The sequence below is a fragment of the Bufo bufo genome, chromosome 5 (genome assembly GCF_905171765.1).
Source record: "Bufo bufo chromosome 5, aBufBuf1.1, whole genome shotgun sequence".
Classification (NCBI taxonomy): domain Eukaryota; kingdom Metazoa; phylum Chordata; class Amphibia; order Anura; family Bufonidae; genus Bufo; species Bufo bufo.
In genome coordinates, this window is record NC_053393.1 from 114,649,301 (window position 1) to 114,771,196 (window position 121,896).

The 121,896-nt window shown below is 40.8% G+C and overlaps 1 protein-coding gene across 2 annotated transcripts; it reads left to right on the forward strand.

Moving 5' to 3' along the window:
- Positions 1 to 5,467: 5,467 nt before the first annotated feature.
- SULF1 (sulfatase 1) lies at positions 5,468 to 119,342 on the forward strand. 2 transcript variants are annotated; one of them, XM_040431224.1, is made up of 21 exons: positions 5,469 to 5,826; positions 21,303 to 21,407; positions 58,741 to 58,971; positions 61,499 to 61,738; positions 64,714 to 64,865; positions 76,291 to 76,460; positions 84,001 to 84,151; positions 84,416 to 84,591; positions 86,010 to 86,138; positions 86,516 to 86,572; positions 87,937 to 88,066; positions 98,034 to 98,250; positions 102,421 to 102,697; positions 105,041 to 105,137; positions 105,766 to 105,860; positions 107,362 to 107,427; positions 108,044 to 108,216; positions 109,996 to 110,138; positions 111,138 to 111,261; positions 111,975 to 112,008; positions 116,176 to 116,348. In XM_040431224.1, the coding sequence occupies exons 3-21, from the start codon at positions 58,812 to 58,814 to the stop codon at positions 116,204 to 116,206; spliced, it is 2,622 nt and encodes an 873-aa protein (XP_040287158.1). In that variant the 5' UTR covers positions 5,469 to 5,826; positions 21,303 to 21,407; positions 58,741 to 58,811; the 3' UTR covers positions 116,207 to 116,348. The 2 variants fall into 2 exon arrangements, with proteins under 2 accessions (XP_040287157.1, XP_040287158.1); XM_040431223.1 differs by lacking the exon at positions 111,975 to 112,008 and having other exon boundaries at positions 5,468 to 5,826; positions 116,176 to 119,342.
- Positions 119,343 to 121,896: the final 2,554 nt, after the last annotated feature.

Below are 121,896 nucleotides of genomic sequence, written 5' to 3' on the forward strand. Positions count from 1 at the left end.
GGAACAACAATAGCAATGAAAGTTTTCTGGTAAAGATGAATATTAGAGTTTTTTTTTTTTTTTTTTAACTCCTGCTCTAAAGACATACTGGGACAGATTTACTAATTCTACATGGCGTTAGACTGTCTAGACCTGCCCCAGATTTATCACTGGGGCTCAGGCTGGATGATAAATGTGGTGCAGGACAGACACTTTTCTCTGACTCTGTACCAACGTTTGGCTCCGTTTGAGACAGGATTTTATGCCAAAATTGTGGTACAATTTTGGCACTAAAAGTTGAATATTAGACCATGCCCTTTCTTGGGGAACCACTCCCCTTTTCCACTAAACCAAACTCCTTTGTCAAACTAGGCACAGAACAATTTCTCTAACCCTAGATGCCCCAAATTGCGCCACAAATCTCTAACCCTAGATGCCCCAAATTTGGCACAATTTGCACCACAATCTAGGTGAGCTCAAGTTAGTAAATGTGGCCCGCTGTAGCAAAGTTAAGTTAACTCCTGCACTTGTTTCCATTTTTCTGTTCCGCTATAGGAAAAAAATAGGCAGATCCGTACCATGACATACACCAACAGCTTCCAACAGACACCACTCACTGTGATTAGGTCCATTTGGCTTTTATCATGATGTCCCTCATTTTACTGGGGGAAAAAAAACAGTTCACCACTCCTAGCCTAACTGGCAACATAGGCATTGAAAAAGGGTGAATAAAAGGAATTATTTGCAACATAAATTGACGAGTCGAAGATTTAAAATCTGTCCCACATGTCAAATTATGTTCAGCCTCCTCCATAAATATAGATATCTCTGTCTGTATGTTTATTAGTTAGACTGAGGGCACAGAGGCCAATCCTACCAGATGTATCACTGAGCTTTTTTAAAGATTGCTGTAGAATACACTGAAAATAGTATTAGTAGCAGACACTATGGCTATAATCATTGGGCTAGGGTGGCAATCAACAATCCCTAGAGTTGTTGAGATCCTCCTAACACTTTTGTTTCTTTCCAAATACACAAAGTGTCACCTTTCATAACAAAAGTGTGTGCCGCATGAGTGTTCCCCACCTCCAAACAAAGACACAATACATTATTCTAAAAAGGAAGCAAAAAGGCAGACAACAAAGTCACGTTGTTTGCCACCTCAAGAATTAAGCTACATGGTAGTCGTATGCTTGAAGGTGACAAAATATTTTCCATAAATTTGCCCACAAGGAAAGGCCTAGTGTCCATATTTACACCTAGGTGGGCAGAAATGGGCAGATCGATCAGACATCTCAGGCACAGGCTGGTGGACTTCCGGTGGGTTTCATAAATAGGAAATGTTCCAAGTGTTGGCTAAAAACTGACACGTGTGTGTGTGTGTGTGTGTGTGTGCATGAGCCCTAACTGGGAATACACAGACTTGGGTGTCCTCCTTTTCATTTCTTCAGCTGCAGATCCATCTATTCCCAGGCTCCACTTTTGTTATCCAAGATGGCCGCACCACTTCACACTGTGCATTTGGTAGTCCAAGACACTTCCTGCTGCCCTTGGATTGGTCAGCACTGCTCATGTGAACAGTGCTGGCCAATCCAACAGCGGGGCTGGACAAGCGTGAAGTGTCTTGGGCTACCAAGAGCACTGTATGCACCAAATAGTCTGATAAGCTGTGCAGCCATCTTGGATAACAGAAGAGGAGCACAGGAATCAGCAGATCTGCAGATGTAAAGGAGGTCACGGCTTTAAAGGGGTTGTCCCACAAAAATATTCTACATTTTTTAAACCAGCACCTGGATCTGAATACTTTTGTCATTTCATGTAGTTAAACATTTAGTATAACCACTAGTGTTGAGAGAAGTGAGCTTTGAATGCTTCAGATTAGTCTCCGTACAGTATTAGAATGTATGGGCTCCGATGAGCCGAAGTTAGTTATTCACAGAGTTGCGTGTGACTTTGTTGAATAACTTCGGTAGTTGATTTTTAAAGTGGAAAACCACTTTAAAACTTGAAACCGAACTCGGCGAGGTACTAGTCGCAACCGAAACTGAGTTCAGTTCTAAGTTTTAAAGTGGTTTTCCACTTTAAAAATCAATTACCGAAGTTATTCAACAAAGTCACGTGCAACTCCGTGAATAACTAACTTCGGCTCATCGGAGCCTATGCATTCTAATACTGTATGGAGACGAATCTCTGTACAGTATTATTCCGAAGTTTTGAACAAAGCGACTTCAGATGAAGCATCCAAAGCTTGCTTTGCTCAACACTAGTAGCCACTGAGTTATTCACTGAAATCTATCTGTATAGCGCCACCTGCTGTTTGCTCTTCTTCTAATTTCTCTGCCCTGCTCTCTGAGATGGAAGCACATGCTCAGTTCCATCCTTCAACTACCACCAGCTCCAGTAGAGAGGACACACTCCTGAGAAAGGACACACCCTTAGGCCTCTTGCACACGACCGTATGTATTTTGTGGTCCACAAAAAATACGGATAAAATCTGTGTGCATTCCGTATTTTGCGGAAAAGAACAGCTGGCCCTTCATAGAACAGTACTATCCTTATTCCCAGGATCCACTTAAAATCAATTGGTGCATGGGCATTTTCCTATGCAGCCTCTACTCTGTGGAACCCACTCCCACAATCAGTGCCAGAGGCCCCTTCTGTGGACAGCTTTAAGATACGGCTAAAAACCCACCTCTTTTCCCGAGTATTTGAGACTGCAGAATGCAGGGTCACAGCGCTTTGAGTCCCCAGGGAGAAAAGCGCTATAAAAATATCATTATTATCATTATTATCCTTGTCCGTAGTGCGGACAATAATAGGACATGTTCTATTTTTTTGCAGAACGGAAATACGGACATACGGAAACGGAATGCACACGGAGTAACTTTTGTTTTTTTTGCGGACTCGCTGAAGTGAATGGTTCCGTATACGGTCAGCAAAAAAAAACGGAACGGACACGGAAACAAAATACTTTTGTGTGATTGAGGCCTTAGACTGCCAGCTTGAGATAAATCTAGCAGAGCAATTGGAGCAAGGAATAAGAAGATCTCCGGATCCTTACAGATGGTTCTAGGTTTGATAGAAACAGGCTGTCATGTACTATATGATATCGGATATCGGATTTTCACATTTTTTTTACATTAATCATCGGATAACCCCTTTAATTGATTTCTGAGGAAATTCTAAACAATTCGTACCAGGTTGAAATTTTTGCAATAGTTGAAAGGCGGCTTACAACTTTCTCTCCCATGAGTAATACTGAAGTCACTTCATAATGGTTATTGTATCAGTGTCTTGCCCTAAATGTTAACGATTGTCTTTATCAGAAAATATATTCTATGGGAAAATCAGCCAGTGCCCGGCCAGGCTGTCACATCTGACGCACACTGATACACAAGGGCTGGAGTTTTCACCTTTACCCTCAGTGTAAACGGGATATGCATTGATTAAACCTTTACATACAATGCAGTGACTGCTAGTCGGCTACACTCTGATCTATAGGTAAGTCTTGTACTGGAGAGACGAGGAGGTGGTGGGGAGGGGTCCCTGAGACCGGGAGGTATGCCTGCCTACCACCCACTGCTAAATGTTTCTTTTGTGCATCATGATACCTCATTCTGTTGTGATAATGAAGTCGAAGTACCTGGGGTCCTTTTGAATACCAACCAGTATCACAGAGATATGTTGTTCCAAATGACAAACTCAGCTCCACTACATCTGTATTTCATTTTTTTTACTTGAAAAACTGAAGCGTTCGGATTTACTTGAGAATTGCTGTCAACGGGCAATATATTTTTATATCCAATTTGATGTCTAATTGATGTAAAACGCCATTTAACTAAAGCCTGCTCTATATGCCAGGAGCAATACTTCACGATTATCCTATGACCACCCCCTTTTCTTTTCCCTTTTCAATTAGCTGAACTGTGAACTTGCATGCACTGGCCATGTGTTGTTACATGAAATCCTGCTGGCTGCTATTGTCCTCCTTCTCTCTGCAGCATGTTCAAGCCGTAATAAAGAGGAGAATGCTTGTGGTGATGTGTGAGGGGCAGACAGGCAACTCCTGGGATCCCAAATGAGTCCAATTAAATCACTGCTTTTCTTTTTTTTTTTTTTTCCTTCTTCAAAGCACAGGCTGCTTCACAGACCATTAGGCTACTCGCGTTTTGGGGCGGATCCGTCACGGATCTGCAAAAACGGATCCGTTACAATAATACAACCGCATGCATCCGTCATGAACGAATCTGTCTGTATTTTCTGTAACATGGCCAAGACGGATCCGTCATGAACTCCATTGAAAGTCAATGGGAGATGGATCCGTTTTCTATTGTGCCAGATTGTGTCAGAGAAAACGGATCCGTCCCCATTGACTTACATCGTGTGTCAGGACGGATCCGTTTGGCTCAGTTTCATCGAGCGGATAGCAAAGCGCTGGAGGCAGCGTCATGGTGTCCGCCACCAGAGCGAAATGGAGACGGAACGGAGGCAAACTGATGCGTTCTGAGCGGATCCTTTTCCATTCAGAATGCATTAGGACCGTTTTGGACCGCTTCTAAGAGCCCATGACGGATTTCACAAACGGAAAGCCAAAACGCGAGTGTGAAAGTAGCCTTAACTGTGTATCTGACAGGTACATATGCCGCACATGCATGCATGGCGGACATCCTTATTTTACGCATTATTGCACACGGTGCAGATGGAGATCTGATTGAACTCAATGCCTCTCTTGTGCATCATGCTAAAGAGATTATTTCCACCTGAATTTAAACATTGCCAAGTTAAAAAAAACTTTTTAAAGATGTGCTATATCAGTATCTGGGAAAGTTGGGTCAGAACTAATCTAAGCACAGGGATGCTCATCCTGCTCGTCCTGACTCCTGAAGGATGAAACCCATTAGGACTGCTGGAAGGCTGAGAGGCACTGCAACCTATCCTGGATTTCTACCTGAAAATGAAAAGAACTCAGGTAGATTTAGACTTTAATAGGGGGTAAGTGCTCTTTAAGATCGTCTAGTGCAATGAGAGGCAGTGCAAACTATATGGCTTTATAACAAAAGGAGAATAATTCCAGATTTTTACCCTTTTTAGGGGGTACTTGCTCTTTAAGATCATCTAGTGCAATGAGAGGCAGTGCAAGCTAGAAGGCTTTTTAACAAAAATGAGAATAATTCGAGGAGATTTTTAGGGGTGAATGCTCTTAAAGATCATCTAGTTCTGCTTGTGCCAGATGAGTGAAGCTGAGAAGTATCAGTCATGGCCCAGACTGCATTAGCTGCAATCTGAACTTCCACAGTGCTTTCCCTGGAATGCAGGGGAGGTGCTGGCTGCAGAGCAGAACTCAGTGCACCCTACTAGGACAGTATTACCCCCCCAAAAAAATCCTCCAGCCCTGTGCCTCAGAAAAGCCTGTCCCTGGCAGGAAATGACCTTCCCCATAACCATAAAACGATGATTTCAGCTGGTGAAGGTCCTAGTGGTCCCAGGGGATTGCAGGGGGGTTGCTGTGTGAGAAGGAGCACAAGTGGCCATCAGCTGTGATCACACCCTCTGTACCTTCCCCAGCCAGCACCTCCCTCCCACTCTTCTTATAGAGCTCCCCTCTCCATATCTCAGGTTACTTGTGTGCAGACCTGCAGCTACAGAAGACGCATCCATCCAGCCCCACAGCTTGGATTGGGCAGCCTGTCCTGACATAGCAGAGTGCGCTGAGTGCTGCTGCGGGACGTGTTTCAACAGATGGTTGGGGTTAGAGTGTGTCATCACTGCTGGAGTGGGGATTAGAGCAGAGCTGGAGCTGTGTGGTCTTCTGCGAGTGGAGGGGAGACACCACCAGAGCTTCTTCAGGTAAAGTCCAACGTCTTCTAGTCACTTAGTGCTGCAGGAGGCTGGGGGGGTCACTGTCTGCTTAGGAGCCCCAGGGAAGGATATGCAGGGAGGCTCAGTTTACCTGCTTCTTATTTGTGAGCTCGGCCACTCAAGGGTTAAAGAAGAACTTTTACTTTATTGTATTTGTCACCAGTTCTTCTTCAGTCACTTGTTGGAGGAAGAAGCTGCTTCTTGATTGCAGGGCTTTGGGGAACTTTTCTACACAGTAAATGTAACCAAAAATGTGTAATAGTAATGTAAATACTTAATACACAGTAAATGTAACCAAGAATGTGTAATAGTAATGTAAATACTTAATACACAGTAAATGTAACCAAAAATGTATAATAGCAATGTAAATACTTAATACACAGTAAATATAACCAAGAATATGTAATAGTAATGTAAATACTTAATGGACAGTGAATGCAGCAAATAAGGTGATAATGTAATAACAATAATGTGCTTATAATTTAATAATGTAAATATTTAATAAGATGTAGTAATGTAAAAAAATATATATATAAACAGAAAATCCCAGATGTGGTTATGTGACTTTCCTTTGTCACTTATTCAGCTGCTTCTATGTGCATCCTAATACAGCTCTGAGTTAATGAAGTGTGTAAATCGGCAGTCCCATGTAAAACCACCCATTGAGCTGGGCCTAATGACAATTGCAGTGCTGCTATATCCAGATGCAGATAGATGTAGCAGAGCTGTTTGTGCACCATGATGACTGAATTATAATAATGTAGCAGGTTAACCTGCAGTCCTGTGTAAAAGTGTAGTATCACATTGACTGCCTCATTATGGTAACTCTACTACATCTAGAGAGTTACAGCTGTAGAAGGGCTTGACTTGTTTGAGCTTTGCAATAGCTGAGTTAAGATAATATAGCAGGTTTATCTGCAGTCCTATGTAAAAACCTCCCATTGTGATGTCAAATTGAGTTTAGCTGAATGACCGAGGTAGGTTTGGTGAAGACGGATAGATGTAGCAGAGGGGACATTATAATAACTGAGTTAAGAGACTGTAATTAGACCCTATGTAAAATATCTGTCTATCTATTCTAATGGGCTTTAATGGACTGGTTCTAGTAGTGTACACTATATGGCTTTACTGTAAGGGTTAAATAGAGGAAATAGTTGGTGTTTAGATGTTACACTTCATTAGTACAGTATTATGTCCCAGACCACAAATGATCAGATACAAGAGGCAGTCATTATGTGTTTATTTGCTTTCCTGTAAAGTGTAAATTCTGGCTTACAATGTCTCATATCTACTTCCTAATTTCATCCCAGTCCCCGGGCTTCTCATATCCTGGCTTGCTGTGTAGACAGATATGCTTTGATGGCAGTGAATTGTATGTAGGGTGACATTGCTACCTGGTGTCTTTCATATGAAGGCTGAGTATTGTGTATGCCGGCTGGCTGAAGTCTGCTAAACAAGAGCTACTTCTCTCAGGGGACTCTGCTACCAAATCCCCAAGGTTTCATTATTCAGAAATAACATTGTGCAAATAAATGGACTGTGACATCTCACCTAAGCCGTGCAGGTAATTCAGCTTTATTATTTATGCCTGTCACTGGATCTACCTGCATGGGTTCCTCTTGGTGTGTCGGGGCTTGTTTCTCTACGGCTTAGGGGCTGCTTTTGATTGAAGGGCAAGGGAAGATGAGAAATGTTATCAGAGGTGACAAATGAATACAAAGCTCTCACCCTGTTAGGCTGGCCTTATAATTCCTACATGCAAAACTAAATATTCTTGATTTGTCATGTTTAAAGGAATTTCCCATATGCCCAAATGTGGTCGAATTGAAAGAAATGTCACTAATGCCAGGGCTTAGTTGGGCGGTAGGTCATGTAGACAACGTTAGCACTGTACAATATAATAAATGGCACAGTCATACTGTTCTCACAAATGTTCTGAATTGATGCATGAGACACTAAGGCATCACCTTAAAGGGGTTGGCTCATCATGGACAATGGGGGCATATCGCTAGGATATGCCCCCATTGACTTTTACACCTATATCGAGAACGGAGCCCCACAAGTGAAGGAGGGCACACCGCGCATGCGCAGCCACCGTCCATTCGCTTTCTATGGGGCCGGCTAAAATAGCCGAGCGCTGGCTAGGCTATTTCCGTCAACCCCATAGAAACGAATGGGAGGGGTGCCGCGCATGCGCGATACGTTCCCATTCACTTCTATGGGGAGCCGGCTTGGTGGTGGCCGGACCGGATTCCTCCAGCCACCACCTTGCGGGGCTCTGTTCTCAATATAGGTGTGGGACCCGCACCTATAAGACAACGGGGGCATATCCTAGCGATATGCCCCCATTGTCTATGATGAGACAGCACCTTTAAGGCTGTGATGGCTAACCTCCAGCACTCCAGCTGTGGTAAAACTACAACTCCCAAGACGCACACTTGCTTGGCTGTTCTCAGAACTCCATCTAAATGAATAGAGCATGCTGGGAGTGGTAGTTTCACATCACAGCCTTAAGGGGTTTATGACATTTGGACTACACAAAACAGGAATGAGGTCTGTTGTGTGACATCCTTTGTACATCATGAGACATTTTTGGGAGAGTATGTTCTATGACTGAGATAGACCTTAAGTATTTGTTCATAGATTTCATATACCATTTCTAATCTGTGAGACATAGTATAAATTCCCCCCTCCCCCCCATAACAAGTTCTGATGCTGACCCTTGAATTCTGCAGTTAAAATCTTTCTATAGGAGCTTGGAAAATTTAGGGTATAAGCAGTTGCTGGCTTGTGCAGTTAGACTAGATGTATATAAAGAATATGATTAAACTTTTATAAGCTGTAGACCTTAAAGTTAGTATTTCTTTAAAGACTTGAAAGGGGTACTAAAACTAAAGACAGCAAATTGGAAAAGTTAGAAATGTGGGCAATATAACATATACATATGTATGAAATGTTCCTGGAGGTGACCACACGTGGAGATAAAATAGTGATCATGGGGAGCAGACATTTTTGGGAAGTAATTGTATGGACTGTCAGCATATATTGTTGGCTTACAGAGAGCAATAGATTGTAATATAGAAAATGACTGTACTATTACACTTTAAAGAGGACCTGTCACCACAAAATGCAGTGAAGTCTGCAGGCACCATGTTATAGAGCTTGAGGAGCTGAGCAGGTTGATATATAGGTTTGTGGGAAAAGATTCAGCAAAACTTGTAATCTATACATTTAAATTTCAGCTGTTTCTGAGCACTGTTGTACACGGGACTGCCTTATCTGTGACTGCAGGGGCAGGCTGGGAACTGGAAGTGGCCATGGAAAAAATACAAAAAGTGGCCCCGTTTTGTAGTTGGGTCAAAATTGATGGAAGGCAGGGCCAGCAATACCATATTGTGGCACATTATACCACAGTCCATCAAAAAATTCTGCTGCCAACAGCACTAAATACATCACCAAACACTTTTACTGGCCAGCCATTAGGAGGGCTCAGGTGGCCCCCTGGGCACTGGCCCACCGGGACACTTTTCTATAAGGTCTATGGCCAATCCGCCCTTGAGTGACTGATGGCTATCTATGTATACAGACTTACACAGCGAATGCTATCACTCACTGATAAGGTGGGCCCTGTGTAGAACTGAGCTCAGAAAGAGCAGAGATCAAATGTATAAATTACACGTTTTGCAGATATTTTCCCACAAATCTATATATCAATCTGCTCAGCTCCTCCTGCTCTATAGTATGCTGCTTGCAAGTTGTTCTATATATTGTGGTGACAGAAAAATGTACCCAATAACTATGTTATTGAATCGTTTTTGGGTTATTCATTTTAAGCCAATAGTCATAAAACTATATTATCTCCTTTTACTAGATAGCAGAGAAGCAGGGGCATACATAAAGGAGACGAGAACTCACATGCTCACCAACACTTGTTCATATGCCCCCTCTACCCATTCTTTGTAGAAGAGAGGATTGATGAACACCCCATTGGGTTTTCCTGCTTTATTCGGTCATGGTGGAAAGTCTGTGGAAAAACAGACCTGCTCGTGTTCTCTCTTCCCATTGCGGGATGAGGGAAACCTGGCCGGTGGTTTCATGCCAATGCCAACTTTATCTAATAAATACTGCAAAAGAAACGCCTTATAGACAGTACACCCCATATTTTACCCATACACTGGTCCATGTAGAAGTTTTTTCACCGATTGCACTCATAGTCTATGTCTACAACCCAGCCTGTACAGCTCTCTGCTCACAAAAGCCAGGTTAGGATGCTTGCCAACATGAATGATTTTGATTGATATGTGGTTTTGTCAATGAATTAAAATCCACCTGATACATTTGCAGACAAATATTTAAAGTCTTATTAAAACAGTAGTGAAGTAGATGTTCATACCATAGCATTGCAATGATAAGTCCCAGACCACAAGGGAATGCCATATCCTTATCCACTGATTGAAATGAGTTTGTGTTAAGGTAATTAGAAGCTTAGATTACTCCAGCCTATTCATCTCCAGTGTATAGATAACGAAGCTCTTTACTGTATATTAGCCATTTTCCAGTTTTTTTTTACATGGCTGCTGACTTGTAATGCTGTGGTTGTTTTCATGTACAGCTTGAAGAACACCTCCATCCATACCTGGAAGCTAGAGTTACAGTGTCAGCTATGCGCAGAGCATTGTCTCAAGGTTTCTGGTATTTCAATTCGTGATATCGCATTATTAGTGGTTAAGTCTCTGTCAATCTTACTTAGAAAAAAACATATTTGGTTTCAGATAGCATTCTGTAGTCTCGCTGGGATTGACATAGAAGCGAAGTAACACATGACAGCAAAATTTAGATTAGCACGTGAAGTATGAGATGACGCGGTTGGCATTTTAATACGCGATTACACTTTCCTGGAGGAAATATGTGTGTGCTATACTTGCAATGATTAAAATGGTTTACCATTTAACAATGTGTCCTATTAGTCATGCATGCCATAAGCCCCTGTGTGAAACCTCCCTTTATTAATTAGAGTGAAGAGCAGAGGTAAAGTCATAAAACCATGAAGCAGAGCCATTAGAGGGCATCTGTCGGCAGATTTCTACCGATGAAACTGGCTGACCTGTTCCATGTGCACTTGGCAGCGGAAGGCATCTGTGTTGGCCCCATGTTCCAAAATTTCCCCACTGAGGGACAATAAAGGGATTTTCTTCAACTTCTTATGTGCCCACATTGCTGAGAAAAATGAAGATTATATGATATAATATATGCCCTTACACCTAGAGCTTCTGCTCTCTTTGCAACTGCAGTGTGGGCACATATGAACATGGGACCAACACAGATGTCTTCAGCTGCCAAGTGCACATGCAACCAGTCAGCCGATAGAAAACTGCTGACAGATGCCCTTTCATTTGTGTTACCACATTCCTCCTGTAGAGGGCACTGCAGAAGAAATGTGAGGTTGCCCACATCTATGCAGGGTTCATCCAGAACCTCTGCAATCAGGGGAACGCCTTCATTTAGAGAAGAGGTTCTTTAAGATGATAATCAAGGATTTGGGAGAAATACTGCAGCACTCGATGTCTTCAATTCAATTCCTAATTTATTCACCAAGAATGTGACGTTTCGACTAAGATGAGTTTTTTTTTTAAAGCAGAGTGACCGGGCTGAAAAAGACTCATTCTTGGTGAATAAATTAGGAATTGCATTGAAGACATCGAGTGCTGCAGTATTTCTCCCAAATCCTTGATTATCAGGGGCCTACTAGGCTAAGGCCTAACACTGCTGGCACCGCCACTTTATGGACTGACCAATTTGGACCTAACGGTAGTGCTGCTTAGTTTTGGATATTACCAACCCCCCCCCCACATGGTTATTAGGATGGCCAGTTATGTGTTAATTGAGTTGATTGTTTGCAGCCCACTTATCCAATGACGGTCCAAAAGTGAGAAGTTAGGAAATTGTACTGTATGTCGCACGGTTTACACGGATATCATGGACAAGCCTCTACACAACTGTACTGGTTAGTGCTCTCAGAACATTTGGTAGGCCCCAGAAATGTGCTGGTTGCGACATACCAATGTGTAGAAAGCAAGACGTCCTCTTTTAGTTCACGTTGATTGACGCCTACTTGGCAATGGGACAACTGTTGGTATGGGATTTGTCTATTTTTCTTTTTTTAAGGCATATGGTAGATTTTATTAGATTACAAAGTGCCTCTAACCCTGGTCTTGCAGGATAGAATGCAGTTGAGAGCTATGGAATACATAATCTCCCCAGGGCTTATCTGCTTTGTGGTATGTTACTGAAATTCAAAGTGAGGACTTGAAACGCATGGATTATACAAGAATGAACTAATGTGTCTTCTGGTTTATGTGTAACGCGCTGACACTAACATTTGGCTACAGAACCTTCATCATAAAATGCTCACAGTTGGTGCAAACTGAGTTTCCTACACAGTCATGCCACAAGCAGTGTACGAGGATATGAGCATTATATTCTGTGATTATAAGGCGGTAAAACGTAATGTATGTGGATGTTTAGTACCCATTTCCGGCCCGTACATAAGAGCTTCTATATATATATATATATATATAATTTCCAGAAAGTAATATTTTGTACATGGTCACTATTAGGCAGTTTCCCGCAGGTCAACAGGTAAATTTTTTGGGGGAAATTGTTATTAAATCCCAACTTGATGCAATTTTTGTTTATGTTCACACATCGGATTTTGACGGTGCAAAATTCTACTGTGTATACAACATCAGCAGCCGCTTTGCTTTCCGCTGTGGATTTTCATTTTGAATGCTGCCATCCCGCTATCAGTTTAGCTTTATTGAATGGAGCCAAAACACGAGCAGTTTTCTGGGCTGTCCATTCTTGGCACGATCTGGAAAACCGCACTTGAAAAATCCTCAGCCGCATGAACTGCCGTGCGGCCTTCCATTGAAAGTAGTGGTAGACAGTCTCACGTGGTTTTTCAGCTTGGAATCCACACTGAAACCCGTGCTCAAAATCATACCCTCGGTGTACTACCTCTTTGATAGACTTTCAACTTTTACACACTAATCTATGAAAAGAAAAAACAGTTGAATGAATGAATTTATGACTGATTGAATGAATCAACCATGCAGGTGTTTGTTGTAATTGAGTTGCTCATACAATAAAAAAAAAAAGATAAAATGTAATTAATGTGCGCAATTAAATGCATTACATAGAAATGTACTACAATATCAAACAAAAAAGTTCGTGAATGAGAAAGAATTACCAAATCACTTTAGGCAGCATTAAATCCAAAAAGACTATGAGGCACATTTATTAAGACTGACGTTTTAGATGCCGGTCTTAATAAAGCCCCATCGCTGGCGGAGGATCTTCATATCTACCTAACTTTGGCGCATCCAGTGCCGCTTCTAAATGTAAAACAGCTTCCTAGCTGTCTTACATTTAGACCTTTTTCTATGTCTGAAACAGGCGTGGAAAATAGTAAATGAGACGGACCTACCGACCCGTCCCCTTCCCTGCCCACAACACTACAACTTTTTTAGATTTGGCGTGAGCGGGGAGAAGTCGCAGACTGCAGCACAACTAACCGCTGCACCGCAATCTGCGCCTGAAATACGACTAATTTAGGAGTATTTAAGCTTGATAAATGACCCCCCTATATTGCCAGAATAGAAAAAAAGAATCATTACTCACCTTCACAAATCCCATAGCTGCCTTTCCAGTGCTCTCTGTGCCCCTGCCACTCTCTACTTCTTGGTCACGGCTCAAAAAGCAGGAAATACCTGGCAATGCCTACTCAATCGCTGGCCACAGCAGTGACCCTCCTTTTGCTAGTGTTTGACTCAGAAGATATCTCCAAGTATTTCCTTATGTGTTGAACCAAGATCAGAAAGCACAGAGCAAACCAGCAGCAGTGGGGGATCCATGAGGTGAGTAATGCCTCTTAATCTAAAACCATTAGACAACCCCTTTAAGGCTGCACCCACATGCTGTAGATTTTGTTGAAAGTTGTCCTACTTTCTAAAGTACTAAAATTTCCTTTTTTTTTAAAGAAAGCAGTTTTTTTATTTAGTTTTTTTGTTTTTTTCTGTTGACTTCTTCTAGCTGGGTTCAGTCATGACCTAACTTTCAGCAGATATAGTAGCCGCTGTGAAGCTATCGTTTGGTCGTCACCCAAGCTTCATAGAAATGCAAAGCTCCTGATCTCCTTCCCTCTCGCTTGCCTTCCCCTCCCCTCTCTGTAGGTTTTACACCAAATGCAATGTCTGACCTATGGCAGCCTCTGCAATCATTTTTATAGTGATAACGAGTCTTTTATAGGTCTTTAAGGAAGTAATAACCACAGCTATTATGTAAATACCTGAAGATCACTTTCACATGTAGATTCAGGATTGTATGATAATAGACTGAGCTGGATGTAGTTTTCTTTCTTTCAGCCTTAAGCCATCTATATTGCTATGTTAATTACCAAACAAGAAAATAAAGTTTTGGATTTGTTTGGTTACATAAGACTCATTCCATAAGAGTTACCTTGTGTGGATGCTCCTGCTATTAAGCTTTTTGGATGGCTTCCAGTACCCTTGTAAGCATTCAGGCTAGACGAGCTTTCTGACTGTTGCCTAATATGACATCCACTACATAATTCTCTATCAGTGGGACCTCTACTAGCCTGAGAACTATGGATATGTCACGTTGTTTATTGAAACTTATTTCAGAAAATGTAAATTAAAGGGGTTGTCCCGGCAAAAATATTGTACAGTTTTCAAACCAGCACCTGGATCTGAACACTTTTGTAATTGCATGCAATTAAACATTTATTATAGCTAGTTAGTTATTCAACAAAATCTGTATAGCGCCACCTGCTGTTTGTTCTTTTTCTAATTTCAATGTCCTGCTCACTGAGACAGCATACATGCCTAGTTCCTTCCTTCAGCTGCCGCAGAAAGGACACACCCCTGAGGAAGTGCACCCCCTAAGCTGTGTGCTTGAAACAAATCTAGCAGAGCAATGAATGGGGAGAATGAATGGTTCTAGCTTTGTTAGAAAGAGGTTGCCATGTAGTAGATTATGTATCATTTAAATTTTTTACATTATTTATGGGATAACCCCTTTACCAATTATATAATTAAACCAAATATACATTGGTTAATATTGGTATATTTTATCTCATTGGTTGGCATAGTAGTGATTGATATTCTTTGAAATCCTCACTTTTAGACATATTTTAGTCCCCCTTTAATATTTCATAAAGGGCTGACTAAAAGCTACAGATATACGTGTTAAATCTTTGTATAATACTAGATTAAAGGGGTATTCCCCTCTCAGACAATGGGGGCATCTCGCTAGGATATGCCCCCATTGTATGATAGGTGCGGGTCTGACCTCTGGGACCCGCACCTGCACAGAGAACGGGGCCCGCAAAGCCATCCTCCATTCATTTCTATAGTGCGCTCCCATTCAATCCTTTGGGGAGAGAGCTTGACTGTGGCTGGAGCAAGGAAAACCCGGAGTCCTCCAGCCACCAGCTTCCCTGCTTCGTTCTCTGTGTAGGTGCGGGTCCCAGAGGTGGGACCCACACCGATCAGACATGGGGACGTATCCTAGCGATATGTCCCCATTGTCGCAGATGGGAATACCCCTGTAAAGAGAGCTACTCTACACCCTACACCTGGATTCAGATCCAACCACGGACAACATCTGCATGGAGTCTGTATGTTCTCCCTGTGTTTGTGTGAGATTCCTCTGGTTATTCTGGTTTCCTCCTGGATACCAAAAACTACTTATAAGGAACTTAGATTGAGAGCTCAACAAGTAATGATAATGTCTGTAAAGCGTTGTGGAATATGTCAGTGCTTTATAAGTGAGTAAAATTAAAAATTACTCTACACCCATCAGTATTTTATTATATACAGTACTTGTATATGTCTAAAAAAAAATCCACAGTTTTTCCATATAAAAAACAGTGCCTCTAGTGGGCAAATTATGTCTATATGTTTGTGTCTTGAGTTCAGTACCGGGCACTTCTTTCAGTCTGGTATTAATAGAACCAAGTAATGGTTCTGGATTATCATACAATTATAGGACTGAGACCCTCCATGATGACAGTTAAAAAAAAAAAGTTAGCAAAAAATTTGCTAGTGTCACTATCACTTTATCAACCTCTCATAACTGATTGCCTCTCAGTCTTGTGCTCCTAGTGTTGTGAGAGTCCAAATAATTTTAGTTTTGTGCCAAAAACAATATACCTTTCCTTATAATACATTATTTAGATTTCATATTTTGCTAAGTAGAATTCTAAAATATAGAATTAAAGATCCTGGCCGCCTTCTCCCCAGGATTACCATATTCTCTGTGACTATTCACAGCTTTGTAATAGGACAGTGAAGTCATTTTGTCTTCAAGTAGCCGTGTCCAGGAATAGTGCTATCCACATGTTCTCCCTAATGTAACCACCAAACACATAATCCAGTCTAGGGGGCTGAGAAGAAAACAAAGACACTTGTTTGAGATTTATTAAAGGAATTACAGTAAAGCTGTTGTGTGAACTTAAAAGAAATGAAGTAATTGTCCCCCTGTGCAATAAATAAAGCAGTTAAATGGTGCTGCCTCTAGGGAAGTCCAGTGTATTGTCAAAGTATAATTTACTGTTCCAGGTGGTGAACACTCAGGCGAAATATTTATGGTGGATTGGCATTCCTTACATGTGCTTTACTGTTACCAGCGAGTAACACGTGACTTCATTTTATGTCATTGGGGGGGGGGGGGGGGTTCCTTTTTTTTTTTTTAAGGTGTTATAATGTGAAGCTATTTAATCTCAAGTTAGTAGCTACACATGCTAGCAGTTTTGAGGTTGATGAATTGACAAGCCCAGGGGCAGTCTTGTCAGGGGGGATAGAAAATGAGATGACTGTTCTGTCTGCCAGCCCCTTCTGTCTAGTTTCTGCTTAGTGGGTGGCTCTTGTCCATGATCCTTTGGTGTGGTAATCTAAACCACTGAAACCTTTAAAGAATTGAAGGGCAACCCTGTAGTGTTACCCCTATCTTAACAAAAGATATACTTCCAAATAATAGGTAAGATAGAAAATCACTGCATATGTAGGCTAAGATTATATGTAGGAATGAGCGAATCGACTGCGGATGAAACATCCAAAGTCGATTCGCATAAAACTTTATTAGAATACTGTACGGAGCGAGCCCTCCGTACAGTATTAGAATGTATTGGCTCTGATGAGACTTCAAAAATTAATTTCTACTGTAAAAAAAACTTTTACCGAACTCTGGTTTGATTTCGGTAAAAGTTGAGACTTCGGTAAAAGTTTTTTTACAGTAGAAATTAATGTAAGTAGAAATACATTTTTGAAGTTATTACCCAAAGTCTCGCGAGACTTCGCAAAGTAATAACTTCGGCTCATCGGAGCCAATACATTCTAATACTGTACGGAGCTCCTGCTCGGTACAGTATTCTAATGAGGTTTTATGCAAATCGACTTTGGATGTTTCATCCGAAGTCGATTCGCTCATCATGAATTATATGAGTTAGGCTTAGGCTACACAACAATCTTCATCGCAACTCGGAAATGAATGTGATCACAGCTCGATTCACAAGCTTCCATGACCACTTCCCCAGAATTGCAAAAAAAATTCCAACCCTGCTTGATTTTCCTTTTCTTTTAGCGATTCTGGGGTCGTAGTCTCAACAACTTCCGAATCGCTCTAAAACACATCGATCCTTGGTTGCGCAGTGTGTGTTGCAGTCAAGATCAAAGTGTAGCCCCAGCCTAACAGATTGCAGTGACGTTCCCTAATCTATAGAATGGGGGTCCCAAGTGGTCCATTCTTCACATCAAGACCACAATGAGGAGGTGTTTGAACGAAATGATCACAAAATCCACCCTGTCACCACATTCAAAGTCAACGGAGACCATTGGGTACAGCACCTTCTACTGGCCAGTGAATGGGTGATCAGTGTGGACAGGTGAGAAGTTATTTAAATACTCAGTAGTGATACATGAAAAAATGCCTTTCTATAGCGTAACCTGAGTTTATTATGTCATTCTAACAACGTGCATAGAAAATTAGCCTTTTGGTGAAAGTTTCCCTTTGAGAGAAATTACTGAAAATATTCTCCAGAAAAGAATAATTATAAAATATAGGGGTCATTTATCAAACTGGTGTAAAGTACAACTGGCTTTCTGGATTCCTCCCTTCATTTTCCCAAATAGCTGTCCAAAATGAAAGGTGATTGGTTGCTATGGGCATCTAAGCCAGTTCTACTTTACACCAGTTTGATAAATGACCTCCATAATGTTCTGTATATATGACATATGTTTTTTTTGTTTTTTTGTTTTTTTTTACACTGGAACAAAGAACATCAAAGCCATGTTGATTGTAAAAAATATCTGATGCATTTATTAAACCTTTACAGCAAGGTATAGTGACACCTCCACGTGGGAGGTATATGCTTTCAAGGAAAAAGTGTAACCTATAAACATCACTTAAATGTTTAGTTTGGCAGCACTGACTCATGAGGGAGCTGGTCAGATTATAAACAGATTTATATCATTAAAATCCAGACACCTTTTTACACCATAAAACGGTTTATCACTAGGACAGACCCTTTTAATAGTACATATGGATCTTTAGAGAAAAACTTCCCAGACGCTATTGTATTAGAAGTTGTACTTTACTCTACGTTCCTAACACTTAAGTGAATCTAGTATAACTCTTAAAAATGTTTTATTTATTTATTTTTTGTAATTTTTATTTTTAATTTTTCAGGTTAGTTTTAGGTTTCAATAAATATTTTCTAATATGCAATCATTGCTAATTATGAAAAAAACAGCAATAGAAAAAAACTGCAAAGCTGAACAGTGAATGATAAAAAAAATATAACTTGAGCATTTAGTTTCTCCTACTCCTGGCTAAACCTGTTCTCCCAGGGAAAGAGAACCGTCTCGCTAGCGCCACCTTTTGGAACTGGCTTTCTATGAGTCAAAGTCCAACTTTTTAGCCTTAGCTTTTAAGCCTTGGGAGAGGACCAGGCGCTTTCCTCTTATCAGTACAGAGTAGGATTCTGGCTGGCCAAGTGAAATGCCTTGGAAGTAGCTTTGGGGGAGGGAGGACTGGCTCTCCTTAAAGAGACCAGCTGTGTATGCAAACTTAGTGGCTATGCTCCATGGGAAAATAATTTGCAGACAGATATCTCCCAAGGAGGCATCTCACTCAGCCAGCCAGAATCCTACTCGGTACGGACTGATGAGGGGCAAGCATGCCATAACGGCTCTCTGCGGATGGATATTTGGCTTGGCTATTTTTTCTTATGTCCCAAGGGTTGTTAAAAAGTCAGACTTTGATTCATAGGGAGCAACTTCCAAAAAGTGGCATAGCAAGATGGTTCTCTTTCCCTGGGAGATACCTCCTTGTATATTATTTCCCCATAGACCATTGCTACGAAGTCTCCATACACAGCTGGTCTCCTTAAAAAGTTTGTGTCATGAAACAAATTCAACATTTTTCAAACCAGGACCTGTATCTGAATACTTTTGTAATTACATGTAATTAAAAATTTAGTATAGCCACCGAACTATTCAATAAAATGTATCTGTCTAGCGCCACCTGCTGTTTGTTCTTCTCCCTATTTTTTGTCTGTTTCACTGATCGGGTTGAACGTACTCAGTTTAAATCTTCAGCTGCAACCAGCCATATGTTCTGTCAGAGGCTGTGGCAGTTACAGGGCGAGTGTTGCAGCAGAAAGGACTCGCCCCCTGAGCTGCCAGGCTGAAGATAATCTAGCAATGGGAGCAGTGGATGTGGAGATCTCTTGACCCATGTGCAGTATAGGGCTGGTTCCAGCTTTATTAGAATGGGGGGTTGTAGTTTTGCAAGAGCTAGGGGGCCACAGGTTAGGCATTTGTGTACTATATGATGTCAGATTTTTATTTTTACACCAATTAACACACAACCGCTTTAAGGAAAGTCAGTACCCCCCCCCCCCCTATAGTATATGACCAGAGAGGACAGGGGATGACTTTGGTGTTTTTGAATCCCTGTGTCATGCACCACCCCATCAGCACTGGGCAGAACAGTGAGTGTTCCTTTAAATATGTTTAAGACATAAACTCTGATGAAGTCTCATTCTTCTTAAACCTGAAGGATTACCATAAACATATTGTAAACAAAGACCTGGATCTACAGAGCTCGTATTTCTTGTGACTTCTTTGAAAGCTCCTGATTTTATCTTGAGATTACAGTTTGGAGGTGTTGAGAGAGGCCGAAAGGAAACAGCTAGCAAAATATTATTTACTTATTGCATATTTTAAAGTGCAGCTCTTTGTTATGTCATGAAGCGAAAATTGTTCCTCGTCTGAGATAATGTTCTCGAAGGATCCCTTTGAGAGGAGCAACTAATCTACCATCTTTCATAATAATGCATAGTCTTTGGTGTGCTGTTTTGTCGTCCGTGATATATAATTGCACACTTTCAAAGATAGAATAATATCACCCTTCAATATTTTGTGAATTGAAATCTGCTGAACACAATCAGTTGCACGGCCTAAAATTTGTATGTGTCCGATTCCGTTTTCTGTATCTCACATTGTTCTTCATAATTCAATCAACTATTTAAAGGGGTATTCCAATCAGTTGGATCCTTCTATTTATGTCTAAGTGATGATAATCTGTCCGGGTCATGTGATGGACACAGAGGTAGAGGATTGATTAGGCCGGGTTCACATCTGCGTTGGGAACTCTGGCACTGTAATCTGGTCACTGTATCTGGTGTACATGCCGGTTTTCAGTCGGACAAAAAAGTTACATGCAACATTTTTTGTCCAGGCGAAAGTCGGCATATACTGTATGGCGGAAAGCGGACGGATTACCGCAGGATCCCATTACAGTGAATGGTTATCCGGCAGTGCAAGTTCGTATCCAGCTATGCCGAATATGGTGATTCCCGGCAGTCTGTTCCTCTGCCGGAGTTCACAGCAAAGATGTGAACCCTATCTTATAATATCAGGATAAAAGACAGCACTACTGTTAGGTCCTATTTGGCCAATCCATGAAGTGGCGGCACCAGCAGTGTCAGTCCCTAGCCCAGCGGGCCCCTGGTAAGCAGGAAATACAAAGAGAATACCACGGCACTCAATGTCTTCAATGCAATTTCAGAATTTATTCACCAATAACAAAGACATTGAGTGCCACGGTAAAACCTACCTTATGGTTACTGTAGATTTATGAGAGCTCTTTCTTGTAACGAGCTGATTGTCCATCAAATGACCAGGAAAGGCTTGTATCTCCTGGAAGTAAACAATGATTGGACTACATCAAGCAGAGATCTTGTTTACTAGAAAATGGCATCATTTATCATTCTACAAAGGCTAAGCTTTATTTGCTGAAACCAGAATGTCCCTTAAATTATGATATTCTAAGCTTGCTTATATGTTATAACATAGATATCTGTATTTTTTTTCATGTTTTAGGAAAACCGAAAGCTTGGACCTATCTTTGCTGGAAGTCCATATGTTATAACAAAATGTTGGTCTTCACAAAGAAGCCATTCCTTCTTGATAGATATCTTTAACCAAGTAAGTGATTTATAAATTTTCTACGTTTCTAAAGTTACTTTTTACTAATCGTAACACATATAAATGTCTTGCAGTCATCGATCTCCCTCTGTAGGCGTCCGTTTTAAGGTATCCCTGCAGGGCAGGGTGCCGCAGGGGCGGCTATAGCTGGCTCGGCACATTTATTATATTCTATGCCAGGAAACTGGCATACATTATAGCGGAAATCTTCCCCAGCTTGCTTGCTGTTGTAGATTTCCGTTTTAGCACACGGATGCACTACAATTATTAAGAGATGTCTGTAATTGTGCTACATCTGATACCAGCGGGGGATAGATTAAGACCAGCGTGTAATACATTGGTCCTAATAAATGTCCCCATAGTTTTCAAACTTACATTGTTTCAGTTAGATACTGCCTTTGATTAAAGGGATTATTCTTTTTTTTATTAAATGGGTCTCTACAAGCCTGGGGCTACTGATGATCAGCTCTGATTGGTGGTGAAATCTGCCCTCAAGTAGTCAATTTCCCTGCAGTGCCACCACAGGAGAAATGAAGTACTACGCTTTGCCCATGGACATCGGTGGATATTTAGTATAGCCACAGAGCTATTTAATAATATGTATCTGCATAGCTCCACCTGCTGTTTGTTCTTTTCCTTCTTCTTTTGTCCGTCTCACTGAGGTGGTCGCACGCGCTCAGTTTGAATCTTCAATTGCCACCAGCTATATTTTCTGTTAGAAGCTGTGGCAGTTAGGCCTCCTGCACACGACCGTTGTGTGCACCCGTGGCCGTTGTGCCGTTTTCCGGTTTTTTTCGCGGACCCATTGACTTTCAATGGGTCCGTGGAAAAATCGGAAAATGCACCGTTTTGCAGCCGCATCCGTGATCCGTGTTTCCTGGCCGTGAAAAAAATATGACCTGTCCTATTTTTTTCACGGCCAACGGTTCACGGACCCATTCAAGTCAATGGGTCCGTGAAAAATCACGGATGCACACAAGATTGTCATCCATGTCCGTGATCCGTGTCCGTGATCCGTGTCCGTTTTTTCCTATCATTTCAATGGCAAACTTGACTTAGATTTTTTTTTTTCATTTTTCATGTCTGTGGATCCTCCAAAAATCAAGGAAGACCCACGGACGAAAAAACGGTCACGGATCACGGACCAACGGAACCCCATTTTGCGGACCGTGAAAAAATACTGTCGTGTGCAGGAGGCCTTATAGTGAGAGAGCTACAGCAGAAAGGACACTCCACCCCCCTGAGCTCCGAGTCTAAAATAAATCTAGCAGAGCAATAATTTGGGAGATTCATGTGTGGTACAGGGCTGGTTCTAGCTTTGTTAGAAAGAGATTGTCATTTACTATATGATGTCTGATGTAAAAAATTCTAATCAATCATGGGATAACCCCTTTAAAGATCATCCAATCTATAAATTCATAAGTTCCTAAAAGAGTATTTGAAATGATTTGTCTAAATGGCACGACCTCTTTAAGTGGATTTGTTGAATAGTAGTAAGTAATTATGAGTTTGACAATGACTTATGGGAAGATCATCATCATTTATTTTCCATTTTATAAATGAAAGTACATATCAGGAGCACTTGTTTTACACCGTAGAATAGGTCTACAGTGAGTTCCTCTTATCGATTATTTATGAAGACAAACATGCATGATTTATATAGTGGAAAAGGATAGCCAAAGAGGTAGGCTCAGGAAAACACAATGATGGATCTGCAGAGAATGACCTATATACCTACACTTTCAATCTGTTTGTAATGCTTGCCTAGAGCGAGAACTAAAGGTCAATTAGGCTACTGTCACACCAGCGTTTTTACTGGACCCGCCAGGGTTCCGCAAAACCGCTTCCATTACTAATAATACAACCGTCTGCATCCGTTATGAACGGATCCGGTTGTATTATCTTTAACGTTGCCAAGACGGATCCGTCATGAACTCCATTGAAAGTCAATGGGGGACGGATCCATTTTCTATTGTGTCAGAGAAAAAGTCCCCATTGACTTGCATTGTGGGTCATGACGGATCCGTCTTGCTCCGCATCCCATGCTGCGGTTTGCTCTCCAATGACAATGAATAGTTTTTTTTTCCGGTATTGAGACCCTATGACAGATCTCCATACCGGAAAATAGAAACGCTATTGCTCTTAATTTTGTGAAGTGTTGAAAAGGGCGAGGCTGAGATGATAACTGTGTAGAAATTAGTCATGCTAAAGGGTATATTTCATTGCCAGACTTTATGCCCGATGATCGGTAATGAGCGTTCCTATGAACGCTCGCTACTGATCATCTGGCAGTGTAATACTGCCTCTAAATGCCTGATGAATGAGCAATGTTGAAAGATCTGGATTTGCCGGTGGCAGATCGTGCTGTGTAATCACGGTCTGCCATCGGCACTCCGCTGCCCTGCATGGGTAATGGTATAGCGACCGCTCCTCCCCATGATGCAGAGGACATCGCTGCATGTAATAGCAGCGGTCTACTCCGCTAGCTATCTGCCGATGGACTGGAAGGAACGCTTCACGATAATCACTAGCAGCATCGGGGTGTCCAATACACCCTTTACTCATGTCAATGCTGAAATGAAAGGTGATTTATATATGTTGTTCTGTTGAATAGTAATTTTACATGTACCGTTTATCGAAAGAATACATTTGTTAGCCATAACAAGGTGTGAAAATAATCACCAGTTGTGTAGACTTCTGTACGTAAATCTTCACCTCTCCAGTGGTTGCTGTCACCAGGAGGACAAAGAACAGAACATATAGAGTAATAAGATATCAAACAAGCAAAGGGCCAGGAATTGAGGATGATATTGGTTATTACTGATCTAAACAAACAATTCCTCACCATTTTTAGCCTTAAACTAATTTAAGGAACACCTAACCTATAAATATATGCCAAAAGCGTATAGGAGAAATAGAGCTGCCCTCACTGTTAGTCAGTCTGCAGCACTTTCCGAAAGATCTGGGGAATACAATATCTCCTTATAGAGAACGCCTTAAACTGCGTCAGGAGTCCTGACACAAACGGTGTCTTGTAGAAATCCTGAAGAGAACATAGGGGTTAATGTCCTGCTGAACCGCTCCATCTTCAGCTGGATAAAGACTGAGGGGTGGGGATTAGTCGAGAGAGGGGTCTTAACCAAATTTTTCCCTTACTGCAGATTGGACACAGCAGGGAGCATTCTGCTGCAACCATGTGTCCTAGAGCTTGTCACAGGACAGCGAGGCAGAGGATGTGGGTGACCTCCTGGGACACTGAGAAACATGGCTTTATATATTTCTCAGTTTTAACAGTAATAAAAAAATATAGGAACAAGGGAAAGTTGGAGATGAAAGGAGGAAGTTTTGAGATTTTTGTTTTATTTTTGTGCATTTTCTGGGGTTAGTGTTCGTTACCTCTTCTCATAGACCTCCCCTCTATGATATGATTCTTGGTGAGACAACCCCTTTAAGATGGCTAGCTAACAATTTTTACACTTTATAGCTAAGGCTACTTTCACATCTGCGTCATAGTGCAGTGAGCCAGACCGACAGGGGAATTATGTGAGGTCACGGTGTGAGCAATAGGTGGGCCGAGGTAAATACAGTTCTGGTTACTCACGGTTATGTCGTCCCTGGGCAGGCCTGCACAAGTGATGAGGAGAACGGGACAGGAATTCTCTGCGGCACACTCTGGTGTAAGGGACACAGGTCAGATGGTGGCTTGAGGTGCCCTTGATGGTCTGTATTAATGTGCCTATGGCAAGGTCCCTTGTAGTCGTGACGCCAGTACCTTTTATGGTGGTACAACCATTTACTGTAGTGTTCACTGAGGAATTGGAGACTGAGACAAGGATGGTGCAATCCAGCTTATAACTTTTACTGAACGTTGCTCCTGATAACGATTACATCCAAGTATAAAACAGTCTCTAGTACATCCAGATATAAAATACAGTCTCTCATGCATATGAGGGTAGGATATTGTAAGTCCTCAGGTAAAACAGGCTCTTTGTCTTTTATATATATATATATATATATATATATATGTATGAAAGCTACTGATTTAGACCAAGCTTTTGAAGTATAAAAGTCTTAGGCTGGTATTAACTCTCGCCTTATTCTAACCTAGATTAAAGGTGGTTTTCAGAATCCTTGAACCTCTATTTCCAGTGCTTTTCTGACAGTTGGCCTAACTGTCCTCAGGATTTAAATTGGAGGTGTGGATGCCGGAAGCTGTGTCCTACACCTAACTGCAAAGGTGCCTGGGAAGCCTTTGAGTACGGCCGTTTGCTATCCTTTGACTTGAATAAAATATACTAGTCCCCCTGAATACTTGCTGTTTGCAGCTTATCACTGGTCACCCCGGAGGAGCGAGCTATAGAAGTAGATTTCTCACCTCTAGGCTGAATCTTATAAGCTTTAACCCTGGACTGTGGAGCCAACAGGGAGAGAGCAGAGAGGCAGGAGACCTCTCTCCAGCAGGCAGCTACATCTTGGCTGCACACTGACTAGACTTCAGGAAAAGAACCCCCTAACTAGGCCTGAGCTAAGCTATATATACTCTGTAACACTGCCCCATCTAGTGGAGAAACTAATGTAGTGCGCACTAACCTGGCCTGTATACACTGTGTGCAGAATTATTAGGCAAATGAGTATTTTGACCACATCATCCTCTTTATGCATGTTGTCTTACTCCAAGCTGTATAGGCTCAAAAGCCTACTACCAATTAAGCATATTAGGTGATGTGCATCTCTGTAATGAGAAGGGGTGTGGTCTAATGACATCAACACCCTATATCAGGTGTGCATAATTATTAGGCAACTTCCTTTCCTTTGGCAAAATGGGTCAAAAGAAGGACTTGACAGGCTCAGAAAAGTCAAAAATAGTGAGATATCTTGCAGAGGGATGCAGCACTCTTAAAATTGCAAAGCTTCTGAAGCGTGATCATCGAACAATCAAGCGTTTCAATCAAAAGTCAACAGGGTCGCAAGAAGCGTGTGGAAAAACCAAGGCGCAAAATAACTGCCCATGAACTGAGAAAAGTCAAGCGTGCAGCTGCCAAGATGCCACTTGCCACCAGTTTGGCCATATTTCAGAGCTGCAACATCACTGGAGTGCCCAAAAGCACAAGGTGTGCAATACTCAGAGACATGGCCAAGGTAAGAAAGGCTGAAAGACTACCACCACTGAACAAGACACACAAGCTGAAACGTCAAGACTGGGCCAAGAAATATCTCAAGACTGATTTTTCTAAGGTTTTATGGACTGATGAAATGAGAGTGAGTCTTGATGGGCCAGATGGATGGGCCCGTGGCTGGATTGGTAAAGGGCAGAGAGCTCCAGTCCGACTCAGACGCCAGCAAGGTGGAGGTGGAGTACTGGTTTGGGCTGGTATCATCAAAGATGAGCTTGTGGGGCCTTTTCGGGTTGAGGATGGAGTCAAGCTCAACTCCCAGTCCTACTGCCAGTTTCTGGAAGACACCTTCTTCAAGCAGTGGTACAGGAAGAAGTCTGCATCCTTCAAGAAAAACATGATTTTCATGCAGGACAATGCTCCATCACACGCGTCCAAGTACTCCACAGCGTGGCTGGCAAGAAAGGGTATAAAAGAAGAAAATCTAATGACATGGCCTCCTTGTTCACCTGATCTGAACCCCATTGAGAACCTGTGGTCCATCATCAAATGTGAGATTTACAAGGAGGGAAAACAGTACACCTCTCTGAACAGTGTCTGGGAGGCTGTGGTTGCTGCTGCACGCAATGTTGATGGTGAACAGATCAAAACACTGACAGAATCCATGGATGGCAGGCTTTTGAGTGTCCTTGCAAAGAAAGGCTGCTATATTGGTCATTGATTTGTTTTTGTTTTGTTTTTGAATGTCAGAAATGTATATTTGTGAATGTTGAGATGTTATATTGGTTTCACTGGTAAAAATAAATAATTGAAATGGGTATATATTTGTTTTTTGTTAAGTTGCCTAATAATTGTGCACAGTAATAGTCACCTGCACACACAGATATCCCCCTAAAATAGCTAAAACTAAAAACAAACTAAAAACTACTTCCAAAAATATTCAGCTTTGATATTAATGAGTTTTTTGGGTTCATCGAGAACATGGTTGTTGTTCAATAATAAAATTAATCCTCAAAAATACAACTTGCCTAATAATTCTGCACTCCCTGTAAAGGATCTTACATATAAAATCACATAGTGACATGGGAGAATATGACATGAGATGAAGTACAGCATACAGGCATAATATATGACAATAAAACACAATCAAACTAGTTTGCGGTGCCCACGATCACGAGTGGGACACTGCAATAGGATCTTAATACTGGAGGAAAACGCTTCCGTTTTGTCCCCATTCATTGTCAATGGGGACAAAACTGAACTGAATGGAATGGAATGCTCCAAAATGTATTTTGTTCCGTTTGGTTTGCGTTCCCATGACTTCCCAACCTCTGCCTTCAACGTTTTTCTGTCCGGCATGGGATGCGGAGCAAGACGGATCCGGCGTGAAACACAATGTAAGTCAATGGGGTCGGATCCGTTTTCTCGGACACTTAAGAGAACGGATTCGTCTCCCATTGACTTACAATAGTTTTAGAGTTGGATCCGTCATTACTATTTTAGAGATAATACAACCGTATCTGTTCATAACGCATGCAGACGGGTTGTATTCTCATGACGGAAGCGTTTTTGCTGATCCATGACGGTCTTGCACAAACTCTGGTGTGAAAGTAGCCTAATGCATTTGAAGAGGCCTTAACTTATGGGATTTTTGGCAACATAAAAGCATCGATTTTTCATTACCACGCGCATTGCTCGAAAACTCTGTATATTTAGCTGTTCACTTGCTTGAATCTTTATGCTGTAAGCTTGTAATGAACTGAACATATATATTTTGTAATTGAACTGAACATATATTTTTTTTCTTTTTAATATTACTACACTGGAGAAATACCCTGATAGTGTTTCTTTACGCTGTCCAGTTCTGTATCGGTATAATGACAATAAATTGAATTGAATATTGTATAAGACTCCATTACATCTATGGACAGCTTACATCACGGGCAGTCGCCTAGCCGATGGGCCACACAGGCTGTATTATATATGGCTAGTTTTTGCTGGAATGACAGAATCCATCATTTACCTGTCTGGCTGTGTATATACCCTCTACCAAGTGTAAAGGGGCTGTAAAAGGCAATAAAGATCTTTTTGGAGACAAAATGGCTTTCATAATGAATGGTGTTCTGGTTGTCTGTGATGTTATGAATAACTTTTCTTGTTAGGGCTTTCCAAGTATGTTAGTGGAGTCAGACTGCGTTGTTCTTCAAACAGATTTGTCAATGTTCAGGTCTAAATACTACTGTTAAATGGGGATAAATTACGGCTTTTTAAAAATATACTGTAAGAAACAAAAATGTCCTGTTAAGTTAACATGAGTCATGGGAACTTTTCTCCTTGGCCATATCCCAATATATTCCCAATACACTTAAGTCTGCCAAGATCAAGAAATGGATGAAAAGTTGGTTGTGGGATATATGATTTGAGATGCCCTTATTAATGCACAGTGTTTTCTGGATTACCGTAGTTTAGTTTTCTGGCTTGTTCTAGTCTGTGACATCTATCGCCATTAATATCCTCCATTGTAAGCTCTGTCAATGTCTTTCTGCGCTATTGGCTCATAGTTGTTATATATACATATTCTAACTTGACATCTTTTAACCCCTTAGTGACCAGCCTGTTTTGGGCCTTACTGGCCAAGCGTTTTTTTTCTTCCTTTTTTCATCGACGCCTTCCAAGAGCTATAACTTTTTATTTATTTTTCCGTCTATGTAGGTGTATGGGGGCTTGTTTTTTGCGGGACAAGTTGTATTTTTGGATTGGTGGCATTTTGGGGTACACATAGCTTTCTGATTAACTTTTATTATTTCTGGGAGGGAGATGGGGAAAAACAGCAATACTGCCACTGCATTTTTACATTATAAATTTTGCGGCGTAATTTTTTTTGCATAAATAACATGATAGCTTTATTCTGTCAGTACGATTGCAGAGATACCAAATACATTTTTTTTTTTTTTTTACATTTTACTACTTTTGTGCAATAAAACCCTTTTTTTTTTAAGAAAAAGAAGAAAATGTTTTTGCATCACCGAATCCCAAGGCCCATAACATTTTTTTTTCTTTCTATGGAGTTGTGTGAGGGTTTGATTTTTGCAGGATGGCTTGTAGTTTTTCATTGGTATCAGGTGGGGGTAAATAACACTTTTTGATCTCTTGTTCGTTTTTTTGGTGGTGACTAAGAATAAATTAGCAGTTCTGGGTTTATTTTTTGATTTCATATTATTATTATTATTATTTTATGGTGTATGGGATAATTTACATAACATTTGTGTAGTGCAGGTTGTTATGGACTTGGCAATTCCAAACGTGGGGGAGATTTAATTTTTGCTTATTTTTTTTTCATTAAAAAGCGTATTTTCAATGGAAAAAAGCCAAACTTTTTTTATTTAATGTTTTTTTTTGGGTTTGTTTTTTTAAACTTAAACTTAATAGTCTCACAAGGGGACTATAACAGGCAATCTTTTGATTGCTTCTAAAATGCAGTATACTATTCCTATAGTGCATTGCATTTTTAATGTCAGTGCTATGCTACCATTGATGAGCAGGCTGCTCCAGAGAGGAGCAGGTTGCTGGAAAACACTCAAGGTAGGCTTGGGGTGTACACCAGGTCCCAGCCAGCCTTTATACACATCGGCACCCCGCGATTGCATTTGTAGGATACCGATGGGAGACAGAGGGAGTCTGCTCCATCTGTCACCACTTACATGCGGTGGGTGCTATTGCCTACGGCGTGTAAGGGATTAAACAGCCTGGATCGCCACTGCTGCCAGTCCAGGCTGTTAGAGCAGGAGCGCAGCTCTCATGTGAGAGCTGAGCCTCTACTCTCTGCTACACAGGGGACCAATGCAGGGCCTAGACCGGGCCGCCGTGAAAAGGAGGCAGCCCAGCCTAAGGCCCCTTAGTGACCATCATTTTTGAGCCATGTTTTTGAGCCATGCATTCAATGCAGTAGTGCTGTTTCACCTTCTATGTATAAGAGCCTAATGTCTGTTCATGTAAATTCAGATTCAGTTCTGAACTAGTGGATATGTTCTCCCTGTGTTCCATCTAACTGTTTCCATAATGACCTAGTGGATATGTTCTCCCTGTGTTTCATCTAACTGTTTCCATAATGACCTAGTGGATATGTTCTCCTTGTGCTCCACCTACCTGTTTCCATAATGAAGCCCTTTCTTCTCATTAACCCTTCACACTGTATGGGGTAATTTATTAGGACCATTTTCATACTCCAGTCTTATGCCCCAAATTTAATAAGATACGCCTTTTAAATTTGTTGTATCATTGGTTGCCCATTCACAAAATGAAATCTATGGCATCTACGAGCTAGTGTAGATTTGCTTTATAATTTACTCCAATTTTTGGGGTAAATTGTAGTAAATATTTTAGTCTGAGGCCCCATCTCTCCTGGTATACCCCGCCCACTTTTTTCATAATTTTTAAAAAGTAGCAAGAGAAGCAGAAAAGGGCAAAAGTCAAAATTTTTGCACAAAATGGTTTGTGCCAAAACATGTGTCTTTTTTAAAGCCAGAAAAGTGATGCAAAGCCCTTGGCAAATTCTCCCTGCCTATTGTCTCTCTAGTTGGAGAGCCCAAAAGGGGTTAATTGCCCAGGAGCCTCCACCACCTAACGGCCTTTATCACCTTTTTTTCTTCAAGCACTTTCCAGCCCCATCTTGCTTCTCCCAACAGTAAATATTAGTGTTGCTATCTCCATGTACTTTATATTGTTAAAGGGTAATCCCATGTCAGACATTGGCATGTCCTAGCAATATACCATCAATGCCAGATAGGTGCAGGTCCAACCTCTGAGAACCACTCCTATCTCTAGAATGGCCCCCCTGTAATGAAGAGAGTAACCGAGCAGTGATGGCCAGTTCGCATTGTTCGCCCGCAAACATATGCGGGCTGCCATCTTTTTTCACAAGTCCGGTGATGCACAGGTAAGCCCTTACCTCTGCCTGTGCGCCAGCCGGTCTGAAAACAAGTGTGGTCAGCGGGAGCAGGCAGTTCCGAGAACAGCCTCCAGGGGCCTTCATCGGGCTGTTCTCGGAACTGCCTGCTCCCGGTGACCGCATTTGTTTTCAGACTGGCTGGCGCACAGGCACAGGTAAGGGCTTACCTGTGCAGCACCGGACTTGTGAAAAAAGATGGCAGCCTGCATATGTTCGCGGGCGAACAATGCAAACTGGCTATCATTGTAGCCGAGCATGCACGGCCGCTCTCAGTTCACTGCTACGGGAGTCCCAAAAGTAGCTGTGCGCTAGCTTGGCTATTTCCGGCGGTCCCATAGGGGTAAATGAAGGGGCGGCCCTGCATGTGTGGTGTGCTCTCCATTTATCGCTATGGGAGTTCCAAAAATAGCCAAGTGTGCTCTCGAGGCACTCCAATAGCAGTCAATGGTGAGCATGCCGCGCATGCACACATTCTGGAGATAGGTGTGAGTCCTACCTCTGGGACCTGTTCTTATCTGACATTGATGGCATATTTTAGCGATATGTCCTCCACGTCTGAGATGGTAACCCCCTTAATGGGTCCTTTTGACACTGACTACCAATTATCTAATGGCTTTGGCCAGTTTAACTTAAGAGCCTTTTACATGATGATTAGCCAAATGACTGCTCCTAAGAATGGTCATTTCCAGTCATTGCCCAGAGTAAACAGGCCAGTGATCGGCCAGCAAACGAGCAAACACTCCTTTGTCGGTTGATCGCATCCTTTATGCGGTTGCAAAAATAATTGTTTTTCCCACGAAGATTCTTTTAAAAATTAGATCATTAAGGCTCTATTTGTAATGCCTGCGTATGCCAGTTCCAAAAATATTAACTGGGAAAAAAAATCATTGAATACCTGACATGCCTTTTCTATGCCATATTCATGTCCCACTTACATGAAGTAGATTTACATTGTTCCTTTCACCAGGAGAACAAAGAAACCGGAAAGCCTAAAAAGCCGTTTAAATAAACTGGACTGTTTATAGTGTGTCATCTTAAGCAATGCATAAGGAATACATGATAATAAAGATAATAAAGCGGTTAACTTGACTGAGCTGCAACATAGTTACCGAACAAAAGGATTTTCTATAAAGGAAAATCAAAAGTTTAAACATGTTTCTCTTTGTTCTAAAACACAAAGAAGACGTGTATTTTAATCGTGCTTTAATGTTATCTCTCGGTTACTGTCTGGAGTTATAATTTGTTTCCACATGTTTTGGGATTTTGTTGGTGTCTTAGGTTAATCCACATATGGGCTTGGATAGCAGTTGTTAAATCTAAGCATTTTCTTTTCATTAAAATGACAAGTTGATTTTGTGTTGGTGACTCAGCTGAATAGTCTCTGTGCTCTCGGTTAGAATATCGCCCATTCATTGACTTGTTACATAGCGTACTGCAGTCCCCTAATTAGGAAGCAATTAGCGATTGTGCAACAACCTGAAGCCATCTAAGGGCATAAGGGTAGTGGCATTGAACTTTATTTGCATGGAGTGAAGCGCCACATATCTAATAAATTCTGGACGTGACGTTAGACAGCAATGATGGATTATTAAACCTCATATTGCAAATTTTGTGTTCTGCCTTTAAAGTGTTAGTACATTAGTGTTAAGGCTAAGGCTGTCAGTTTGTAAGACCACAGTGTTGGACTGATGTACAGTCAGCAAAGAACATCTTAGGCTACTTTCACACTAGCGTTAATATTTTCCGGTATTGAGATCAGTCATAGGGTCTTAATACCGGAAAAAACGCTTCCGTTTTGTCCCCATTCATTGTCAATGGGGACAAAGCGTAACTGAACAGAACGGAATGCTCCAAAATGCATTCCGTTCTCATACCGGAGAACAAACTGCAGCATGCTGCGGTTTGCGTTCCGTCCTAGGATGCGGAGCAAGACTGATCCACAATGCAAGTCAATGGGGACGGATCCGTTTTCTCTGACACAATCTGACACAATAGAAAACAGATCCGTCCCCGATTGACTTTCAATAAGGTTCATGACGGATCTGTCTTGGGTATGTTAAAGATAATACAACCGGATCCGTTCATAACGGATGCAGATGGTTCGATTATCAGTAACGGAAGCGTTTTTGCTGAACCCTGCCGGATCCAGCTGGTGTGAAAGTAGCCTTAAAGGGAATGTGTCATCAGAAAATGTCCCATTGTTTTAATAAATTTTTAAGTTCTTATGTTAAACATATTTTTTTAGAAATGTTTTTTCTTTAATTTCCATGTCACTGCATTTAAAAAAATAAATAAAAATTGTTCAGTGTTCACAATGGCCACAAAGCCTAATTTGTCAAGACTTCTTGTTTAGAGATATGCTTTACAGCAGCCACATGGATCATAGACACAATAGACTGAAGGAGATCTCATTGACTTTGTGTTCTTTTTATTGAAATCCTGTGCCTGTAATGATGATGAGATGACTGCTGAAAGGTGATCGCTACAGGACAGAGAGAGCTAGTCTATTATTAGGCTGAGCAGCCATTGTGCAAACTGCAGGATTTTAGGATTTATTTTAAATGTAGTGATATGAAAAATAGAAAAAATAAAAATAAATTCTATTTAAAAAAACTGTTTTAACATACAAACATGATTTAAACAATAGGTCATTTTTCTGGTAACACGTTTCCATTAGAGCATCATAGTCCAATTTTTAGGTCGGGATGTGACTTGTGGGATCTGCATATTAATTTTTGTTGGTCATGAGTGGTTATTTATTTTCTTACCTAAAAATCACTGATAATTTGACCAAACTTTGATCAGTTAAGTTTATTGTATTTTGTAGTCAACTGCATGCTTTAAAGTTAGTTTTTTCATAAATAAACCTAATAGTGTAGTTGGACGACTGGTTTAGGGCTTGTTCACATCTCTGTTCGAAGGCTGTGTTTGTCAAAAATAGCAGAGGAAAGTAATGCATGTGATCTATTTGGACCTTTTTAAAATCGGCTTTGTTTCCTTTGTCCAAATAGGAATCGTAATCCAGAAGAGGTCACCTGAGTAGATCTGTGATTCTATGGACTCAGAGTTCTTGATTAATGTTTCTGTCACACTGAGTCTGTGTGGGCTATATTAAGTATAACTGGGGGCTTGTAACATGCTATTCGCTGAAAGTAAATGTTGCATGGCTTGAGACCCTGAAAGTGCATGCAATGACAAGTTGGTCTATTGTAAAGACCTCTCTGCATTCATTCTACTGTATGAAGAAAGTGATCTGTAGTATCTGCTCAGTGCAGCCATATTCCTCAGAGTTTTCATTTTTTTTACACAGAAGTCAGAAATCTATAGCTCCATTTAGTTCAGACCCTGGAGGAATGCTGCCTGCCCTTTGCTAACTAGGGCAAAAATCTTTAGCTGACCACATATACCAAGGTTTTATATGGTTCCCATAAGCGAGTTAGAAAAATGCAGAGTATAGTGATCATTGCCGCCTACACAACTGATGGGTTTGCTCTAATACTCTAAAAACATACAGACAGATCATTTAGAATTCGCCCCAGAGCGAGGTATATGAGACTTTGTTGTGTGTTGTGTCAACCTGCCCAAGGTTACCTCTCCACCAGGAACTCAATATTAGCAAATAAGGAAATGGGGAAAGTATCAAAAGGACCACAAGTCCCTATTGTTCTACATGAAATGGCTATAAGGATCAAGAAGCACCAGACTGTGTTAAAGAAGATGGTATGGTTATATGCAGGGCTGGTTTTGGACAAAATGTGGCCCTGGGCAAAATCAAAAGAGGGGGCCCACATCTTGTAGTAATGTGCTAAAAACACAGTCCGACACCCCCGCCGATCAGCTGTTTGAGGAGTATGTGCGTGCTGTTCACTGCTGCTGTCACATAGTTTTATCTGTGGCTTGTGTTGCTGCATCCCGATGCATGCTGCAGTTTGCGCTTCGGTATGAAAACGGAATGCATTTTTGGAGCGTTCTGTTCAGTTACGTTTTGTCCCCATTGACAATGAATGGGGACAAAGCGGAAGCGTTTTTTTCCGGTATTGAGACCTTATGACTGATCTCAATACCGGAAAATGATAACGCTAGTGTGAAAGTAGCCCTAGCGGCCTGAAGCGCGTGAAATTGGACCGCCATGAATGCGCCCACCTTTATGGTTAGCGAAGTGGCACCCTAGTCGGATGACTTCCCTCCCCTATCCATCTTCCTGGCCATAATTCAGAGCACATTACTGCAGGAGGTATAACAGGAGAGGACTATAACTCCCAGTATGTCTAAGCCATTATTATATCAGAGCACATTACAGGGGGATGTATAAGAGGATGGGACTACAATTCCCAGCATGTCCAAGCCGTTATGTTGTAAGGCACCCTGATAGTATATAATAATAACCTGGACATGCTTAGAGTTGTAGTCCTCTCCTCTTATACCTCCTCTTGTAATGTACTCTAATATTACATAGCAACCTTGACATGCTTGGAGTTGTAGTCCTCTCCTCATACCTCCTCTTGTAATGTACTCTGATATTACATAACAGGAGGTATTAGATGAGAGGACTACAACTCCCAGCATTTCCCTGGCACTTACATTAAATCCATACTTCTTCACATGCATTGCTGGTCTTTTTCTTCTTCATTACTTTACTGCACTGCTGAGCTCCGCCTCCTGTTCTGGTCAGATGATGATGAGGTCATCGCAGGTCCTTCATCCCCTCTTCTCTGCTGAGCTCAGCCTCCTTCATCTGACATTATCGCAGGTCCTGTCAGCACTGAGGTAATGATTTCTCTAATATGTACAGGGAGGGGACTGCATTGTAAAGTGCAGCTGTTCAGCTGTCCACCCGTTTGCTTCCTCGGACTTGCAGCTGAACAGCAGCACTGAAGCAGGGGGCACCTTAGACAATGGGGGCCCTGGGCAATTGCCCAGTTTGACCCCCCCGAACGCCGGCCCTGGTTATATGGACCAAGAGGGGGATAAATTTTTCCCTTGCAACAGGGTCCTTTCTCCTCTATGTTCACGGTTTTTTGAGCATTGGTGCAATTCTAGTATTTTTTTTACCTATGTTTTACTGTAGGGTCTGTGTTTTTATGTGCTTTTAACACAAAATAGGGAGGACAATCATAGAGTATTGGGTTTTAATGCTAAAGGTCTCATTTTATGTAGTCAATCATCCATAAAAACACACCTCGCAATTATGCAGTTAATATTTCCTGAATGTTTTGTTGGCCATTACCTTGGTATCCACGATGCTTCTAGACACCATTTAATGAAGCTTTCCACTACTAATCTGAGACCCCTGTGCTTTACTGTCCTGATATTACTGCTTCATCAGTGGGCTTTGATAAATTTGTCATTGAGATTTCCTTGTCAACCAAAAATTGGCAGGAATTCTGTACCATTTGGTGCAGCTGAATTTTACTCCCCTTTATTTCTCCACTATTGGTTTGAAGTAACTGCAATATTAGAACATTTATTGTGATTGCAAACCTCAGCCCCCACTGCAAGACTGAAATCTGAAGAGTCAACCCAAATTCCTTCCCATTCTGTTATTGTTAACTTAAATACCAGAACCTGTGGGCTGCTAATTAATGTGCACTTTCCAGTTCCTGACACTGTGGTGTATACTGTAAACATGTTCCGAATGAAAAGTTATGTTTGAAGAACCCCAGGGTCTACTTGGGGTGACATAATGAACTGGTGACATGCTCAGTTAACAAGTAGCTTACCGGAATAGATAATGCTGCATGTCGCTGTATACATTCTTTGACTTCTGAATTCCTGGCTTTGATCATTCCAGGCCGCATGGAAGGAAAGAAATGTGGGCACATTTAGCTTTAAGAAACATGTTGCGGCCATACTAATTTCGACAAACTTAGGCGGCGTTTCTAAATTGTCTCATCTTTTTGCATCAGTGGTGTTCAAGTTTTGTGCAGGCATGACCCAAGTGCGGTACATTAACCCTAAGGACAGGAAGCTGAATGCATTCTTATGTCTGGTACATTTCTGGCAAATGACCTCTGATCCTTACATCGTTCTTTTTATAAAAAATAATGCTTTTTCTTGAGACCAGCATTTTGTGCCAAAATAAATCTGTTAAGTTTTAAGACTCTTCTTGGGCATAGCTATTTTTCTAGAAGCACAAAAAGTGTCTAAAATATATAATAAAGTTGGCACCAGTTTGGTGCATTTTGAGCCATAATTCTAGGGCATTTTCATTAGTCACCACCAGATATCAAAACCAGTAGTGCCACTCACAGTACAATGGAAGGGCTGGTAGTATAGATGTAAGATCAAGATGGGCAGTGATCTGCATGAAAGTCCGTAAAGCTAGCAGGAAACCAATTAATAAATAAAACCAATAAATTAATAAAACTGCCAATAATTAATTTCACATTGTCACATTGTAATGAAACAAAGAGGGACTAAAACAAAGTCCGGGCAGCACGTGGTTCTTTTTTACTGCCATGATCTACATAAGGTTAGGAAGATGATACCAATCCAACCAACCTCTTGCATTACTTTTACTAAATTGCAGTACAGATGTAGTAGAGTTAACACACATGCTTAAATAGATGTGTTACCTAGCTGTGTTAAGCCGACACCTTAAATTGTTTTTCAATGGCTTTTGTTGGGGATATCTTGATGAGTTAAGAAATTTGAGTTGAGTTTGTGTGTTAACTCTACATCTGTAGCTATACTACCGCTTTTTATTTTGTTACCTTTATACCTTATATAAAGAATTATCTAAATTATAATTATTTAATTCAAATAATATGAAGATTTCATGGCATATTCCACAATTTCTGACAATTATGTTATAATCTTTCATGGATAGTATAGAATTTTGACATTTGTCTTTCACACTAATGTCCAATAACTATAAATAAAATAAAACAAAAAATAAGAACTAAGGCGAATAATTTCCTTTTTAACTTTCACCAGCGTGCCAAGAATATTAAATAAGAAATTACAGTAAAACCTGGACTCCTTCTAATCCGCTGTATAACATGATGGTTTAAAAAGCCTCCGTTCGCTGGCCACATGTGCGGGAGACAGCCAGGAAACTGAATCAGTGCAGAGAAGGGATTACAGATTCCTCTGAAATATGCATTGTTTGAAATGGCCTCTGGTGACCAACATTCATGAATGGCTGATTTTACTGCAGCGACAAATCATCTGTTTTAATTATATCAGCCTACTTCGTGTGACAGCTATATTTTTAGCACAAAACGAGATGTGGATTTTAAACGGCAGCACAGGATAGAGCAAAGCAATAAATTTCTGGAATTAAAAGGTATAGCAAAATAATGAGGCTGCAATTTACAGTATATTAGGTTTGAGTTCTCAAGATAAAGTAATTTTATTTTTTAATTTTTTACCTTAGTAGTAAGCATCTGCCATGGGTAGCCAGCTTTTTGGAAGTTATGCTTTTATCTACAGAGAGATAGATAGATAGATAGATAGATAGATAGATAGATAGATAGATAGATAGATAGATAGATAGATACCATAGATACGATAGATAGATAGATAGATAGATAGATAGATAGATAGATAGATACCATAGATAGATAGATAGATAGATAGACTGTAGCTGTAAGGAGAATCTGACAAGTCTAAAGATCCACGTTCTATGATCAATGATTTTTTTCTTATATTTTTGGTATCTCCATAAAAGGCATTTGGCTGTATATAAAGCTGTAGTATACGTGGGTCATAAGTGAGATGTGGGGTCATGGAGATTTCCATTAAATTTACTTTTTTACATCGCTCTTTTTTGCCTGCTTTGATTGAGTGTAGGTTTAGAGATTTATGTGCCATTGAGAATTGTCAATTCATTCCTTCAAAAAAAATAAAAAATTTTAAAGCGATTCCTCCAAAGAGATTAATTGTACAATATATGTTTAGCTATTAAAGGGGGGTTCCTGTAAAAAAAAAATATTTTATTACCAAGTTCCTGCAGCATGGCCGCAGCATGGCCCCTGAAACAGAAGATTCATACTTACCTGCTCCATGCCACTCCGGTCCCAGCAATGTTTACATCTGGCTGGCTATGGTATGGCTAATGACTGGCTTCAGCAGTGATGGGGCCACAAGCAGCACATCACCACTGAATCCAGTCACTGGCCGGAGCGGTGCATGTGACTATGCCCATAGTCAACCAGATGTAAACAGGACCAGGAGATGGAGGACCGGAGCAGATGAATTTTAATCTTCTCTTTCAGGGGCCATGCTGCAGGAACTTGTTAAAAAAATAATTTTTACTGGGAAATTCCTTTTATTGTGGTTTTCTTGGACTTAAGGGGGTTGTCCCATCATAAAAAACGTATTACCTAGTCACAGAATAAGGCCTCATGCACACGACCGTTGTTTGGGTCCGCATCCGAGCCGCCGTTTTGGCGGCTCGGATGCGGACCCATTCACTTCAATGGGGCCACAAAAGATGCGGACAACTTGCGGAAGGCACACTGGCGGCTTCCGTTTTTTGCGGATCCGCGGTTTGAGGACCGCAAAAAATGGCACGGTCGTGTGCATGAGGCCTAAGTCATAAAACATGTATCTCATGGTGGAGTCCGACTGCAAGGCCCCTCACCAATCACATCCTCCGAGTGAATGGAGTGATTTTCATGCATGCCAGCGCTCCATCCGTTTCTATGGCACTGCCAGAGATGGCCAAGCACTGTGAATGGAGCTTCAGAGCTCATGTGCAAAATTGCCCCATTTACTCAGGATATACAGGAACTCCTTTCTAGTCGCTGGTGGGTTCCCCAGCAATCTGACTCCCACCAATGAAATACTTAGCACCTATCCTTTGAACAAGTGATAGGTTATGGCTGGAATACCAATATTGATAGCCTAAAATCTCTTTATGGAATATGCTTAAAGGCTGTATTAGACAGCCAGATCAGACAGGCGATTGTCGGGAGGGAAGCGTTCCTTCCTGGCAATCCCCTGCTCGTCAATGGAGGAGACCACTTCTATTAAATGCAGCAATCACCTCTTCAGTATGGGGAGAAGTGATCGTTTATGCCATCGCTCTTTACTATACTGAATCATTATTTGCCAGCAGCAGATCGCGATTACACATCACGATCTGCCGTCTGCAAGTGATGATTTTTAAACCCGTTGAAAGATTTGGATTGACCAATGAACAAGCGTTTGCTCGTTCATCAGGTATTACACTGCCAGATCATCGCTAACGAGCGTCACTACGAATGTTCGTTAGCAATCACCTGGCAGACAATCTACCAGTGTATTGTTGTCCTTGTAGTTTGCACAGCCATTATCTAATAGCACATTTTATACAGGGGCTTTCTGTTTTATAGCAGGGTCATGGAGATGAGTTTTATTTCTTGTGTACTCAACAAATTATTTGCTGGAATCTTAGGACCGTGAATAAAACCAAAGGTTCAGGGTTTAGTATACAGTTACTGTGCACTCTAGCCTTCAGTCTGTAGACTGGAAATCCTGCCGGAAATTGAACTAGGATTTGTTTCCATTATTTTGGATGTTCTCAAGGCCATACTTAATCTCCTGTGGTCTAGTCCACGAATAATAAACCAATGTCAGCAATTTTCCATTGGATATAAAATCCTTGCACCTGGTATTTACTATTATTGCATTTCTAAAATTGTTCTTTTAGTCAAAGCTTTATAAGAGTCAGGTACACTGAAGATTGTCCGTCATCTAGTGCTTGACCGTGCCCCGTGCTGTTCCTCAGATCCACCAGGGATCCACCCTGTCCCTGTCCTACATGATTTATGAAAGTCGCCTTCTCTTTCCTATGTGAATGCATTGTCACAGGTTGTGTGCCAGGTAATCGTTTGACTCTATCTAGTAAAGGTTAATAAGATGCAAAGAAGGCTCCCTCTGAAAGAACATATATGCATGTAGTGATGACAGAGAGGGGGTATAATTGTGCAAATTCATGGACATTACAATTGAAATAATTAAGTATTACTAATCTGTGGTGGATCAGTATCCACGGTGGCTTCTCTTTCAGGTAGACACAGGATCGGAATTGTTGAAATCTAACATTTCTTATCCTTCTCTCTGGGATTAGCCAACCTTGATGTATGTGTACGGCCAGTATTACCAAAGGAAAAGACATGAGGAAACCTACAATATCCCTAGATACTGGCTTCTATATCCAATATCAGTATTTAGGGACAGAAGTTTAGTATACAATATTCTAAGGAACTCCTGGAGAACCTATTTAAATGCAGTCCTGGGAAAAATAAAGACATACATGGATGTATTAACCATCTTGCATCATAGTAACCACAGAGCAGAACTTAGCCAGTGACTTTCTTCTACTTAACCACAAAAACATTTAAAAAAGTGGGATACCAATGTGAAAATCTATGCACAGGATTGCAGAATTACTTCAGCTGTTTAGAACATCATTGCTTTTTTGGCATTTTATACATTTATGGACTTACTTTCACTGTTCAAATCATGAAAGCCAAAAGGTCACAGAGAGTGAGAACTGCCATGGTTCAAGGAGTAATACCTTCTCTGGGGGAGACATTTTCAAGTGTCCCGGATGATTTTGTTTTATGATAATATAATTCTATTCAGCACTAAAATGAAAAGTCCAAACCCCCTCACATGCAAAGTGAGAAATGACGTGCAGCGGCATGGACAAATGGCGGTGGGCTACTAGAGTGAACCTGTTGTAGGAAACCAAGGTGTATTCATCAACATGAAAGAGTGACTTAATATGTGGCATGTTTCATATGAAATGAGTAGTACTTTGCACGTTGGTGCACTGGTGTGAGTAAATATACCCCTATGTTTTGAGGAGACTTAAAGGGGTTTTACCACTTCAGCAAATAGCATTTATTATGCAGAGAAAGTTTCTATGGTTACGACCACCTGGCAGTCCAGCAGTGGTGGTCGTGCTTGCATACTATAAAAAAAAAAGGACTATCTTACGTGAGCTCCCACGGTCCCGGCCACCAGAGAGGCTGGCATTTTTTCTTATAGTGTGTAAGCACGAGCACCACTGCTGTAACCATGGAAACGAGCAGTGTATAATGTGATAGAAAAATTAACTAAGCCAGAGAAGAAGACAATATGGACAATCACATTACATTAGTAGGTGCCTTATATTAACTGTCTCTTCATGATAAATGGATGTGGACATATAACATTCGTGTGCTATCCACATTTTTTTGCGGCTCCATGGAAATGCATGGGTCTGCATTTGATCCGTAGAAAATGCAAACCGAAAACACGTTCGTGTGCATGAGGCCTAAGTGTGTATTCATATGTACATAGCTCTCAGTCACTGACGGTTAACTGGGGGGGAGGGGGGGTCTTAAATGGCTGTCTCACTTCAGAAAGTGGCATTTATCATGTAGAGAAATTGAATACAAGGCAGTTACTAATGTAATGTGATTGTCCATATTGCCTCCTTCGCTGGGTTGGTTAATTTTTCTATCACATTATACACTGCTCGTTTCCATGGTTACAGCAGTGGTGCTCGTGCTTACACACTATAAGAAAAAATGTCAGCCTCTCTGGTGGCCTGGGCCGTGGGAGCTCACGTAAATCGGTACTTTTTTCTATAGTGTACAAGCACGGCCACCACTGCTGGACTGCCGGGTGGTCATAACCATGGAAACTTTCTATGCATAATAAATGCTATTTGCTGAAGTGGCAAAACCCCTTTAAGGTCCATTTTTCATGGGACGACAGAGCAACATGTTGTCAGGAAGGAAGTTTTGCTTCCCGACAATCTGCTGTTTGTTGGTGGAGGAGACCTTCTCTTCCAGAGCATGAGGAGGAGCGATCGCTAATGCCATTGCTCTTCCCCATACTGACTCGTCGTTTGCCGACAGCAGATCGTGTTTACACAGGACCATCTGCTGCCGGTGAACAATAATTTTTGTGTGCGCACAAACTGTTGAATTACCCGATCAACTAGTGTTTTCCACGTTCATTGGGTAATCGTTGGTATATTTACACCGCCAGATAATTGCTGATGAGCGTTACTGTGAACACTTGTTAGCGATTTATCTTTGGGATTCGCGGACCATGTTAAGAGCCCTTAACTTATCAGAGCTTAGACTGCCAGAATTCATCGTATCCACCGTACATGTCGGCCCTCAACCGTACAAAAAATGCTACATGCAGCAATTTTGTGTCCAACTAAAAGCCTGCACATTTGCTGGTAAGAGGCTGGGTCGACCCCGGACGCTATTACAGTGAATCCGGCGGTGCGCAGTGGTATCCGGCTGTGCTAGATGCGTTAAAACTCCTGCAGTCTGTTCCTCCGCCGGAACAGACTGCCGGAGACAAGACCGCAGGTGTTAACCCAGCCTTTTTGTGCAGTGGAGTTTGTTTGTTCAGGGAGCCAAGGAGGATGTACATCAAATAGTGCAGCGTGGGATTGGTGAGGGCAGATTAGAAGAGTATCATGCATTGAAGTCTGCAATGACGTTTCTGAATGTCCTTGCAGAGTTAGCAGCTGCACAGAGATCATACAGCTGCAGGAGCAGAAGCCAGTTGGTGATGGCTGAGCTCTCCATTGAGAAGGCAGAGATATTTTATTACCATCCCTGCATCAATGGTGCTCAATGAGCGCTGTGTATCCACATCAGGGTGTGGCATGGTGCTTCCCGCTCCAGTCCTAGTGATCACAGGGGCAGTACAACTGCAGGAGCTTCAGTGTATGTCAGGAGACTGCATTTCTCCTGTAACTGAGGCTATGTCAGACCCAGTTACAGGAGAAATCATCAAAAAAAAATAATGCAATGCTAAAATGCCCCGCAAATGCTCTTGTATGACCTTATGTGGGACAGAAAGTGTAAAAAAAAAAAAAAAAAAAAAAAAAACAATATTAAAAAGTAATAAAAAAAATGCCACCACTATCCCACGCTGCAGGTTCTAGCCTCGCCCCTGGTGACCTTCAACTATATATCCCCTATATTGAAATGAATATAACAGAAAGGAACATAATTTAAAAAAGTACTGTATGCTAAGTTATTATAATAAAAAAAGTGAAAAACAGGCACCCCCCCACACACATGTATTTTTTTAAAAATAAAAAGTAAAAACAAATATATGCTTTCAATAAAAAAAAGTGGTATAAAAATAAAGCCCCAAAAAAACATATAAAAACTTTAAAGAAATTATGGCATTCAAAGCCACATGTGGTAAAAGAAATTATGTATAAGAAAAAAAAATAAAAACAGAATGGCCCTAATTTCATACCAGAATTCTGGTTTCAAAATGCCGCAAAATGGGGCTTTCACGACTTTCTGCATTTTTTCACCTCTTATTCCAGTTCTGAAATGTAGGAGGGAAAGTGGGCACGGTTAGCTATGCTAATGAGTTCCACTCCAAATCCATCACAGAGACTTTTTTTTTTTTATCGCAGTCTCACTCCAGTAGGGTGGTGGAGTAGGAAAATTCTAGAAGCTTTTCTAGACAAAAGTGTTAGGTTTAAGGTTAAGACCAATTTATCAAACATACAGCATTTGATAAATGCTGCATAAAATCTGCCAATGCAGACTCAAGCAAAACTGACTTCAAATATTCCCCTCATGATAAATTCCCCCCAATGGCCCAATGTTAAAGTCAATACATACAGTTCTAACAGCGATGGCACCTGAGGAATGTCGGCCTGACTGAGAGAGAACATTCCAGGAGCAGAATGGGAGAAAACATGGGTAGACAAGTGAAAGTCATTTTCATCATTTTCATTGTAACCAATAAAGGCGAGTGCATATTCTTTTATAGAACACAATTGCAGAAAGTGCCCCATTTAATACGTAAAAGAAATTTTTTATTTATTATTATTGTAATTATTATTATATTATTGCATGTTCTATTGACTTCAGTTTTACAGTCTTATACTAGGTAAGCAGAGAGCATTACTATTTATATGAAAACTTTGCTTGCTCAACAAAAACAGAGTAAAAGAGAAGAGATAACAACTACATCCCGGAAAGATTAAATTGACAAGGTTTACACAACTTTTACAAAGCAATGGATAATATTTATATAAAATGGTACAGATGGAATTCATTCCGCGTCTCTGCTGTTACCTCATCTTGAACCTTGGGTCCTTTAGTTTCCTTTTTATCTGCAATGTATGTTTCTAACTCTGGACTTCTCATATTCTCCATTTATCATATGTAACCTCTGAGAGTATGGTAGAATCTGCCAATATTCTAGAGCGAGTATGGCATTACTGTCTTACTCTTCAAGAAGGCTATCATGCTAGCTTTCCTCTTCTTGGAAGACAGTCAGAAGCGGAAGTCAGGGTACAAGGGAATAAAAAGCTTTAACTGCACGAAATAGATGCAGTTCCTGGAATTGTAGAAGGAACAAGTTGTAAAAATGTCAGTAAATTTTGAACTATTCCCAGAAAATAAGAAATGCTTTCAAACTCTGTTCACCTTGTTTCTAAGATGTAGAACTCCTTAAAGGGGTTGTTTACCTTAAGTGATCTTTTCTACAGACCCCCCAGTGTGGTCAGACCTGTGGTGGTAATCAAACTTGCCTGATCCACTGACGTTGTGCTCCATCTCCATCACTGTCCCCCTCAGCTAGACAGGTCCCGGGTCTCCATCTGACCCATCTGGTTTGGCGCCAGTTCATGACCTGTCACCCATGCATTATGTCACTGGGTCAGTGATGCGTGGGTGACATGTCACCACTGCAGCCAGTCAGGTTAGGAGACACAGTGGTGTCCAAAAGCCTGGAAAGAGCCCATTGCGGTACTAGGTCGTCCCACTCCCTGACTACTGAGAGACTTTCCTCCTTTTATGGATTCAGATATACATGAAAGTGGGTTGTATCACTCTCTGTTCTGCTGAATGGGTGAAAGGCCTTAAGGGCAAAGGAGGTCGTGTCAAAAGGGCATTGCTCTGACTAATACCACAGGGTAAGAATAGCATGACTTGACAGCTACCAACTTGCTTTCTTCTGTGGCGTCAGTACCATGCCAACTCAGTAACAGGGTCATACCTGACAAACTGGTTGCTATGGACACGTATCCTAACAACCACAGAATTTGCAGAATGCAGGATATCCCTAGCAACTACAGTCTCAGATTACTTATGTCTTTAGTAGACGGTAAAATTGCCACTAAACTGGAGGAAGAGTTTGGACAGAGGCTCTATCTGTTAGGAGACTTTAGATGGGGAGCCTTCTTAAATTATTATACTTGGCAATGTAACACATACCTTTATGTGCTTTGTACTAAACAGAACAACTATTCTTTTAGCTGGGCTTGATCCCCTTGGGTATGTGTATGAGGCAGGTACCACTACTGCCAGCCATTTCCCATTGGCTCTAGTGTTCTCTTAACACTGAGTGGTATAGAAATAATTTACGTGCATTAGATTTGGTACATTGCGCTCTTTATTTTTCCCATACTTGGGCATGAGACTCTTATATATACTACTTACTGTGGAGTCATGCAAGAGAAAGCTTGGCTTCATGCTAAACATTTTTCATAGCTTATATGTACCGGGAATTTGTTGTTGATATATTAAGTGGGCTGCAGTCAACCTCCATATGGAAAAATGTTTTACATCCTTGTTAGTGTAACTGTAAATCTGTGCTTTGACGTCCATTGAAGTGATTATTCAAGCCTCCCACACGCTCGTCCCCGGGTCCCTGTTGTAGCAAAGCAACTATTGTCAGAATGTTATGCCTTGATTAGACGAAATGCGAAGGATGAATATTGGAAATTTGAACTGTTCATTTAGCTCTAGGTGTGGGCTGCAGCGTCTAAATGGGGGGTTGTTTGGAAATGCAAGCCCACTTACTGCTTATGGAAAGTCCCGAAGTTAAAAATATGAACATGTAAATGCTTCGGATCTCATCGTAATAAACTTTTTTCAGCAAAAAATACAGTGTATAACTATAAGGCATGGAGTACAAAGCTGGTCCTTATATCAAAGGGGTTCTCTGGGCTATAGATATTGATGGCCTATCCTCAAGATAGGTCATCAATATCAGATAGGTGGTGGTCCGACCCCAGCAATCAGCTGCGACGCTGGAGTTACAGAGCTCTGTATACTATATAGTGGCTGTGCGTGGATACAGCAGATCAGCTCCCATTTAGTACACCGGTGCCAGAAATTAGTGTACGGAGACCTCTGCTTCCATTCTAAACACTGCTAGGCTCTGGAGTCGCAGCAACCCACAACAGCCGATCAGTGGGACCCCCACAATTTAATATTGATGACCTAAAGTATCCTGAGAATACGTTATCAAACTCTGTAGCCTGGAAAACCCCTTTAGGCAACATAATAATGAAAAATTTATTCATTCCAAGATGCCCGATCCAACTGCCCGGTCTTTATTTCCTCTGCCATCTGCCATCGGGAGACAGTCAGGAGGCCCCCAGACATGTTAGATAATCCGCCTATCGAGCTGAAATCAGCAAGTCTGGCTGACACTCATCTAATGTCTATGGCTACCTTGAGTTTTATGGAAAACCGTACCACATTTGCCATGACAAAGGGGTTGTCTCACTACAGTAAAGTTATCATGTAGAGAAAGTTAAGGCACTTACTAATGTATTGTGATTGTCCATATTGCCTCCTTTGCTGGCTGGATTCACTTTTCCATTGCATTATACACTGCTCGCTTCCATGGTTATGACCACCCTACATTATCCATGTCTCCTGCTTGACCTCAATGTTTTCCTACGAGGGGAAAAAGGTCTTGCAACAATCGCGCTAAGGGTCCATTCACACGTCCGCAAAATGGGTCCGCATCTGTTCCGTAATTTTGCGGAATGGGTGCGGACCCATTCATTTTCAATGGAGCCGCAAAAGATGCGGACAGCGTGTGCTGTCCGCATCTGTTCTTCCGTTCCGTGGCCCCGCAAAAAAATAGAACATGTCCTATTCTTGTCCGCAGCCACAGACAAGAAAAGGCATTTCTATTATAGCGCCGGTCATGTGCGGTCCGCAAATGCAGAAATGCACACGGCCGGTGTCTGTGTTTTGCGGATCCACAATTTGCGGACCGCAAAACAGTCGCGGACGTGTAAATGGACCCTAATCCTGACATATTCAGCATTCCTGCAATAACTACCAGTAACCTGCAAGTTACATTCTCATTATTCCACTGTTTGACCGTGAAGTCCTACCCCAAACCTCTACAGTCACTGGCTTATATCTCTAACTTCTGGCACTACAAATGATCACTTAAAATTCTGCACTTTTAAAGGTTATCGATTCATGAAAAACTTCCATATGAAGGTAATATAAAGGCATAAAACGAGTGCAGTTCTGTGTGCATTTCTAGGATTAAAAAGATATGGTGCAAGGGTGTGAATTTTATTACCGTCGCGGTATAGTTGTCAGCTCTTTCATACCATAGGGGGTTATTTAAACACTTCCCTACCAATGTTTGTTCAGTGTAGTTGGATGACTGCGCTTTCTAGGTCAACATTGTCAGGAAGGTTTTGTGAACTGTGCAACAAAACATTTAGTGGGACATTTCACATGCGGTTTTACTTGGGTGAGTCAAACTTTTCCTGTGGGAATAATATGCACGCTGTTTACTTTGAAAATGTCGTCAGTGTTGTGGGAGATGTGTGTGCATGGCGTAATGGCTTCTTTGTGAAGGTCTTTAGATTCTTCTGGGTTTATAATTCTTCATAGAGCATCTTAGTAGCTTTGCTGTGCATTTTTATTTGACTGATGCGTCCCTGTATGCCTTTCCCAAGGAGAGCAGCTGGGAGATAGAAGAGGCCCAGAGCAGAGCTGGCAATCTATCAGTTGTATCTGGTTTTCTGGCTTAAATCTTTGAAAAATATTTCGAATGATGACCCATTTTGCTTTTGCTTTTCTGTCAAATGTAATAAAGTGACATTATTTTCCTGAAACATAAGCAAACCATAAAAGTAACAAATGTAACATAGAAGGAAAAATAATAAAAAATTGTAACAAAAAAATGAAGTGCTAGGCTTGAAATGGAAAAAAATTCTCCAATCTGGTAGCAATTTGTAGGACATCCTGCAATATTTTCCTTTAATTTGAAAACCGATCAAAGATGAGAAAAAACTAATAAGTTTTGCGCTGACCTGCGATGGAAACCAAAACTAACAATAAATTGACATCTTTTTTTTTCCTTTTTTTTTTCTTTTTTACATTACGACCACCATAAATGTGAAGATTGTCATCCAACTATGGCTAAATTATCACTTAAAAGTTTTGTTTGTCTAAGGGATGTAGTGGGTGTTTAGGTGAGTAAAATATTGTATTTTGCCCAAGACCATACCATGAGTAGTGATGAGCGGGAGGTACCATATTCGATTTCGCGATATTTCGCGAATATTCGAATGAATATTCGCATTATTTTCGTCGAAATCGAATATTCGTAATTATTTTATTTTTCGCGAATAATATGCGAATAAATTTTTCGTACGATTTTTTTTCCTGTATAAGGCAACGTTCATATGACTATGGCTAGGCTAATATGTGTATTTTACGAAATTTCTTAATACTGCTCTAACTTCGTCTTTTAGAATATTCGTAATATTCTAAAAGACGGAGTTAGAGCAATATTACGAATATTCTAAAAGACGAAGTTAGAGCAATATTAAGAAATTTCGTATAATACACATAGATTGTAATTTAGCTAATATAGTGCTATAATCCTTTTTTTTTTTTCTTATCTAATTTTTTTGGCCTCTTCTGAACTTCAGTTTTTGGAAAATATGTACACTATTAAAAAAATTACTTTAGCAGTATATTAGCTAAATTACAATCTATATGTGTATTTTATGAAATTTCTTAATATTGCTATAACTTCGTCTTTTAGAATATTCGTAATATTGCTCTAACTTCGTCTTTTAGAATATTCGTAATATTGCTCTAACTCCGTCTTTTAGAATATTACGAATATGCCGTATTTTTCGTATTTTTCGAATATACAGGGAGTGCAGAATTATTAGGCAAGTTGTATTTTTGAGGATTAATTTTATTATTGAACAACAACCATGTTCTCAATGAACCCAAAAAACTCATTAATATCAAAGCTGAATATTTTTGGAAGTAGTTTTTAGTTTGTTTTTAGTTTTAGCTATTTTAGGGGGATATCTGTGTGTGCAGGTGACTATTACTGTCCATAATTATTAGGCAACTTAACAAAAAACAAATATATACCCATTTCAATTATTTATTTTTACCAGTGAAACCAATATAACATCTCAACATTCCCAAATATACATTTCTGACATTCAAAAACAAAACAAAAACAAATCAGTGACCAATATAGCCACCTTTCTTTGCAAGGACACTCAAAAGCCTGCCATCCATGGATTCTGTCAGTGTTTTGATCTGTTCACCATCAACATTGCGTGCAGCAGCAACCACAGCCTCCCAGACACTGTTCAGAGAGGTGTACTGTTTTCCCTCCTTGTAAATCTCACATTTGATGATGGACCACAGGTTCTCAATGGGGTTCAGATCAGGTGAACAAGGAGGCCATGTCATTAGATTTTCTTCTTTTATACCCTTTCTTGCCAGCCACGCTGTGGAGTACTTGGACGCGTGTGATGGAGCATTGTCCTGCATGAAAATCATGTTTTTCTTGAAGGATGCAGACTTCTTCCTGTACCACTGCATGAAAAGGTGTCTTCCAGAAACTGGCAGTAGGACTGGGAGTTGAGCTTGACTCCATCCTCAACCCGAAAAGGCCCCACAAGCTCATCTTTGATGATACCAGCCCAAACCAGTACTCCACCTCCACCTTGCTGGCGTCTGAGTTGGACTGGAGCTCTCTGCCCTTTACCAATCCAGCCACGGGCCCATCCATCTGGCCCATCAAGACTCACTCTCATTTCATCAGTCCATAAAACCTTAGAAAAATCTGTCTTGAGATATTTCTTGGCCCAGTCTTGAAGTTTCAGCTTGTGTGTCTTGTTCAGTGGTGGTCGTCTTTCAGCCTTTCTTACCTTGGCCATGTCTCTGAGTATTGGACACCTTGTGCTTTTGGGCACTCCAGTGATGTACAGCTCTGAAATATGGCAAAACTGGTGGCAAGTGGCATCTTGGCAGCTGCACGCTTGACTTTTCTCAGTTCATGGGCAGTTATTTTGCGCCTTGGTTTTTCCACACGCTTCTTGCGATCCTGTTGACTATTTTGAATGAAACGCTTGATTGTTCGATGATCACGCTTCAGAAGCTTTGCAATTTTAAGAGTGCTGCATCCCTCTGCAAGATATCTCACTATTTTTGACTTTTCTGAGCCTGTCAAGTCCTTCTTTTGACCCATTTTGCCAAAGGAAAGGAAGTTGCCTAATAATTATGCACACCTAATATAGGGTGTTGATGTCATTAGACCACACCCCTTCTCATTACAGAGATGCACATCACCTAATATGCTTAATTGGTAGTAGGCTTTCGAGCCTATACAGCTTGGAGTAAGACAACATGCATAAAGAGGATGATGTGGTCAAAATACTCATTTGCCTAATAATTCTGCACGCAGTGTAGTGCTATATTCTTGATTTTCGTATATAGCACTATTTTCGAAAAATTTCGAGTCATTTCATCAGTCAAGTATTACTATGCTTATTGCTAATGCTTAAAGCTTGTGTGCGGATCGCATGTTGTAAAGACGTTTTTTTTTCGCAAAGGCAAAGGCTAGGTTATGTTCCATGACAAGCAACCGTGCCGAGAATTCACTTGACATGTAAAAAGTGTTCAGTTAGGCTACTTTCACACTAGCGTTCGGGTGTCCGCTCGTGCGCACCGTTTGAAGGGGCTCACGAGCGGCCCCGAACGCATCCGTCTGGCCCCAATGCATTCTCAGTGGAGGCGGATCCACTGAGAATGCATCCGCCTGCCAGCGTTCAGCCTCCGCTCCGCTCAGTGAGCGGACACCTGAACGCTGCTTGCAGCGTTCGGGTGTCCGCCTGGCCGTGCGGAGGCGAGCGGATCCGTCCACACTTACAATGTAAGTCAATGGGGACGGATCCACTTGAAGATGACACTATATGGCTCAATCTTCAAGTGGATCCGTTCCCCATTGACTTTCAATGTAAAGTCTGAACGGATCCGCTCAGACAACTTTCACACTTAGAAAATTTTCTAAGTTTTAATGCAGACGCATCCGTTCTGAACGGATGCGAACGTCTGCATTATCGGAGCGGATCCGTCTGATGAAACATCAGACGGATCCGCTCCAAACGCAAGTGTGAAAGTAGCCTTACTCATATAATTTTGACTCTTTCTTATATTGTATGCGAAAATTCGCTACCATTAAATTCCTAAAAAAATTCTGTTCGTGTAATGGTTAGCTGGCTCATCCAAACTACTGTTAGCTGCTTTTGCTTATAGCTTGTGTGTGATTTATAATATGTGAGTTGTTCTAAATGCATTGGGCCTAATAAATTATATTTCTATTATTTTATTAGCTTAAAAGGAAACGAAATTTCGTTTTAACGAATATAGAGGCAAATATTCTTATTCTTCGCGAATTCTGGAAGTTGCCATATTCGCAATAAAAATTCGAAATTCGAATATTCGCGCTCAACACTAACCATGAGCTACTGTTGTCTAATATCGCGGGGCCAGAGACCTAAGAGGTCACAATCTGCGACTTTTCCTCACTCACTCCAGGTCTAAAAATGTGGGCGGGGAAGGGGACGAGCCGGCAGGAACATCTTATTTATCATTTTCTACACCTGTTTAAAATGCCAGCAAGGAAGCTGGCTTACATTTAGACTGGCGCTGGATCCACCGCAAGCTAAACAGCTGATTGGCGTGCCTGCAGGGGGTTGTATCCCCACCAATTTTGTTGCAAGTGGCGTTTCTTCGTCACAGCTATGAGTTGCGGCATATTTAATTCTGCAGCACAGAATGCCGGAGAATGCCCCAAATTTATGATGACTCCTGTACCTCATCATAAATTTAGTTACTTTCTCTGTCAGCACAGGAGATTTCAAAGACTGGCTCCACCAAAGTCGCTTTACATGCTCATACTTGCGGTATGTTACCACTACAGCCAAACATACAGGAGAGTTGTTAAACTGGTGCACAAAAAAAATGGCTTAGTTGCCCATTGCCACCAATCAGATTCCAACTTTCAATTTTCAGAGCTTTTTGGAAAATGAAACGTGGAATCTGATTGGTTGATATAGGCAACTAAGCCATCTCTACTTTACACCAGTTTTGATAAATCGCCCACAGAGTTTTTGAAAAGGGATTTATGAGCTCCCATTCACACATTGGTTTTTTTTTCTGTAGTTTTGTGTTAGTTTTAGAGCACACAGTACTTTTTTAAAGTTCTCTAGGTATAGTCTTGCTGTGGCTCTTTTTCACCATTTACATTTGCGGTAAAAAACTGCAGAATTGAAAACCACATGTGAAAACGGCTTGTGCTGAGTTTACATTTAGTATTTCATATGTGGTTTGATCAGAAACAGTTGTAGGAATACTTTGCAGACCTGTTTTCTCTTGAAGTTCCAGGCTTTAGACATGCAGCAGAACAAGTTCAGCGCAAGTTTGCAGTTTGAGACTAAAAGATACCCAGAGGACAAGAACTATGCCTATCATGGCATACGGACGTTGTAGAAGGAGGTCCTCTTCTCTGAACACCGCCATAGTGGCTCCCTCCCTGGCATACCCAGATCTAGTGTTACATGGTAGACCTTTCATATGAAAAAAAAGTTGAAATTGATATTGCAACCAGACATTGCCACATGGATTACCAGTAGGCCGGCAGCGGTCAGTGCTCTGGAGCTACATCGAATGGCCTGTGAAAAAGGTGCCAGTGAGCAGATGTTCATTCATTGGGGGATTGTGTCTTTTGGTCGGCACCTAAAATCATTGGGAGAGATTTATCAAACTGGTGTAAAGTAGAACTGGCTTAGTTGCCCATAGCAACCAATCAGATTCTTCCTTTCATTTTCCAAAGGAGCTGTCAAAAATGAAAGGTGGATTCTGATTGGTTGCTATGGGCCACTAAGCCAGGTCTACTTTACACCAGTTTGATAAATGACTCCCATTGTTTCTGTGCAACAGATCACCCTGTAAAAACAAGGATCTGCTGCCCAGACACAATGAAACTGTATGGTATTGTAGCGATTCCTCATCCCCATACACAGTAGAAGATAAGGCTCTTATCTTTTCTGTTCGTTCCTGATAATTGTCCATGTAAAAGGATCTTAAAGGGGTTTTCCAAGAGTTTTTTTTTTTTTCTGATGACCGTCCCGATCCTCTGGATAGATCATCAGTGTCGGATCAGTGGGGGTCCAATCAGCACAGCAGCCTCCTCACATTGTACAGCGGCTGTGCTTGGTATGGCAGCTCAGCCCCATTCTCTTCAATGGCTCTGAGTTGCTCCTATGCACCAATGAACGTGATGTCACATGGCCTAGGCAAAGCTGCAGAATGCTGCAGCCTTCTGAAATAGCTGATTAGCGAGGGTCCTGGGTGTTGGACCCCCAATGATCAGATACTGATGACCTATCCAGAGGATCGGGACGGTCATCAGTAAAAAAAAAAAAAACGTAATCTGTAAAAAAATACAACCTCTCAGAAAACCCCTCTAACAGCTGGAGTGCAGACAGAGGCTAGCATAGGCTTGGCACTTCTGAACTTTGCTGCGAAGCCAGTGCAACCACTGAGGAGTGTGATGAACCTTAGGCCTCATTCACACAGCTATGTATGTGCATAGATCCATGCATATGTTACACCTCAGATCTGTAATAAGGGCCCATTATGTGTAACTTTCTGACACCGATCCCATGTACTGGGTCATTATCCTAAACGGCAAGCATTTGGGAAAGATAACAAGTGAGGGCCACCAAATCTATGCATATTGACCCAATTGTCAAAATGTCACTAGAAGTCTGTTTGAGATGGATATTTGCTAGCAGGATTTGTGATAAATCTCTTGAGCGAGGTAGTCGGGTGTGTTTTCTGCGTTCATGCTTTAACTCACATGCCCTTCCTGAGTTTTAGATCATTGGCAGTGACTGATACAAGCAGACAAATGGTGCTTCATTAAAACTGCATTTTAGTTTGGAGTTGTAAGCGAGGCACAGTCTTATTTTTTTTTCCAGCAGACTGACAGAAATTCCCGACGCTGACTCCTTCAGCCCCTCCACTCCCTAACGATGGATATTTCGCACTTAATTAGTTCTGCTTGCTTGTCTGATTCAGGTTAATGTTGCATGTCTAAACACTGCTTTGCACAGTGTCTCAGGTGCCAAACTGCTGATCGGGTTATATATTTGGGCCAGTTTCCTTTTTATTCATTTTTTTTCCCTTAAAGGCAAAGGTCGAGTTTTCACCTGCTTCGTTGAACCAAGGAAGTGATTAGAAGTTTGTCAGGAAATAATTCTATTAGATTAATGTACCACTTGTTTGCAACTCATTTTTTGAATGTATCTGTCGGAACGATTGTAATAGTTATATTTAGTTGGCCTTGAGTCCTAGGCGTTTGCTGTCACAACCGATTATGTATCATCTGAAATGACAAGCGCTGAAGAAGTTTACTCAGAAAATAATGACTCTGTATAGACGGCAGGGAGAAACCAAGGATAACCCAAGGATCACCCAAGGCTCGGTGGATTATGAATAGAGCAGTTTCTGCCAATGTTGATTGACGAGATGCAGCTCGGGAACTTTGCTCTTCCTACAGTGCTAAACCTGATCATCAGTGTTGTCATTCATTGTAAGCTTCACGGCTTTGTAAGACTAGCAGAAAATGATGCTGCAGATACCTGCTTGGTCCCTGGGTTGTTCAAGTTTAATCCCCTATAGGCCACCGATAGACCTTAGGGTGTAGAAGTAATGTTTGCCATTAAAACTTTCTCTCCGTTTTTGATCCTCTTCTGTTTTTGGCTTCATATGTTGCAAGAAAAATAAAACTGCCGATTGATGCACCACACAGAGAACCTATGGGTCTGAAATGACCGCGCATTAGTTACAAGCTGTGCCCCAGAACTATTACTTTTGTAATATGGCATTGTACTAGGCACCATACAGTGACTCGCGTAGTGCCAGGCTGTAAAGCTTCCTTGTGCCTCCATATGGACATCTACTCCACTTTTACTTATTAGGGGTTGTGAGATACCATCCCCATTTTCTTTCTGGGGTGCAGTCATACTAAGTGCATTTTGCCTTTGCACTGATTCTACGTGTGCATTTCTAAATTCTCATTCAAAGCCAGCATTGGTGCTCTGTGATTTTTGTAGGTCTAAGGCCTTATGCACAACGGAAACGGAAGCCGTCCGTGTGCCTTCTGCAATTTGTGGAATGGAATGGGCAGCCCATTGTAGAAATGCCTATTCTTGCCCACAAAACGGACAAGAATAGGACATGTTATATATTTTTTGCGGGGCCACGGAATGGAGCAACGGAGTGCTGTCCGCATCTTTTGCGGCCCCATTGAAGTGAATGGGTCCGCATCCGAGCAGCAAAAACTGCGGCTCGGATGCGGACCAAAACAACGGCCGTGTGCATGAGGCCTAATAATACAAAAGGGGGCTTCCAGCATAAAAGCTAGTGCAGACATGAATTGGGCATTTGCTAATTGCAACCAGTCACTTTTTTTTCTTTATACTCGCACTGAAAGATTTATTAACGCTACCTGCTCCATATTTTCTGCAATACTTTTATACAGTAGTCCCAGATCCTCAATATATTGTGTTGCCCAAAGTTTCTAATGAGAACATTTTATTTTGTACTCTCTTCCTTCATCTAATGCAACGGGGCAGATTTAATATTGATGTCTTTAAATTTAGAACTGACCAAGCAGGCAGAAGATGCACCAAATTTATGAAGCTGTGCAGTTTGGCGCATCTTGTTAGATACAGTCCTTTGTTAAAGACTGGAGTTTGATATGGCAGTCTTGGTACAACGCCTGCTGGCATATGATGTGACCGAGGTATTAAGAGGCGCAGGCCAATTAATACATTTGTCATGTCCGTAAGCCTGAAACTAAAACCTACGCTTCCAAGGACATGGCATAGATTTGTATAATTTCTGGTGTAAACTATAGTAAATGTGGTGGCCATGCCCCTTTTGCTAAGCCCCACAGCTTTTTAAGAGCAATTTGAGCAAATTTTTCAGGAATCTGGCAGATTTGTATTGGTAAAGCTACGCTGTTGACTTTTCTTTAGGAAAGTACTCTGGAAAGTATGAGTTAAGGCTTTTCTGTCATTTACTGCACTGTTGTGTCAAGACTGCATAAATGTTCTACATTGTGCCATATATGTTCTACATTGTGTCATACTGGACTACTCTGAAGAAATTATTGAGGGCCTATCCTTCACAAAGCATATGTAGATTCCCTTTAAAGGGGGTTTCTGAGATACTGATATTGATGGCCTACACTCAGGATAGGTTACCAATATCTGATGAATGGGGGTCCGACTACCGGTACCCCTGGTAATCAGCTATTTGAAGAGTTTGCAGTGCTTTGGTGAGCATTGCGGCCTCTTTGTAGGCCTGTTATGTCATTGTCATCGGTCACATGGCCGAGGCGCCGCACAGTCCTATTCAAATGAATGGCTCTGAACTGCAATACCAAGCTCAGCTACTATCCAGTGGATGGTGCTGTGCTTGGTAAGCTGTGAGGAGGCCGCAACATTCAACGGAATGTTCCAGCCTCCTCAAACATCTGATCGGCGGGTGTCCCAGGTGTCCGACCTCCACCGATCTGGTATTGATGACCTATCCTGAGGGTCCTGACACACGTTCAGGCTTTGATGCAAAATCAGGTGTGGATCATAGCAAGAGAGAAAGTATTTGGACAAATACTACTTCTCCCCTTTTTTAATCCACTCCTGGCTTTGGCTTCAAAATGGATAATCATCAATATCGGAATCTCCGAAAACTCCTTTAATTGTATTGCAAACAGCTGTCATCCTTTCACAAGTGGGCCGCATTGGCAACAAGGACTGATGAATTTTTCTGCAAATCAGTCCAAGCAAGTAACAACAGTGACAAGTCCTCTGCTCCGAATAGGGTTTGCTGTTGGACCCTATAAGCCCAGTTATCGTTGGATCATGTTAGAACCTAGACCAACTCTGACCAAGGTCATGTCTATATGAACTAAATGTGTATCAATCTCCGCTCCATATCCACAGACTAATAGACAACTCTGCTTACAAATGTTCAGATTGCATCTCCCATGGCTGATCCTATTCCCCTAGCTTATCACTGGAGATAATTATTTATTACCCAGACCTGGTGGAGTTCATTTGTGTCACGTCCTAATGCATGGAAATTTATGCTGATTTAAATAGCGTAAAAATGGCCTTTTAATAACTCTGTTGCAGCTGCAGATTGCCTACAAATAGAAGAAGCGACATCATAATCCATTGCCATTGAGTCGGCCTGCCGGTCTACAATGCAGTATTACTGTTTTGCACTGCTCATCATGCTGCTGCCAGCAAGCTATTGTACATCTATGAAATCGCCCCGGCTTAGAGGACGGATTTCTCCAGATAGAAGAAATATTAGACCGAATATTATTCTTGTCCTCACAGATGACCAGGACGTGGAATTAGGTGAGCGCTCTTTATGCATGCCTTTTATATATTTGCAATCCACAGAATGGTACAGTAGTCTAGTCTGAATATGGATTTATTCTCCAGATTCGTTGCAGAGATTTCATTCATCTGAATTGAGCTTGTTGTACAGGCTGCAGAAGCAACCCCATTCATATAAATGGAACAGATTTTCAGTTGCTGAAATTTCTCTTACAAGTCTGCCGCATGTGAATATGTAAAGATATTAGCCCTTGTATAGTCTTTGTGGTGAAAGAACTTCTGACCCCTTCCCTTAAGGGCTCATGCACACGAATGCATTTTTTGTCCGCCTCCGATCCACATTTTTTTCAGGTAGGATGCTGACCCATTCACTTAATAAATGGGGCACACAAAAGATGCAGAAAGCACTCCATGTGCTATCCGCATGTCCGTTCCCTGCCGTCCGTAAAATTATAGAACATGTCATATTCTTGTCTTGCATTACGGACAAGAATAGGACAGTTGCATTAGGAGACGGCCGCTCCGCAAAATGTGGAATGCGCACAGCCGGTATCATTGTTTTGCATATCCGCAATTTGCGGACCACAAGACAGCCAACGGTCGTGTGCATGAGCCCTAAGTATGATCTAGAATCTAAGATGTCATCTTAAAAGAACTTACATTCAGGTAGTGAGACTAGAACAATTGCATTAACAGTCATCCCTATACTAACGATAATTGGTGCATGTAAATGGAACTTAATGAGTTCCAGTGGACATGCTGTATTGTCAAATGACGCTCATTAAAAAGGTCTCATAGATGAATTTAACAACTGGAAAGCCAGAAAATGGTGCTAATTTTGGTGCAAGTCTAGCCCTGCTCACAGACATAGATTTGCTTTTGTTAGTTTTGGACAGTCTCGAAGGTGCGTGCCTTTTAATAAATTTGCCACTAATTATTCCAACTTTTCTTTTCTTAGACTAGTATAGAGAGGAGTGAATTGATTCGTATGAGTTCTTCACCTGCTAGGGGCTGTCCGCGCTGATAAAGAATCCTCCCCTGTCACTTGATTGACAGGGCCGGACATCTTACCCGACACTAACAATCTCACACCTGCATCCAAGCACAGAGGCTAGCGGCACATGCACAGTCGCTGCTCTGGAAGCGGAAGGAGTGCGAAAGCAGAGCCTTGGCATTTGCGCTGCTACTCGGAGCAGTGGTGCACGAGCGAGACTGTTAGGGCCGGGAGAGATGTCCGGCCCTGTCAGTCAAGAGAAAGGTGAAGAACTCTTGTTGATGAGATGAATCAGATGATATTAATTGATTCCCTCATCTCTAGACTGGTGTAAGGAAAGCTAGTCTTAATAAGTGATAAATGTGAGTCACAGTACATAAGCTATACTGGGATTCTCCATAGGGCAACATGCCCTATAGGTCAATGCTGATCATAAGAGCAGCGTGCTAAAATTACAAAAAACAGAGGCTTTAGCATGAAGTACCATCATACAGTTTTCTTTAGAAGCAATTTTAGGAACATATGCTGCAGTTTATTGTGTGTAGTGGTAGTGGTTTGTCTTAGTTTTGCCCCACAAGTGCAACATATGAATACACCCTTAGGGCTTTTTCACACGAGCGAGTCATTGCGGGAATCCCACTCCATGTGCGAGCGTGATCCTCCGTTCACACGGCATTATCATGATTTATAATGCTGTGTGCCTCTGCTTGACCTTACTTCTACAGAATCATAGTGACATAAAGTTGTCAGTATGATCCTGTAGAAGTAAGGTCATGCAGAGACACACAGCATTATAAATCATGATAATGCCCTGCGCTCTTGCAAGTCCAGAACGGAGGATCATGCTCACACATGGAGCGTGGTTCCTTTAATGGACTCACTCGTGTGAAACAGCTCTTATAGATAGCACAGATTCTCGAGAACCTGCCTGTGCTTTATACTGCTAAGATATTTTTTATTTAATTTTTTTAAAGTATTATTTTTATGCTTTTACAAAAAGGTGCTCCAACATCAATCAGCAGCACAAGTCACACGAGCAGTTGAAGGTTTTGGTGTTCTCAAAAAGTCCCCACATCCAGTACACGTCGCCTTTAGAGATTAGAAAATAAATGTGGATGTTTTCCGTGACGCCCTTGGGCTGGTATTGCAGCTCTGTTTACTTCAAGTAAAACACTGCTGGTGTCATTTATCTTCTCCACTGTAGTTAAAAAGATTGTCCAGGCTTAGAAAAGCGTGGCTATTTTCTTCCAAAAAGAGTGCCATAACTGTCTACAGGTTGCGTGTAGTGTGTGGTTTTGCGGCTCAGCCCTATTTACTTCCATAGAGCTAAGTTAGAATACCAGTCATAAACCATGGACAGATGTGGTGCTGTTTTTGGAAGAAGAAAAGTCATGTTGTTCAGATGCTGGACAACCCATTTAATGAAGCTCGGATGCTACTCCAGCTATTGCCTAGCAAAAAGCATGACTGAAAAAAACTAGGTACAGTAAGTAAACTGGTTGACACACATACATGTCTATATACGTTAGCAAAGAATATTATTTATTTCAGGATCGTTGCAGGTGATGAACAAGACCAGAAAAATCATGGAAGAAGGAGGGGCACATTTTGTCAATGCCTTTGTGACAACTCCTATGTGTTGTCCATCCCGTTCGTCGATGCTTACTGGGAAATACGTTCACAACCACAACATCTATACAAACAATGAAAACTGCTCCTCTCCTTCTTGGCAAGCCATGCATGAACCTCGCACCTTTGCAGTATATCTCAATAATACAGGATACAGGACAGGTAAGATCTATTAGTATTATTGCAAGCCTCCTTAATGGACAAAGGAGATTCCATTAGCGCAGACTGGTTTTAGAGATCAAATAGGAGTATGGGGTGTGATTTGCACTAGAAATATGGAATTATATCCAAGATACTAAATAATTATCTCTATTGGGTGTCCCACAGATTTATAATATAGGCAAGGTTGACTGACTCACAGAGATATCCCAGACGGCCTCTATGGGGCCCCAGGTCAGATTGGTCTTCACTTTCCCATGAGTGTGGGGGGGGTTGTACATGAACTTTGGACTATGCTTTATGATAGAAAGGTGGGAGGGGGGCATAAGGTGGGGCCAGCACTAGATGAGGGTCTGTATTTCTATTTTTCATATGTGTACACCTATAAATGCAGTTGTATAAAGCTACAGCAATTTTTGTTTTTACAAAAAGTTCTAGTTTTTTTTTAAATTGCTAAAAATTATTATAAAGAATTAAAATGAATCTACTGCTAACGATTTTCCTGTAGTTGTTAGTATTAATTTAGACGTCTTGTGGACCCGCACAGCTTGCCAGCAAAATACTTTTCTTATTCTCATTGTCTCACTCTTGTCCTGAACTCTGAACCCATCACAGAGTTCTCATTCTTAAAGAGATAGCATTCATCAGAAAAATCTGCATTCTGTCACGGATGCATCAATGGTTCCCTTGGTACAATAAGGCAATGGGCATTTAATAGGCTTCTAAGTATTTTCAGCACTGAATAAAACAGGAAATTCCATGTTAATTGGGAAAGAGATTTATAAGAACTGATCCAGCCTGTACTGGCATCATGTGATGCTCATATTCTGCCATTATACCTGAAATATTAACCGGAAAATCATGGATTCTTTAACATTAATTTCTAGTTATTGCTTATAATATTAATGTCTTTAAAAAAAAGGGTACTGAATCAAATCCAAACAGATTTAGAGCTTTTTTGGGCTATGCTATGTTTAAAGGGGTAGTCAAGATTTAAAGGGGGTTTAACATTGATTTCTAGATCCTAGCCCTCTTAGATGTCCTTTCAGCTCTCCTAACATGTGAGTTTTAGTGAATAATTGTATTCCCCATGAAATAACAATTTTGAAGAATCTTTTTCTAGAACTCTGCATTGTGCCTTCCTCTGTTATTCCTCCTAGACATGTTTGCATTAAATGACAACTGGGTGTTAACAGTTAGGGGTGTGTCCATACACCGTCTGACACTACCTAATCAATGTTGACCGTGCCTGAATGCTTAGAGACACACATCTTTGGTGAGGGGAATGGTAACACCCAGTTGTTAGTTTATTCATACATTTCTAGGAAGATTAAATGAGGAAAAACTTTCAGTAAAGCACTGAGTAGTTGGAGAAAAAAATAATAATCAAAGCTTACCCTCAACCATCCGCTGTCATTGCGATACTTACCAGATCATCGCTGGTCTCCACTTCCTGGCCCAGGCTTGTCACACAAGAAATGGGAGGAGATGTTTACTCAGGCAATCATTGGCTGCAACAGGGACCTCCCTCAGTCAATGATTGGCTGAGTGGCCTTTCATCGAATTTCTGAGACCAAATCAGAAAGGAGACCCCAGCAGACCTGACTAGGTAAGCTTAAAATTTGGAGTCCCTTTTATAGTCAATAGGCTCTGGCAGGGTCAGATAATATCTGGCTATGCCAGATACTATGTCTTCATGCAGGCTGCTCCTCTGCTGGAACAGCCTGCCAGAAGAATTTACCCCTAGTGTAAAACTAGCCTAAGCGGTATAAGGGGTGGAGTCCGTAATGTAATTTTTATCTTCATACTCACTTGCATTCTAATACCGTGCTCCAAGAAACCAGCAGTAAAATGCATTGAGAGGACTCCTCTGTGAGTTCAGGAGTCCTCTCAATGCATTTTACTTTGTCGGAGCATAGCATCAGAATACAAGTGAGTATAAAGATACAAATTCTATAACTGGATCGGCATCACTTGCACTATACAACTCTTAAGGCTCCTGTACAGAGGTCAAGAATCCGCCAGATCAGAGGAACACTCATTAGCAATTATCTGGCAGTGTAAAGGTGCCACCAGTTACCCGATGATCGTTTGCCAGCAGCGGATTGTGCCGTCTAAACAGCCTCTGTTGCCGGCAAATAATGATTGTGTGGGAATAATTGATGGTATTCGTGATCGCTCCTCCTCGGCCCCTTCCTTCCAGACAATTGCCTGCTAAATTGTCCCGTGCAAAGGGACCTTTACTCTCCGTTGGGGGTGTTTTGGGCAGATTCCCTTTTAAAGAAGAATTTGCTTGTCAAAAAAAGCCGACAGGACCTCCTTACAGAACATTACTCCCAACCTAGTGCTGGAACTGCAACACAGTCCGACTGTACCAGGCACCATTCTTCATATCATTAGGTTTCCAAGTAAAGCCTATTTAGTATCAGGTTTAATCTGTCTGAGCACAGTTAGTACACATGTGTTGTAATATAGTCTCTATGTTAATTTGTTAAATGCATTCCAGGCCTATTTCTATATTCTTATATTTTGTTAAAAATTATGGTATTTAATTTTTATAAATGCAATTGGCAATAGGTGACCTCTATCAATCTGCTAAATGCATCAAATGGTGCCAAAAGTGATCCAGCCACTGGCACACGACATTGTAAATCTGGACCTCTGCTTAGCGGCAGGAAATATCTGGCAAAATGGGGCATTGATTTGTTTGCTAGTTTCCCATGCCAAGTGGCAGAAATACAATCTGTGTGGCAAGCACTGGGTAATCGGCCTGTAGCTAGAATTAAGGGCATTCATGTGGAATTATGTTATAGTTCTAGAATTTTTGAATAATCTATTTCTATACTGTGTACATGGTCAATAGAAAAAAAACACATACAGGAAACGGTTGCTATGTAAATGACATCTGATTCCATGTGGCCTATGGGGGTGCACTTCCACCAAACTTTTTTATTCTATTGTTCTCTTGTGTTATGCAGCATTTTTTGGAAAATACCTCAATGAGTACAATGGAAGCTACATACCTCCAGGCTGGAGAGAATGGCTGGGACTGGTCAAGAACTCCCGATTCTATAACTACACAATATGCCGGAATGGATACAAAGAAAAACATGGATTTGAGTATGAAAAGGTATTTCATTTTCTATTTCATATTTGGCCTTAACAAACATGACATGTGAATACTGCGCCATAAGGGATCAGATGTCTAATGAATTCACAAAAGGTTAAAGGTTTTCGAACTCAAAAGATTGAATCGGATTGGTTTCTATGGGCGTCTGCTCCACTTTTCTCATGCACTAGTTTTTTTTTTCTCCTTCAGAAGCTTGTAATTATAGGTCCGACCCCAAATAAAAATGACTACTATGGTCCAGGCAGATGTGCGAGTTTCATTTGCAATACAATCTGTGCATGGTTTTCAGCTCCATTACCAAATTATAGTTTGGGTTGGCATTAGCTACTTATCATGGATACAAAATTTGCCTTCCTAAAGGAAAAATGACTTTATGGTTGATAGCTGGATACAGGGGTTTTCAGTCTAGGAGGACATCTGGTGAAAATTCTAAGGGCTCTTTAACATGAATAAAAAGTATCTGGCATTAGGGTATGTCTACATGAGATGTAAACTGAGGGGAAAAAAATAGCCATGGACTTTCATGTGGATTTTAGATTCTACAGCAATAGAATGAGGTTTGTTAAAATCTCCACTTGGCTGGTTCCGTAGCACACCGTGAAACGTCTGCCCACAAAACTCGGATGGAGAATGCACATTGCATCTACCCCAAGTGTATGCAGTCTTAGGGCTTTTTGTAATATCAGAAATTCACAAACGTGTGCAGCAGGCCCCTGAGAAGCCAGAGCAGAGGATGGGAGTGGTAGGGGCCCTGATGATGATATGTGGCAGTGTACTTCCTCAGCCCGTCAATGGGGTTGGTGCAGTGAAGGAGGTGTACCCTGTGTTCTCTCATCATAAGCCATGTAGCTGTGGGTTCTCTGCCTCATGGTAGTTCGGGGGTGTCCATGTGGGTGCTAGGCAGGGCATATGATGGAAATGCAGTGGCCAGTATATGGTGTTAAGAGTGTGCACAATAGGAGTTGTAGTACATCGACCAGATATCTATATACAGTGCTAATTCCTCCCACACATCCAATGATGAGCAAATCAGTTTGTTGTAGCAGTGGCCCTCTAGTTACCCTTTCCTTTGCTAAAATCTCTGTTAATAGGATCTCTGGCTAGTAACTACAATCTGGCAACGTTGGCTGTAGTGTCCACTAGTCTCGGGTGCATAGGGTGTCTTAACTTGTTTCACCTATGCAGCAGCAGCAGTAGAATCTGAGATGCTTTAAGCTGGGTTACCTTGCTGACTGTCAGATCTTCCAGTCTTTCATCTCCTGGAGCACATGGTGGTGCCGAAGGACACAGGGCCTGAAACTGGAGTCTGGAGAAGAGGAGCACATTGGAGACTGCTCCCTACTTGTTCTCTTTCTAAAGCTACACACACTGGATTCTTCTAGAACTATTGGGTGGAGCCAGCCACATCCTAAGCTCTAATCTTGTGCCCCCCCCCCCCCCCGTTCACCTAAACATACACAAAGAGGAAAACAATCTTTGTAACAAACAGTTTTTTTTTTATTACAGATAATTTAAGTGCAAGTGCAAACAAGTACAATCATACCCAGTGTCACCCATAGCCAGTCTCCTGCCCCCCTAATCATACCCTGTCACCTTTGCCCGGTCCCCTGCCCCCCGGATTCATACCCAGTGTCACCCAGAGCCAGTCCTCTGCCCCCCTTAATCATACCATGTCACCTTTACCCAGTCCCCTGCCCTTCTTAATCATACCCAGTGTCACCCTTACCCAGTCCCCTGCCCCCCTTAAATTAAGGGTGACAGACACTTGGTCTGATTAAGGGGCAGGGGACTGGCTTTGGTTGACACTGGGTATGATTAAGGGGGGCAGGGGACTAGGTAAAGGTGACAGGGTATGATTAAGGGGGGCAGGGTCTAATTGAGGGGGCAGGGGACTGAGTAAGGGTGACACTGGGTATGATTAAGAAGGGCAGGGGACTGGGTAAAGATGACAGGGGGGCAGGGGACTGGCTTTGGGTGACACTGGGTATGATTAAGGGGGTAGGGTCTAATTGAGGGGGCATGGGACTGGGTAAGGGTGACACTGGGTATGATTAAGAAGGGCAGGGGACTGGGCAAAGGTGACAGGGTTTGATTAAGGGGGGCAGGAGACTGGCTATGGGTGACACTGGGTATGATTAAGGGCCTTAATCATACCCAGTGTCACCCATAGCCAGTCTCCTGCCCCCCTTAATTAGACCCTGCCCCATTTAATGAAAGATATTTGGTAAAAAAACAAAAAAAAACAACAACAATAAGAACAGGTACTCACTATTTGAGGTCTTCTGCTCCCTCCCTGTCTGCAGAGCACCAGCTGCCGCCCTCACACATTGAGCGGATCCTTCCGCGGCTCTCTGTGAAGGCGCAGCACTTGGACGCTGCGCCTGCGCACCTAAGCTCCTCCTCCACACTCCGGAACCTGACCTGGCAGCTGCAGCGGCTCAGCTCCCCAGGCTCGCCTCACACAATCTCGGGCCGGCCTGCTGTAAGAGACCGACTGCGAGCTATGTCGGCCGCCGGGCGCCCCTGTTGCCATGGCGCCCTGTGCGGCCTCACAGCTCGCACACCCCAAAGGCCGGCCCTGGGCCAGGATAGTTAACTCTAACCATGCCTCTCTCATGCTAGAACATACAGAGTATACAGTGCATTACATTAACATGACATAATATTTCAAACAATGCATAACATTGCATTGCAAACCAAACATTGCAGATACCCCCAGGTGCAGGGTACTGCATGTGTGCACCAAACAAACCCAAAGAAGTCAGTGGCTCTGTGAAAAACACTGCCTGTTTTTGACTAATCCATTGCACAAAAAAAAAACTGACAGTGATCTGGAGGATTACTTTTAATGCCATGCATAGTTAAGAGCCACCAGTTCTGCCTGACAAAAGATTGCATGCTATCTACCTTCATGTGGGACTGTAAGGCCAATGCCCTACTAGCTAGAAAGGATGGACACCAGATATGGGTCCGCTGTACCCATCAAGCTGGCTTTCTTGTAAGCAGAGGTAATTGACTTCTAATATACTGTGTATGTGAATGAGATTCTAGTAAAGTGGGACATCTAGAACTGGCTTCACATAGTCCCATGCAATTAGCTCTGAAGATTCTCACACAGATGGCTGGCTGTGAACTATGGATGGTAACTAACCACTGAGACACCATGATGTCCTCTGTTTCATACAAAACCAGAAAAATCATCTAAGACGGGGCTTTGCAACCTCTTTCTACTGGGACTTCACCAACTAGAACATGGTGATGTTTGGCCTCACAACTAGCCTGTGCCAACAATAGAAATGTATCTTCATTTATCTTTCCTTTGTCACCTGAACCAAATATACCATAAAGAACAACAATAAAGCAAAAGCTTTGTCAGTTATGTTACCAAACCAGAGTTTGGTGCAGCCAGATAAAGATGTGTGAAGCTTATAATCACTTGTCACTTGTCAAAACTGCCTCTCCAGCTGAACCTCATCCAAAAATTGGGGACACTACACCATGAGGTCCATTTAACCTTCTCAGAAGCACTGATCTAAAATCTACGGTGTTGTGTAAGATGTCCTATGTAAATAATCATAAACCTTTTTTATGCACAAATGGAGCTACCAATGTATTTATCCCAGTTTTACAAAGTCTTTTTGCCATTTTTCAGACTTCACACATATGAATGTTTAAAAAAAAATAATAATCATTCGTGCCTTTAGATGCCCAGAACAGTTTTTAGCTTTTGCCAAATTTATCAACTAGGCATATGTCCTGTTCAGGGGAGGACCATAGCCATAGATCCTACAGGGAAATTTTCCAGTAGGACCGCAAGGGCCCTCCTGAACTCAACTATGGTATATCGCGGTCTTCACAAATACTGTGGTAAGGACGGCAGTATTTTGGGCTGCACTGTGGTGTTTGCTTCTGCTGAGGCAGTATTTTGGTATTTGGTTCTGCTGGGGCGGTACTTTGTGCTGCACTATAGTATTGCAGGCCCTGCCTACTTGAGTCGCCTTGCCTTATGTCTATTTGGTTATACCTACAACATGGGGCCACATTTAGTTTTTTTTTTTTCAGGGCCACTTAAGGTTCCCAGTCCGCCCCTGGTCCTTTTAATAAATCTGGTGCACACCACACCTATATGGAGCAATATTTTTCAAAGAAGAAGTAAGCTGCAGTTTACTTGATCATTAAATAGTACTCATTGGTTACTTTAAGAGTTACTCAACCAAGAAAATTTGGAAGACATAAATTACAGGCCAACGGCTTTCCACTTGTAAATTCTTCGCATGCTTTCACTGCTTCAGGATTTTACCACTTAGTCACGAAAGCAAAAGTATTTTTTCACACATCACATGTCCTACAGAAACTCCTAGCTATAATACACCGACCTGCATTTACAATTAAGGCTACACATAAATTCTGGCTTATTGGTGCAATGTCAATTCTCAGAGACCCTCTGGAAAATGTAAGCAGCAGCCACACTGGTGATACGGACAACAGCTCCACGGTTCTTTTGCACTGGTTTTGATAAATCTGATGAGGAACCAGTGACAAGAACTCATAATATTACAGAACAAAAGCATACTGATTTCTATTACTTCAATCCTGGTTATACAATGAACCAAATGTACAAACCAGAGCAGCCTCGGGATCAGTCTGGAGGATATTTAACAATATAATATGATCCAGAGAGCAGATCTCCATGAGTGCTACTGACGTTAATGCTGATTTATAAATTGCATTGCTTTTTGCAATGTCTGGCCTCACTTTGAAGTTATTATCACAGTTCTCTCCCTTCCCCTCTGTATATTTTACCAGATGTCCCTAAATCTCCGTCATACATGTCTATGTGGAATGTAATATTTTTAGTATATTGTGATGATTTTGCTTAATTTTGCCTTGTGAAAGTCCCAGCCCGTTCTGAAGTCTGGAAAAAAAAAAAAAAAAGGTTCATCCTGTGAAATTTCAGTCTACAGAGAGGAACAGGCAGCATATGGTGTTCCTTGCATCTATAATGATGGGACAGATGATGTTACCGCGTATTTCCATCTATAAAACTCATAAATAGGACCTGGGCCTTTGCTGTTTTTCATTATGCTTTGGAAAAAATGTTTAGTGCTGTCAAGTCTCAGGGTAATACAATTGGAATGGACATGAAGAAAAACTAACAGGGTTCTGGGAAGATTTTCGAAAGTAAGACCTCACTTGTAACAAAAGCAAGGAATGTGTGCCAAGGTGACCTGCCCACAGCCGTGAGATTTCACAGAGCCTCTAACTGCTGCCGACCATGAGCCCTTTCAGTGTGATTACAGCATGCTGCGATCCCGGCAGCCAGTGACACAGATGTTTCAGTTATGGCATTTGACCCATGTAATGGGATTGCACGTAAGATTACAAGCTTAGTGGTGCTCATCCCCTTAGGTCTTGGAAGATATATGGCTTGAAATTAGTTCAGCATAACCTCCTTGTAATGTTTCCGTGATACATTTCTAATCGTCCTTTATTTTTTTCCTTTTATATGATAATAATCTAATGGTATTTTTAATAGAAAGCCAAACTGCATTCTGTTTAACATTACCCTGTGTAATAGACACTTTTTCCTATTCGTTTAATTGTCTATTTATAGCTGCAGATTTAATTAAGTGGATCAAATGTATTCGGAATTTTTACTGTCTTTTAGATTATGTATAATGGTATGCTAGTTAAGAGCTGTGCTTGATTATGTTTTAGGCATTTGTAGGCCACAAATATAGGAATAGCTATGTATACCCTATAAGAATCAATCATAATGGCCTCTGACATTGTAAGACCAGGGTAGGTTAGTATGTACACTCCTAATTTACGTCACCTTACTAAAGTCAGTCCTGTGCTTGGAATGGAATAATCCATTTTTGTTGGAAAAGTCCACTGACAATAAGTAGATCACAAGGTTTCCCGTGGTTGGGATCCCCATAGAACGGCTGATATGTTTGGAGCAACCTGACAGTCCTAGTTCAATTCTACTGTAACATCTCCATGGGGCAAATGAAGCATGACAAATAACAATGGGATGTCTATGTATTATATGGGTTTGGTGAACCCTCCAGTGGAAGAGACACTGTCATATTTGGCCAATGGACGATGGTCCTCAATGGTTGACCCAATATATTGGAATATTTGAAAAAGTATTTGCTAAATTAGGCAACCCCTTTAAATGCCATGCTACCAGACCACTTGGTAATCACTTGACAGAAGGTGAGTTTCATAAAACTTTTGATGTCATAGGCATATCAAAAGCTTTGATCGGTGGGGCTCTGAGTGCTGAGACACCCACCAATCACTAGAACGAGAAGACAAAAGCGTTCTCATATTGCGCTTTCTCTGCTCACTGTGCAGTTCCCCCAACCTGGTTCAGCAATGATAAGGTATGGTTGGCTTTGGGAATGGAACTTGCCATTCCTTTCCTCCCCTCTTGGTGGGAGTGGGCTTGTCCTACTTCCTGCTAGGAGGGGGAGCTCTAGAGCGCTCCAGAGAGAGAGAGAGATAGCTAGCCTAGAGGAGGAGTGAGGAAGCACAAACATCTGCTCCAAGGCATTTGTAGGACATGATTGTAGGAGAACTGTGAGGAACACTGTTCCAGGGAGACTGAAGGTCCAAAGCCATGAATATTCTTCAGAGCTAGGGTACTACAGTTAGTGGGGTGACCAGCAACTATAGCTTCCTGCTGCAGGTTAGGGAGAACACGTTAAAACACCCATCACCATAGCAATGCGCAAGATAAATGCAAAAGCCTGTATTTATTCAAGAAGACACCTACTGCTATAGGTGTCAGTTCATAGCTGTAGTGAAGGGAAATCAGGAGAGAGAGAGAAGGACTACTCTAGAGTGCTATTTTCTGCCATCTTGCATGCCACCATACCTCATCAGCTGGGGATAGAAACATTGCACCTTGTACAGACTATAGCTGGATGTACTGTAACTCATCCTTTGCACTCAGTAATGAAAAATGTTTGTTTTTCTACATCTACCTGATCCTTTGACACCTCCTTTTCACTGCACTGAACCCTAGGGAGCAATGGCCTGAGGGAGTACACCGTGACACAATATCTGATCAAGGCTTCTACCACTCCTATCCTCTGCACCGGCTCCTCGGGGGATCACTGCAACTGCCTATAGACTTTCTATTGAATATATCTCGCTGCCTCTCTTGCAGCAAGTAGAGAGAGTGCTATATGCGAGTGCTTCTCTCTCTTCATTCTAGCGATCTGTGGTGGTTCTTAGCACTCAGACCCCCACTATTCTAAACATTTATGTCACTATGACAGATCAAAGGTTTTATGAAAACTCAGTGACCCTTTAAATAATTACAGAAACTGATGTCCTTTGTGGGCATTTTAACAAATAACAGGGCATTTCAAGTTTTCGCTTCCAAAGTTGGCAGAATATAAGATTGAACACTGGACCTTTCCAGTCTTATTTTGCCAGACCTTGCAGCTTCATTTGATGGCTGTGTACCCGTTATTTTATAGCGGATGCTCTGTACAGTTGGAAGTGTACTGTATCTCCCTTCAGTACAGTGTTTTCTAGATTTTGTTCTGTGTTGTTAGCCATGCATGATCCTTAGTATCTTCTCAGCATAGTAGCTTTGAATATGGATACAGACAGGGGCGGACAGACCATTGGTGCAGCCTATGCATCTTCATGGGGACCTATAGGCAAGTGGGCCCATGGCTCAATTAAAGAAAAGGCACCAAGGTTCCCCTAAGCTTAAAATTACTGAGATTATCATCCATTAAATGATCAAAAAGTCATAGTAAGGGACAAGGAGCACTTTGATGAGCCTTATTTGTTAAATGAACTGTTAAAAAGTAAAAGGTCCTCATACCATCTTTGCACAGAGGACCTCCTACTACGCACATAGATATAGAATTTATGTGAAATGCTGTTCCAAAACAAGAAATCAGTACTATTCATATAATCTCTGGGCATTTCAAGAGCTGTAAATCTTGGAATATTTTACTCCACGGTAGAGTGATGGCTACATCTAATAAACAAAGTAATAAACTGGTAATTTTATAGTCAGTTTTAATACTTTACAAAAACAACCCTCTGAGGAGGAATATAAACTTCTCAATCTAGAAGACACATGTAACTGAGGGGCTAGCAGCATGTCATAATTTTCCAGTAATTCCAGAATATCACGTGGACCCGTACAATCCCATTATACCACGCTGAAAAGTAGCAGTGGCAATTCCATATTGTAAACTGAGGACTGTCGGGGGGAGAAACACCTGGTTCACTTGTGTTATACAGCTTTTCTGTCTCTTTGGCCGTGCTTTTGCAGCTGTTCTGAGCCCAGTGAAGTTTGCATGAGACTACAGGCAAGTAGTGGTGGCAGGTGGTTTAATTTAAAAATTCATCTTCGTCCCGAACCCCCTCCTCTTTTGTTCCATTTCCTCAATTTCCCTGAGCCACACAATTTCCGTGAGCCTTCTTGGCTATAGGTTAAGTATACTTATTTGCAAATCTGACTCTCCTTTAATGACAGCAGCTGCATGAACCTAGTGATCGTGCCGGTATTAATGATCTGGACTTGTACACCAGAGATGCTTTTAACAAGTCTCGCTGCCTGCGTTATGGTTGCAGTCCAATTATTTGCAACTACTGAAAACCTTAAATCTTAATTTAATCAGAAGCAAAGGATGATGGGATAGATGGATAGATAGAGCGTTTTTAGTGTGAATTTTAAAACCAAACCATATGTCCATGTTTTCTGTTCGGTTTTCCAGTATGTCATATTTTGGATTAGTTGGTGTATAATTACAGCACAAAGTAGTGTGCGTCTTCCATTGATAATCCTTTCCATAAATTATATTGCTATAATAAAATGTGCCTGAGCAATTTAATGCAATACAATCTTTTCACATTTACTGGAATCCAAATACTCGCCATTCAGGAAAAGGAGTTTTAATTCTTGTTTTATGAATTGTATAAAAAGAGAAAAATACATAAAGCGCTATCTCCCAAAGAAAGAGAACCATCTCGATAGCGCCACCTTCTGGAAGTGGCTCCTTACGAGTGTATGTCCAACTTTTTAACAAGTCTTGAAACATGACAAGGGAAAGTAGCCAAGCCAAATATCCATCCATAGCCAGCTGTTTCAGGGTACTCACCCCTCAGTATGGAGTAGGATTCTGGCTGGCTAAGTGACATGCCTTGAACACAACTTGGGCAGGGTGCTTGCTCTCCTTAGAGAGACCAGCTGCGTATGGAGACTTTTTAACTGCACTCCATGGTATGGTGATTTATTAGCAATGCTCCATGGGAAAAAAAAAAACACAAAGAGGTATCTCCCAGGGAAGGAGAACCATCTCGCTAGCGCCACCTTCTGGAACTAGCTTGTTGACTTTTTAACAAGCCTTGGAACATGACAAGAGAAAATAGCCAAATATAGAAAGAGAAATAATGATATTGATCCTTTTTGTTGTAGCCAACAGTTTTTAAAAACTTCCCTGAGGCAGCCATGTTGGAGAGGCATTCTTTGTCTGTATAGACTGTGTATGCTGTATGTCAGGCTGCAATTAATTGAAATTAATGGTCAATAGATTAATACAATCTGTAAAAACAGATTGAGTACTGCTCCTCTTCCTGAGACAGGAGTGCAGCAAATGAACTGCATATAGAGTGTTATCTGTATGTATAGTGAATCCAGAGGCCCTGAAAAAAAAAAGAAAACTAAAAGTGGCCCCATTTTGTAGGCAGCTTCAAATTAACAGAAGGTGGGGCAACACAAGTAGGCGAGGTCAACAATACCATAGTGCAAAATACCATCCCAGCAGAACCAAATAAAAGTGTAGAACAATATACTGCCCCAAAAGCTGTCTCTCTGTGGTGGCCATCAATAGCTACCATTTTCTGTCCTCCTCCGGTTGTCTATGGAGCCCCCTTAGGAGGTGAGATGTGGCCACAGCAGTTGAATTCAGGAGGGCGTGTGTGATTGCTGGCTGGGTACATGAGTACCTGATTCTCACAGCGTTAGTTACTGTTGAGAGCTCATTATATACCAGTCAGCGTCAGAGAGGAGGACTTGGGTGGCCCCCTGGGGCATCGGCCCACGGGAAATTTCCCTGTAGGGTCTATGACCAATCCACCCCTCAGTAAATCTATACTGCCTTATCCTTATCTGGACCTCCAGCAGTGCAAAAGAGTCATCATTCATCATTAAAGGAGTTTTCCAGGCTCCTAAGGATAGGTTATTAATATCCGATTGGAAAAGATCCGACATCCTGCACCCCACTGATCAGTTGTTCCCTGCAGTCTCCAGAACCAGAACTAGCTCTGAATGGAGGGGGAAGCACAGATCCGATCAAAGTATAATGGTCATGCTGGGTTACTGCAGGTCAACTCCCATTGAAGTGATGGAAGCAGAGCTTCAGTAACTCAGTATGGTCACTGCACTTTGAACGAAGCTGCGCTTCATCCTCCATTCAAAGTGCTATTTCCTGCACTGGAGGCTGCAAGGAACATCTGATCAAGGAGGTGCTCTGTGTCCAGCCTTCACTGATCAGATATAGGTCCTCAACATCAGGAGCCTGGAAAAGCCTTTTAAAGCCCCCATCTTTTAATGATAATGAGATTACTCTGTTGACCATGGCTTTGTCTACACAACAAAGCTTAAAAGTCAGCTGTAAGAAACCAGAAAGAACAGGCTATTTTTTATGTTCTAGTGGGCAATATATAACTTTTTAATATTTATTTTTTTTATTATTATTTTTTTTTACACAGTCATAAATCTAAAAAAAAATGTATGAAGCTCATTTTTGGTGACTTATTTACTTTTATATGGTGGGAACTGTGACAGACTTTGTGTAGAATGTGCCCTTTAATATACAGAGAAATGAAATACAATGTGTATTATAAAAAAAATCTTTTATAAAAATTAAGCAATTAAGTTGCCTACACTATATTGACAACCTTATCACAATTCTTTGTACTCTTAGGATATTAAACGTTTTACTTGGCTTGCGCACATATACAGTAGGTGTTGTCCTGAAATGCATATGAAACTCATCAGGGTGGCACACATCCTTTGTTCTTACTGATATGTTTTATGTCCACCCAAGATCAAAATATCATGCGGAAATTTGATAATTTTTTTTTCTGTTAAGCTTTTTATTTTTCTGGAAAAACGGAGTAATGCCCAGTATAGCTGTCACTACAGATTTGCAATGTGCAGTCACACTATTTCTCAGATATCAATGTACAACCATGCTGGTTAAAATGACTGACTGGAACGTTCAATGACTTGACAGCTCAAAGAGCTGTATTCACTGGTTTTACTGGATTTACAAGTCTTGCAGTGGGAAATTTGTGGGGAAAAAACTGCAGTTCATAGTCATTTATTTAGTGATACTTGGTATAATATACACATAAGTAATTTATCTTTTATATATTTTAGGACTATTTCACAGATCTCATCACCAATGACAGCATTAACTACTTTAAAGAGACCAAGAGGTTGTACCCGCATCGGCCAGTCATGATGGTCATCAGTCACGCTGCACCACACGGGCCTGAGGATTCTGCACCACAGTTTTCAGAGCTCTTTCCAAATGCTTCCCAGCATATGTGAGTAATAACTCTTTCTCCAATCCAAAAACACATTAGTATAAATTTCCTGACAATTATTTGTTGTTTCTTTCACAGCGAGTCCAAAAATAATTGTGCTTTCTTTTATTTATTTTTTTTGCTTGACTATGATAGTGCTGTCCAAATTGTAATCTAAATGATTAGGCTTACTACTACTTGTCAACAGCCCTGACTTTTGAGGTTTGGTTTGGATTTGGATTTTGATTTAAAATGAGTGGAATGTTGGCTGAAGTAGTGAAATTAAATGTCTCTTTGGACAGATACAAGAGATGACCTATAAGGTTCTAAAATTACCATTTTGTTGGATGATCTACAAAGAGTAATGCTAAAAGACATGTCAGTCTTTTGCAAGGTTGCCTCAACTATGGTTGTGGTTCTCTTCCAACTACACTAACAAGAGACTTTTACGGTAGAGAAGATTTCCTGTAGCTGCTGACCTAGAGATCTCATTGTATTATGTGGTCATATATGTTGTCTTGATATAGTATGGGCTGTATCAGAAGAGTTTTTCATAGTCTTAGTTAGGGCTCATGCACACAAACGTGTGCCGCCCTGTTCCGTGCATTGAGGACCACAAATTGTATTCCCCAATCCACTGGCAACATTTGTGTGGCTGGCGCAGATGGGTGCAGACCCATTCAATTTGATTGGGTCCATCATCCGTCAGCACCGCAAATAATTAGAACATGTTCTATTTTTTTTGAGGTGTGGAGGCACGGAGAGAAACCTCACGGAAGCACTCCATAGTGCGTCTGTGGGGTTCCGTGCCTCCATTCTGCACTGCACCTTTCGGATGGGTCTGCATCTGTGATGCGGTGCACAAACAGCCGGTGCCCGATATATTGCATACCCGCTGTTTGCGGGTCGCAATACAGGCACCAGCCAACAACGTTCGTGTGCATGAGCCCTTACAGTTACATCTGCTCATCACACACTGGTCTCTGCTTTCCTGATCTGGACTTTGCTTGAATTCCCAGATAATTGGAAATCTTCTAGGTACAGCAGTTATAGCTTGTTACAATGTCGACTAGGGTTTCTTGGGATCACTAGAGGAAATTACTTATGGGTCCAAACCCATACGTCATCAGTAGTGTCTAATAGATGTAGATTTTGAATCAAAGAAATAGGCCCTAGTGGCAAGTTATTATCTCCAAAGGCAGCTCCAAATAGATTTTTTTCACCTGGACCACTATTGCATCAGAGCCTGGGCCCACCAGAGGATCCTATGGTACTCTGGTGGACCAGTCTGACCCTGGATTGTTATCGCAGTTAGAAACTGAGTTTGATAAATATCCAACTATTTTGTGTCTACAGTGCCTAAGAATACCGATGATTTCATAGTTACCCTGTCTAGTCTCATCCCAAAGTCATTTGTTTCTGCTTTTTACCTGCCCCCCCTACTACTTCTAGCATTCATCTGACATGTTAGCAAGTGGTGATGTGTAAACATGGAGATACATAAGTTTGCATAGTAGGACATTTTTGTTGCAAAGCTGCTTCATTTTTTATTTTTGATGATTTGGACCTATATAAATAGTTCACTTGTCCAGTTTGTGCTATTAGAAGCTGACAGATATTGGTCCTTTATACCATGAACATTTATACATTTTATTTGTACATTGGATATGTCTGTTTTTCTTGAAATTACCCTGTACAGTATTTCTCTGGAATGGTAGTATTATACTCCAGTAATCCCTGGATGAGATTTACTATCTTGTTATGCTACTGAATATGATGATCGTAATAATTGCACAGGATATTAATATTGATGACCTATCCTTAGGATAGTTCATCAATATCAGATCGGTGGATGCTCATCTCCTGGCACCCCCACAATCAACTGTCTGAGGGGACCACAATGCCCTGGTGATTGCTGCAGTCTCTTCATTACTAAGCAGTGTTGTACATTATGTAATGGCCATGTATGTGGTACTACACGCAGCGTCAGACTAGCCCAACAGATTTCCAATGGATCCTCCACTAGGCCCAGGCTCTGATCTCCTTAGTGGACCCCAAAGGTCCAGAGAAAAAATCATTCGGATACCATAAAATGCCACTGGGGTCTATTTCATTTAATCAAAACCTATTAGAATTTATTGATGGTATGGGGTTTGGGCCCCCAAGAAACTTTCCTCTGGTGGGCCTAAGGAATCCCAGTCCGATTCTGGCTACATGTATCTCTGTCCCATTCACTTGAATAAAGCTGTAGTACCATATACAGCTGCCTCACAATGTACAGCACTGTACGCAGTAAAGAGGCCACAGCACTCAGGCCTCACCGCTGCCATAATCTGTTATTGATTGTCTATTCTATTAAAATCCAAGAAAACCCCTTAAACATTGCTCTTTTTAAAGGGCTATGCATGTGCTGATATTTACTTCTAGAGAGTCATGTTCTGCTACTTGAACTGCCTTCATAAAACTCTGCCTTGAGGGCCACTTTATGTAATGTTTAAGCTGTCATTGAAAAAAACAAAACAGTGACTTATTTTATAGTGTTTTCCCCCTTTTGTGCTAATATAGAATCTTCTTAGTTGGCTGCTTTATTCCAAGTAGCCCATCTCTCCATAATGTGAGAGGACAAAAATTTCCCTGCGTGCTCTTGTCAGATAAAATAAAAACAACTCAAATGTCATTGGCGTAAAGAAGCAGGAAAGAAATAAAAATATTTTCCAAGAACATTTTTCCAAGTGATAATATGCTTGGAATAATCCAGCAGGGGTGTAACTGGTTCACGGATCCAAAAGATGTTTCCTCCAGATTGTTAAAACAAAGATGCCTGTAAGACGTTCATTTCCAATTTTCTTAACGTCAAAACATTATTATTATTTTTTTTCATTTTTTTCTTTCAATAAGAGAATGTTTTCAGCGAATAGATAAAAATGTTAATTCTACTAAATGTTATTTTTAACACTTAATTATGGTATACAGCATTAAATGTTGTTGGAATGACATAACACCATAATCAGCTTTAAATTTAGTATTAGGCAGCAAATTAGAATGCTACCTATATATATAGTTTGTTTTGGGAAGCTCAGGAGCCCCTCTTTCCCATAAAGGGAAAGTCGTTATGTAAAGCATCTCTTAGTCTGGCTGACCTGGCCTGTCCATATATTAAATGGTTGGCTGTTCACTTCAATGGCTGGCATGTAATATTACATTATCTGTATGGCCGGACATGGCTTCCTCAGGACAACTTCTATTATAAGATTTCAGAGTTTAACCTCCAAAGGATGCATTAAGGATTATGCAAAAAAAAAAGTTCATGGATTATAAGAGGTATTGCAGCTCTGTCTCATTGACTTCAGTGGAGCTGAGCTATAATTCCAGATGCTTCCCATGGACAGGTGTGGTGCTGTTTTTTTGATAGAAAGGCATGGTTTCTAATTCTAAACAAACCATTGGATTATAGACTAGAACTTGATAAAGTAGTTGTTCCACTTTATCCGATAATATACAACCACTAGAACCTCTTCTGGATGTCGTTCTTGTTGAGTTGCCAGGCTAAAGTTGATCAAAACTGACAATTTCAACCATAATCTATCATTTGTTAGGGGAAATTTAACAAGAAATGATAATTTTAGCCTGAAAAGAGGACAGCAATGTTTGAAAATTTCGTCCAATAGTCAGAAGAAAGATCTTTCATTTAATGAAAGATTGTTTGTGGGCAAGAGATCTTTGAAGGAATGTTCTCAGCAAGATCTTTTGTCCTTTGCCCAGTTTCATTGGATGTGGATGGCTCTTTTGAGCAAATCAGTGTGTCTGCGAACCGATTGTTCAACTGCTGTTCAAAAATCAACCAACTTCTATCTAATGTATCAGCCCACTTTAAAGGGGTTAGCCCGTCTGGGCCATGGATGGCATATCGGTGCTCTCTGTTCGCTTCAGGGGTCCCACTGAGGAGATACGAGCAGGTCCCAGACGTGGGACCTGCAGCTATCTGACATTGATGGCATATCCTAGCGATCCTATGCCATCAATGTCCCAGATAGAAATAAAGATAGGAATACCCTTTCAAGGGTTCTTGTACACAGCCTAGCTACATGTACTTTATGAACCATTTACTGCAATGCAATGAGTCAATAGAAGTGGATATTCTAGAAAAAAACAAACTCTTTATGCCATGTAAAATCATAAGTACAATAAAACACAGGTCTGAAATATAGCCAAATGCATTAAGCCTACATTTCTCAGCACCACTGATAATAGATGGGTGCCATGAGTTTGATTGCAAAAATAAAGCCGCCTCCTGAAATGTATTATAATGTCTTATGTATTCCCAACAGTTCTGCTAAAAGTGCCACATTTTCCTAAATAACGAGAGTAGTCCACCAAAAGAAAAATGGAAAATCTAGTCATGTGACATTTTTATCCTTTCTTGTACAATTATAATTAAAAAAAATTCAGTTTAGCATTAAAATGAGAATAGTTTTATATTTTCATCAAGTTGAAAGGGTTGTCCGAGTTATGAAAAAAATATATAGCACTGAAAATCTGATGGGCAGCAATATATAACTAAGCTAAGCAAGTTTTATGCAAAAATATATATATATATTTCCTCATTTCCCTGGTTCTTTTCTGGCCCTTTGTTTACATGCAATAAAAACAATCTCTGCCCCTCCCCCTGCTCTGCTAAGGGAGTGAATACAAGAGCTGCCCTGAGTGATATGTCTGCCTGCTGGGAGACTCTCCGGCATGTTGTATGTGTAGAACTACAAGTCCCAGCTGTATAATAAAACTGCTAAGGGAGTGGATACAAGAGCTGCCCTGAGTGATATGTCTGCCTGCTGGGAGACTCTGCAGCATGTTGTATGTGTAGAACTACAAGTCCCAGCTGTATAATAAAACTGCTAAGGGAGTGGATACAAGAGCTGCCCTGAGTGATATGTCTGCCTGCTGGGAGAATCAACAGCAACTTGTAAGTGTAGAACTACAAGTCCCAGCTGTATAATGACACTGCTAATACACACAGGATCTTCCCCCTACCTTCTTGTGCAATGCTCTCTCTAGTCTATCAGCTCCTGTGCCGAGAATTGTCAGTGCTGCAGCTACCCAGTCTGTGCAGCTGAAGGGGTTAAGAATCCTAGGACAGAGCAGACGGCAGTGAAGGGGGGCGTGGCCAGCACAGTGACTTCTCCTTTACAGGCTTGTAAACGAACTTTATCAGAGCAGGGAGAGAAGCTGACATCACAGGTCATGTGACCCTCAGTGAAATCTGAGAAAGCAGGCACTGCAGATAAAGTGAGTGAATTGGAAAGCTGTTACATTTGCCCAGTTAGGAACATAGAAAGAACAAAAAAATAACTCGGACAACCCCTTTAATTAACGGACATTGATTTAATGCAATAATTTATGTAACATTCAAGGCTTGTATGCTTTTTACTGAATTTTATGTATAAATCATCGCTAAATAAAAAAAATAGTGTTTTCTCAGAAATGTAAAATTTACCAGAAATTATAGACAGAAATGTTTATTAAATTAAGTGTAGTTCTAATCGACAGGGATTTCATGTGTGTTTCCCGCACAGACTACTTGCAAAACTACAGTTTGATTTATGGTTTTCAACAGCACTCAATATGATAAAATGTCTGGTGCATCGCTTCCAGGAATTTGGCTTGTGCAGTATGTATGGAGAGTGAGGACATACAATTATCCTTAATTTCTCCCTAAGAACAGTTGTTTTGGTAACTTCAGATCATGAAAATGTAAGATTAACATTAAATTTGAAGGGAGTCTGTCAGCAGGAACGTGGATATGTAACCTGAATAAATCACGGTCTTTCTTATGGAAATCCTTTGATGCAGTTGTGCAGATAATCACTTATTATGCAAATTAGTAGTTCAGTGCACCAAGGGTGTCTCTGCTCCCTCTGCTTCAATCCTTCACCCTCCCAGTCCCTTCTTCTGATTGGTGCTTGACAGGGCCAGACATTAGATACATAATCTTGCTTGGCCCTGTATTCTCACAAAAGCATTGTTCAATGTATCATTGGCGCATGCGCAGTAGTGGCTGTCATCACTTTGGCGCTCCCTGGGCTTGCACAATGAATGGAGAGTGCATCCATTGTTCCCCAGAGCACTTCCTGACTTTCTGGGGCTCCTGTCTGATGGTAGTTGGGGTGCCCTTCATGTTAGGTAGTTGGCAGGGTGCAAGGCAGGTGGATGGATGATGGAGTCAATGATCTGGCTCATTGGTTGCAATAAATAAAGTCTTTCTTTACTAAATCAATGATGGGAGTAGTAGTACGTAGCAAAAGGCATAGTTCCAAAGTATATCACAGTATAGTCTCCTCCTAACAGCAACAATGAGGATAATGAGTAGTGCTCCCTGGCGCTCCTTCTAAGGACACTTTGCAGTCTCTCCAAATAGCCACAGGCATGCTATTATGTTCCTGTCAACTCCTTCTGCAATTTCGGGGCTGAGGGGTGCAGAATTTAGATTCAGATGGTGAGTATGTCTCAAAGTGTGGTGGGTGCCAGAGGAAATGAACCCTTTTCACAGCACCCAAGTTCCTTGCCATAAATGAGCTGTACCTTAATGACATCTTGCCATCTTGCATGGCCTTGGTGGTTCTGAACCTGATGGCCGATCTCTTTCCTTCTGGGGTACTCTGAGGATAAAGGATCTTCTCTGGCAGCTGTAGCCTCAGAAATAAAGGTTTTCTGGACTCTAGCCTAGTTTGCAAGAGTTTGCAAATGTAGGTCTTGTCTGCAGCTCTGCTTTGCTAAGACTCCTCTAACCAGGGGGTGGACTAAGTCCATCATCCTGGCAACCTAACCAAATCTGCCCATGTTAACTATATATTACCAAACATTGCTATTTGGTATACATAGTACATAAAGAAATGAGTGCTTTCACAATACTTCAGAACCTTTAACCTTTTAGCAGTAATTAACTCTTTGCAGTAGTCCTCTGAGGCATTGCAGAACTAGCACATCTATACATTGCATGGATGGCCCATTGATTTCAGTGAGCACCATAAAATGCTTAATATTCCCTGTAGTAGCCGTGCTGCCAAACTGAAAACTTGTAACTTGTTTCTGGTTCATCCACAAATTGCAGCCTTTTCATTGGTGTCTCGGTAGTAGGACACCTAATGATAAGCTTATTTTCGGAGGAACCGGCTAGCAAAAAGATGTTCAAAGAGGCCAACCCATTCAAATTGTCTGGTTGATTTATTTATTACTCCCATTCCGATGCTTCCCTGTCCCCCACAAATCTCTACTTTCTGATTCCTCATGGAAAATGTGATTGCCGAGCCAATCCCTAACCACAGTAGGGAGTGTTCGCATTCTGCGTTAAGCTGAACTGGGAGGCATCAGAGCAGGAGCAGGGGGAGAGCTGTAAGGCGAATATCACTTTTTTTGATTATTTTACTTCATAGAAAGCCTTTAGAAAAATTCAAACAGAAAACAACTTCTAAGTTTTCCTTTATGTTTTAAAATTGTACAGTATAATGAAGCATGTAACTGTAATAAAATGTAAAAAATTACGGATCATTTTGTATTTTTTCCTTAGAACTCCAAGCTACAACTATGCACCAAATATGGACAAACATTGGATCATGCAGTATACTGGTGCCATGCTACCAATTCACATGGAGTTTACAAATGTGCTTCATAGGAAGAGGTTGCAGACTCTTATGTCTGTGGACGATTCGATGGAGAAGGTATTTCACCCTGTCTCCTTTTCTTGGCTATGTTAATGGTATGCCACCTGAAATGTTCTTTTCATTCCTGGAGTTACAGCTTCTCAACAACACAAATTGCAGACTATTGCTCTGTTCTTGACACATTAAAATTTCAGATTTTTCTATCTGATAGGATAGATCAAGTGTTGGATTTCCATTTTTTATATATTTTTTGATTTTGAGATTTTTGATTAATATTTATTTTGTGTTCTTGACGTAACGCTTGACCGTCTTATATTCTAGCTATACAACATGCTGGTTGAAACTGGAGAACTGGACAACACTTACATCATCTACACAGCCGACCATGGCTACCACATAGGACAGTTTGGCCTTGTGAAAGGAAAGTCCATGCCATATGACTTTGATATTCGAGTCCCTTTCTTTATTCGTGGTCCAAATGTGGAGGCGGGATCAATGTAGGTTCTCTTTTCTGGTGTCCAGCTATTGAATCTTTCATATATTTATATCTTTCAAAATACAAATCTTCATATAGATTTTGTAAAGCCTGACCACAAGGCCTGCACTGTACTTTACAAACATATCTGAACACTGTTTCTATAATGTGAAGGGTTAGGAATATTTTCTCAAAGGGTTTTAATTACATTATTAGGGATGTTCTCCATGGACCTAAAAATTGTACACAAACTGTCTGTGCTGAAGACGTGGTCCTAATGACAAGTGTGCCGATTGTTCTTTGACTGAGACAAAAAGTTACCAGTTATGTATAATTGTGATGTCTTGGGAACGTATGACATTCAGTATGTGAACATGTATAAATACTTCTAATATAAAAGAAAGGCCATGCTGTCTGCCATTTTAAGGCTGACATAGAAATTTTGGGGCAGAGCCTAACAATTTTATTAGGAACTGTCAACAATAAAATGTCCATCGGGCTATACCATCTATTGACTCATGGACAATATCAACTTACATTGTCTCCATCAAGACTTCTAGAGGTGCTTTTTTTCTTTTCTCTATACATATCCCCATGTTCTTGTATTGAGACACCAGCTTATAATAAATAATGTAAAGGCCATATTACAGAATATATGCTTTTGCTTGCAATTAATGTTTGCAAAATTAATCTGTGACAAGGGGATTTACTGTTAAATGAAGCACAATTTCTTGTAGGGTTATCTGAGCTGAATGTAATGATACCTTTCACTTAGCGATCCGTTGCTTCGCTCTGGAGAAAAAGTACTTTTAGTCTATATGCAAATCAGCAGTTAAATGCACCGAGGGAGGGACCAAGCCACCCTAATGTACCAAGAAACCGGCATTTCAAATTGATATGCTCACTTTTTCATTCTACATCGCAGAAGTTATAAAAAATGACCACTTGGAAAAAATACTCAGGGGATATTTATTATGAATTATACACCACTTTTTGGTGTATTAATGTCGCACATTTGGTCGCCATGGTTTTTGCAGCAAAATGTGCAGCTTTTTGCCGCTCACGCCACTTTTCCCGAGTGTCGAGAAAATAGGATGTGGTGTGGGTGGGAAAGAGGGCAAGCCCGTCTAATTTATCATTTTGCACGTCAGTTTTTGGCGTGGAAAATGACTTAAATCTACGCCAACAAGGGAACCGGTGTTGATTTTACTGTCGCATGGCCTACTGGAGGAAGCGCCAAATTTATGTAGAAGCCTGGCGCACCCACCAGCAGCACAAAGGGACTAAGACCGGCGTCTATATCGCTGGTCTTAATAAATATCCCTCCTTTATTTCAGTACTATACCTTTCATATGAAGTGTAATAAACTTTTGTTTGGCCTATCAATCTGTCCTATTATTGTACAATTATAGTTTACCAAATTGTCATTTTATTTTGCAGTGTGCCTCACATTGTGATAAACTTGGATATCGCCCCCACTATTTTGGATATTGCAGGTTTGGACCCTCCTCCTGATATGGATGGGAAGTCTGTCCTTACTTTGATGGATATAGAGAGGCCAGGAAATAGGTTGGTGTTTGTTAAATGTTTACTATGTGTGTCCATAATACATATTTTAATAGATGAAGCATATTTGGGGGCTGCAAATTATTTGGTCAGAGTCCAGGACCCCCAAACGCAGAACTTGTAAGAGAGCCTACACCTACCATGTGTCATATGTAATATTGGTGCTTCCTCATGTGGTAGAGGGACTTTTGAGTCTTCAGAGCACAAGTGCAACCATTATCTTTGCATCCACAATAGCTACAACCCTGGGCTTGATTTTGGATGAACAAAAGTCTTATATCTGTTTCTTCTCCATTTTATTTCACTTCTGAGTGTAATACAGTTTACATACATTTTGTGACAACTGGTTCTTATTCCCACAATTATGACTTTATTTTCAGACTTCGAACCAATAAAAAACCCAAGATCTGGAGAGATACATTCCTGGTGGAAAGAGGGTAAGAATCTAACTTTTTTTTAAATTTTTTTGGACTGACTGAAATTCCTCTAACATGTATGAGAAATATAAACATGTATCATGGAGTAATAGTATATTTGGCACAAGGGCAGCCTATAGCGTTAATCTACATTTTATTTCTCTGTGCTATGCATCTTTGGGGCAATAACATTGCAGAAGTCATTCCAGCTATGTGTAAACAACATATTAGGCTGGCAATAGCACAAATAGTTAAAAAAAAATAATTATTTCAATGTAAAAAAGTAATTAAATATATTTTTAGATTCACACAACACATTTCTACATTTCACGGATGGCGTGCTGAGTAAATACATGTTAAAGGGACTCACTCCCTATGATTAATGTAAAAAATGAAAATCGTACATAATCTACTACAGTTTGTTACAGCTGTTGGGGAGGAATGAGCAGGTTTGTCCACCTCAGCAAGGGGGACAGAGAAATAAGGAAAAGAACAGCAGGTGGCACTGAACAAATAGATTTGATTGAATAACTCGGTGGCTATACTACATTTTTAATTAAATGTAATTACAAAAATATTTGGATACAGGCACTGATTTGAAAATGTAGAATATTTTTAATGGGGCAACCCTTTTAACTAAAGGCAGTAGTCCTGTGCGGGCCGGTACTTGTCTGTGGAAGACTTGTGTTGTCATCCTGCAAAAGGTGCCTGTAGCAAGCAAACCTTCCCCAATGATAAGGGTGAATCTTATGGACCCCCAAATTAAAATGTAAATTTTTAAGGCAATTACTGACTACTGCCGGCAAACAACTGGACAGCATGGAGACGAGCGATGGTATAATGACCGCTCCTCCCTATGCTGTGGAGGTGATTGCGGCATGTAATAGCAGCGTTCTCCTCCACTAGTGAGCAGGCGATTGCTGAGAAGGAACGCTTCCTTCCCGACAATCGCCGCCAGAATCTGGCTGTCTAATACAGCCTTTGTTTTCATGTAAAAAGATGTTACACCTTTAGGTTAGTAATGAATAATATGTAATTGATGTAACTCAGTTTGGAGTGCCCATTATATGATATTAAACCTAAAGAAATGTTGGCGTTGAGTTGTTCCAATGAATGCTCATCATGTAATGCATAGATGTGTCAGGTCCAGGTGTCCTATATAATCTACACAAGTCCTGATAGGACATATGTATAGGGATTTCCATAGTAAAACAATCTCAGTATAGACACCTTGTGTGCCGATGTATGGTGTAACACTGAGGGCACACAGAGGTACAATACGGTTCTGTGTATTTGGACACTGTGCTTAGGATCCATAACAGCTCATTGTAACCCAATCACCCACTCTATTTTAGTAGATTACGGTTTCCTTTTTGCCTTAACAGAAAGTTCATCAGAAAGAAAGAGGAACCAAACAAAACTACTCCTCAGTCAAATCATTTGCCAAAGTATGAGCGCGTGAAGGAGCTGTGCCAACAGGCTCGGTACCAGACAGCTTGTGAACAGCCGGGCCAGGTAAGGAGAACATATTTCATTCTTACTCCCATTAGATTTTGGTAATTATGGTGGTTGTGCAAAAATACAATATACATTTTTCTTATCTGACAATGGAACTAATACTTTTAGGCAGCTAAGCAACTATGGGTTTGTCTCCAACTAGAATATCATCTCTATATATGTTCTTCCCATATTGTTATAGTTTCTTTCAGGTTGTCTAAACCAATTAACTTTCTACAAACCCAAGCTTATACAATTAGATAGTGAGAGACTATATCCTGTAAACAGGTTGGATAATTACTTAAACTTCAGGTCCAGGATCGCACTAGGCCACCAGAGTACCAGATTATCCTCCATTGGGCCCAGGCTCTGATGCCATAATAGGCCCAAAGACCCAGTAGAAAAAAAAATTGGCTTCAAAGGCAGCAAATCACTTGCCACTAGGGTCTATTTCTTAGAATTAAAACCTATTAAACGTTATTGACAGTATAGAGGTTGGATCTAAGAAAAAATCCTCTGGTGGACTTCAGGAACCTCAGTCTGACCCTACTTAGGTCATTCCTTTGACATTCATATGGCTTTTGAGTTGCTTAATTGCATTTATGCATGCATGATATATATATATATATATATATATATATACAGTACAGACCAAAAGTTTGGACACACCTTCTCATTCAAAGAGTTTTTTTTATTTTCATGACTAAGAAGGCATCAAAACTATGAATTAACACATGTGGAATTATATACATAACAAACAAGTGTGAAACTACTGAAAATATGTCATATTCTAGGTTCTTCAAAGTAGCCACCTTTTGCTTTGATTACTGCTTTGCACACTCTTGGCATTCTCTTGATGAGCTTCAAGAGGTAGTCACCTTAAATGGTCTTCCAACAGTCTTGAAGGAGTTCCCAGAAATGCTTAGCACTTGTTGGCCCTTTTGCCTTCACTCTGCGGTCCAGCTCACCCCAAACCATCTCGATTGGGTTCAGGTCCGGTGACTGTGGAGGCCAGGTCATCTGGCGCAGCACCCCATCACTCTCCTTCATAGTCAAATAGCCCTTACTTTCAAAGTTTTCCCAATTTTTCGGCTGACTGACTGACCTTCATTTCTTAAAGTAATGATGGCCACTCATTTTTCTTTACTTAGCTGCTTTTTTCTTGCCATAAAACAAATTCTAACAGTCTATTCAGTAGGACTATCAGCTGTGTATCCACCTGACTTCTCCTCAACGCAACTGATGGTCCCAACCCCATTTATAAGGCAAGAAATCCCACTTATTAAACCTGACAGGGCACACCTGTGAAGTGAAAACCATTTCAGGGGACTACCTCTTGAAGCTCATCAAGAGAATGCCAAGAGTGTGCAAAGCAGTAATCAAAGCAAAAGGTGGCTACTTTGAAGAACCTAGAATATGACATATTTTTAGTTGTTTCACACTTGTTTGTTATGTATATAATTCCACATGTGTTAATTCATAGTTTTGATGCCTTCAGTGTGAATCTACAATTTTCATAGTCATGAAAATAAAGAAAACTCTTTGAATGAGAAGGTGTGTCCAAACTTTTGGTCTGTGCTGTAATATATATATATATATATATATATATATATATATATATATATATATATATAATCTGTTGTGGTTGTCATGATATATGTTATCCATGCAAACTTCAGTTAACATGGTCAAAACACAGTACTGCCAAATGGGAAGAGGCCACAATATACAAACCTGTTTGGTGCATACAAGCAGATGAGATGCAGATGGAGATGAATATAGCACAAAAGGGTCAAAAGAAACTCAGCCATAGTTGTTGCTTACCACAAAGTCTGACCAGTACTTTCTATGGACTCAATAAGAATGGGAGTTCCCACCAGGCTAAACCTATTCTCTTGTGTTATGTGTGAACATGTACAAGGCTTCCCTGTTCACAGAAATGTTGGCAAACGGCACTAAAATGAGCAGATATCGCTGCCTTATGTTCTACAAACTATGAGAAAGGCTGACAAGGGCTTTGTGTTATGGCATACCCAGAACCAATAGAGGCCTCATTTTAATGCGGCATCCTCTGTGGTTCACCTTTTGTTGTACATGAGTATTCCAGCTCAATAACACAGAACACTAAGAGGTTGAAGGATATTTGGCTATGGCAATGGTTTTCTTTTTCATTGGTTTGTAATTTTATTTTTATTTTTTTTACAATACAAAGAAGAAAGCTGTTATTCTGAGAACCTAAAGAGGACCTTTCACCTCTCCTGAGATGCCTGTTTTAATAGCTTCATGCATTATCCATGTTATAACAATGTTTTAACACTTCTGAAGCATCTATTCTTATGGCTGTATGTTGTGCCATTCCTTTATTATTTCTACTAGAAGCTATGAATGAACTGCTATTAGCTTTTAGTAAGGGTACAGAGAGGTGGTAACAAGTTGGTGGGGGTGTACCTGCACAATCTGTCTCTATCCAGTCAGTGCTGCCATTCTCAGACTGTGCAGTTACACCCCCAACTAGTTACCACCCCTCTGTACCCTTACTGCAGACTGCTAGCAAATTCATTCATAGCTTCTAGTAGAAATAATAAAGGAATGGCACAACTGGACCATCTATTCTTAGGACTTTATGAATTGTTATTACATGGGCGATGCATGTAGCTATTAAAACAGGCATGTCAGAAGTGGTGAAAGGTCCTCTCTAAATAGAGACCACTTATTTTCATGTAGTAGAGGTCTGCTACAGAAGCAATGACCAAACAGGTCATTTCTATGCTACTCACTTGCTGCAAATAAACATACTAGCTTCACTAGGAGAAGCAACTCTTGTCTGCAGATCACCATGTGAACCAGTGTTGGCTATTCACTTGGGTAAACACTTGTCCTGTACCGGGACTGCTAGAAGAAATCTCATCACATACTGAAATTTAATCCGTCTGTCCTTAAGGGATAACTGTCACATTTAGACCCTAATTTCAATTTTCATATATGTAGTTACTAATAACATGATATTCCAGAATCAGTTACTATTAGACTGACTTACCCCATATTTAATAAGATTCAGCCCTTAGCAACCAGTCTGCATAAAACTGCAATTTCACTATTCAGTTAAGATGGCCGCCACTGCCCTCACCCTGAGGCTAATCCCGCCTGCCCTCACTAGCCAGTAACAATAGCCCCCCAAAAGTGTCAGTAACCAGAGCCCTACCCCCAAAAGGGTTAATCTCCTGCAGCACAAAGGGGTCCTCTTACCACATGTTGCTTTCATTTATACACTGAGCAGATGGCAGATCTCCCTTCCCTGTTGTGCGCTGCTTCCACTCTGCATTCTCCAGCTCTGCTGAGTGAGGGAGCGTCTGCCAAGCGCAGGGACAGGGAGAAGTGCACACAGCCCAGGCACTGTTATCAGCTGCTGGGGAGGACCTGGCTTTAATCATTTACTTACAGTCCCTGGCTGTCAGTAATGTGACCTTGCACGCAGCCTGCTTCTGCGTGCTCCGTCTATCGGACCATGCCTAGCAACTCTATTTTAAGCACAGGTAAAAGTAGGCAGTACAGGGAACAAAAATGTGGAATTAAGGGGTAATGGAATACACAGTGAAAAGTGGGACACCAAGGTGATATTAACCACCACAATCCAATACTCCAAAAAACAAAAAAATACGACAGTTATCCTTTAAAAGTTGCCAGATCATAATTTGCCATATAAGACATCTCACACTTTCTTGAAACTATCTGTGTTAGAAAACATGACCTCTAGTGAATAACGCTTACCTTTTGAAAAGAGTTGATGAAAGCGGTGTCCTATTTCAGATTGCTGTATTTTCTGAAATATACCATTATTAATATGTATCTAACTGATCCTGGTTCTTATAAATTCTTGTGCAGATTAGCACAGGATTGCATTCCAATGCCCAATAGTAGGCTTATTGCAGAGCCCAAATCCTCCAGCAAAGAATTTCCTACTTGCCACACAAATGATTAGTTGTTAAGCTCTGTAAAAGTGCACACTGGGCAATTTCTTCCTAAACCTCTACTCTGCTTAGTGCTGGATTGTTACACCCCCACCTGCTGAGTCCTACTGTATAAGCATTGATGCATTACGTAAGATTCAAGAATACCTTCATATTGGAAGTTAACCATACGTGCTGCTTCAAAACAAAGGTGATCCGGCACTGAAGGGTCCTATTTTCGACATTTCTTTATTGCCAAAACTTGAACATATATGGAACAGGACAGGACATAGAGCAGCCTTCTCCCTCTTACTCCCGTTTAGCCGACATGTTTCGGGCCACCTAGACTCTTAGTCTTAACATTCGTGCTGCTTATCAAGAATATAATCTAAACATGTTCTGTGGTCTGAAACCTATGAGATAGCAGAACTTGGTCTTATGAAGTGTGGGCCTCTCTGTGTAGAAGTCTATTTGTGAGATTTATGGCCTATGGGAGCTAGAGAAGTATCCTACAACTTACATACAGATCAACACCATGAAACTAAACCCCTCTACTTGCTTGGTATTACCAAGTGTATTGTCTCTCTGTGATCCATTATTTGGTCATCCCTACTTATGTGAAACCATGGAACCATTTAAGATGACAATAAGCCTAAAGTGGTTGACTGCTTTAAAGAAAAAGCATCATCCTATTAAGTTTGTCATTTAAAAATATAAGTATTATTATATCATACCCCCACTGTGCAAATAAAGCGCTAGCTGACTATGTATGTGCTGCAAAAAGAACAGACTTTGGCTGCCTCCATGTCCATGTGACCACCTCCTGGACTATTCCAGGATGCCAGACCTTCTGCACTGAACAGTAGCTAAACATGTCCAGTGCATGCGCAGATACTAGAGATAAACACGTTCAGCTACTGTTCAGTGCCTGCGCAGGACAAGAGGTAGCCTGGGACAGCTGATAAATAGAATAAACCACTGCCATCTTGCTTCACGTGAATGTGGAGACAACCGCCATCCATTGTTTATACATCACATACACGGATACACAGCAGAGGTATGATACTAAGGTTCTATAATATGGGCAAGCCTTATGAGTTTATAAAGGGGTTCCACAATTCAGGATTCTTATAAAGGGGTCCACAGTTCAGGATTCTTATGTGGTAGCCACATGAAGGAGTGGCTACAAATAGCATTGCTCACTCTGAAAGGCTTGACATGTTCATGCATCAGATGGACAGCCCGTTAATCTCTTTCTTACTGGCCTTGAGGACTACCATAAGGGAAAATAGGAATTGAACATGTTGGATTTCGCACATGTTGAAAAGTGCCAGAAGTGTCAGGGAGATAGAACATAGAGATAACATGGTGGAGTAACAGAAGATAGCTAGACAACACCAAATACAGGTTTTAAGACCTCCTAAAAATACCATGGCTGTGATGTCTATCTATTGGGCACTTCTGCAGATGAATTTTTGGGACGAGAACACTTATTGGGGAAAAGTTATAGGGCTTGTTCAACATTTAATATTGATGACCTCAGAATAGGTCATCAATATCTGATCGGTAAGGGTCCAACTTCCAGAACCCCTGCTGATCAGCTATTTGAAGAGGCAGTGGCGCTTTGATAGGAGCTGTGGGCTCCTCTCACCTTGCCAAGCACAACATACCTTGTAAAGCGGCTGTACTTGGTACTGCAGCTCAGGCCCATTCACTTGAATGTGAGTTAGCAGCACCTAGGCCATGTGACCAATGAATCTCTGGCCTAGGGACCCCCACTGGTCAAGTAACATTATTATTATTTTTTTCATTGCAATGAGACCAGGTTACTTGCATCAGAAGACGTTCCTGCTTTGCTCTGGTATACACTAGGTTTTCTGCATTTTGCACAAAGCTTGTAGGCTAAGTAGAGTTTCCATTCTGCATAGAAACATGGTCATTCCAATAATTCTGACAAAAGCTAATGCAGTCTGGTTTGGCTCAACCATATGATTTTCTCATAAAATAAACATCTTTCCAAGCATACATTTGTAAACTTCCAGTCTACGGCCAACTGTGGATTTAGCATAAAACCACACACGTCTGGGATTGAGAGGTGGAGGTGTCAGCTGGTGGAGCACATACTGACAGTCAAATACCAGACACATATTTCGATCTTATCACAACTGTGATTCATCCCACAAGTGTAAGGCTGTTTCTGGTCAGTTCACTGCCTCTCTCCATACCAGCTACAGAATAAAGAATATAACATCTATAAGGCAAATACCTGGACTCGTTTCACTTCTTGTGCCCTGTATGGTCCAAGGCTATTTGTTTATTAATATAGACGGCCTGTGTTTCACTTGGACTTCTGCCATTTGGAAATTTTAAAGAACAAGTCACATTAAATAGCACATCAAAAATTTAGAATGTAAGGGCATGGCACATGGGACTGATTCTCCACAACACATGAAGCCTCATAGGATATAGTTGAGTGACTGGTTAAAGGGCTGGTTAGGGTAGGTTCACATCTGCAGCAGGTTACTGTATCCAGGATAGCCAAACACCACCACACATCACCAGACCCCCTTCACAATAATGTGATCTGACAAGGCTCAGCAGGTTAATTGCCCTCATTCTGCCAGAAAAAGAATGCAACTGGAATGCCTGCAGGCCCCATTAAAGATAATGGGGTCCAGTGGAGACTCGGACGGACACAAACCACTGCATGCTGCTTTTCTGTCTGGCCGATTCCCGGCATTTTGTGCTGGATCGTAGTGCTATAGGTGTGAAAGTAGCGTAAGGCCTCTTGCACACGACCGTATGTATTTTGCGGTCTGCAAAAAACGGATCCGCTAAAAATCCAGATGACATCCGTGTGCATTCTGTATTTTGTGGAACGGAACAGCTGGCCCCTCATAGAACAGTCCTATCCTTGTCCGTAATGCGGACAATAATAGGACATGTTTTATTTTTTTGCGGAAAGTAAATACGGAAACGGAATGCACACAGAGTACCTTCTGTTTTTTTTAAATGAATGGTTCCGTATACGGTCCGCAAAAAAAAAACGGAACGGACACAGAAAAAAAATACGTTCACGTGCAAGAGGCCTAAGACTAGTATGCCAAATTGCACCAAGTTTTGCCACATCTTATGATGCGGTCTAAGCGCCATCGCCTTAATAAATTTGCACCCTTGTTTTATAACATATCATCAGATCTCAATAAAAAGATGTGAGTATTCATTTCTCTATCACTTCCAGAAGTTTCACTTGTTTTGTGAACTTTTTTACTTTCCCAGCAAGCTGAATATGCGTCAATGCCAGACTAAGTTTAGATAGGATGGACCGCTTCCTGTTTACTACCACGTAAACCCACTCTTCTGAGGCACAGATACAGATCAGGCATGAAGATCCCTGGTTGAGTCATTTTCACCACTTTCGACAAGACATGTATTTTCTAGAGGCTGCACATTTTAAGAACTGCATAGATCTGATTACTCAGCGTCTAGAAAGTGTGTTTTCTTTTTCTTCGGCTGCCATTAATCTCTTGCAAAACTGAGTTTAAAAAAATGCCATTAATGCCATTAATAACGGATTCACAGCAGCAGAATGTTACACATGTTAAAGCGTCCATCAAGTAAATGGATCAGCTGTTGAGTTGACCCTACTGGTGCTAAACGGTGTACATAAATATATCATGGCTGGCGACACCTGATCTGAAGGTAGTAACATGACACTGAAGCCAAAAGACTCTTCATGGGGTCTAGGGAATAGTAAACTGAGATTCCCACCCTCACAGTGAAGAAGATATGCATATCACTACATACTATGCAGCCATGTGATCCCAGTGCTGACAGTCATTTTTACTTATAGCACGCACTGTGTGTATATATGTTATATGTGCTTTTGTGTGTGTGTGTGTGTGTATGTGTATATATATTTCTTCCCGCTCCACTATTCAGCCTGCAAACACAGATTGTGCTGCCAGCCTGTGTGGGCGGGGCCTGAAGACCGAAAATCTGTGTAAGCTCCGCCCACACGGTGCTTCAGAGTGATCTGTGCACGCAGGGAAGAGAGGTATGTGAGCTTCAGGAACCGGACAAGGTGAATAGTTACAGTGTTTTTTTTGTTGTTGTTGTTTTTTAATACAGAGGAGGCACAGAGGGCTTTATTACTATGGAGTGGGCACAGATGACTTTATTACTATGGGGGGGGGCACATAGGGCATTACTACTATGGAGGGGGCACAGAGGGCATTACTAATGTGAAGGGGGCACAATAGGCATTTCTACTATGGAGGGGGCACAATGGGGATTATTAATGTGAAGGGGGCACAATGGGGATTATTACTGTCAAGGGGGCACAAAGAGGCATTACAACTGTGAAAGGGGCACAGAGGGCATAACTATGAGGCGGGCACAATGTGGGCATAACAACTGTGAGGGCACAATGTGGGCATAACTACTGTGAGGGGGCACAATGTGGGCATAACTACTGTGAGAGCGCACAATGTCGGCATAACTACTGTGAGAGCGCACAATGTGGGCATAACTACTGTGAGGGGGCACACATCTGTACAAAACTACTGTGAAGGTTGTACAATGAGGGCAATACTACTGTGAGGGGGTACAATTTTTTTAAGTATTGGGGGGGGGGTGACAGAGAAAGAACCCGCCCCGGGTGCCAAACACCCTAGGCACGCCACTGTTCCAAACTAATCTTCAGATGGTATTACACTTCATACAGGCTCTCTAAAATATGTAACGATTCCCTCAATCTATGTTTGAGAGGCTGTAATCAAGTCGGCACATTACTACATATATTTTAGGAATGCCCAATTATTACAGGTTTCCGGAAAGAAACAGCCCTTCTAATCTACTCTTCACTTAAGATCAATCTACCATTTAACCTCGACACTTTTTTTGTTAAGACTTGATATTGATAGGTACTCAGTCCCCCAATGGACTGTTCTCTGTCATATTTTAACAGCCCCTCTTAAATGTATAGCGCAAAATTGGAAATCCTCATCAACTCCTCACATGTTTGAAATAATAAGGAAGGTAAATGTAAATTGTAGCTTTGAAAAAATGATAGCCAGAAGCAACAATACACAAAATAAATACACAAAATATTGGACACCATGGTCTACATCGAGGTACTTCTCGTTATTAGACAGCTAATATTAGGTTGTGATGAACATTTTTTCCTATAAGGGACCTAAATAGGTTTTCTAAGTTCTCTCTAGTTATCGATCTTTTCGTTTATTTCATCCACTATCCTCATTTATCAGTTTATTTTTAATTCTACACTTTACATACAGTACACAATACCTTTTTTTCGTTCTTCTTTTGACGGATCAGAAGAATGGAACATGAAACAGAGATGTGAATATTACAATAGAGATGAGTGAATTCTACTCACATCAAAAGTGCTTTAAAGGGGTTATATCTGGGACCTGAACCCGGATATAACCTCTCCTTTACTTATTTACTATATATGAGTGGAGCATCGGAGCATTTCTTTGCTCCAGTGCGCCCCCTTGCCTTGCGCTGTATTGTGCAGAACAAGGTCTGTTTTGTTTACTGCTGGTGAAGTACTGGGCTATTCTTCACTATCCGGTCTCACTATCTAGGCTCACTATCCAGGCTAGAAAGCCTATAGAATAGATGCCAGACCGCTTACAATCAATATAAACTTTATTAATCAAATAGATCAATACATAAGTTAAAAACAAGTATAGGTACAAGGAAAAGGCGACCTGTACTGGAGGAGAACACAGCGGGAACGGTTCATATATGTCCACAAAACAGGAAAAGAGAGAAAAAATAAAGTGCAAGTGCAAAAACAATCAGCAGCAAAATATACAGGACAAGAAGCAATTACCCATACTGTGTCTTTGCCAGAATGGCGCCAACCACGACGCATGTTTCGGCGAACCTTCGTTTAGGGGAATAAGGTTCGCCCAGACGAAGGTTCGCTGAAACGCGCTTCGGGGTTTAGTACTTCTGATCAAGGACAATATCTGTTAAGTGTTTCTATGTCTGTGATTTCTTCTCAGAAGTGGCAGTGTATAGAAGATATGTCGGGGAAATTACGGATTCATAAGTGTAAAGGATCCACAGATGTTTTATCCCTAAGGAAGAGAACAAGAAGTATAAACGCAAAGGGCTATGGAAGCAAACATAAAGACTGCATCTGCCCAGACACAGATTATAGGACAAGTAAAAACCAGAGGAAAAAACAGAGGATCTTCTTGAGATCTTCCAACTCGAAAAGTAAGTAACTAGATTATTTCTCAAGTAGGTAAGCTGGAGTTCATATAAGGTGGTCACATGAAAACAATTTATCCTCTATCCACAGGATAGGTCTATAAGTGTCTGATCGGCGGGCCCCCACTAATCACTAGAACTGGGGCCTATTCTCCTCATTTGAATAGATAGGCTTGTACTCTGCTATCTCCAGCAGTCTCAGAGTTGATCGGAGAGTGTCTTTCACTTCATTCAAATGGGGAGCAACCCCGCCGATCAGACGCTCATTCCCTACCTTGTGGATAGGGGATAAGATTTCTTAATGGGATGTCTTTATGAGATAATCACATCCAAAACTTCATTACAGGGTATGCTGCCTCAGTGTGAAGAGTTTTGTATCTGACAGGTTAGCCTAATGCTAAGAAGGTGCATTCTGCTTTGGTCCATTAATAAGCGTCACTGAACTTTCAAAAACGTTTGAAATGTCTTAGCGACATATCAGAGGTTTTGATTGGTGTGGGTCTGAGTGCTGAGACCGCCACCAATCTCTAGAACAAGGAGAGAGCAGCGGTCACAGAACGCTTTCTCTCCTCGGTACAGGAGAAGCGCTCAATAGAAAGTCTATGGTCCATCTTGATTCCCTCTCCTGCGGCAAGGAGATAGCGGTCTATGTGACCACCCCTCTCTCTACATTCTAGTGATTGGTGTCTCAGTACCCCAAACCTTCACCGATCCAGACCTTTGATAAGACGTGTGTCAAAAGTTTTTTGAAAGTTCAGTGACACTTTAAGTCTTATGGAGATTGAGATTAAGAAATTGGACTGTGGATAGTTTGTCATCAGACCCTTGAAGTGTGCAGATGTGCCCATTCAGGATATCGGTTGACCATATTATACATTAAAAGATTGTAGTAGACTACCTGTTTATCCAGTTACCTACAAGTCCATTTGCGTATATGACAAGTTTTCAAACCACAGAACAAAGGTTGTAGCATAATTTCAGCTTAAAAAAACTGGCGTTCATGCTTTGCACCACATTTCAAGTGTTTTAGAGCATTTTCCCACTTGTATGACAAGGGGGCATAGCTTAGCTGGAAAGGAGCATGCTCCATCTTAAAGGGGATATGGCTTCTTATGTGCCAAAATGCTCCAAAATTTGGTACATGATTCTGGCATAAAGGAAGCCAACTAATTTAGATTAGACAGTCTATAGGTGCGCCATATTTATCATCTAGTATCATTCACTTAAAGCTGGCACAGTTTGTCTAAATTTACATTAAAGGGGTTCTGCAGTTTGTTTAAACAGCATCTGACCGGCGGGGGTCCGACACCCGGTCTGTTTGAGAAGGCAGTGGCGCTAGCAGTAGCGCCGCGGCCTTCTCACTGTTTACCGCAGGCCCAGTGATGTCACGACTAGTATCAACCTGCCTGGGCGCGGCTAATCTCCAGGCAAGTTGATACTAGTCGTCCTCCTGGAGCGCCGCTGCCTTCTCAAACAGCTGATCGGCGGGGGTGGCGGGAGTCGGACCCCTTCCAATCAGATGCTGATGATCTATCCAGAGGATAGATCATCAGTTTAAACAAACTGCAGAACCTCTTTAAGTATTCCAGTATTCGTAAATCTGCTGCAGTGTTTTAAAAAACTGTGGCCAAACATCTGATGCATATTTCCATTGTGACAATGTGCGCAGCCTAGACTGCCCTGGTAGGATGTATTCACACTGTGCAGATTTTTTGCAGTAATTTCTGTGACTGTCCCATTCCTCTGAAAAATGTATCATCCTTTAACACCATTTTGCTTTTGTGCTGATAAATTTTTAATACACCTTTTTTAGTAGTCAGTAAGTTTTTCTGACACGGAGCTCCAAGTTTCCTGCACAAAGATTTAAAGGGGTATACCGGTAATAAGATGTATTAAATCAGTGGGAGTCCAACAGCTGGAATCCCTACCAATCACGGGAATGGGGATCTTGTGTCCCCTGTTAGAATGCAGCGCTGGACAAGGGGTGGGGGAAAAAAAGATCATAAGGAAACAATCATGGATCATGTAAAGACAAAAGCCGTAAAACAAGTGTGCACAGAGTTTGAATTTACAGTGTTAACATATCCCATGACCATGTACATGAAATGTAATCCTTCAAGTTACAGTATAAAGCCACTGTATGTGCATAAATAGGTTTAAAATGGAATATGAAATTAGTAGTATTAATGCACTTTACATGAATACTTTTGTGTTAAATCAAGACTCAAGACCAGAAAATCTTTGAGATTTTAATTAATTTTTACAGATGTATTAGTGTGAAACTAAATGAGCTTCATTTGTATTTTCTCATTCTTATTTTAGTATCAAATCTTAAAAGTTAATTTTTTTAAAATCCTGTAAAAACTTAGCTGTAGAGTTTTGTTACATAATACCCTAATTCATCTTAAATTCTCTGAAAATCCATAATCTCCGCTCTGCAAAAGTCTCTGATTTAAATTAATTAAATCTGGAATTAATAAAGGGATAAGCCAAAACGCAGAATATGATTAAGCACTTTGCACTTACTGAGCTGCAGTGACCCCTAGTGGAGTTTTGGGCAATTAGTGGGTAAAGAGCTGTCTTTTACCATAATTTACACATCGGTCCAAGGATTTAGGTGGCAGAACTTCTTACTAACAGTGGCTAGTTTGGAGCATTTACAATGAAGGAGATTTTTGAGACCGGTTTGGCTTGGGGTTTACGTTAACATTTGACTTCCTCTTTTGTGTTTCCAATGTTTGCCTTTCTGATACCATAAATCACTAGAACTGTGCTTTATTGAGGCTATTTTTCAATTAGTCTTACTGCCTCATGTGATGTTTAGGGCACCGATGGGGACAAAGGTTGACCTCCTTAATGAAAGGGCAACAGATGTTCTAAGTTACAAGTTGTAGGTATACAGATGCATTGTATATGAATCAGCAATGCCCTGGAGCAAACCATTTTGCTTCAGTAAAGGAGCAAAGAATAGAATTTATTTTAGTTGTTTATAAATATATTTATGTATGTAAATTGTATGTGTTCATAAGAATTGACAATATGCTGACTAAATACGTAGGAGGCTGTGTAAGAGCAGCCCTTCACATTTGCTTACAGAACAAATAATTTTAAGCTACATTTTTGCTTTAGTTTTAATTCTGAAGGTTTCATTAATAGTTTGATGTAATTAAGTTGTTGTCCCTTTGGTCTTCTCTTGGGGACAAATACAAAAGCAAAGGGCATCTGTCAGCAGTTTTGTACCTATGACACTGGCTGACCTGTTACATGTGCACTTGGCAGCTGAAGGCATCTGTGTTGGTCCCATGTTCATATGTGCCCGCATTGCTAAGAAAAATTATGTTTTAATACATGCAAATGAGACTCTAGGAGCAACGGGGGTGTTGCCATTACACCTAGAGGCTCTACTTTCTCTGCAACTGCCGCTCCCTCTGCAGGGAGTGAAAACTTCATCACTCGTGGCCCTGTCAATCAAAGTGGAAAGACAGTGGAGCCTCTAGGAGTAACCACCCCGCCCCTGTTGCTTCTAGAGGCTCAGTTGCATATATCAAAATATTTTTCTCAGCAATGCGGACACATATGAACATGGGGCCAACACAGATGCCTACAGATGCCAAGCGCACATGTAACAGGTCAGCCAGTTTTATAGGTACAAATCTGCTGACAGATGCCCTTTAACAGGGTTTTTTGAGACTCTGATATTGATGATCTATCCTCAGAATAGCAAATAGGCGAGGGTCCGACTCTCTGATCCCTGGCGATCAGCAGGTAGAAAAGACTGCGGGGCCCTGGTGAGCACTGTGGCCTCTTCTTAGGTCAGTGATGACATTTTCATCGGACAAGTGACTGGAGCTGAGCTGCAATACTAAGCACGGCTGGTATCCAGTGTACAACGCTGTGCTTGGTAAGCTGCGGGAAGGCCGCGGCGCTCACTGGAGAGCTGTGGACTCCTCAAGCAGAAGATCAACAGGGCCCCGGCTATTGGACTCCGCTATTCTGATATTGATTCAGAGCCACTACTGTTGCTCACTGAAGACAATTTCATACATTTGTAAGACTGTGTTTGCAATGTTATACTGTGGTAGGAATTGTAAATACTATTCTTCTCTGGCCTTACATTGACTTATACATATGCCTGCAATGAAAATCTATCCTTTTAAAATTGTGTTCACCCTGCAGAATTCAACCCTCGTTTTGTTCATACCCGTCAAGCACGTTCTTTAGCCGTTGAATTTGAAGGAGCGATCTATGATATCAGTTTGGACGATGAGGACAGTGTTCCGTCTTCACGGACCAAAAGACATTATACCTCTGAAGAAGATGCAGAAGAGACTGAGGATGAAGAAGAGGAGGAGGAGGACGAGGACACATTCACAGCCCCAAGTGAAGATGATGTAATGGTGGCTGATGGGGTGATTGAAACCAGTCATTCGGCATCTGTTCGAGTGACACACAAGTAATTCTTTTTTACTTTTATGTTTATATGTTTAGTTTTAATTGATTTAATTACATTTTCATGCAAAGATTTGTTGGAATCTACAATTTATATACAAAATTAAATCTGCAGTGTAAGGTCCCCTATCTTACCCTACAGGAGGGAAAAATTTAATATTGATTTGATTTTTATGAAAAAAAAAAAAAACATTTTAAAGGCTGCCGGGACTCATAGAGAAAGCATTCTTTCCCTGCCCATACACAGTGATTGACAGCTTTCTCTGAATGCAAAGGTATACAGGAGATAAATAAGGTTCTGGCAGCATTTAAAAATCAAAGAATCAAATCCTGAGCTCATCATCTCCCCCTCTATTCTGTGCAGCCCTCGGATGGGATAGTATAGGAGTCCTGACTATGTCACTTGAACCCTCAGTGAACACTTCAGCCCCTGAGAATTTTTTTGGTTTGAATTTTTTTTACTCCATGCCTTTCCAGATCCAGATCCATTTTTATTTTTTTTATTTTTTCGTTCACATAGCCATATGAGGACTTGTTTTTTGCGGGACAAGTTGTACCTACTAATTGCACCAATTAATATTGCATAAAGTGTAGTGGGAGGCTGGCAAAAAATTCAAAATGGGGTGGAATTGAAAAAAAAGCAATTCCTCCACAGTTTTATGGGTTTTATTTTTATGACGTTCTCTGTAGAGTAAAACTGACCCATGCCCTTCATTCATGCCCTAGTTTTTCTAGTGTTTTAATACTAAAAAAGTTAAATCTTTGGGATTTTTTTTTTTCTTTTCATAGTTAATTTTTTTCCAATACGGTATTTGCCATACAGGATAAATATATTTCTTTTTTAAAAGTTCAGGCATTTTGGGACATGGCGATGCTTATGATTTTTTAAAATTGTTTATTTATTTTTATTTTAATTACGGGGAAATGAGGGTTATTATAATTTTTATATTTTTTAATATTTTTAACTTTTTTTTCTTTTTCTTTTTTTACTTTTTATGTCACCTTAGGTGACTATAAGGACTTATTAGATTGCTTCTCCCTACTTTGCAATGAATTGCTATTCATTGCATTTTTTTCTGTGTTCTAATGGAGCCCTGCCACCTGTAGGGCTCAATAGGAACTACAGCTGCAATAGTATGGGTGTCTTCAGAGAGACCTAGGAAATTTCAAACAATTCACGGCTCCCCTGATCACCACGCCTGTGAGCTTTTCAGGCCCCAGGAGCACAGTACTCCCGGGGAAAGCTGCCTCCGATTCAGTGGTCACAATTGACCATGGCATCTGAGGGATTAAATGTCTACAATTCGAGTTATCGCTGATTGCAGACCATAGTTCAGGTGTCTGATTTTTAAAACCGCAGAAACCACTGTGCTCATGAGCAAGCGCTATCTTTAAAGAACCAACTTCCGGAAAGGGGTTAAGTTTATCCCATTTATTTATGATGTCGTGTTAAAGGATTATTCCCATCACAGCTATTCATGACTGAGATCAGAATGCCTACCTTATGAGGTGGTTGAAGTTATAGAAGCAGCGTAAGCAGGCTGTGCTACTTTTTCCATAGTTCCCATTAATTTCCATGACAGTTGCGGAAATGGCATAACACCGTCAGCTCGGCTGTTTCCATAACTGGCCACCACATCAAATGAATTTTGGATTATAGGGTTAAGTTAAAAAAATACATTCTCAACACTGTTTTTGGTGAAACTAAACATTTTGTGCATTTGGCTCATGATATGTCTTCAAACCAGGAATGAGGGTTTTGTTCTTAGTCATTGATGTGTCAAGAATTAATCCATGCTGTTAACATTTGATTCATGATTCCCTTTGACGAAAGAGCTCCGGATTTTTGGTCACTAGCCGAAGTTAGTCTAGAAATATCAAGGCGATGTCTTACAAGGCTAAGCTTTGATGATTCACAGATGTTTGTCCGTTTTTGGTTGATGGATCCCTGAGCCAGGGTTTTATGGAGAATAGGAAACTGCTATGAAAGACAAAGTACACCAGCTAACACTTGTACCAGTGCCGAAACTATACATTATGTGATAGGGTTCCATCATTCATTGGTGTCTCACCATTATGTCTGTTGGGCATACACCGGAACTAAAGCTAGCACCCTATTAATCTAAGGCATTCTGGGAATATTCCAGAATAACCACACACAATACTAATACTAATCCAATACCTTCCTAAACCATAATTTTCATCGTTTTTATAAGATTTCAGGTTTTTTGTAAAGTATGTTGCAACGCTGGGGCAGCCTGTCTAGTCTTCAGCGGGTAGTTAGGTGATGTGCTGACTGTGGTGTTTGGAATACATGGTATGTATTTTTCTTATTTGCTTCCCATAGGTGTTACATCCTTGCCAATGACACAGTACATTGTGAAAGAGAACTGTACCACTCAAGTAGAGCCTGGAAGGACCACAAAGCTTACATTGACAAGGAGGTAAACTTTTTTTCTGCTGGCTGCCAGCAAAAAACAAAAACATATTATTAATTCCACAAAATATGCATTTTCTTCTACTTCTAGACTGGTATATAGTAAATATAGCCCTGATACTGGCTTAGTCATAGAAACCAATTTTTTTGTCATAGAATACCAAATATCTCCGTAAAACTCAGGGGCACTGCCAGTAACCCCTAGACATCAGCAAGCTCTTGCAGATCCATCGTTTGCAATAGCTGGAAGAGCACTTTGCCATGCATACGGCAAGGAAGAAGTTTCTATTACCCAGAGCAAAGCCCCTTAGCACAAAGTGATACGTGGAAATCACTTTGCACTGGATTTTGCACTTCAGTGGCCAAATCATCAGACCACCCTGCCTTGCCACAGCTGCTGCAGGGCAGGGGCACGCTCTACCACACCACCCAAAGTGCGCCTGCTGCCAAATAGCGTCCCAATTGTTTTCAAAATGATGCTTCACCTATACCGGCACCTAGGACACACTATACGGCCCTTCATATGGACAGCTAACCTCTACAATTGTCCCTTATATGAGTGGGAAATGGCAACTGGGAAACCTTGTGAGATGGAAACTCTGTAATATGGATATACTTATTTTTGGGCTTATCAGATTGAAGCGTTACAGGACAAAATAAAGAATTTAAGAGAAGTAAGAGGACATCTGAAGAGAAGAAAGCCCGATGAATGTGACTGTAGCAAGTCTGGGTGAGTATCCCTGTATATTATCTATTGATACATAAGCCACGATTGCTGATATTTTATGTTAAAAAAAAAAAACAGGTTATGGCTAAATCGATGTACAATCTTTTTTTAGTTTATTATGAAACTTATACAGTTATGTGTTAATACCATAAACATGGTTCACATAGAAATCGCCTAATAAAACCAACCTACAGTCCAGCCACCCCACCAACCCTATCCCTTGCTCCAGGAATGGTGGAAAAAGAGAAAAGAAATATACCTACATAATGACTAATCCTACAAATTATCCAATAATGTCTGGAATGGGTGCCAAATCTGGTCATGGTGTCAAAAATACAGTTTTTCCAATAACATAGTTAATGTTAACTTCTTAAACCAAACTGTAAAATCTAAGCTTCTCTCTGTATTTCAAAACTGAAGGATTGTTTTCTGGGCAGCCTACAAGGCCTTATTTAACCTCATTCGCATTACATTAGACATTTTAATTACCTTATTTCTATCTTAAATATTTCATTCCATAGGTCTATAACTCTCGCTCAGAAAGGGTGTAACTTCAGACATCTCTACATATATTAAATCCCCAGTGGTTACTTTACATTTACATTTTTCTCTTGCACATTTCGCCATTCAGGCAGGTGTAAAAAAAAAAAAAATTGAGAGACTCTATACGTATTTGAGTAAATCGGTGTACCATCAAATTGTACTAAATGGATAATAGTAGTTTAGATTTATAAACACAATGGGGCACATTTATTAAGACCGGCGTTTTAGATGCTGGTCTTAAAGGGAACCTGTCACCATGAAAATGTAATGTAAGATACAGGCATCATGTTATAGAGCGGGAGGAGCTGGGTAGACCGAAATATAGTTTTATGGGAAAAGATTCAGTAAAACTTGAATTTTATCCATTTAAATTATTGCTCATTCTGCGCTTTGAAGTCAAGGAGCCGGTCCTATCAGTGATTGTCACCTTCCTTCTATGACTGTGTATACACAGATAGCTGTCAGTCACTGATAGGACCGCCTCCCTGACTTCTTAGAATGAGCTGGAATATAAATGTATAAATTACATGTTTTACTGAATCTATACACCAATCTGCTCTATAACATGCTATACACCATGTTCAACCTGACTTGTTCCCTTTAATAAAGCCCCTGTGCTGGCAGTGGATCCGCCGAAGTTATGAAGAGGCGCAGGCCTCTCCATAACTTTGGCACATCCAGCCCCGGTTCTAAATGTAAGACGGCGTCCGAGCTGTCTTACACTTAAACCATTTTCTACACCTAAAACAGGCGTCGAAAATGATGAAACGAGACGGGACGGCCCTGTCCACACCCACAATTTTACACCTAGTGTGAGCGGAGAAAAGTCACAATGGTCGCACAACTAGCCATTGCGCCGCCATCTGCTCCTGATTTAGGCGGATTTCAGATTAGTAAATGACTACCGTTAATTTTCTAGCTTTGTAATATGGATAAACTGTAATTCATGTGTTTGTTGCAGGTTTTACAAAAAGGAGAAAGGAATTAGGACTCAAGATAAGATAAAGAGCCATGTCCATCCATTCAAGTAAGCGTCATTATTCCATATTATGTAGACATTTCTTGTTTAATTCATCGCCTATAAAGCTCCTCGGTCATTTCCACCCCTGGCTATACTGCTATGCTGACAAATGCATAGATACATCCCCTCGCTGATTAAATAGCTGAGATATTGTAATTGATAATAGCATGTTCTGTCCCCAGACCATCATTGTGTAAATGAGTGTGTTACACGTGTGACATTTCTCCATCCCTGTAATGTTTCTTGTAAAATGATTGGAAGAACTGGACATGTGAAACAGCACATGCAGTATACAGCGGGAGACTCTACAGGGCCCTATCCCTTTAATACCAATTTAAAGCTGACCTCCTAAAATTAAGAGCAAGGTTGGACAGCAAGGACAATTCTGGCACTGTAAAATGGTTGTTAGGACATCAGCATCGATAGGATGTGAACAGGTTTGCCAACTGCTGTATTAATCCCAAGCACGGATTTCACCTGTGTCCAATAACGCATCTTGGAATCCAATTTTTAGTAGCCTCAGGTGCTCTCAGCAAAACAGCTACAGGAAGGGATGCATATAATATAATAAAGATATGTTATGACTGCTGCTTGAATTGTAATAAAAGTGTTTCCTACACAGGGAAGGAGCTCAAGAGGTTGACAACAAATTACAGATCTTTAAGGAGAACCGTAGACGGAAAAAGGAGAGAAAGGAAAAGAAACGGCACAAAAAAGGAGAAGAATGCAGCCTTCCCGGTCTCACTTGCTTCACTCATGACAACAACCACTGGCAGACTGCTCCGTTCTGGAATTGTAAGATCTGCATGATGGTGACCGTTACTGAACTATGTTTCCATTATCCTCTTCTTTAAGGGTTGCCTAAAAAACTCATACTCACCTGCTCTCACCTCTCCATTCTGGCTACCTTCAGTGGTCTTCAGATCCTTGTCCTGTAAACCTCCAGATCGACAGGGTCCGCACTGAAGCCAATGACTGGCCTCAGCAGCAATCGACATGTCATTGATGGGTCATATGCCGCTTGGAGACACATCACTGTTGAGGCCAGTCATTGGCTGCACACTTGACCCCCGTCCATCTGGAAGTTTACAGGATGGGAACCAGAAGACCATTAAAGGGAGCCAAGGAGCAGAAACGAGGCAGCAGGAAGCAGGTGTATACCAGTTTTTCGACAGATACAACACAGTGGAGGGATCTGTTATAGTCCCTGAAGCTGGACAACCCTTTAAGAAAGATTCTTTGCAAGCTGAGGGTTAGAGGGATTGTTATCCGGGCCATGTTTTACCATGCAGTTTACAAAAAGGTAAAAGCTAATTACAGATAATGGCAAGTAAAATGCCTCTAAGGGTGCTGTCACATGTACCAATGGGAGAGTGGTGGCCGGGATGCTACCAGAAGTTATAGGTCAATGCAGATGTCTAATGATACAAGTTGTAACTGGTTGCAGTTTGTTAAAGGCTATGTTTGTTCGTTTTTTTTTTTTCATTTGCAAACCACACAACCATTAACAAACTACAAGGAGTTATTACCTATTTCATTAGTAATTTGCAGGGCCATGCTGCTTTCCACCACATAGCAGCTGCCGCTTGATTGTGCATTGGACAGTATGTGTGACAGCAATCTTAGGGTCCTTTTACATGACTCAATTGGGGCCATAATGGGCCCTGATCAACAATATAACAAGTCAGTCAGCCCTGACATAAGAAGTCTTTAAACAGCTCTAAGCAAACTGCATTATGGAAAAATAATTATTTGTACAATTGTTTGTTCCTCATACAGTTTGCCTATTGTCGGCAGGAAGATGTGTTACTGACAAATTATGTTTTTTGCGGCTGCATAAAAGATCTGATCAGTAACAAACAAGTTTACAAGTTTGTCGACTGGTGGGGTTTTTAGATGGGCTGATCAGCCTACTCATTCTCGATCATCAGCCTGTGCGACTAGTGTCCAGTACTATCTAGAGCTGCCAATAGCTGGGGGCCACAGGTACGGGGTCCAAGAGCTACTTGTCACTCCCGAGCCACTGGTTGGGAAAGACTATGGGGTACAGACTGAGAAATAAAAAGACCCAACATGAGAAACACGAGCCCACAGGGTAAAGTATAAGGAGATCAGTCATAGAGAAACACATTATTTAATATTGGAGTGTTCCTCTCAGTGAATACAAGTTTCTGACTTGCTGTAAGGTGTCAGTCATCTGCTTCATTTTTTTGCATGCATTTTTGAGCACAAGTACATAAAATCAAATGACTGGCACCTTGCCTTCAGTACCCTTGGCTGTGTATGTCACAAGAACGTTGTGGCCATTGTTTGGCTGCAGTGGGAGGACCGGAGCTGGGGTGCTGGAAATTGCAAGGGAAAAACAGGTATGAACTTTATTTTATTACACTTAGTGGCTTTTGCCAAGTTTTTAATTAACTCTGACAATATCTTTCATTTGGTAATATTATTTATCGCATTACTACTATCATGATCGTCTCATTTTTGCTATTTTTATTCACTGTTTATAGTTCGGTTTATAAATCTATATTCATCAAGTTTACTTCTCCTTCATGTTCTCCTCCTTGTTCACAGTGGGATCTTTCTGCGCTTGTACCAGCTCCAACAATAACACATACTGGTGCCTGAGAACTGTCAATGAGACTCATAATTTTCTGTTTTGTGAATTTGCAACTGGTTTCTTGGAATATTTTGATATGAACATCGATCCATATCAGGTAAGCACATGAAGCCTAATTTAATTATTAGTTACATACCTAAAATGTGTGCAGTTACAATGCTTCTACTAGTCCAAGTGGAACCTGGTCTGTCATAGTAACTTAGCACCTAGTAACCTAGTTTGTAAAGTTCAACCTAAAGGTCAACCTATAAATCACACTGTGTTGATCCAGATGAAGGCAAACAACTTTAAAGAGGCTGGTGCCAATTGCCCCATATTAGAAGAAACAATTCTCCCAAGGTCCCATTTCCAAGTCCACCTCATAACTATAATTTGTAATATTATATTGCCCAGGAAAGGGATTTAGAACATTAAATCAACCATCACAACATCCTATGGCATAGAGTTCCATAGTCTCACTACTCTTACAGTAAAGAATCTTAATCTATGAGAATGCTGAAATCTTCTTTTCACTTGGCATAGAGGATGCCCTCTTTTGGCTACAGTAGCGTAGTTATGACTTTAAAGCACATTTATGTTATTAAAAGGGTTCTCTCATAAAAAAAAACTTCCATATGCTAATGGGCAACATGTAGGGAGTCCCCTGCTTGAGACTCCTTTTAAAAAACAACAAAAAAACACTCTAGTAAGGAATTGGGGGGGGGGGGGGGAAGCATTAAAAAGGATAGTGGCATTTCCAGACAAAAGTGTTAGGTTTAAAATTATCCAAGAAACAGCATACAAAAGTCTGATAAATTTGGTGAAAAATATGCCAACACAGCCTCAAGCAAAATCGACTTTAAATATGGCCCTCATGATAAAAGAATCTGAATGTTTTTAGGCAAGAATAGCTCTATAATATGGTATACATTGGAAAAGTCCTCTTTTTCCTCTTGTTGGATACGGGTGAAGATCTTTTTATGCCTCCAGCACATTGAGAAATAACAGACCCTATAAAAGTCAATTGGTGCCATATTATGGGTCCATACAAAGCTGTAATGTGCACAAGGCCTTTTCGTTGATGGAGCATTCTCACATGGTCCTTCTTTCTTTGCAGTTAACAAACACTGTACATACTGTAGACAGAGGAGTATTGAATCAGCTTCACATACAACTGATGGAACTAAGAAGCTGCCAAGGTCATCGACAATGCAACCCAAGGCCAAAAGGATTAGAAACAGGTAACTTGACTTAATGAGTAAACTTTTATTGTAATGGCAAACGTGGTTGATGTGAAGAGTCCTTTAGGCTTTTCTGGAATCAATGTTTAGTCTATTACAGGGTCTAATGGAATCAGACCACTAAAGGATGATGCTGTACCTTCCATGTATATATGTGCAGCAGACTACTGAATGAAAACACATTGAGCTTTTCGGTTCCTCTCTACAGGGTTCTTTATAGGAAGGCCTAATCTAGACAGCAAAGCTTATTGCCAGCATTGCCTTCTTAGCTAACAGCTACTAGGCTGAACCTAGCTAGGGGCTGCCAACTAACCCGCTGACTCCTTGTAAAGTGCAATGTATCTTTTCTAAGACTGACATTTTTGCTTTCAATCAAGCATCGATGACCTTCGAATGTATGTTTTTTTGAACCTTTTTTAAAAATAAAGATTTGATATAATACTCATTTCCAGCTACTGCAAATCAAACCAAACTCCTGTTAAAGTGAATTCGATTCAGCCATTTTGAGGAAAGAGCCAGTGTTCAGTTTGGTGTATTCGAGATGGTGCATGCTCATGGCTGTTGGTCAGGCTAACAAAATGGCTGCCTTTACTGAGTTTAGGTATCCAGTACAACTTTTACTCATCTTTCTAGAGGGCGTGGCAATCTACTTTTTGTGATTAATTTCTCTTCCAAAAGTTAACAAGCGTTACTCTTGTATTTTCCTATATCAGGGAGTAAAGATGGAGGAGCCTATGATCCACACAGGTATATGTTCTTTTTCTTATTTATCCTTCTCAGCGGCTTCTCCCAAAATAATTGCATGATCAGCCCATTCTGACTAATGTTTGTATCTTGTCATGTGGCACACAGCATAGCTTTTGATGCATGCACGTTCTAACCATGATTTCCTTTCATGGTCAGTGGTTTGAGGCCTACCATTATTCACTTTATCTCATCTTTACAGCAAGAGCTCATGCATCCCATTTCATGCTTGTAACTTGTGATTTTTCAAACATGAAATTCATCAAATAATTTAGTTTTCCATTAGGAGTGGTGAGATAGCCGGTGTATTATGTTTCTTCTATCATCTACTTATGTTTATTTGTTTTGCTTTTAATTTTGTATTGTAATATTTTGTCATGTTTTAGATGTTTTCCTTTACATGCTGTACATTTATAGCCTTGCTGAAATATAAAAATGTATACATGCATGCAATGAGCATCCATATAGAAGTAAATAATTCATAGATCTGGTCCAGGCAACTTTTTAAAGACTGGGACATATTTACTAATGCTGTCTAAAATATAGACAGCATAACCATAGACCTGACAGTCAAAAGATGCACCAAATGTATTGTGTGATAGGCTAGGAGCATCTTGCAAGATGTTCTACACCTTTCTTTACCTGGCTGGCTGTCTGCCTTATTTTACACCCTTATTGTGGAGTAAAAAACTGGTGCATGCCATAATGTCACTAATACAGGGGAGGGGAGTGAAACAGAACTAGGCCTCAAGGCTAGGAAGAGGGAAAAGGTCACCTCCTAGGAAGCCCCTAAACCTGGCCCTGACTCCTGTCAGTATGTATAGACCCTGAAGGTTGGAAAATACATACGACGGAACCTAGACCCCAGGAGCCCTGAAATGCCCTAGGTAGTGGCAGGGAATGAGACTACTGGTTCCTTCCCAGGTGAACGAACCAGCGTCTCCCTGAGGCCTAATAACAACAAGCACAGGGGAACAACCAAATACCAAGAGCAGTACAACTTATCTTATAGAGAATGGATGAGCAGGAACACAGGTAAGGAACCAACTCTTCCAAATCCAAGCAGAGAATATCAACCGCATGGTATGAAGTGTGAGACCAAACTAAGTAGGGAATGCAGTAATGACCACGGGCTGCACCTGACAAGAGGTGTGGTCATTACCAAACCACAACACTGAGAATCAAGAGACTGTCAGTTAACCTCACGTGCAGTTAGTTTCTCCTATCTTCTAACCTCGGTCACAGAAGGTACCGTGACGCATATTTTTGATACATTCAACAAATACACTGATCCATGCTTAGTTTTCTTAAAGGGGTTCTCCAGAATTTTTGTATTGATGGATTATCCTCAGGATAGAACATTAATAACAAATTAGCAGGGGTCTGTCACCCCACCCCCCACCAATCGTCTGCTTGGGAGTAGCTCCAACACTGGAACTACACAGTTCCTTCCATTGGGCAGTGGGCGGAGCTGGTTACAACGGTGCTGCTCCCACTCACTTCAACGGGAGCAGAGCTGAAGTAACCAGCTCCGTCCACTACACAGTGGACAGAGCTGTGAAGTCCTGGTGCCTATTACCAGTGCCAGAGCTACTCCTGAACAGCAGATCAATGGCGTTGTGGGGATGTCAGACCCCCACCAATCTGATATTGATGCTTATTCTTAGGATAGGTCATCAATATAAAAATCTGTCTTATTTTAATTAGTAAATCTGCCCCATTTTGTACTGAATCTATTGTGAGTCATAATGCACTGGAAAAGAATTAAAAATTGCCTAGAGCACAACATTGGTGGAATACATGGTAGAAATTGTGGGATTATTCATTTAATGATTAACTGTTAAACATTAACTTCAATACTTTGTATATGCAAAATCATTCCTAAACACATGGGTGCTGTTGTGAAGCTCTCTCTGAGGTACAGAGATATCTAGTGCAGTAAATTGCAGAAAATATTTCCTAGGGATAGATAGGTGTAAAATAAACTAGCTTAAACTTCTAATTTGTATACTGGACTGGCTACAGAATATAGGCTGTAGATGTATTGAAATAAGCCACATTCTAGTGTTTACCACCTGTAAGCAGAAGTCTTTGACCCAGATCTACTAACGTGTACACTTTTTTACGACTTGCTTGAAAAGGGGGCTTGGGTTAGCGGGACGGTATGGGCCATTTCAGGAAAAGGGCAGGTTTAAGATGCACCATATTGTGCCACAATGCTGGCCTATAATGTTGTCTCAAAGTAATAAAGTAATCCAACCAATAGTTGATACAGAGTTAGACAAAACTGTGTGTGTGTGTGTATATGCGTATATGTGTGTGTGTATATATGTGTATATATATATATATACACACACACATATATATATAATATTGAATTGCGCGGCACATCCAGAAAAACGTGAGTTTATTCACCAAAGATACAGCAACGTTTCAATCCTCTCAATGGGATCTTTCTCAAGCAATAGTGATACCTTGAGAAAGATCCCATTTAGAGGATTGAAATGTTGCTGTATCTTTGGTGAATAAGCTCATGTTTTTCAGGCTGTGCAGTGGAATTCAATATTTTATGTAAGTTAGATGGGTGGATAGCCGCAGGCACCCAGTTACTTTTGTTAGTTTTTGGCTGTGCTGCCCCTGTTTTGTATATTTTGTGTGTGTATATATATTTCACTTACTAGTACCAAATCGCTATACAAGTAAGAGTTGTACAGTTTCCGACTAATGCTAGTGTAGTTTGGGTGAATTTAAGCCAGCCTTGCAAATTAGAAAGCTGTGTGCTTATTCACAGCTACTATTCCCAGACCAAGTGTGTTTACTTCAATAGTGCGGAGCTGAACAACAATACACATTAGGTTGTTGGCCAATTCTGCTGAAAATTGGGTGGTTCTGTCAATATTTATCCAATTGGTATGGTCATCTTAGAGGTCTCTTTACATGAGCTGATAATTAATTAACATTCATAAGAACGCTCATAACCGATAATCAGCCTGAGTAAAAGGTGCAAAAACTGCTCATTCATTGGGTGAAAGCAAAGTTGATGCTGACACCTAAATCTGGGCAGCAGATTGTGCCGTGTAAGCAGTGTTCTGCTGACTTTTAATTTGATATGATTTTACTGGCAAGTGGGCCAAAATTTTGGTAGTCTGTGTCAATGATTGCAGCAAACAAGAGTTACATTGAATCTTTTATGTTGGCATAAGAAAGCTATGTTCCACTAATTATTTCATACTTTAATTGAACACATATTTTGAGACAACTGGTCTTAAAAGCATTATTGTATTTTTAGGAGAGAGTTATAAGGAGTCATGCACATGGTACCAGTGTTCTCTTCTAGGTGTATACTCAAAAGCTAGCTTTCATTCGAAGGATGCAAGTTGGTGTTCCTTGTTAAAAGGGTCTCTCTAACATACAGAACTGTTGATTGGGGCCCTCACCTTTTGGTAGAATGAGAAAGACTTGTGTGCGGCTCTCTTCCTTCTAGTCAAAGGAAGTGATGGAAACAGCTGAGCAAAGCTATACACATTAGATAGAAGTTTCTGGATGTTTGAACAACTATTGCTTGAACAATCATCTGGTGAAAGATTATTTCGAAGATGCAACCATACATATTTTAGTCCCTGTTAGCCACCATTACAGTTCTTCAAACTGGCCATACATGGTGAATGACACAGGGCAAAGAATCTTTCTGGGAACGTTCTTTCAAAGAATTAATATTCATTCACAAAAATTCTTTCTTTTAATTAAAGATCTTTCGTCCTGCTATCGGATGAAAATTTCAAACACTGACGACTTCTCAGATGATGGCACACTGCCCTTGGTCAGTTAAAACAATCACTGATTACTATTGCCTGTTTTGATCAACTTTGATATTTATGAGTACATTAAGATTTACCATAAATGTCTTTGGTGGCAAACATCTTTTCTTACTATCACCATAAAGTTGAATTACGTTTCTTAGACCTTGTTAGCCTTGTGTATAAAAATTAATGAAGACTGGAGCAGTTTCCTATATCACTCAATTTAAAAATTTTATTTTTCTAATGAGGGTTTGAAAATGAATAAGTAAGTTATTTTAGTTGTTGCAATCACTTTCTTCATAATTGGTTTGCACTAGTTTTTATGCATGAGTATATTGTACTCTCACAAATCCAATTTGTATTTTTACAGAGGACAACTATGGGACGGATGGGAAGGTTAACCTGCCAAATTTCACAGAGGATGTTGACTGGAAAGGACTGGAAGATTTGTACAGCGTAAATGAAAGCTTGTATGGCTACAGAAACAACTACAGGCTTAGTCTGGATGACTGGGCTAATTACTTGAAGGATGTAGATAGAGTTTTTGCACTGCTGAACAATATCCCTAAAAAAAATACAGCAAATTCAACTGTGGTTGAACAAATTTCTGGGCCTTCCGATACTTCATCTGTGGTGGAAATGTCCTCTGCTGACTCCGAAGACGAATTTAGTGGTTTAGTTGCAGAAGAAAGGGAACCTAAAATAGAAGCCAACTTTGGTATCTTGAATTTGAGCACAGTGATATTTAATCACAAGAAAAAACTTGAAACAAATAACGATATTCCTGGCAGGAAAAAAACTAACCAGGCACACTGGATCAAGAGTAAAACAGAAAAATGGAAAGACCATGTAGATTTAGATACTTATGTAATGGATTTCAGCGGAAATGGGTTCATGGAACTAGAATCCAAAAGTTCTTTAAATATTCAGACTATTCGTTATGTCCCTACAGAATCGCAACAGTATCTAAGTAATGCAAGTGAAGATATTTTTGAAGATCAGATATACCTTCCCATTGATTCTGTGACTCAACAGAAAAGCAATTTTTCAGCTGCAGATCAGGCAGATGATTATGAAGATCAAAAAAGCACAAAAGCCGAATCTACAAAAAATTCTTCAGAAGAGATTAATAGAAACTTTGATGTAGAAGGCAGTGCCTGATCCCTTGCCTTTTCAAACATGTGCATGACAATACAAAAAAAGAGCAGTCAAATATTTGTGGCACTTGACATTCCAGATTTGGTATTCTTAACTGCTTCACTGTATTAGATCATAACTTGTGCAAATAGTTTCACCCTTCAGTCCCCATATGACACATCACATCACAAAGTTTACTTTAATACTATATTGTTGACACATTCTTTTATTTGCTGTTCACCATTTGGGCTCATATTTTTGTGCATTTAAACACCACACATTATCTCACATCCCCACTAAAATTTTTTGGTATATTTTACTTTCTAACCACTGGAATTTTTTTAAACTAATTTTGCACTTTTTTAAAGCTTTTTGAGCTTGATCACCAAGTTTATCTCGTTTACTTTCATCTCTCTATGATGCATATGTGAGGAATTGTGCATAAAAAACTAAGATTTTGTGCCAAAAATGTGCCTTAAAAGATTGCATTCAAAAATTTGCATGTACATAAAAATATATGTGCAGGTGTATTATTTTTTTTTTTTTTAAGTATACAAGAATTTTAAAGATAGTAATCAACACAAAAAGCTTGTATTGGTGCATTGTATGAAAAGACATCTGTACTTGCAGGTAAAGAGCTGATTGATCATGAAAATCATATTCGATGTGTACCTCAAAAGTCTTGTTTTACTAGTTTTCTCATAGGATTGTTTTTGGCTTCTACATGAGACCTAAAACCTCCATCACATTTGATCTGTGGAGTAACCAATATTTTTATTCTTCGAGCAGTCCTTACATGGTCTATATACATACTGTATGTTAAACATTAATTGTTGCTGTGCATGTCATCAACCTGATGGCGGTACAAACGTATTTATGGTGATGAAAGTACTTTTTTTTGTCCTTTTTGTAAATAGATTTCAGATTATAGGTTTTGTGTTTTTTTTAATCCTGTATAGTATCTGTTATACTTTTATAGAACAACTCGGGCTTCAGGAAAGTCACGAAGCAACGTTTCTTCAAATAAAAAATGTGCTTTCATTTTACAAATGAAACTTGATTTAAATAGTTTTATTATTTTTACATTAATGCAGTCATATGTGCACATGTGTTTTATCCCTTGTTTGGGGGGAAATCTACATTATCCAGAAGTGAAGACATTAAAGTCAGTAACCTATCAGTCTTAGGTTTTGGGAAACAAATTAGATCAAACTGAACATCAAAGGACCTAAAATTGCAATGCTAACATTTTATCTGTAATATGGATTGCTCAATTAGAGCCATGAAAATCTTAGCTTTTTGGCCCAGCGGTTAAGTATGATGCAGGTTAAAATCACCTGTTATTTCAACTTCCATACAGATGTTGTTAAAGCCTTGTAGGGCTTCATCAGCGCAAGATATAAAAACTGTGGGGGAGATTTATCAAAACTGGTGTAAAGGAAAACTGCCTTAGTTGCCTATAGCAACCAGTCAGATTCTACCTTTCATTTTTCAGAGCTCTTTTGGAAGATGAAAGGTGTAATCTGATTGGTTGCTTCGATAAATCTTCTCATATGACTCAACACAGAAGGACTTGGAGAAAGGGCTAGCTCCAGGTGTGAGTCCCAGTGGGCCTTCTGTCTACTCACCTATGGCTTGACTAGTATAGTCAGTATAGTATATATTTACCCAGATCACTGTGCACCTTGGCACTTGCCCTGCTTAGGTAGCAGCCAGATGGCGTCAGTAAGGTTATAACTTAGTGGGATAAAAATGTACAAAAATAATCGCAACTACAATGGGTTTTAAAAGGGGTTTACCACAATTCATACTTATCAAATCTCTACAGCAGTGGTCCCCAACCAGTGGTTCAGGAGCCATATGTGCTCACGACCCCTTGCTGTGTGGGTCGCCATGGGAGTCCTGAGTTATGACCATATGTACTGGCAGTTGACATTGTTACAGACCTATCCGAGATTTACCACCAAACAGTGCCAATTTGGATGGTATAATACTAGTGTTAGATTTCACACTGAAATATATCAGCAAATGTTTGCAATGTCATATTTTTCATTTCTTCACATTCAAAATCCCTCTCCTTTATTTTTGAATTGACTGTTGCTCCCAACCATCACTGAAAGTTGAATGTGGCTCCAAACAAATAAAAGGTTTGGAACGTCTGATTGACAGGATAGGAGATAAGCATCTGATCTCTGTACCTCGAAATCTCCAGCAGTCTCCTAAAGAGGAAATGGAGCAGAGGATGTTCGCTCCACCTGCTGCTCCATTCATGCAGAGATACAGGGCCCTCATTCCCATGATTGGCTGGCGTCAGGCCACCAGTGACCAGATAGTTATCACCTTTACAGTGGATAGAGGGTATGTTTTGTTTTGTGGGACAACTATTTTAAATAAGTAGTAGGTATAGCAGAAAAATGAACACAAGCCAAAAACGTAGTGACCCTAATTGCCAGCATGGTAGCTGCTAAGTAGCCGAGCAGCTGAACAGTCATTAGTTTGAAGTGAGGGGCAGAGATCTGTTACTGCCACTGGGAAAGGGAGGAACCTAGAAGATGGGCGGAGGAGTGGATTCTGTGTACAAGAGAAAATTATAGTTTGATTATGGAATACATAGTTGTGTAGGGGAGAAATGACCCAAGGAACTGAATAAAGACCATCAACCATAAATTACATTTTGAACCCATGAGTTGTTAATGGTGGTTATTGCACAGTGTCAGTTCATTCAGCGTTATGAAATAGTAATGTTACATCCCTGCTATAGAAGTTTGCATGCTATATCAAATGGTGATGAAATAATTTTTTGTACAATCAAACTGTATTTTAAAGAACCCTGGGTCATAATAGCAAAGAAAAAAGTCATACGCTGCCCCTGAGCTACAAATAACACATTTGTTTTTTTCCTGTAGTATTCCTTCAATGTGCAATTGTTATAAATAATTAAAAAGTGTTATTATGCATAAAACGTATATGTGTCCAATTTGGTGTGCTTAAAGCTTCAACACGGCTTCCGTTGTGACAGCACCACCCTCCTGCTGTAACTGTATAGCAAGGTGCAGGAGGTTAGTCCTCGCTTTGTCATACAGGATAGTGATTAATGGTGTGCATTCTGAAGACACATTAGTAAATACATGGAGTACCACAAGGGTCTGTTCTGGGTCCTATTCTTTCGAATATGCTTAGTGACATAGAAAGGAGGTTTGTCAGTTAAGGTTTGCTGATCACACTCCTGGAGGGTTCACAATCCTGGAGATGTCTAACAAGGAAAATTATTTAGCTTTAAAGGGATTGTCCGGGTTCATGGCGAAACCCGGATATAAGCTATGCTTTTACTACATTTCCTTGCTCTGATGCTCCCCCTTGCACAAGGTTTTTGTTTACTGCCGGTGACGTACCAGGCTTATCCTCACTATGCTTGGCGGAGACTTCCACCTAGCAGTGAGCCCGGTGACATAATCAGCACAGATAAGCATTCTATAGCATTGCCCTAGGTTGTTTTGGAGGCCGGTACTATTCTACTTTGCATAGTACCCATCTCCAAAACAGCGGTCAGCAGTACTATAGACCACTTATCTGTGCCGGTGACGTCATTAGGCTCACTGGTAGGCGGAAGTCTCCGCCAAGCATAGTGAGGAGAAGACACTGATAAAGTAGCAGACAACTGTTGGGAAGGAATCGTTCATTTCTAACAATTGCCTGCTTGTCAGTGAAGGAGAAAGCTGCATTTACATGCAGGGATCTCCTCCACAGTATGATAAAACTGATCACTAATGCCATCGCTTGTCCCCATACAGAATTAACATTAGCTGGCAGTAGAGCGCTGTTTAGATGCTTGTTAGTGATAATCTGCCTGATGTTCAGGCATTGTAAAGGGGCCTTTAAAGGAAATGTGTCATCAAAAATTGTATCTGCTGGTTAAAACCAGATCGTAACACATCTCCTTTTTTTCTAATCTCTTTTTATTTTCTGATTGCAGATTTTTTATTCTATTTCCTGAATATGATTATGGGGCAGCCATCTTGCCTGAGCGATTCTTAACGGCATTTAGAAAGCATTTAAGAAAATTGATTTATGGCAGCCCCATGGGCCATAGACACAGTGGTCAGGAGGGGACATCACTGACTTCTACGGGAGAGTTTTCTGGGTATGCTGTGACCTGTGCAGAGGTCATTGTAGAAGGAAAGAATAGATAATCTTTGACAGTCATCTACTGTGAATGGTGGATCCTCCCTTATCTATACACATAGGAGAAATAATTACAGGCAGGATTTTTATGACGATAAGCAGGTAGCTGCAGTAAAGTGATCTGTACAGACCAAGAAGTGGCTCCTACTATTAGGCTTAGTGGCCAGTGTGAAAACTGAAGGATTTTATTTTATATTTAACCAAAAACCATATAAAATTTTTTTTTTAAAAAGATGATCTAAACAATAGGTCATTTTTTGATTACACATTCCCTTTTTAAGCATGAAACTTCAAGAAAGAGTTAAAGAACTTAATTGGTCTTGAGGAAAGAAGGAAAAGTGGCAAGATGGTGGCAAGCTTTAAATATGTTAATCGTGCTTCCACACTTAGTTTTTTGGGGGCTTTTTTGGCTTTCAGGCATTTGTTTAGGTGGAGTTTTTTTCAGTCATGTGAAGAACACCACACACAGGACATGCTGCAATTTGAAAATAAATTTAGTGTAGCAACAAACACCAGTAAAACTCTCTTAAAACGGCACTAAAAAAGTTGGTTTGTACAGTGTTTTATAATTTCCTATGTGCCATCTAGCTGCAGCGTTTAGTTGTTTTTTTTTGTCCAAAGAAAAAATGCAGACAAAATAAGAACAAGGGGACACAATCTAATTAGTTGGGGGGGGGGGGGGGTCAGAAGCAATGCCATGCAAACTGGATGGACCATGTGCTCTTTTTCTGCTTCATTCTTCTATATTTTTGGAAATGGTGATAGTAAGTAA

Excerpts from the sequence above, each read along its gene's own strand:
- SULF1 (XM_040431223.1), top strand. The coding sequence starts at position 58,812 with ATGCAGTATTACTGTTTTGCACTGCTCATCATGCTGCTGCCAGCAAGC. Across the intron at positions 58,972-61,498 it reads TGACCAGGACGTGGAATTAG|GATCGTTGCAGGTGATGAAC; the intron begins GTGAGCGCTCTT and ends TATTTATTTCAG. Across the intron at positions 102,698-105,040 it reads TCTGTTCGAGTGACACACAA|GTGTTACATCCTTGCCAATG; the intron begins GTAATTCTTTTT and ends TGCTTCCCATAG.